This window comes from Muntiacus reevesi, chromosome 2, assembly GCF_963930625.1.
Source record: "Muntiacus reevesi chromosome 2, mMunRee1.1, whole genome shotgun sequence".
NCBI classification, from domain to species: Eukaryota; Metazoa; Chordata; class Mammalia; order Artiodactyla; family Cervidae; genus Muntiacus; species Muntiacus reevesi.
Genome location: NC_089250.1, coordinates 57,986,434 through 58,130,612, shown reverse-complemented (window position 1 = coordinate 58,130,612; position 144,179 = coordinate 57,986,434). Strand labels below are relative to the sequence as shown.

Genomic DNA, 144,179 nt, shown 5'->3' with positions numbered 1-144,179 from the left:
ATGAACTTCTGATGATGGGCGAGGGGGCAGCTCCCTGACAACCTCACCTCCACACCATTCACTCCATGGTGAAGATGCAAATCTACTGCCCACTCCCTCCCACCCCCACCAAAGACCACTGGGGCAGGATGTTCCTGCTGCAGTTCTGCTAAGACACAGCCTCCGAAACTACACCCCTACCGTCATACCCCAACCCCATTCTCTTGCACAAAAGGGCAGGGGAAGGTGCCTGAAAGTAACCACCATCACACAGAGCTGAGAAAAGCCAGCATAAAGCACTTTTATTGCAATAATAAAACTTGAAATTCATGTGTAGTGCAGGGGGTGGGGGTAGGCTGGGGGAGTAGGCAGCAATTTCTCTCACCAAATCACTACACAGGACAGCAAAGGGGTGAGAGGGGGCAAGGAGAAGCCAGGAAAATCTGAGATCAGCAAGGGGAGCTGAGCATCAAAAAACAGGAGATGCTGAAGCTGTGATGACCAGCATCATTTTCTTAAGACAACACTGAAGGAATTGTCATGATGGCTGGGCTTTCATGGGTGTTAAGTGTCTACAAACAGCACCTTCAATTTAACTTTCAATTAAAGTTCTTAAAATTTAGGAAGTAGAGCTTGGATAGCTATGCGATTACAAAAATCCTGGATATTCATTAGAAAAACCACAGGATGGGGGAAAAAAAAAAAGGCCAGGCCATGAAGATGTCACAGGTCCCTGCTGGCCTGGGGAACAGACATCTGCAATGTCCAACATCTCAGTGAAAACGATCTGCTTTCAAAAGGCAGAGGAGGGTGAGGGTGGGGCAGTGGAGGTAAAGGCTCTCCCCCTTCCCACTGCAGTTTTGGGTAGGGCTTTCAATTCAACCCGAGGACATCTCTCAACTTGGAGAATAAGTCGGCCCTCAAAAGCGCCTCAAATCTGCTATGGCTTTGCAGCGCAGCAGCAAGAACGTTTAATATATAATAGATAAAACTTTCATCCAAAAAAATAAAATAAAATAAAGATTCTTGCACCCCCCCCAACACCAATTCCTAGTCTAAAGTTAACCCATTATTTGTGCTGTTAATAACATACTTGACTAATACTTAATTGGAAACCTAGATCCAAAGGACTGAAACTCAATCTTCACCCCAAAACAAAAACAAACTGAGTAATTTGAGGTTTATGGCAAGTAGTTCAGGTCAACACACATACGAGGAGAAAGGGGAAGAGCAAAGCCAGTGACAGAACACATTCAGTCTGGGAAGATGTTTATACAAAGAGTGTAGTGGAACATCAAGAAAAGCTCCATACGGACTTGCTGTGTGCGTCTGGAGGCGCCAGATCCTTCTGTGGCACATCTGTTGGGGACAGAAAATCCATTAAGTCCCAGCAGCTCAATGCTTTCTGTGGGGGGGGAGGGAGCGTCACAAGGCCATTGCCACACCATGTCCCTTCCCCAACAGCTGTGGTCTGATCTGTCCTAGCCCCTCTGCTCTAGTTGGGAAGGACCCGCTGGGCTCGGGCTAGGTTCCCAGATGAGCAGCCTCCTTCCTGCACACCTTAGTGGTGTTTTTTAAGCCTAAGGTTACATCTATGTTGCTGAGGAAAGCAGGAGAAGCAGAGCCCACCAATATGGCTGACAATTCAATTATCAATTCATTATCAATGGGCCTCCAACCTGGCTGCATACAGGAATACCTGGGGGCTTTAAAAATAACCTGAAGACTTGGACTCCACATCCAGTGACAGCGGTTAACTGTCTGGGGGTGGCCTGGGCATCAAGAGTCTTAAAGATTCCCAGAGATTTTAACATGCACAGCCCTAAGCCAGTTTTCCTCCTGTCAAACGGACTGAGAAAATATCTGCAGTCTTCATTCACTCACTCAAACCTGACATTTTGGGTCTGCCCTTGAACTTTCCCTCAAGACCTTTGCAAGAAGCTCTGAACTGATCTTTGGCAGCGTGGAGGAGAGGCTGAGGCCAGGGTGATCACAGCCATTCAGCCCTCTCTTCCTCTCCTTCCCTTTCCTGTCCTTCCAGATTTATAGAAAGCCTGTTCCCAAATCAGGATAACTCCAGGGCTGCCTCTGGTACATTTACGTTCAAAGGACTCAGCCACCTCAGGCAGGGACTAATGGTGCAGCCCTCTGGGCAGAAAGAGGCTCTATAAAGTGTCAGGGTTTCCTCCTGGAAGGAATGACAAGTGAATAAGCCAGAGTCCTCAAACCTGACCAGGCATGGATGACACAGGTGTTTAGGGATCAAACCACTGAGAGGAAACAGCTTAAAAAAAAAAGGCTCCTCCACTTCAAGATAAAGTACTCCATAACACACTGGCAGCCACTTACTACTGTTTTCAAACAGATTCACTGTCACCCAACCCCTGGCTATGGCCTTCCAGTTCCAGGAGCAGGAGGGGAGCAAATGCAGAGATCTGGGGTCACGTGGAGGAGGAAGGCACGACAACCCACTCCAATATTGTTTACAGAATCCCCTGGACAGAAGAGCCTAGCGGGCTATGGGCCACAGGGTCGCAGAGTTGGACACGAATGAAGCGACTTAGCATGCAGGTATGGGGTCATGTGGAAAGACAGCAGCATTCACGTGTTTTATGATTCTAATACTCATGAAAAGTAACATGCTATTAGGATATTGAGTTGGATTACCTAGAAATAAGGGAAGAAGAAGGAAAACAAGTCCAGGAAGGGGAAGCAGGAAAAGGCTCTGTCCTAATCTGTCTCTGTCTGGCTGTGACCTTGAGTAAGGCCTCTCTCTTTCTCTGGGCCTCGGTCTCCCTACTTGCTGGACAGAAAGGCTCACTCGGGTCCCTAAGATCCTCTCCGGGACTGTCTGAGAACATCCTTCATACTTCGTAAGCATCCTGGGCCTCATCCTCCAACCCACCGATGACAAGCCGGCCTCCTGTCCCTGCGCGTCCTGGGCTTGCTCCCGGAGGCAGGCAGCCCAGGTGGTAATGTCCCATTCACACCTTTCTTTCTTTTTTTTTAGCTCTACCAGTTTACTGCTACCAACCCATCTCCCTCCACCCTCGTGCACACATGCTCAGTCATGTAAACCCATGGACTGCAGCCCGCCAGGGTCCTCTGTCCATGGACTTTTCCAGGCAAGAATAGTGGAGTGGGTTGCCATTTCCTTCTCCCCATTCATACCTTTCTAACAGGCGGTGAGAGGATGTGTGAATAAGGGAGCTGCACAAACTCAGCAGGGCAAGCAAAGTCATCACCAATCTTACTTCTACAGAACTGAAATGCTGGCACTAAAAATGTGGTGTATATTTCCAGTTCCCAGCTCAGTTTTAGTTTATAAGCTACATATAAAAATACTTCACTTAAACAGCTACCATCAGCTGCCCCATCCCCCCGAATTCTTTCAAGAGCATATGCTCCCCGTCCCTTTCCAAGGTATAAACTTGTAACAAAACTCAAAGTATGGCTGACGGAGGAAGAATATAAAGGAAAACATCCCAAGGTACCAAGGTTCTCTCTGATGCCTGTCAAGCACCGGGCATGACTTGGGAGGAGCAAAGGCAGTTAAAGGAAGGTTCTTCAGCATTAAGTTCCTTACCCAAGAATGGGGAGCTCAGGGAAGAGGCCACTCCTGTCATTCCAGTTTTAGAAGTTCCACGTCAAAGATGAGAGTGGCATTTGGTGGGATGATGCCTGGGTGCCCAGTGGCACCATAGGCATAGTCTGGGGAGATCGTCAGCTTGGCTCTCTGACCCACGCTCATCTGTGAAAAGAACAAGGAAGAATAGCAGCGCTGGATGCGCTCCTCAACTGTTTCCATAAGAGGCAGAGCTGTTTACTGGGTGCTCCTCGGCCAGGATTGGGTGACTGAGACATTCTGGTGACTTCGTGGCTGCCTGGGCACCGGGCACCCTCTGTGAGGACATGGAGGCAGGCAGACAGGCTGGATGAGCCCTCCATCTGGCTCCAAGGGCCCGACGAGTGATAAAAATCCCTCTTGACTCCCAGAATCGTCAGGCTGTCAATCCTTCTGTCCTGGTCCCACTAATCTGACTCTGGGCAGCCAACACTACAGACAAGTCACCACCTAAGCCCTTCAGTGGCCTGTCACTAGAAGCATCTATACTACTACAAAAGGAGTGCTTTGGACAAAACTTTACTTTAGAAAAAAACACACAGAAAGTGATATTTGAGGCAGGCTACTTTTCTGCAATCTATTTATACTCAGAAATGTAGAAAAACTAAAACAAGCAGTAAGATTTTCTAGGGGTACCAAGTAGCATGTACCAATTGAATGAAAACAGCATGCTACCAATTTACAAAAAAGAGAAGGATTTATACACAGTTGCACTAGCCTGTATGAAAACATTTCTGGAAGAACACAAATAATACTAGCACTTTTCTATGGGGAGAGCAGAGGGTGGAGGGAAAATTTTCACTTTTTAAAACATATTTGTAGCTTTTTCATTTTCTCATCAAATACAAAATGTCTATTTTCTGAACAGTGAGCAGGTTCTCTGCTTTATCCCCACTCTTTACCTATCTCTATTAAGTCTCCATGTCTATTTCCTCTCACCATAGAGAACTGGAGATTTAACCAGTGTGGATAGAGGGATTTCTGTCCCTTTTTCAGTATATGCTTTACTCTACATCCTTGGTAAAAGATCATTGATTTACCTCCAAACAAACGGCTTAACTAGAGAAGGCAATGGCAACCCACTCCTGTACTCTTGCCTGATAAATCCCATGGACGGAGGAGCCTCGTGGGCTGCAGTTCATGGAGTAGCTGAGAGTCGGACACAACTAAGCGACTTCACTTTCACTTTTCACCTTCATGCATTGGAGAAGGAAATGGCAACCCACTGCAGTGTTCTTGCCTGGAGAATCCCAGGGACGAGGGAGCCTAGTGGGCTGCCGTCTACGGGGTCGCACAGAGTCGGACATGACTGAAGCGACTTAGCAGCAAACGGCTTAACTTTCAGAAACTGCCTTTCCCAGGTGTCTAGATTTTTGTTCCTGCCTGGCTAGAAGTTGGCAGTACAAAACAGAGAGGATCTTCTGTGGCTTACTTTCCTTCAGACACCGCTCCAACTATACCCATACCTCTCCATGTGTGCACTCCTGACTCTCTGACCCAGCCCAAGTGATGGTGACTAAAGAGAAAGCTACAGGCTTCCTTCCTACAGTGCCCTTCAGAAACTGGGACGTGTTGGACCAAGGCGGCAAGGAGAGTTGAAGGCATATGGCTTAATCTAGTAAAACTCAAAGCAATGATATCCTTTTACCCAGCAATTCCACTTCCAGAATCTGCTAGCAACTCAAATGCCCACTAGAAGGGGAGTGGTTTCACAGTGCAGCTGTACCATTCTTCTTAGCCTCTAGAAAGAAAAGAGTGGCCTTAACTATACTAACATGGAAAGATGTCCAAGATACATGGTTAGATGAAAAAAGCAAGTTGCCAAAACAGCATACGTGCCAGGACTGAAGATCTATAAGCACAGCAAACGAACAATAATATCAAAAGAACAGGAAAGGGGCACAGGACAACCCTTCTTGTGCTTTTAATATATGTCCTAAAGAAATATTATATGGAGGAGCTTATGCTCTAAGCAGGTCTCATACCACCCAGACTTTCCACAAGCGACAGCACTGTGACTGACCCAAAGCAGCCGGGCTGCAGCGAGAGACTGGGCATCTCCCTAACACTTCATCAAGCCTCACCAGCCTGGGATGGGAAGGAGGCTGATAACACTAGCTCAGAGGCCGCAATGGCTCCTGGGACACACAACACAATGATTGTTCCAGTGCTGGAACAGTCACAGAAAATGAGCCACAGGGTGAACAGTGGTGAGAATGGGAGATGGGGGGTGAGCTACAGACCCAAGAGACTACCAGACGTCTGGGGCTGGGGTAGCAGGACAGAAAGGTAGAGCTGGAGAGGTTTCCAAAATGAAGTGAGCCGCAAAGATCCTCTCGGTTTTCTACTGCCGACTCCCAGCCAGGGAGGAACAAAAATCTAGACACCTAAGAAAGGCAATTTCTGAAAGTTTAAGCAGTTTATTTGGAGATCAATCAGTGATATTTTATAGAGGATGTAAAGTGTATTCTGAAAAACAGAAATCCCTCTATCCACAATGGTTAAATCTCCACTTCTCTTTGATGAGAGGAAATAGACTAATTATCCACCATGGCAGAGCCTGATTATAAAGCTCCCTGGGTTGTAGGCCACAATAAACATCCTTTTACCTGGTTAGTGCCAAAAAAAAAAAAAAAATTCCTGGGCTCGGCACAAGGATAAAATCCAACTGAAATTTGGCAACCCTGGGTCCCTTTTGTCTACTGGGAATTTCATAGAGTTGGCAGAACAAAAGCTGTTTACACAAATGGGGAGGGGAGAAGTGAAGAAACAGACTTAAGACAAACAAAATGACTTTCTCTGTGAGGGTGACCTCTCGGAAGTGGTCTGACACAACATGGTCAATAAGAAGACAAATACAAATTAAAACTATACCAAGATAATGTTTTTCACTCATTGTGTCCTGAAGCCGAAAGTTTTTAACAACACACTGTGCTGAAGGCCTGGGAGGAGCAGGCACCGTCACAGCCCACTGGTGGCAGCTCAGTGTGATCCCTACAGACGGCAACATGGCAGTATGTCAAAATCCAGTGCACACAGCTACTGAACCACTCGGTCCACTTCCAAGAATCTGCCTGCGGGAACACTTGCACAAATGCAAAATAAAGTCCATTCAAGATTAATCAGTGCAGTGTTGTTTATAATACTGAAATACTGGGAATGACCCAAATGGCCATCAAGAGAGTCCTGGTCAAATAAATTATAGCATACCCACCTAAGGGGATACAGACATGGCTCCTTTTACTGTGCTTCACAGACACTGTGTTTTTCACAAACTGAAGGTCTGTGGCAATCCTGTGGAATAAGGTTATCTGTGCCTTTTCCCTCAGCATTTGTTCACCTCATGTCTGTGTGTCCCAGTTTGGTAATTCACGCAGTATTTTGAACCTTTTCATCACTACATTTGTATAGCAATATGTGGTCTTTGATTTGCTACCACAAAAAGATTATGACTCAGTCAAGGCTCAGATGTTGGTTAGCATTTTTTAGCAATAAAGTATTTTTTAAATTAAGGCACATACAGTTGATCCTTGAACACAGGTTTGAACTGCTTGGGTCCACTTACATGTCAGCGTTTTTCAACATCCATGGTTGGCTGAGTCCTTGGATCAGGAAATTCAGGCACAGAGGACTGGCTATGAAAGTTATGTGCAGATTTTTAACTTTTCACGGGGCAGAGAGGTGGGGTTTGGTGTCCCTACCCTGCACTGTTCAAGGATCATCTGTCCATTGTTTTTTAGGCATAACGCTACTGCACACTTAATAAACTATAGTGCAGACATAATTTTAATATGCACTGGGAAACAAAAAAATTCATGTGACTCACTTTACTGCAAGATTTGCTTTATTGTGGTGGCCTGAAACCAAGCCTGCAATCCTTCCAAGATCTGCTTACACTATGAAGCTCTATGAGGAGAGCTTCTTTCTGTTTTATGTCCTGGTATATAAAGTATCAGATATTGATTAAGTGCAAAAGAAAAGAGCAGAACAGAGAGAGAGAGAGAGAGAGAGAGAGAGAGAGAGAGAGAGTGTGTGTGTGTGTGTGTGTGTCTATCTAAAAGAAAGGGTGGGGGGGCACTTACAGAAATTCTACAAAAAAACATTAATAAAAGGAGCTATTTGGGTGAGGGAGCTAGCAATGAAATTTTTCCTACCCATAAACATAATTTAAGAAGTAGACACTAAAAAAACAAAACAAAAAAAGAGCATACCTGGGCAACCCCTTCTTCCCAGCCTCGGATCACCTCCTGCTTGCCCAGCACAAACTTAAAGGGCTTGTTTCTGTCCCGGGAGGAATCGAATTTCTTTCCATCTTCAAGCATCCCTGCAGAAAAGGGCAGTTGTAACATGAGTAACAAGGAGGAATGACATGAGGGAAGTGAGAGCCAGCAGTAGAGTGCCTGTCCCAGAGGCCAGCACTGGGAAGACCTGGCGGGGTGTCCTAGGATTTCCTGTGTCCTCAGTGGGCCTCTGAGGAGCTGGGGTAGTCCCTCTAGTCCAGGCTAGTGAAGACTCTTCCCCAACTCAAAGCAGTAAGTTGATACCAGAGGCAGGCTGTCTACCTTGTTCTGGAGAATGGGGAAGCAGACACACTCCTGGCAGGAATTCCCAGCACTTTGGATTTCCTCCCAGACTGAGAGCAACTGTGGGCCCTTTAAGCACATACAACAGCTCGCAGTCACTCTATGTGCAAGCCATATTCCTCCCTCAATTCACCCATCATCTTTTACAGAAAGTGGGTAGTGTCAGAACTTAATTGAACTGTAGGATACTAGCTGGTATTAGAGAAGGACCATTGGAAAAGACACCAAAAACCTTTCACTGGTAAACTGTCAACAGCTCTGGCTGAACTGTGGGTGGCACTTCTAATCTGAGTCAGAGATTGGGCAAGGCACTTTCCACACTTGAACTTATTCAATCCTCCCCACAGCAAAGGAGTCCTGTCTCCACTTCACAGAAGAAATAACTGAGGCAGAGAGAAGTGAAGTAAAGTGCTAAGGTTTTAAAGTTAGGCTATAAATCCAAAAACCATTTTCATTCTACCATTCCAGTTTCTCATAAGCCAGACAACCCATACTGGCAACTTCCACTAAAAGGGGGCATTTCAGAGATGGAAATGCCAGGGGATGAGTGTCATGACAAAAAGACCAATAGATACCTGCAACTCCTTGCTCACAAAAGACCATCACATTGGTTTCTCCAGAAGCAGTGTCAAGCCAATTGTGACAGCTGTCACTGAGGTCTTGAAAACACTCACACCTTCATCCCAGACTGGAAGGGTCCAGCCTGTTGTTGACATATAACTAACACAATATTGATTTCACTGGGGTGGGGTGCGGGCAACCTCTATGGTTCTAAGCAACACTCTAAAGATCCAGCAAAACACAGAATTCTGTTGTCTTTGTAGGGAAATTCCAACCTAAAAAACAGTGTCAACACTGGTAGGTGGAATGGGGAAGCAGAGATCAATTTGCCAGCTTTATCACAGTCACCAGATTTTCTGTATTTTGACAAAATAGGAAAATGGGGAGTCGTGGGGGCAGGAACTACTGAGGAGAAGGGACAGATGTCCTAGGGCAGAGTGGGTGATGATACTGACTGAAACTGGGAGCTGAGGACTGAAAGGGAGACACAAAGATGGAGATCCATCCCTGTTAAGTCACTGTAAAGCTAGGAACTGGCACCCTAGAACTAATAAGTTGGGGAGTACCTGCAATTCATCTCTTTACCAGAACACAATCACTATCTGATCAAAGAAATGACAAATAGTTTTCTATAAATGACAAACTGGGAGAACACTAGATCTCCACGCTCCATAATACTCACCATAGATGTTCCCTCTAGCCCATTTCAAACTCTTCACACAATGACCCCACCCCAAATGAACTCAGCATCAAGGGTGAGAGCAGGCAGTGAGAAGCTAGGCATCTCAGAATCCTCTCTTTTTCAGCCTTTCCATCAATCTGCCAGAGACTGTTTACAACAAATGAGGAAACCAACTAGAAGGCTATAATTTGCAGGATGCTGAAGGAGGTTCTGCAAAAGAGGAAGCAATGCCCATTAAGAAGCAAGAATGAATGTGCATATGATGCTTTCTGGAGAGGGGAATAGGTTTGTCAGTATTGAATGCAGAATATAAGAGAAACTATGATATCAAAACAGGTATTAATAGTTTTGCCCAAGACAGAGGAAAAGGGATCAGATTTACCCTTCTACCTAATCAACCAAAAACTGAAACCAAGACATCAGACAAACCAACCACAGGAAAAAAGAAAAGAAACTGAATGAAACCAGAAAGAGGCCGGACTACAGTCATAACAATGAAGACACTGGACTTTGCAGTTAAAGCCTGTGATCCCTGAGACAGAAAACTAACAAGGCAAGAGCTATGATGTCCCCCCGGCTTATATCCTTAGGAGCTCCCGAGGGAAAAAAACAATGGAGTCTACAGGCCACAGACCAGGGAGGGGAAGAGCTGTAAAGGAAGAGCCCCAGATTTATAGAGTCCCCCATAAGTACTCACCACAGTACTAATCAATGCATGTGGCCTGAGGAAACCACTCACGGCCTGGACAAGAACCCATCCAAAAGGTTTACAAGGAACAGTGCTCAAAGCCTACACATGACTGGGATCAGTACTGGTTCCCACCAGCCGGACTGAAAAATGTCATGGTTCATGAGGCATGGCATAGGATCCCTGGGAAGATCTTGCCTCAGCAGTGAGGAGTAATCAGCCCCCACCTGAGCACTGCTCTGGTGGACCCACCTAACAAATCATAAAAGCAAGACCGCAGAAGATCAAACTGCTTCCAAGCAACTCAAGTGTTTACCGGTAAAAAGCTCAAGAAGATTTTTAGGAATAAAATATCCAGCACCCCAAAAGGTAAAATTCACAATGTCTAGCATCCAAAGATGGTTGTTGTTCGGTCGCCAAGTCATGCCCAACTCTTGGCAACCCTGTGGACTGCAGCACACCAGGCCTCCCTGTACATCACAATCTCCTGGAGTTTGCCCAAGTTCATATTCATTAAATCGATGATGCCATCCAACCACCTCATCCTCTGTTGCTCTCTTCTCCTTCTGCCTTCAATCTTTCCCAGCATCAGGCAAGGTCTTTTCCAGTGAGTCAGCTCATTGCATCAGGTAGGCCAAAGGATTGGAGCTTCAGCATCAGTCCTTCCAAAGAATATTCAGGGTTGAGTTCCTTTAGGATTGACTGGTTTGATCTCCTTGCTGTCCCAGGGACTCTCAAGAGTCTTCTCCAACAGCACAATTCAAAAGCACAAATTCTTCGGCACTCAGCCTTCTTTATGGTCCAACTCTCACATCTGTACACAACTACTGAAAAGATCATCAAGGCTGCTGTATAGCCTTGACTATACAAGACTTTTGTCGGCAAAGTGATGTCTTTGCTTTTTAACACACTATTTAGGTTGGTCATGGTTCTCCTAAGAAGCAATCGTCTTCTAATTTCATAGCTGCAGCCACCATCTGAACCCAAGAAGAGGAAATCTGTCACTGCTTCCACTTTTTTCCCTTCTATTTGCCATGAAGTGATGGGACTGAAGTGGTTGTCTAAGGTGGCTTTATAAATAGCTGAGGAAAGAAGAAAAGCAAAAAGCAAGGGAGAAAGGGAAAGGTATACCCAACTGAATGCAGAGTTCCAGAGAATAGCAAGGAGAGACAAGATGGCCTTCTTCAATGAACAATCCAAAGATTACCAAGCATGCAAAGATGCAGGAAAATATGACCCACATGCAACTAATCAATCAACTGAAGTGACACAAATTTTAGACTGAGCAGAGGAGGACTATAAGATTGAAGTCAGACTTCCAGAGATGAAAACCGTAATGCCTGAGATGAAAAATATGCTGGGCTTAGAAGAACTGGATGGACATTCACAGGCAAAAAGTAAAAGCTTGGACCTATATTTCACATCATAATCAAATGTCAACTAAAAATCGGCTCTAAAAGAACACTAAACCTATAAAATTTCTAGACGAACTCATAGGAAAATAACCTTTGTGACTGTTGAGTTAGGCAAAAATTTCTTAGATATGAGATGAAAAAGCACACTCCATAAAAGGACAAAATGAACTTCATCAAAAATGAAAACTTCTGCATTTTAAAGGATACTTTTAAGAGAATGAAAAGTCAAGCCACAGACTGGGAGAAAATCTTTACAGGACATATCTCTCATAAAGGACTTGTGTCCAGAATATGAAAAGAACTCTCAAAAAACTCAGCAAAAAAACAATTAAAAAGGGGCAAAAGATATGAATCCATTCTTCACTGAAAAGGATAAAAAAAATGGCAAGTACATGAAAATATATTCAACACTGTCATCATTAAAAAATGCAAATTAAAACCACTAGGAGGCATGACTATCGATAGTAGTCCTGTATACATGTAGAATGTATACAACTAAAAAGACTCATCATGTTATATACTGGCAGGGATACGGAGGAACTGGAATCCCCACACGCTGCTGGTGGGAATATAAAACAGAACAGCCACTTTGGAAAACAGCTGGCAGTTTAAACATGCACCTCCCATTTGACCCGGTCATTCTACTCCTGGATGTCTATCCAAGAGAAATGGGGCTTTTGACTATGTAAAAATACTCGTATACACAAATGTTCATAGCAGACCTACTTGTAATAACCAATAACTGGAACAATCCAAACATCTGCCAGCTGGTAAACAGATAAATATATCCATATGATAGAAAATTATTCAGCAATAAAATGGAATGAACTACTGACTCATGGAACAATATAACCTCAAAATAATTATGCTGAGTGAAAGCCAGACAAAACAGTACACATGGTATGATTCCATTTATATAAAAACTTTAGCAAAGGCAAACTAACCTATGCTATCAGTGGTTGTCAGAGATGGGAAGAGGGAGGTTTCAAAGAGTAACAAACATATCAAGACGTATGAAACTGTACTCATTAAATATGAATAGTTTATTTACTGGATGTCAACTATGCCTCTATAAAACTGTTATTTTAAAAAACAGGAGAAAGGGAAAAAAGTGAGATTTACTAAAATGCTACATGCTTGCTTCCTACACCCAACCAGGCCGTGGATGGCAGGTGCTTCCTCTGTTTGGGAAGGAGCAGGTAAAGCAGGCAAGTCAGCCTCAGCAGCTGCTCCCATTTTAACTCTGGACATCTCCGTGCCAGAACCGGGAGCTCCTGAACAGTGAAACCACCTGCCAAGTTAGTGCTGTAATTTCCTAGAGAAAACACTTCTCTGCATGAGAGAAGGCAACTGAGGTTACAGTGTAGACACAACAGCTGATACTCTTTAAGCTCCAAAGGCCATTCTTAGTAAAAACCTGGATCACCAGCAAGACCTTCTATTTGAAGAACTGACTGATTCCATTTCTGATTACACACAAATCTAAACCTCATGACCCAGAAATTGTCTAGGATAGCTACGTACTCTTGATGTCAAGAATTAGTTCTCGTCTTTCCCAACTGAACATGACTCGAGATCAGACCTGGACTCAAGAGAATTCTACGTCCCTGGGGCACTCAGCTCAACCCCTGGCACTCATGAGCACTTTAGGATCTGCTTCATTTGCACAATTTTTAAGAACTAGGAGGACAACCGCAAGGCTTTGGGCCTCTTCCCGATGTGATAAAAAGAACTGAGGGGTAATCCCAGAATGGCAGTTTTTTACACTCAGCACCTTTAAATTCCTCGGCAAACTCCGGGCACAAGGCCACAAAAGGAGCAAAAGCTATGGCTGCCTGCTGTTGCTGCTAAGTCGCTTCAGTCGTGACTGACTCTGCGCGACCCCATAGACGGCAGCCCACCAGGCTCCCCTGTCCCTGGGATTCTCCAGGCAAGAACACTGGAGTGGGTTGCCATTTCCTTCTCCAACGCGTGAAAAGTGAAGACGCTCAGTCGTGTCCGACTCAGCAACCCCATGGACCGCAGCCTACCAGGCTCCTCTGTCCATGGGATTTTCCAGGCAAGAGTTAGGGAGTGGGGTGCCATTGCCCTCTCCCATAGCTGCCTGAGGGACTGTTTAATCAGCCTCTGGCTGCAATGCAGTTGATGTCACCTTCACCTGGGTCTACTCCTAAACTGTTTTAGCTGTTCTTTGGGGAAAGAATCAAACTCAGATCCCTGGAGAGGAAGGAGGGCTTTAAAAAAAAGAGAGAGCACGCCTGCACAATAGTGGGGAAGTCTCCAGGTCCTCTCCTGGCAGGATCCCGCCCACAGCTTGGCTTTCTGCTGCCTGTCTGTTATGGAGGGCTCTTTCTTGCTCTAAAGGAACCAGCAGAGGCAGACCTGGCCAGCAGCTGCTATGCAAAGGCCCCTCGGACTGTTTCCAGACGCTCAGTCCATGTCACAGAAGCAGTGGTTAAGACCCAAGGCCAGGGAATTCCCTGGTGGTCCAGTGGTTAAGGATCTGACTCTCGCTGCCAAGGGCCTGGGTTCAATCCCTGGTCAGCAAAGATCCTGCATGGCACGCAGTCAAAAAATAAAAATACATAAATAATACATTAAAAATAAAATTTTAAAAATCTTAAAAAAAAAAAAAAAAAAAAAAGAAGGACCCAAGGCTAGCATTTGAAGATTCTGGAGAACTCCTGGGTTATCATTTCACTTAACAGAAAAGAAGTCACTTCTAGCGCACTCTGCTTCATGGAAGGCAGAATTCCCAGATACTCTCTACCGGGTAAGGAAAGATGATTGAGGAAGGCACTGAATCTATGGCCTCACCACATGTTGTAGTTAAAGCTCATGATTCACAATGTGATTTTCATTAGCTGACGCATCTTTGCAGGTGGTTTTCACAGGAAGCATTTTGCAGGGCCCCAAATATGGAAAGTTTTAGAACCACCACCAACAACCAAAAAAACCTAAACCAAAGAACAACAAAACAGAATATCCCAAACCCCAAACTTTCAAAATTATATAAAATTCTTGCTACTTACAGTTGGGAGAGGGAGAATTTCTACTTTTAACTTAATACCAGTTAGTTTTTTAAGGACTCTCCACACTGTTCTCCATAATAGCTAACATCAATTTACATTCCCACCAACAGTGGGAGAGGGTTCCCTTTTCTCCACATCCTCTCCAGCATTTATCGTTCGCAGACTTTTTGATGATGGCTGTTCTAACAGGTATGAGATGATACCTCACTGTAGTTTTGATTTGCATTCCTCTAACAATGAGCAATGTTGAGCATCTTTTCATGTGTTTATTAGCCATCTGTATGTCTTCTTTGAAGAACTGTCTGTTTAGGCCTTCTGCCCCCTTTCTGATAGTGTTGTTTTGTCTTCCTGGTACTGAGTTGCCTGAGCTGCCTGTACATTTTGGAGATTAATCCTTTGACAGTTGCTTTATTTGCTACTATTTTCTCCCATTCTGACAGCTTTCTTTTCACCTTGCTTAGTTTCCTTCATTGTGCAAAAGCTTTTAAGTTTAATTAGGTCCTTTTTATTTAAATTTCCATTACTCTAGGAGGTGCGTCATAGAGGATCTTGCTGTGATTTATGTCAGTGTTTTGCCTATGTTTTCCTCTAAGAGTTTTATAGTTCTGGTCTTACATTTAGGTCTTTAACCCATTTTGAGTTTATTTTTGTGGATGGTGTTAGGAGGTGTTCTAATTTCATTCTCTTACATGTAGCTGTCCAGTTTTCCCAGCACCACTTATTGAAGAGACTGTCTTTATTGTATATTTTTGCCTCCTTTGTCAAAAATAAGGTGCCCATAGGTGTGGGGATTTATCCCCAGGCTTTCTATCTTGTTCCACTGGTCTACATTTCTGTTTTTCTGCAAGTACAATACGGTCTTGGTAACGGTAGTTTTGTAGTATAGTCTGAAATCAGGAAGATTGATCTCTAGTTCCATTTTTCTTTCTCAAGATTGCTTTTGGTCATTCAGGATATTCTGTATTTCCATACAAATTGTGAATTTTTTTTTCTATTTCTGTGAAAAATACAATTGGTAATTTGATAAGGCCTGCACTGAATTTGTAGATTGCTTTGTGTAGTCATTTTGACAATATTGATTCTTTCAATCCAAGAACATGGTATCTCTCTCCATCTGTTTGTATTCTTTGATTTCTTTCATCAGTGTCTTAGTCTTCTACATACAGGTCTGTTGTCTCTTTAGGTAGGTTTATTGCAAGGTATTTTATTCATTTAGTTGCAATGGTGAATGGGATTGCTTCCTTCATTTCTCTTTCTAGTTTTTCACTGTTACTATATACAAAAGTAAGGGATTTCTGAGCATTAATTTTATATCGTGCAACTTAACTAAATTCAGTGATTAGCTCTAGTGGTTTTTTGGTGGCATTTTCAGGGTTTTCTATGTATAGGATCCTGTCACCTGCAAATAGTGAGAGTTTTACTTTTCCTTTTCCAATCTGGTTCCTTTTCTTTTTCTTCTCTGAATGCCATGGCAAGGACTTTCAAAACTATATTGAATAATAACAGTGAGAGTGGGCACCCTTGTCTTATTCCCGATCTTAGAGGAAATTCTTTCAGTTTTTTACCATTGAGAATAATGTTTGCTATGGGTTTGTCATATATGGCCTTTATTATGTTGAGGTATGTTCCTTCTATGCCAATTTTCTAGAGCGTTTTTATCATAAATGAATGTTGGAATTCTGTTGAAAGCTTTCTCTGCATCTACTGAAATGATTATAGTTTTTATTTTTCAATTTTGTTAATCTGGTGTATCACACTGATTGCTTTGTACATAATGAAGAATCTTTGCATCTGTGGGATAAACTTCAGGATTAATCTCTAAAATATATAAGAGCTCATACAGCTCAATATCAGAAAAACAAACAACCCAATCAAAAAGTGGGCAGAAGACCTAATAGAAGTATGATACCAATCAGAACAGGAATGCAGACTTTCCACACTCCAGCTGAAGTCTAATGCCAGGTCCTAAGTGACCACTTGAAACAGTCACTGAGTACCTACTCCATGCCAAGCACCAAAGGAGAGACCCTGGAGACCACCAGCCCTCTGGGGCTGACCTCCTGGAGCCTGCAGTCTCCTGGGGAAAGAGTAGATGTAACCATACACTGCCTGATGGGCACCTTGTTAGAGGTGGGTCATGGGAGACCACCGAGGGGGTGTCATTTAAGCTGCAGTGGAGCCTGCCCTGGTGAGAAGTGGAGGCAGTGTGGCAGGCCAGAGGCCTTCCTGGGGGGAAAGGGTGGTGTGTTTGGGGAACTGAATGCAGGCCAGGGTGGCCTGAGCTCCTGGGAAGGGAAAAGGAAAGGCAAAGAGAACAGAGACAGTGGCAGCCAGGAGCAGATAGTCCCCCTTTCTTTCCCTTTCCTCCTCCAGCTCTTTGTACTGCTACAATTTATCAGGCCAAAGTTAAAGGCACCCAAGGGAATACATGCCTAAGTTGTTCAAAACATCTCCGGCCTTTTCCATGGGAAACAGTAGGTGACAATACTATTTTCAGAGAAAATTCCAAGGTAGACAAATGAACCTTAGTTTACAGACACGATGAACTGTTATCTATAACATTTCAACTCCTAGTTTATAGAAAATCAAGGCAGTGGAAGGAGTTACACACAATCAGGAGAAGACAATGAGACAGACGTGGGGGTATTCTAATCGGAACTTTACAAAAATCAGTTTTTAACCACCAAACATGTTCAAGTTAAAAAATTTATTGTATAAATTATATCCAATAAAGCTGTCAATAAAAAAGTCTGAGACCCATTGCAAGGAACCAGAATTCTTTGGAGGGAGGTGACTAATGAGAGGAACAGAACAGTGAAACCAAGGAAATGATTAAAAATAGTGGAAGCATGTCAAAAAGGTAGGGTCTGGGTGCAGGCACACTCAGTCACTGCAGTCATGTCCAACCGTTTGTGACCCAAGGGGCTACAGCCTGCCATTCATGGGATTTTTGTGACCAGAATACTGAAGTGGGTTGCCATGCCCTCCTACAAGGGATCTTCCTGACCCAGGGATCAAACCCACGTCTCCTGTGTCTTCTGCACTGCAGGCAGGTTCTTTACTGCTGACCCAGCCAGGAAGCCCTCCTAAAGGGGCTCCTACTGGCCAAATTTGGGAGAGAGTATCAAAAAGAATAATGAATATCAATGATTTTAAGGCCCTGAGTAAAATATGAGTCCCTAGTATACTAAAGATAAATAAATAAATAGATGGGGAGAGTCACTTGTCACCACGGAGGATGACTATAAAAACCAATTCTTGACCTTAAAATTGATAATTAAAGGGAAAAAATTCAGCTTTACCCTGTGTAACAGAAGAGTAGCTAATAAACGTAGAAGATATGCAAAAAGTTTTTAATTACCATTTTGTAAATTTAAATGTCAATGAAACAGTTTTTTCAGGTAAGAACCACCAACTGATATAAAAAAACAGTAGGTGAAAGGCTGGTGAGGAGCAGGGCACATGCAGGATGTCCAAGTACCTTGACAATGGCCCTGTTAATTCAAAGGGTAAAATGCATAATCACAAAAAAGATCAATTTAGCATCACAAATAGTGATGTTCCCCATGGTATGCCGAGTATGAAGTACACAGCATCATGTTAGAAGTCTTCACACTAAATGTTTTAACCAGAAACTGTTTATAGACATTTCAATTCCTAGTTTACAGGAAGTCAAGATAGTGGAAAGAGTTACACAACAATCAGAAAAAAACAATGAGATAGATGTGAGGGTATTCTATAACAATAAGTGCTCTCTTTGGGAAAGCAGTGAGATATGAAGACTCTTCTGGATGTTTACTATAGACATAATCTCCAACTGAACTCTTTTTTTTTTTTCCTTTAAAGCTATTGAAAAACACTTTGAAGACAACTAGAGTAGTTTCAATATGCATTTGGCTTTAGATACTACTGAATCATTTAAAATTTTCTCAGATGTGACCAGAATTAGAATAGGGAGAATACTCTCATTCTTATAGCATGCTCAAGTACTTAGAGAAAAAGTATCATGTCAGCAGCTTCTAATGGCTCAGTTAAAAACCCAACAATAGATTATATCTACACATACCTGTAAGTAGACAGAATTGGCAAACATGACAAAATGTCAACCATCATGGAATCTAGGTGGTGGGCACGTGGGTAATTACTGTTCTATTTTGATTTTTCTCTAATTCTGACAACTTTACAAATAAGAGTTGCACATAGACGCAAGAATTCTATGAGGTCTTTAGTTCATTTAAGACAAGTGAGTCGCCTTCTGCTCTCACCTGTGGAAGAAGAAAGCTGGCATCCATGTGATTCCACATTTTGGTAATCACAGACCCAGAGGAAGGAAAATAACATTTCCATAGCAGGGCCCATTTGCAAAATATTAAAATCCAATTATGTTAAGGAAACTTGAAGGTAAAAGGACTGACGCTTTAACTTGCACACACTAGTGAGCTGGTGTAGCCCAACCCTGACTGTCTTACACCCACCAAGAATCAACAACAAATACTAAAACTCCTTTGGTCTCCAAATTAAAGAGAACAGCTGCAGTTTTCTTAGCCAAAATATTCTGCAGGCAATGTGGAGGCCTGTTTTAAGATGAACCTTCACTCAGCTTCATCTTTTTTTTTCTAATTACCTACTTCCTCACATGTGAAATGGAAGGGTTTCAGCCTATGCAACCCTGGCAACCCTAAACTGAGGAATGATAAAACACCTAGCACCGGGGCCGCAGGGACCTTTCAGGACACAATGTGCAATAACAGCATTACTGTTGCTGTTGCCCCTTCCAGAATGCACTTGCCCCCGGCAACTCATCACAGCAGGCATTGTTTCCCCCATTTTTAATAGATGGCAAACGGAAGCTGAGAAAAGTGGATCATGTGCCCAAGCTAAAATCTCAACCCCAAAGGACCCACATCTTCTTTGGGGACCACTGTCCACGTGGTACCACTTCTGCACACTTGCCCTTGGCACACTCTAAACACCCAGGATGCAACAAGGGCCCTGTTTCCGCACTGCCACCAACACTCTAGTGTCCACACAGTAGCTAGAAGGCAGGAGATTTTGATAAAATCCAGATCAGCTCATGACTCCCATCTCAGAAAGCAAGCCCCACCATTACCTCATCTACTACCTTCTTCCTCACACAATCCACTCCAGCTAATATACCAAGTCATGCTCCAGCCTCAGGGCCTCTGCACTAGCTCCTCTCTCTGCCTGGAAGACTCTTCTCCTTGACAGCCAGATCAGTCACTCCCAACTTCCTTTGGGCAAATATTAAATGTCATTTTGTAAGAAGGTTTTTCCAACCACCCTCACTAAAAGCTGTAAACCCCCTTCCCAGGACTTCACTCTGCCTTAACCTCTGCCCACAGAGCTTCTCACCACCTGATGTGTCACACCTTCATGCTGCTAGTCTCTTCCCCACCAGACCAGGCCTTTGTTTAGTTCATTGGCTGTGTCCCCAGTGCCTGGCTGGTTTCTGTTGCTCAATAATTATCTGCTGTAGGAAGGAAAAGGGTCCTGCTGTGGCCCTGCCCGAACAGTTACAGTCTGTCTGCCTGAAGCCGGCACACATTGGGGAAAGCCATCTGAGCAGTCTCTGCTGGGGGCGAGCCTTCCTCCAGACATCAGATCACCAGCCAAGAAACACCCAGCAGGGGACGGGGTGGAATAAAGCAGGGAGGAGAGGGGAGACAGAGGCTAAAGAAAAGCAATGGGTGGGGAGGGGAGCTCAGCGTCTCTTCAAGTGGACCTCCTGAGGTGATGAAGCCGAGGCATCCTTGCTTTTTCTCAGTCAGAAGTCCGGCTACAGACAAGTTAAACCTGATCCCAAGGACAAGATGTCAACTATAAAAAAAGAATTCCTCAATCCACTTGAGGTTGCTCTGACAATGGCAGGCGCGTGGCCTGCTGATGTGAGTAAAAGGGACGTAAGCCTAGCAGTGTGTCAGGACAAGCTCAGTAATAAAGTTGATGAAGCTACTGGAGGCAAGGAGGGAGCCATGAGGATCCACTTGGTCCTCAAGGCATGTATTTGGCAGGTTATCTTTCCACTTCCTCCCTCTCACCTCAATGCCTGCCTGTCATGCTACTCGGAGAGGCTTGGCTAAACACAGTACAGTTTTCACCTTCCCTTCTGACATGACGTAGATGTGGCACAGGCCTTTCTTTGAGGCCGTGCTCATGTTGTGCTCTGCTAGAGGCTGTGGAAATTACGAGAGGGAGCCTGGAGAGTGGCATCCAGGATACAACTGGCAGCCACCAGGCGCATTTAGAACATCCATGTGGTCAAAGTCAGCCTGTGCTGATCATATCCCTGGTGACCGAGAGAAGATTTTGGCTTCCTTATTTCCAATGCTGATCCTTTGAAGCTGCTCCTAAATCAGCAGCAGCAGTTACCTGGCCAGAGCAGACTGGATCTAGAGAATTCACCTGACCTGAACCTGGGTCAATCAGATTCTCCGTCCTAGGAACTGTAACCACTGGAGCCACACAGCCAAGTAGTCTGAGATAGCTATGCAAAAGAAGACAGAGAAACGGGGGGGGGGGGGGGGGGGCACACAAGGATGTCCACCATCCATAACTTGGGAGAAGCAGAGAAACAGCCCTAACAGGAGACTACTGAGATAAGTGGGTAGAGAAAAACAAAGTGAAAACTAGGAGGATCATGAGAATTTCTTCTGCTCAAGGAGAGGTGCTCTTGCATTTGAGGACCCTCAGATTTTTATGATACTCTTCACCATGTTCCCTCATGATGGATTCTGTTCCAACTTGCTTTTAAGTCACTCAACTGCTACAGATGAAATCTCAAAGCGCTTACCCATTCCTCTCACGCCCCCACAGGTCTCAAACAGGTTCTTCCTGGGAGGCTGATGGCAAAAACCCACAGGAACAAAGAAGCCTGCCCAAGAACAGCCTATTCTGTGAGCAAGAGGCAGAGCTGACTTCTCACCAGGGTGTCTTTGTAGGGCTTATCAAAACTGAAATAAAAAAGAAAGCTTTTGTCCCAGCGCACGCCAGGGTCACACTGCTGTTCTGGGAACGTGTGGGTGGGCGCCACCCTAGAGGAAAACACAGATTTGGAGAAGAGGCACTGGGAGCCCTGAGAGTGTTCTGGGTCCCGCAGCCATCTGTTCTCTTAGGAAATGGCTCCAGACATGCAGTGTGGGGACACTTCACTAAGAGGCAGTGAAACTTCGTTCTGCCGACATGCTGGTGTCCGGTCCTGCCATCAGCACCAGAAGATGGGTGAGCCAAGGACAAGGGGCACAAACGTGGGAATGGGACTGGTGTAGCCAATTAACCTAACATGACTACTTAGAAACTGGAAGGAGAGAGGGGAGAAGTCAACTCATCACCTCTCTGAGTCCCTGCCCCAGTTGGCTGTGGGAACTGAATGAACTGCCCACTCACCTAGCACTGTAAAAGGCAATGGTTACTCTTCTCATTTCACAGATCAAAATCAACCAAACTGACACGTTCTCTTCCACTAGACCTCCCGGGCTCAGGTGCTGACCATGGTCTACAAAGACAACCATTTAAAACATCAAAACCACTTTACAGTTTTGTAGGTATGAGATAGTTCCCTACCAAGATAGGTTTCAATACTTCCTCCTATGGTAGCCTTTTTAAAAGTTCTATCCCTAACTCCCCACACCCCCACCCCCTTTTCTACACAGGGAGAAGGGCCAGAGGAATAAAAAACCCAGAGAAATAAAGGGCACTGGAGGGGGGAATGTTAGCTGCCTTTTTTCCTTCCCAAAGAAAAGTCATTTCCCTCAACAGAGGGCTCCACCCATGATCTGAGAGAGAAGGGGAGAACTTATCCCTGAGCAGCAGGTTCAGAACTGCCTACAGCCTACTTGAGGGGGTGGGGGAGCGGAGAGAAGCAGAGCGAGGAGGAGGAGGAACAGAGGAAAGGGTGGGAAGGAGGAAAAAGGGAAGGAGGAAGGGGAGGGAAGGTTGGTCATATTAACAACTGTGGCTACACCAATCACCAGCACCCACTACAGCTAAGTCTCCGCCTGCTCAGCCTCCCACCTCCCCTCCCTACCAAGTACAACCCAGGAGAACCTTGTAAGGGCATGGAGTAAAAAATGGTCTCAAGGAATATGTCATGTTAGAATTCTGGCCGAGAGTCTAATACTTCTTTTGGCTTATAATACTGTTTGTTTTCCTAACTGGGCCTCAGTTTCCCTATCTTTCGAACGGGGATAAGCTTCTACTCTCAGAAGGACTGGGGGACTAAATTACATGTTATGTCAACCTGGGCCGTCACCGCCACTGAGGCTCGGGTTTATAAAGTGGCTCAAAACTAAGAAAAGGAAAAGGAGGTTGCAGATCTAATTCCTTCAAGGCCAGGCTGGGTCAGAGCACAGACTTAGAAAGTGGGATGTCTCCCCACCCGCAACGCGGGGCCGAGTTCCCACGGACTAGGAATTACCTCGCCCTTCTTATCTCCATCGAAGGGTGGGGCGGAAGCGGGGATAGGGTGTAAACGGGCACAGAAATGCTATAAATCCTCTCTGATGGGCCTTGGCCAGAGCTCTGCCCATCCTGAGCGTGTGACCTTGGACAAGTGACTTCGCCGCCACAAGCCTCAGTTTCCCCATCCGCGCTGTGGGCAGAACTGCAGCATCTCTAACACAGAACCGCTTTCAAAGTGCGGAATAAAGTCCGGCCCGCGCGCCGGCTCGGACCGCCCGGGGTTCGGCAGGCCCGACGCTGCCCCCTCGGGGGCGCTGCCACCATCCAGGCCTCGGCCTCGGGCCACGCGGGCCCGCCGCCGCCACGCCCCAGGCCTTTGCCCCCAGGCCGCGCCGGCTGCCCCCGACTCCCGAGCCGCCCCCTACCCCGGCCCAGCCGATCCTCCGACTCACCCGTGTAGTGCACCACGCAGGTCTGGCCACGCTTCGGGAAGGTGCGCCCTGAGGAGACAGACAGACGCGCGGGGTGAGGGGATGCGCGCGGTGGCCGGGGCACTCCGGGGCCACCGGGCGCGCGCCTACTCACCGTCTCCAGGAGAGATGGTCTCCACCTGCACTCCCATGGCTGCGGTAGCGGCGGACGCTGGGTTGGCCGACGGGCAGCGCGACTGGCGGCGTGGACCGAGACCGGATCTCGCGGCGATTCCGCGGCTCTGCCTCGACCCTCCGCGCAACGGCTGCGCACGCGCGCGCCCCCGCACGCCCCGCCCTGCGTGCGCGCCCCACACGGCGCGCACGTCCCCGGAGCCCCGGCCGCGGGGCAGTGGGGGGAGGGGGGCGGGGAAAACCCGAAACCCGGAAGCCCCGAGGCCTCCGGATGCTGCCTTTCAGGGAGGCCGGGCTGCTTCCCCCACCCTTCCTTTCTCCGTGCTACCTGCGGGGCAGGCATCACTAATCCAGTTTCCGCGTGTGAGAAGCGAGAGTCAGAATTGGGGATCAGCCAGCTACTAACCCGGGGGACTACTAGGTCCACAACTTCTCATCCTGTGAAAAGGAAGGTTGTGAGAGGTTCGCGCAGATGTGCGTTCTTGTTAGCATTCCAGTCAGTGGGTCACGATCCTGAGCTGTTTTTCTCCTGAGGAGTCTTCAGCATTTACACCGCGCTGCAGGAAACCTGTCCCTCTCTTGTCCGGATTCATTCATTCATTCATCCATTCATAACTTACCTACATATACTTATTGGGCACCTACTCTATGTCCTGCGCTGTGTTAGATGCTGGGGTAACGGTAGTAAAGGGGACAGACTCAATGCCTGACCTCATAGAACTTAAGGTCTCGTGAGGGAGATCCAATCAAATAACCACAAAGATAAATGTAAAGTTTCAAATCCTTAAGTACTGTGAGGGTCGTTCATGGCACTGTGCTCTGAAGGACATATGACAGAGATGTATAACTTAACATGGACTGTGGTGACATGCTTCCCTGAGGTGGCCAGGTTTAGCCAAGGTCTGAAGGGGTTGACCAGCTCATGTTAAAAACATGACCCCCCAATTTTTTAACACTCTTATCATCTATATCCCCTTTCCTTTGAGTCTTGGGGAGCCTGTGACTGCTTTGGCAATTTTTGCATTATTTAGGATATGGTCTGTGACAGAAACCTAAAGGAAGTCAGTCCTGAACATTCACTGGAAGGACTGATGCTAAAGTTGAAGCTCCAATGCTTTGGCCACCTGATCTGAAGAACTGATTCATTAGAAAGACCCTGATGCTGGGAAAGATTGAAAGCAGGAGAAGTAGACAACAGAGGATGAGTCAGTTGGATGGCATCACTGACTCAATGGACATGAGTTTGAGCAAACTCCTGGAGATGGTGATGGACAGGGAAACCTGGCGTGCTGCAGTCCAAGGGGTCACAAAGAGTTGGACATGACTGAGCGACTGAACTCAACTGTGACAGAAACCAAATTAACAGTGGCGGAAATGAAGCAGAAGTTGGTGTCATGGGACATTCCTGGTGGTCTAGTGGTTAAGACTCCACACTCCCAATGGAGAGGGCCTGGATTTGATCCCTAGAGAGGGAACTAGATCCCACATGCCGCAACAAAATGAAGATCCTGTGTGCCACAACTAAGACCCGGTACAGCCAAATAAATAAATATATATTAAAAAAAGAGGGGGATGGAAGTCCCACCTCCTTGAAGCCAAGGTGGCAGATGAGAAATACCCTATGACAGCAGTACCCCTGAAGACAGAACCGACCATGTGGCAGCTCCTCACAAGACTGCCTGACTCTCCATGCTCCTGAAGACCCAGGAGTTTCACCAAGGCTTAGGTCAGCTGTAGTCAAACCTTGCCTGCATGGTCTAGGTGGATATGTGCAAGGTTGTCAGGGCACCAATACAGAGCATTTCCCCTAAAAGAGCCCTCCCCAGAGAACAAGAAATACAAGAACCCTATAAGATTTTCGAGGGGAGGTGAGAAGAGCTGTGGGCAGGGAGGAGGGAGTCCTGGGTTCTAGATTTGGCATTGCCAGTGACTTGCTGTGTCACTTGGGTAGGTTCTTCCCCCTCTCTGAGCTTCTGTAAAGACAAGGGGTTTGTCTAGGTGATCAAGGGCTGGGAAGGCTTTCAATTCAGTTCAGTCGCTCAGTCGTGTCCGACTCTTTGGACCCCATGAGCCGCTGCACACCAGGCCTCCCTGTCCATCACCAGCTCCCGGAGTCCACCCAAACCCATGTCCATTGAGTCGGTGATGCCATCCAACCATCTCATCCTCTGTCGTCCCCTTCTCCTCCTGCCCTCAATCTTTCCCAGCATCAGGGACTTTTCAAATGAGTCAGCTCTTTGTATCAAGTGGCCAAAGTATTGGAGTTTCAGCTTCAACATCAGTCCCTCCAATGAACACCCAGGACTGATCTCCTTTAGGATGGACTGGTTGGATCTCCTTGCAGTTCAAGGGACTCTCAAAAGTCTTCTCCAGCTACACAGTTCAAAAGAATCTATTTTTCGGTACTCAGCTTTCTTTATAGTCCAACTCTCACATCCATACATGACCACTGGAAAAACCATAGCCTTGACTAGACAGACCTTTGTTGGCAAAGTAATGTCTCTGCTTTTTAATATGCTGTCTAGGTTGGTCATAACTTTCCTTCCAAGGAGTAAGCGTCTTTTAATTTCATGGCTGCAGTCACCATCTGCAGTGACTTTGGAGCCCAGAAAAATAAAGTCAGCCACTGTTTCCACTGTTTCCCCATCTATTTGCCTTGAAGTGATCAGACTGGATGCCATGATCTTAGTTTTCTGAATGTTGAGCTATAAGCCAACTTTTTCACTCTCCTCTTTCACTTTTATCAAGAGGCTTTTTAGTTCTTCTTCACTTTCTGCCATAAGGGTGATGTCGTCTGCATATGTGAGGTTATTGATATTTCTCCCGACAACCTGATTCCAGCTTGTGCTTCTTCCAGCCCAGTGTTTCTCATGATGTACTCTGCATAGAAGTTAGATAAGCAGGATGACAATATACAGCCTTGACATACTCCTTTTCCTATTTGGAGCCAGTCTGTTGTTCCATGACCAGTTCTAACTGTTGCTTCCTGACCTACATACAGGTTTCTCAAGAGGCAGGCCAGGTGGTCTCGTATTCCCATCTCTTTCAGAATTTTCCACAGTTTATTGTGATCCACACAGTCAAAGGCTTTGGCATAGTCAATAGAGCAGAAATAGATGTTTTTTCTGGAACTCTCTTGCTTTTTCGATGATCCAGCAGATGTTGGCAATTTGATCTCTGGTTCCTCTGCCTTTTCTAAAACCAGCTTGAACATCTGGAAGTTCATGGTTCATGTTTTGCTGAAGCCTGGCTTGGAGAATTTTAAGCATTACTTTACTGGCGTGTGAGATGAGCGCAATTGTGCATTTGAACCTTGTTTGGCATCGCCTTTCTTTGGGATTGGAATGAAACCTGACCTTTTCCAGTCCTGTGGCCACTGCTGAGTTTTCCAAACTTGCTGGCATATTGAGTGCAGCACTTTCACAGCGTCATCTTTCAGGATTTTAAATAGCTCAACTGGTATTCCATCACCTTCACTAGCTTTGTTTGTAGTGATGCTTCCTAAAACCCACTTGACTTCACATTCCAGGATCTGTCTAAGCTGTCTAGGTTGGTCATAACTTTCCTTCCAAGGAGTAAGTGTCTTTTAATTTCATGGCTGCAATCACCATCTGCAGTGATTTTGGAGCCCAGAAACAAAAAGTCAGCCACTGTTTCCACTGTTTCCCCATCTATTTGCCATGAAGTGATCGGACCAGATGCCGTGATCTTAGTTTTCTGAATGTTGAGCTTTAAGCCAACTTTTTCACTCTCCTATTTCACTTTCATCAAGAGGCTCTTTTTAGTTCTTCTTCACTTTCTGCCATAAGGGTGATATCATCTGCATATGTGAGGTTATTGATATTTCTCCCGGCAATCTTGATTCCAGCTTGTGCTTCCTCCAGCCCAGTGTTTCTCATGATGTACTCTGCATATAAGTTAAATAAGCGGGGTGACAATATACAGCCTTGATGTACTCCTTTTCCTATTTGGAACCAGTCTGTTGTTCCATGTCCAGTTCTGATGGGAAGGCTTTAATGATCTCTGATTTCAGAACAGTGCCTGACACATAGTAGAGGCTTAAACATGAGTTGTTGAATGTATGGCAAAGGGAAATTCACAGTGCAGATTCATAATGTAATCACTCTGAGATCTATGCTGTTAAGACTCTATTGTTTTTCAGTCACTCAGTTGTGTCTGACTCGCCCACCCCCCCCCCAATGGGCTGCAGGACGCCAGGCTTCCCTGTTCTTCACTATCTCCCAGAGTTTGATCAAACTCATGTCCATTGAAATGGTGATGCCATCCAAACGTCTCATCCCCTGTCACTCTCTTGTCCTCCTAACTTCAATCTTTCCCATCATCAGGGTCTTTTCCAATGAGTCAGGTCTTTGCATTAGGAGGCCAAATTGTTGGAGCTTCAGCATCAGTTCCCCAATGTATATTGAGGGTTGATTTCCTTTAGGATTGACTGGTTTGATCTCCTTGCTGTCCAAGGGACTCTCTAGAGTCTGCTCCAGCACCACTGTTCAAAAGCATAAATTCTTTGGTGCTCAGCCTTCTTTATGGTTCAGCTCTCACATCTGTACATGACTACTGGAAAGACCATAACTTTGACAATACAGACCTTTGTTAGCAAAGTGATGTCTCTGATTTTTAATACACTATTTAGGTTTGTTGTAGCTTTTCTTCCTAGGAGCAAGCATCTTTTAATTTCGTGGTTGCTGTCACCATCTGCAGTGATTTGGGAACCTGAGAAAATAAAACCTGTCACTTCATTTGTCATGAAGTGATGGGACTGGATGCCATGATCTTTGTTTTTTTTTTTTTAATGTTGAGTTTTAGGCCAACTCTTTCATCCTCATCAAGAAGCTCTTTAGTTCCTAGTCCTCAGTCACGTCCGACTCTTTGCAACTCCACAGACTATAGCCCACTAGGCTCCTCTGTCCATGGAATTCTCCTGGAGTGGGTAGACATTCCCTTCTCCAAGGGTTCTTCCCAACTCAGGAATAGAAGCCAGATCTCCTGCATTGCAGGCAGATTCTTTACCATCTGACCCACCAGGGAATCCCATTTTAAGCCAACTTCTTCACTCCCCTCTTTCATCCTTACCAAGAGGCTCTTTAGTTCCTCTTTGCTTTCTGCCATTAAAGTCATATTATCTGCATATCTGAGATTGTTGATATTTCTCCCAGCAATCTTGATTCCAGCTTGTGATTCATCCAACCCTGCATTTCGCATGATGTATTCTGCATAGAAGTTAAATAAGCAGGGTGACAGTATACAGCTTTGACGTACTCCTTTCCCAATTTGGAACCAGTTTGTTGTCCCATGTCCAGTTTTAACTGTTGCTTCTTGTCCTGCATACAAGTTTCTCAGGAGACAGGTAAGATGGTGTCTGCTATTCCCATCTCTTTCAGAATTTTCCACAGTTTGTTGTGACCCACATAGTCAAAGGCTTCAGTGTAATCAAAGAAGCAAGGTTCTTTTTTTTTTTTTTAATCCCTTGCTTTTTCTATGAACCAGCGGATGTTGGCAATTTGATCTCTGGTTCCTCTGCTTTTTCTAAATCCAGCTTGTCCATCTGGAAGTGCGCAGCTCAAAATTTCAAGGTTAAAAAAAACAGATAGTATAACAGAAGTCTTCTTACCCATCTGACCACCACAATTAGCATTTGGGGTGCCTTTCCAGTATGTTTGTGGTGTCTATACAGATACAAGCAAATACATATTTATATAGATTTATTATATGTGGGAGGAAGTGAAGGAAACCACAGTATGTCATTCCAAAATGTGCCTCTTTGACATGAAAATTATTTTATACTGAAAACAAGAAGCAGAAAACCTCCGCCTTTTCTACCCCTAAAGGCAGGATATAAATTCTTTTATTAGAGACAGACATTTCAACCTAGAGATGACACCAGAGGAATCTACAAACAAACCATCTATTAGTTTCCTTCTGTATTTACCTTCCCACATCTGCCATCTTTGGAAGCCTAAGAAGCTTTTCTTTGTCATTTTTCTACAGATTTATTGTTCCTTGTTGAAGATGCTATATAAACTAGAATGCTTGTTGAAGATGCTATATAAACTAGAATTCTAACCTGCCACTTTTGAGTTAATTTTTACTTGATTTCTCCTTCATGATGTGCACTGTACATGTTAATAACCTGTTTTTTGTAATCTATACTCTGTGTTTTTCTTTCTTCTCTCCCTAATGGGGTTGGAGTGAGGATCATGGGTTAATACTTGTGCAGTGCTAAGAACAGTGCCTGGCACATGTAAGCCCTATTCTTGGAAATCACTTATCAGGTATCTTGGAGAGCATCCATTTTCATGCATGAGCACTCATTCCTTATAAATGACTGCATTGTATTCACTGTGTGAATGTGCCATAATTTACTTAACTATCTGGTTAAATTCATCTAGAATCTGATATTACAAAGACTGGTTCAAAGAGATTCATTCATTCAAGTGTACATGCCTCACTTGGCTGCTAGCATGAACCACATGCTTTGCGACTTCCTGGCCTTTGCACCTTCTGCTCCCTTTTCCTGGCACAGTCTTCATCAGCTCTCTGACCACTTGGATGAATACTGTACAACATCCAGCTCTCAGCTCCAAAGTCTTCTCGAGAAAGGCTCTCTGACTTCCTGACAGGCCACGTCTGCCTGGGACAAGCTCCTGGGGTCCGTCTTGCCCCTCACCTTCCTCTGTGTCCTTTAGTGACTGACTCTTTCCCCTGAAGACTGTGCATAGGGGTGTGACCCTCAAGGAACCCCACCATGCACCCTTGGGCCTGGCACTGAGCTTGTGTCTACCAATCCTTGTTAACTGATGGATACCTACCATGGGCTAGAAGTCTCTCACTTGTTTAATCTCCTAACTCTGCAAAGAGACTTGAATTTTAGAAAATGCGATTTCCTTGTGCTCAAAATCTCAGGTGCTTTTGTGAACCTGAGCGCTGTTAGCAAGTGGAGGCCTGAGGTCACAGCTTATCTAGTTTCTCCCCTGATTCAGGTAACAACAAACACTTGATGCATGTCTGCCTTATACAGGTTATTTGATTTCTCACAGTAACCTTCTGACGCAGGTATGATTATTGTCTTCTGTTAGCAATGAGGATATTAAGGCTCAGATAGAGGATCGAGCCAGTAAGCAGTATGGTAATATTCAAATTCAAGACCAGCTCAGGACACTGGCACTTTGTCTCTTGGTCAGTTCTACTTGTGCTCTTGGGGCTTCAGTGATTGGTTTTGATAATTGTTTGGCCTTTGTGATAGCTCTCACCCCTCTTCGCCTCAAATTTCCCCACCACTTGCAACTTTAGATCTCTGTCATCTGGCTGGTGAGCAGAGAGTGTTCATATGGGGCCAGAGTCTCTCTTGAATTATGACCGCCACTGGGGATTTGGGGACCTATTTGACCTGCCTGGTAGGAAAGCTGTCCCATCTCCATGGGGTCAAGTGATCCTACCTGCTAAGAGCCTTTGGTGTCTCTGCTGACTGGGGCCTTGCCCTCCAAGTTCCTGGTTGAAAATCTTCCAGAAAAGCACAAATCCCTGGCCTGGGGAGGGAGGTTGCAAGCTGACTTGCCATCTCATCAGTCTGAAATCTTTGGATAAACTCCATCATCTTCGGGGAGTTGAGGTGTCCCAAACTTGCCCTGGAAGCAGAGTTGTCAACACCAACAGTACTGGCTAATCTGGGGGCCCATGAGTTCACAGGTTTGGGAAACAGTGTTCCTAACAATACAGTAATTGCTACAATACAGAAATTCTGCTGAGAGCCAATTTTGTAGATGGGAAAACTGCAGAGCAGAGGGAGTTGAATCAGGAGGAAGGGGTTAGCCCCAGGGCTCTGGAGTCCATTCTTGGTTTCCTCGGCCTTCTCTCATCCCATGGGTCTGAAGGGGAACTTAGTGTTGTCCCTCAGTAGGGACAAGCTACAGTCTCTGGCACTGGCTCCTTCCCAGAGCCCAGGGGTTAGTTGGGCTAATGTCATTCCAGATCTACCTGCCCCATACCTTCACACATCCTTTGGGTTTGTCTCTAGAGGAAGGAAAACTCTTTACCTCCTTGTCAGTGAACCAACCCCTGGTCATCCTTCACAGCCCAGCTCAAGGGTGCCCTCCCCTGAGAAGCCCTCCTTGATTCCCTGGCCCCTCTCCCCACCTGTCCCGACTGGGGACCTGTTCCTTCCACTGCTGTCCCTGGGCCTGCATTTTTCACAACAATAGACCTTAATGGTCCAGAGCTGTAGCTTTGGAGTCACGTGGCTGGGAATTCAAATCTTGGTTCTTTTACCTGGAATATGACTTCAGCCAAATTCCTTCATTGAGCTAGGTAGGCCTCAGAATTTTCCTCCACAAAATGGGCTAACTATGGTACCTTCAGGTTGTTACCAAACTACGTGAAGTAAGGTACATGTAAGACCTGGCACAAAGTTAGTGTTTAAATTATGGCGGCTGCTATTATCATCAGTAGAAGCTAAAGAACTAAGATGGGCATTGAGGATCTCAGGTGCTCACTGTGAAGGTAATTGGCCTTTAATAAACTTCCTAATCCAATCCAGGTGGCAGGGAAATGCTGGGGGCATTCCGTTACACCATGCTCCCCCCACCCCACTGTGCTTTTTGTTCTGCCTTCTTGGCTGCTGAAGCTATGATTGCCCTTTAGAATGATGCCCCCCTGTGGCTGAATAGGAACCTGCTTTCGGAGGCAGTTGATGGGGAGGTCGTATTTCCATTTCACATGTTCATCCAACCAATTATTTGTTGAGAACCTACTATGTGCCAGGCACTGTGCCGCCAGGTTGTCAGGGTACATGAGTAAAGAAAACAATCCCCCTGCTTCAGGGAGCTTATAATCTAGTGGAGGGACAAGGGAAATAGAATATATGATACATCGGAAGAAGTCAGAGAATAAAGCAGGACAGAAGGATACAGTGATAGGTAGGGGCCAGGTCCTATAGGGCTCTTCGGGCTTTTAGTAATGAGTTTCTAGGGGTAATGGGGAGCTCCTGAGGGCTTTAAAGATGTGGTGGGATTTAATGGATGTGGTGACCCTGTGTGAACAGATCGTCAGGGGCAAGAACAGGGTGACCAAAAGGAAGTCACTGCAGTTGTTGATGTGAGAGATGGACGATGGGCCCCGGAGATCGCCGGGGAGGGATGACAAGTGGCTGGATTTGGGATGCATTTGGAGGACTTACTGAGGGACTGGACATGGGGTGAGGCATGAGGCCACTGAGAGAGAGACAGATGCAGGCACAGGACAGAGGAGTCTGCTCAGACTGGGACCCAGGCTGGACACTAGAAGCCTACAATGTTTGCTGCTCTGCTTCCTTGGCCTGGCCTGAGACGAGAGTGGATGTAGAAGGGGGTGGTGGGAGAACATGGTCACAGCCCCTGACAAGGGAGCAAAGTCCATTTTAAAGAAAGAAGATAACCTTTTACTTGACCCTGGGAGAAGTTCTGGCAGCCATTTCTCCGTAAAATGTAATTAGGATAGAGGGAGTAACAGGGAACTCACATTTCTGCACCAACTTCTTCCCCCAGTGAACTCAACTTTACAGGGTTCCTGGCTGGGATTTGTTGTTGTTCAGTCATTAAATCATGTCTGACTCTGCGACCCCATGAACTCCAGCACACCAGACTTCCCTGTCCTTCACAATCTCCCAGAGTTTGCTCAAACTCATATCCATTGAGTCAGTGATGCCATCCATCCATCTCATCCTCTGTCATCCCCTTCTCCTCTTGCCCTCAATCTTTTCCAGCATCAGGGTCTTTTCCAATGAGTCGGCTCTTTGCATCAGGTGGCCGAAGTATTGGAGCTTCAGCTTCAGCCCCAGTCCTTCCAACGATGGGCACATTTTATACAGTGGGCAGGCATGGGAAGGGGCCCTGCAGCTCAGAAGGGCACTTTCTCAATGCCACCCAAAGGCATCTCCTGAGGAAGCAACCAGATGTGTCCCACGCTGTACTTACAGCGTTGTTTAGCATAGTGTGGTTCACAAAATCAAACAGGAACAACACACATGTCCCACAGTAGAGATGAATTTAATATGCACTCATTAGGGCATCATCGTAACTTGCATTTTTCACTCAGTAATGAACTTTGGATATCCTTCAATTAGGACATATCCTATATGTTGCATTATGTCCTTGGCCAGACCTACTTAGGGCTTCACAGGTGGTGCTAGTGGTAAAGAACCCACCTGCCAATGCAGGAGATGTAAGAGATGCAGGTTCAATCCCTGGGTCGGGAAGATCCCCTGGAGGAGGGCATGGTAACTCACTCCACTGTTCTTGTCTGGAGAATCCCAGAGCCTGGAGGACTATGGTCCATAGGGTTGCAGAGTCGGACACAACTGAAGTGACTTAGCAAGCACACAGACCTGTTTAACGCCCACTCAACAGCCAATTTTGGGGATGATCCAAAATGCCTCAATTGAGAACAACTGCCCCGACTTCAGAAACCCCAGAACCAATGGCTGTTGAGTATCTCCCTACGAAACGTCTATCAAGTGGATGAACCTTGAACCTTTTCATCTGTGCCACCAGAACAAACTAGGGCTGAAAACATCCTTACTTGGCCTTGAACAGGATTAGTGTGATCCCGGGCTGTGTGGTTGGCAGTCCCTTTGACCTAGGGCCAGGTACCTGGCTGGTCTGCACTGTGGTGGCTGCCAACAGTTAAGTCAGCTGCCTCACTCAATTCCAGAGCTGGGTGGGAACCCAGGGCCTTTGTAGACTCTTCTAGAGGATGCAGGTTGTTTTCATGCTCTGTTCTGGCATGTGCTATTAACGTAAGCTGAAACCCTGAAGAGGGGAGAGTTGAGTGTACGTACACAGGGCTGGAGTGTATGTGTATGGGGCATGGTGTTTGAGCAGAGGCCTTAGGGACGGACAGGCCTTAACACTTACCAGCCGTGTGGCCTGGGCTTTAGGTTTTGGCACTATACAATGGGATTCTTGTGCAGCACTGAAGTACTTACTATGGTTGCTGTCATTATACTTCTTCAGAGCAACCCAAACTCCACTGTCATTTTGGTTTTTAATGGTCAAGCTGACAATAATTTCCAGTTTCTCCAGACCGGCATATGGTTTCCTTTCTCTCCGCCTGCAGCCCTGCCCCAAATGCCTCTCTGGGATCAGAAGTATCAACTCCCTTTCTCAGGATAGGTCTGGATTGGGAACCCAGGGCCTCCCCCAACTCTGAGGACCAGCACTGTTAGCTCTTGGCTCACTGCAGGGGGTGAAACAGAAAAGAGAAAGTGACTGGTGATGACTGCTTCAAAACAGACTGAGCCATATTATGTATGATTTGAAACCAGGAGATTCTGAGTCAGTGCTGATTCTGGGGTTCACTTAACAGGGGGTTGAAAGGCTTCCATCCAAGACCACAGTGGCCCTCCTCTCCCAGACTCACACTTCATGTGGGGAGGGTCTTGGCCTGGCTGGGACTACTGCCTACGTTGGTACAAGTCTGAACTCGGCCTGCACACCAAAGCCATCTTTGTTATACTCTAACTTTAGTCAGCAAAAGCCTCCTACAAATGCAGTACAAGGAGCTTGAAGCACAGGGAACCCACCTCTTCTTCAACATGTGGTTTGCCACACATTAACAGGAGCTCGGTGATACGCTTTGTTTGTTTCTCTTTCAGGCCAAGACACCCTGACTCTGAACTCCTCTGAGTTGGCACAAGCTATTTCCCAGTAAAAAGATTCCCCTACCTCTGAGGGACACATTTCTCCATGAAATAAAGCAACGACACAGCAGCCCAGATGATGAGGGAGGAAAGGGCCAAAGCAGGAGTTGTAGTCAGAATCTCAACTGGCCAAGGCCTGGGGAGTATACACCTCCCAGGGTTTGAGTGAAAGGAACGGAGGGGCTGTGTGCCTCTAAATCTGATCTCACGCTTCAGGGCCCTCTTGTTGCTGCAGTTTTATCCAGGCAAGAAATGTGTTCTTACGTAAGTGAGTGCTACAAAAGCCTTTTTTCTCTTAAGTATCCCCGCTTCCTTCCCTACACAGCGGTGGCGGGGGGGTCACACTTAGTGGGTGGATTTGTGTGCCACATGCAATTTTTACACAGAGAGGATGGAAGGAAGGCTCCTCCACACACCCTAGGCAAATACGATTTTATGGTAATCAAAGCCTGCCTCAGTGGGAGAAGTTCTGTACAACATGCTGGTGATATTCCTTCAATTTTTGTTTTTTTTGGTTGTTTTTATTTTTTTCTTTAAAGTCCACTGATCATCACAAAAACCCAGGAAATGCAACTAAGGAGAAAACAAATGTCCAACTGAGATCTAAGAACCCAGAGCTACGGAAGAGACGTGGCACTGGATGCAGGGTGTGCAGGAGCGGGTGGAAGGGTGGTCCCCACAGGGCAGCTGGCCATGGGAGACGCAGGAGGGAGATGAGGCTGCTGGCCGGGCCGGGCAGTTATGTTAACCGCTGCACGATGACGGCATTGAGCAGGTTGGCTTCCTTCAGGGTCTGGTTCTCATCAGCCAGCTCTTTGTTCGGGAAGGTAGTCATGAGGACAAAGCTGGTGGCAGCCATGGCCGGCCGGGCGTCTACAATGAAGAGTCGGATGTCGCTGATCCTGGTGGAGTGGGGAGGTGGGTGAGTGGTGTTCTCTGCTGCCTGCTGCCCATTCCCACGCCCCCGCCCCTGGCTAGAGGGAGGCCACCTCATGTCCCCAGGTCCCTTTCTCCATCCCATCCTCCACAGTGGCCAAAATGCTCATTTGGAAACACATGAGCTCATGTCACTCTTTCAAAATCTTTCACAATTGCTCCCCTCTTCCTTGTTATAAACACCAACCTCCTGACAGTAGTCCCAAGTCCTACCTAATCAGACACCACCCTCCTTCTCCCGTTCTCCTACCTCCCCCCTTCAGTTCTTCATCACGCTGTGCTCTCTGCCCACATCTGGTCCCTCTTCTCAGGGGCTTCTCTGCCTGATCCCTCTTCTATAATCCTCATCACACTTGCTCCACACTAACCTCATGTGAAGCCTGTCAACACTCAAGGACTGGCAAGCCACTCCCTGGACCCCACGCGGGTTCTGATTTATATGGCCTACGACTGATGAAATTTAGACACTGCTATTCTAGGAAAAAAAAAAAAAGAGTTGTTTTGCCAAATATCTTTACTGGCAACAGTCCTCCCCGGCTAATCCCTTCATCACTCTGTCCCTTGGCTTCCCCATCTTTAAGTTGGGGAGGCAGTTTGTTTCAATCTGGCCTGGATGAGCTGAGATAGAACAGGTATTCTAGAATTCTCCAAGTCCAGATCTCAGAGACCTTCATAGCCTAGAGGTTGTCAGAGGCCCCCTGGGGGTAGGGAGGTAGAAGAGCGGGATGAGTGGGATGCCGCATTTTGTCCCCTCCCCACTCCAACAACCACAGCAGTTCAAATTATCTGTTCTCTTGGGCTTTAGCATGAATTTCCTATTAACAAATAGTTTGGAACAAATCCATCTGAGGAATCTGTGACTCACACGAGAGAGAGGGAGCAGTCACTGGCTACACTTAATGGAAGAGTGGGGACCAAACCAAAGGCTTCAGATGTGCACAGCTTCCTACCCCACTGCCTCCTCTGGAGAGAGCCTGGAGAGTCTGCTGGTGTTTAGGGGGAAGAACTGCTCCCTCTACTCATTTATCTGTGGGAGTTTCTGGGACCCTCTTAAAATAAGCCAGGCTCCATAATGCAAGGTACCTGTGGCTGTGGTTAAACTTCTGCACCAGCCTCCCGCCGTCAGCAAGCCGTATTTGGATGTTTGTGGTAGGCTGTGACTCATCAATTGAGATGGAAGAGCTGGCTTTGGCTTCATTTTCTGCCTGCTGTGCTGGAGAGCTAGTATTCAATACCTGGGGGGCAGTGCTGAAGAGAGAGGATCGCATCAGGACAAGAACAGAAACAAAGCCCCAGCAGGAGTGGAATCCTGTCAAGGATTTTTACAGAGCATTTGCTACGTCTGGTGCTGTTTGCTGCTACTGACCTAAGGAGTGACAAGACAGAATGCCTGCTCTGATGGAACTTGGAGGTCCAGCAGAATTCACCTCAATCCTCAAGTTACTGCCAGCTCCCTCACTCCTGGAGTTGGGCAAATTACCAACCCCCTTCTTCCCTGGTGTCCACAATTGAACAAGAGCTTGAAGGGAAGCAAGCAGTATGCAAGACAGCCTGGGCTGGAAGACTGGGACCTGATGCTGGAGGACCCAACAGATCAGGATGAGTTTTAGCCCCAGTGAGAGGCTAAGGGCAGAATGGGGAGGGGATACTCCAAGTCTGCAACTGAGGCGGGTGTGACACAGCCTGGCAAGTGACTGTTGGGATGTAAAGGACAAGTTCAGACTCTTATCCTCTGATGGAATTTTCAGGTCTGCCTGCCCTAGTGCAGTCTCACTCATGAGGGTATCTCATACTCACTGGTCAACTATCAGGAGGCAGTTCAGATTTCTGGAAAGCCAACCAAGTGCCTGGCACCACAGGGATTAATTATATAATATGAACAGGACATGGTGCCTGCTGCAGTGTGGACAGCTTAGATCTTGGAATGAGATGGACCAGGGTTTGAATTCACCCACTAGCTATGGAGGTGATGGGCTAGTTATTTAAGCTCTTTGAGTTTCAACAAGAATAGTAACAAGGTTCTTTAACAAGGACTATTGTGAGGATTAAAGAGGTGTTCCACTCAGGGAGGCGGACAAACACAAAATGCACACAAATTCCCAATTCTCCACAACTGTGTGGAGGCATTATCTCTCTTTTTTTCTCTTAGCAGATATCCTGGCCTATACCTTTGCAGAGAATACAGGCCATTAGATGAGAATCCCCTTGCCTTCCCCCAAAGCCTCTAATTAGATCAGTTCTTCCACCTCACTTCTTCCTCTGATCTTTACCTAAAAAGGGTATTCTTAGCAAATCCAACGAAAGTGCTTTCCTAAGTGTGTTCCCTGGGACCTGAGTCCCTTGCGTTATCTACAAGAAGGTTCTGGAAATGTCACCAACATTATACCAACAGTGTCAGAGGCCACTAACATATTAAAGAAGGTCTTGAGAGGTCATAAAGAAACCGTTTGCAATGCAGGAGACCTGGGTTCAATCCCTGGTTCAGGAAGATCCCCCGGAGAAGGGAATGGCAACTCACTCCAGTATTCTTGCCTGGAGAATTCCATGGGCAGAGGAGCCTGGTGGGCTACAGTTCATGGGGTCACAAAGAGTCAAACATGACTGAAAGACTAACACTTTGAGAAGTTGTGAAGTTAAGGCAAACTTATTTGACCACCATGCTCTTTTTTCATGTTAACCTCCTGAAGATCATTTCCTGGAACAGTCCACGAAATGTTGCCCCAGAGCACATGGTCAGCAAGGAAGAACTAAAAACTGAAGTTACTTTCTGTGAACATCAAAAATATGGACTTAGAGAATTATAGAGTGGAGATCAGAAGAGAAAGCTGGCCACACTTATTGGCTATGAGAAAAGCTTCTATTTATTGGCCTCACAATGTGTGGGACTCATAAGATGACACACAGAGATAAATTACACCATCACAGGCCCGAAGAGAGGTAGCAGAAAGTTAAATGCTGCACCTGTAAATGCTTAAGATCTACTCTGTTCTGTTCATTAATTTTAAAGGCATTAGGTCAACTCTTTAGTTAAGATTCTAGGTAAAAAAAAAAAAAAAAGAAAAGATTCTAGGTAGCCTGGCCCTCAACTGTTTATAACAATTCCAAGTATGACAGGTACTCACTGAAGCTGCTGCCTGCCAGAAAGGCCTGAACGAGAGAGAAGCTGAATCACATGACTGCTCATTTCCTTTGTAGTGGGAATAAATTGGGCACTGAGGTGCTCTGCTGCAACAATGCTGAGTCCCGAGGCCCTGTCACCGGCTTTACAAAGATGAGCACTGCAGCAAGCATGGTGACCAGCGGTGCTCATCCCAGCAGCAGTGACACCCTCACCCCATCCCAAATGCACTCGTGGTGTTTGCTACTCGAAATCAAATGCAGGCGTCTCAAATCTTCAGATTAGTTCCCATCCAAACAAACAAATGCAAAACCTAAAACAAAAAGTTTCATGCAACTGAAAAAATTTTTAAAAATTTCCGAACTGAGAAAATCTATTCATTCACTTTATTTTTCTAGGTAATTGGAAAAAAACAAGGATTGACCAATCTTTGAGGGAAACTTGAGAAAAATTTCCTAAAATATGTGGCTTCCTGATCATTTTAGTTAACAAGACAATGATGGAAAGCACAGTAAAATTTATTGGAAAAACTAAAAAAGCTACCCATCTGGTTTAGACTGAAAAGCTAAAGTCCCATCACCCTTAGCTGTAATAAAACTATTTTTAAGCTCATTTTTCATTAAAAGCTAGAACTGAAAATCAAAGTGGAACTGGCAATGAACATTTATTTAGCTGACAAGCATCATGTCTGATTATCAAGCTCTGTTGCTTCATTATCTGCACTAATAAAGTAGCCCCATCCTAAAACAGAGGGTTTCCCTGGTGACTTAGATGGAAAAGAGTCTACCTGCAACGCAGGAGACATGGGTTCCACACCTGGATCAGGAAGATCCTTTGAAGAAGGGGGTGGCTACCCACTCCAGTATTCTTGCCTGGGAAATCCTATGGACAGAGGAGCCTAGCAGGCTACAGTCTATAGGGTCACAAAGAGTCAGACATGACTGAGTGACTAACACTTCACTTCATCCTAAGTCTCCTTAAGATATCTTAATTTTTTGAAATGTATTGTCTTGTACACACAATAGAGTTAAGACATTCCAAAAGTTTCGGTTACTATCATGAAGCCAGACAAACCCAAACTGCAAGGTGTTCTGAGCCCTTCCATAAAACTACTGGTGGGTGAAAGAAGGGTACCATGTTTTGGAGGGCAATGTGAGGATCTTTTGAGCTACTTGTTGTACTACTTCCAGCACAACATCAGGGGTATATAAAGATTTAATTAGATAACCACTGTAATGTTCATAATACTGATAATCATGTAAATACTTAATAGCAGGGACTGGTTAACTTATGGTACATACGGAGGATAGAAAATTATGTTAGCATTAAAAACAATATTGCAGAAATGCATTTACTGATCTGGAATGATAGCCAGACTACACTGACTAGGCAAAACAGTAGAGCACAGAACATTTGTTTTTACACACACTCTCAGATACTAACTGGATATATCTAGCTGTTAGGTTTAAGAATAGCTTTTACTTTTTATCTGTATTTTCTATTTTAAAAGATAAACACACTTTATTTTCAATAATATATGGGAAAAAAATTAAGTGGTGCTCCACAAAGCATACCACAATTGACAGGGAAGTCACAGATGGATCACTCTGAGAACAGCTGTCCCAGACTAACCCACAGACCCCAATGTGGGAGATGAAATGATGAGAGGAGGGTGACTTCAGTATTTTGGTCCTGGTAAATCGCAGTCTATTATCTCTAATAGAGCTATGACCCTTGCTCCTGACGGGGCATGAATGGCCAGCAGGGCGGTAGGGGATTCAAGGAGAGGGCCAGTCAGAATTGCAAAGAGCACAGCTGTCGGCGGACCACACTGATCTGGTGAGGTGAGCAAGGGCAGCAACGAGCTCAAAAGCTGCCAGAGCTAGGTCAGAAATAGGGTCATGCTGTGCAGAAGTGTGGGAAGGAGTGCCAATCAAAAGACCAAGTTCCAGTCCTGGTGGCACCGCAGGGAGCACCTATGGGTAACCCCTGAAGTCCAAGAGCCTCAGCTTTCCCTCTGTAAAATAAGGACTGTACTGTATGTCACCACGCTGAATGCCTCTTGTGTGCACAGATTGTTCAGAATACTGACCAAGTGACCCCATGCACAGAGAAAGCTGAGTGGGTCCCTGAGAAAAGGCTGCCTGTCCGTGGGTTTGTCAAGGATCTGGTGTGAGAACTCTGCTGATCAGAGGTAACAGGAACTATCAACCAATCAGATCCTGTTAATATAAGGGGTTTGACTGCAAGACAGAGATGGTGGCAGAGGACACAAGGCAAAAAAGTCACAGGGAATGACAAAGTAAGTGTCAGGCAGGACCAGAGAAGTAAAAATAAGAGCTCCCCTAACACTGGAGCAGCAGCCTGCACGGGGCAACAACATCCCTGAGCTTCCCTGGATCCTGAACGTGCTGCTGCAAGCTGGCTGGATTCCTTACCCTCTCTGAATCCCCACCTCAAGTGACCTGAATACATGTGTCTGCTTCAGCCTTAGAGCCATTGAGGAGGTGATCTCTGCCCTGAGCACCCTAAATAACCAAGTCAAAGCAGCGATGTGTTACGTTCACTGCTCATTGTGGGACAGTGCTCTATGTGCTCCTCCCAACAGTAGTCAAGGAGATAAGGACTCTTACTAGTCCCTCTTTAAGCTGAGAAAACTGAGGCTGTACAGTCCAAGGTTATATGACTAGAAAGCAAAGAAGAGATTTAGACTTAGGTTTGTTAATGCCAAAGCCTATGTTCTCATACTTTTCCTCCCATAAAGATAAAATCTGAAGTACTTTGTAATAAACAGTAAAGAGCTGCATCAAGTGAGCTGTGCATAGGGTCTGCTGGGCCCCAAAGGAATGACCCACACAGTTCCACGCTCCCCCGGCTGCTCCTTACCTGCCCAGTTTCTGACCCTCGCCAGTGAAGGCTTTGAAGGCTCCCTTGGGCTTCACGAAGTCCTCATCCCGATGGTCCTCCATGTCCAAGTTCACCTGCCCGCCATGAGCTAACCTCCGCAGCTCTGCTGGCACCTCTCTGTGGGAGAAAAGGCAGTGCTCGGGCCCACACGGAGCAGGATGGGAATGACAGTGATGGGTACAAAAGGAGGAGAAACTTCTCATCTCCAACTGAAGGATCTCCTTTGGGAGCTGACTGCTCTAGTGGCTACCTGCCTGCCTCCCCCTTCTCTCATGCCTGCCTAGAGTCATATCTGGTGACTTGGCTCTGACCTAGGCCCAAAGAGGAAAAGCAGATACACAGGGTTTTGGAAGCAGATCTGTGAATCTATTTCTCAACTGTGCTAAATCTGCTTAAAATTTTAAATTTCTTAAATAATAAACATTTGAATTGATTTCTTCTTTCCCGTCTGCCATCTCACTCACTGAGATGGAACCTGAAGGAGGGTTTTTCTGCTCACCCTCTGCGAATAGACTCCAGAAACTGGGCGTTGGATGGGTCTTGGTAGCTTCTGAGTTCACCGTTGTCCAGGCTGAATCCAGTCTTCCAGAGCTTCAACACTACATGAACCTATGACAACAGGAAGTAAGCAGTCCATACATTGTCAGGAACCTGGCAAGCACACCAGTGTGAACCTGCAAATTAGCGAGTTTTTTTTACTATTTTACTGTGTCATTACTAAAACAGACAGACAGACAAACATATATTCATGCACAAGGAAGGCAATCAACAACCAATGAATTAAGTGTTAACCTAAAATAAGAAGGTGATATAGCACAAATTAAGAGAATAGGCTTTGATTTAAGCAGACCAGGATCTGCGTCTTGATCTTGCCACTCACTAGCTAAGTGGCACTGAGCACGTGACTCAACTGATTGTAGCTTCCTTATCTGTAGCGTTGCCAGCGTGCTTGGCACAGAGCTTGTGTTCAACTACATTAGCATGGCAAATTTTACACGGACTATTTTGCAGTCATTAAAAATGATATCTACAAACTTTGTTAACTCCCTGTACACATCCACAGGAAAGCATCTAGAGGACTAAAGAACAACATATTAGCAGCTGCTGCCTCAAGTAGATAGAATTTTTATTTCCTTCTTGCTTGACTTTGTTTTGGAAAAAACCCCAAATGAAAACATTTATGGCACTGAAAAAGAATATATACAGCTGAGTCACTTTGCTGTTTAGAAGAAATTAACACAACACTGTGTTAATTAATAAAATAAAATGTTTATGGCATAAATTTCAAAATTGTCTCATAGCATTATTATACTTAGTAGAGGGGGCACCCCCTATGCACAGGGAAAAAAGGACTGAACAACAATAAGGAAAAAGTTTTAAAAGTATGTTTCAAGCCTCCCTGAGGGGGTCTAAAGATCAAGTTCTTTAGCCTTGTCCACATCACCAGAGAACCCTGGAATCACTATCCCTCTGCCTGAGACTCATGGAATGCTCAGAAAACTCCTTTGTGTCCATCCACTATACCCAGCCCAACTTATCCAGCTTCCCGTGCCACCATCCAGCCAGATGAAAGCTGTCTGTGATTCTCAGGTAAGCCTTTTCATTCATGGATGACACAACAAATGTGCTGCCTCTTCCCTTTCAGAGGCTGCTGAATCATGGGATTAACTTCTCCCCCAAAGTGATTAAACAATCCACAAGCTTCCCTATAGAAGATGGATGCACACTCACATCTTGGCCGGAATGCCGCCTCCTTTCTCCTGCCACGTAGGCAGACTCTTCCTCTGGTGCTGCTCCAAGGCGGTAGCCACCACCTGCAAATGGCTATAAAAGACAAGTTCACAAACACCTAAGGAGTGGGTCAATGGTGATCAGGTTATCCAGACAAAATGTTATTCCAAGATATTTAACTACAAGGTATACCTTCTCTGAGTAGCAAGCTCAGAGCTACAGAGTTTGGGATTGGGGTAAAAACTGGAAAGCTGTGGCTGGAGAGAGTGCTGCTTGGCTAAAGGGAATGGCTGCTACTAAGATCTAGTTAATCACGACCATGCTGGAATCTCAGTGCAGGATAATAGCAGATAACAAAGACACCAGAAATTTAGATTTTATGTAAAACAGATGGCTACTGATTTAATTAAAATAAAAAAAATAAAGCGAGACATTAAATCAAGTTGATCAGGCCAAACAAAACAACTGGCAGAACCTGATCTAGACCACAGGTTTGAAAACTTTGCCCCAAATCTTGATTCATATAAAAAGGTAAGAGAAACTGCACTGCTCTTCTGCACGAGAGGAAGTGAGCAAATGAAAAACAAAAACAAATTCAGTCACTATTGGGTGATGAAGGCCTCCTTCCCCCTGCTCTGGATCCTCAGTTCTATGGACACAGACATCAAGCCCCTATGCTCACTCTTGGTTTACTGGTCTCTCCAGGGCTCTTGGTCACTCGTTCCACAGCTACAGCTCCGTGCTCCTTGGCACCTTTAAAGAGATCGTCCACGAGCTCGTTGGGACTTCTCTTCCTGGGAGGGCCAACAATCTGCTGTCCACTTCTCTCTGAGCCCCCAGCATAAAACCTGCACAGAAAATACACATCTAACACCAAATATGCTTAGAAAATATAAACAGAGCATGTGCCAAGCTTTGGGCTAGGAGTTGGGCACAATGAGGCAAAGGGTACCAACGCTCATGTTTATGGAACTTACTGTCTAGTGGGAGGCACATGTAAAGAGGCAGGCAGGCATACTGCAGTGTGAGCCACAATAAAAGGTAAAGAAGGGGTCTCTGGGAATACAGAATTGGGGAGGACAGTCAAGGGTTCCCAGAAGACTGTCTTCTGGGCTATACCTTGAGGATGATGAGTTTATCAGGTAAAGAAACTAGAAAAGGGCATTCCAGGCATGCACAACAGCACATTAGCTCTGCGATTAAATACCAACACTTTTCCAGGTTGATCACTATGTTCACAGTGAGAAGCAGCTACCACTAGCAGCCCCGGATTAATGGTGGCAGTGGCATGGTTAGTACAAGCAATAAGGTTCCACTGTTGGCTCCGTCACTGAGTGACCTGGGCAAGCCAGTGCACTGAGCTATACCTCATTTCCTTCTTTGAAATGGAAGGGAAGAACCACATGCCCTACCTACCTGTTCCTTAAGTCAGGACCGTGAGGTTCAAATCAGCGGATGTATGCAAAAGAACAAGCACAGAGTAATGCACACATGTAAGGTGGTTTGATACCGCACCAAGAGCTCACCCAAGCCTCACTTCGCCTTGCAATTGTTGTGACACACACCAGGAGGATGCTGAGAATGGGTACTGGAGGTGGTCAGCAAAGCTCAGATATAAGCCCCAAGATACCCACATCTGCTTTGTAACGGGCTAAGCAAAGCTTGAGATTAAGTTGGCACTTTTTTTAACCTGGGTTTGAAAATCTGCAGTCATGTAGCCTTGGTTGGCTGCTTCCTTATCACCCCTATTCACAGCTAAGTCAAAAGCACATCTCAGTGGGGAGAACTGAGAACCTACAAAAATTAGCCTCAGCCTTCCATGTCTTGACATTACCCAGGGAATGAAGGCAAAACCCTAGGCCTTGGCATGAACAAGAGGACCAGTGTCATTAGGTCTGAAATGCTGAGGGACCGAAGGGGTAACTCTGGATGTGAAGTAAAAGGTCACTGCCTGGAGGATGTGACCAGACAAGAGAACTACAAAGAGGTTATTTATGAGTTGGGCATTCACTTACTTGATGACACTGTCTTTCAAGGGGCATTAAAACACTGAAATTAACATTTATTCCTGAACTTTGAGTATATCTAAATAGAATGTTCTGAGGTAGGGCAAAAGTCACTACATGGATGAAAACAAAGAACAGAACACATGCAATTTCTGAGTCCACTTCCCAAAGAGTGACCACAATGAGCTAACTGCATTTCCATAATAGTTATTACACAATGTTCCTCAGGAATGTTTGACAGACCCAGGCAGATTCCATGGAGAACCAAAACCTTAACTGTTTACCAAGGGTGGGTGAGTGTTATATTTTTTTCATTATGCTTTATTTTCCACAATGGACACCAGTTTTATTATAATATTCCTAAAGGTTAAAAGCAAACCAACAAAAAAACAGTACTATGTCTGTATAAAAGGGGAATATACATTTCTAAGCCTATTTTCCTGTTTATTATGTAATATATTGCTTTTTCAATTAAGGAAAAACTGGAAGGAAATACACCAGAAATATTAATACCTGGCTACCTCTGGGTTGTGATACTATGAATGGCTTTTTTCCTTTATACTATGAAAGGCTTTATTTCCTTTCCCCTAATATTCTTCAATAAACACATATTATTTTAAAAATTAAAAACAATAACAAAAAAACAAACCCCAAATGAAAAAAACAATGGTAAAAAGACAGGGATCAATTTTAAGCTACACGGAGTGGAAAACTGTTTCTAGTATGTGTGTGACTAGCCCACAGTACTAACGGTTAATGATAACAGAGCATGTTTATCCTTCTAGGCCCTTCCAGGTAATTATCATAGAATTTCCTGTGGACTATGCCCCCAACAAAGACTCACCTCTGACCCTCCTCTTCCTCCTCGTCCTCATCTTGGTCATGAATGAGGTCTCTGAAGGATGTCACCCTATTATCGCTGGAGACACAGAAAGGAGCAAATTGATCTCATGGGGAGTTAAAAACAGGTAACCCCCATAATCAACTGCTACAAGTTGGGGACACTGAGCTTAGGTTTTTTGGTGGGGCACGAAAAGGATCTAGGTGGAAGAGGGTTATCTCTCTTATGTTTATATGCTAAACAATGTGGTATTTATTCAAGGTCACCCAGGACTAAGAATAAATAGGAAGTGTATCAAGAAGCAAAGTGGAATCCAATTTAAGCTCTCCTAGGGGAAGGAGGGAACCAGATAGGGATTTTAAAAACATACTACCGGATAGTGATTTTCATCATGTAATTTTTAAATATTGGGGGGATGCCTTGTGTGTCAGGCACTGAACTGGATGCGGGTCTAAAAAATTATCAGGCACAGTTCTTACCCTTTAGTTGCTTACAGGTTAGTGGCACTCTGGCCTGGAAACCATCCATTAAATACTGTGCAATAGGGGCTGTGACAAAGCAAAGCACATGGGACGTGAGAGCAGAGTCTTTTGTTCTAGGTGGGGGTGGGGGAAGTACCAAGAAAAGCTTCCCAGAGAAATGCAGCATTTGGACCTAGTGCTGATGAACAAGGGGACCATCAGTCAACTGGATAATGGATGGTGGTGATGGTGGGGAAAGGGGACCAGCAGGGCATTATAGGAAAGCAGCACAGGCACACACAGAAACCAGTGACAGCAGCTCATTAAAGGACAAATCAAGGAGCAGAAATGAAACAAATATGTGCGTGCAGAGGCCCCTGTCTGCTTCTGCTGTAGGTTAGTCAAGTACAGGGTGCAGTAGAGAAGGCCAACTAAACATGTTATGAGAAAGGTTAACTTCCTCCTTTGATGTTCTCTTACACTGCCACTTTTTTCCTAGTTTAGATTTGCCCTCAAGGAACAATCTTAGTTCTTCAAGGATCATGAGACACACAATTTATAAAATCATTTTCTGTATTTCTTATGGGGAAAAAAGTTGTTTCTCTTTAATATGAGGGGAAGGGGATAACAGCAATTTAGTGAGGCTAAAAAGGAGTTGTTCACTCCCATTCAGTCTTGAAGAAAGATTTATTTCAGGGAGACAATAAGAGGACAGAATATACTCTGAGGCTCCACCAACTAGACCTAAGAGGACAAACAGCAAATGGTGTAGCAAATACATTCCTGCCTGAGTGAGCTGAGAGCAACCTCCTGGGCATTCCTTCATGCTCTACACAACATGGTCTAAAAGGATGCAAGTCATTAAGTGGCTTAAAGGCCTGTTGTTTAGTCACCAAGTTGTGTCCGACTCTTTTGTGACCCCATGGACTGTAGCCCGCCAGGTTCCTCTGTCCATGGGATTTCCCAGAAAAGGATACTGGAGTGGGTTGCCATTTCCTTCTCCAGAGTATCTTCCCGATCGAGGGATGGAACTCACGTCTCCTGCATTGGCAGGCAGATTCTTTACCACTGAGCCACCTGGGAAAGCTAATTCCACTCATTACTCTTCCCAAAGGATTTTTCTACAGATGCTCAGCTTATCATCTATGGAAAAAAAAAATTCTCTATCTCTCCATTGTTAAACACCTTCAAATACACATGTGTACATGTGTACAGGGAAAAGACCCTGATGCTGGGTAAGACTGAAGGTAAAAGGAGAAGAGGGCGACAGAGGATAAGATGGTTGGATGGCATCATTGATTCAACGGGCATGAACTTGGGCAAACTCTGGGAGGTGGTGAGGGACAGGGGCGTGCTGCAGTCCATGGGGTCACAAAGAGTTGGGACACGACTTGGCGACTGAACACCACTACCACCAGCTTGAGCAAACCACTTGCTCTGGCTATAGGTCTCTTACACATAACTTTGATGGCATCTAACAGACTTTGGTATCCATATACCTGGTTTCAACAAACTGAGCTTCCAAACCTGGGATCTTGGGCATGCTCTAAGTCTTCATTTTCTCATGTGAAAATGGAAACAATCAGCACCAACCTCATGGGCTTGCTGTGAACAGCTGGGGTGCTGACGGACAGTGTAGCACACTTCAAGTTCTACTCTTGAGCAGCAGTTATCAAACTGTTGGGCCTTGAACTAGGAGTATCAGCATTTACCCTCGAAATTCAGACAGATGCAAATCCTTCACCCTTACCCTAGACCTCCTTAGTCAGAAACCCTAACAGGAGTATCTAGTAATCTGGTTTTAGGAGTCCTCCAAGTAATTCTGATACATGCTCAAGTCTGAGGACTGTTCTGGAGTAATGCTCTGACAGTTACCTTAACAGTACAGATGTCCTGGGGACATCACCAATTTAAGAATACTGGGTCTTGTATCTTCCACAAATTGGCAAACTGTCTCAGAAATTTCATCTTTTCAGGATCAGAACTCTATCTCCCAGGCACTCTGAAGTGGCACAAAGGTGCTCTGTCAAATAACATTTTCTGCAGTGACAGAAATGCTGTATCTGCACTGTCCAATATAGAAGCCACTAGTCACATGGGGCTATTGAGCATTTAAAATTCGGTAATTGAGCATGAATAGCTGAATGTTTGTTTTATTTAATTTTAATTAATTTAAACAGCGACCTGAGGCTAGAGGCTACCATATTAGACAATATGGTTTTAAAGAATCAGACAATGGTGGTCCCTAGCATTTTATGAAACTACAGTTTTGTATAATGAAAAAAGAAGAAAAAGGAAGAAATAACAGCTTCCCTCTTACTCAACCCTGTGCTAGGTACAGGGGTGGGAGATATTGGACAGGAACGTAGTTAGCAGGAGCAGCAGTTTTGGATTTAGACTAGTTTGGGTTTGAATTCGCCGTAAGGGCAAATGTGTTTTACTCATACTAAGACTCAGCATCCAGACATGTGAAATGGTAAGCACCCTACCTACTTCCATGGTGGTTACTGAGGTGTAAGAAGATAATGTATGAAACAGTATCTGGCAGAGCCAGACAGATGGTGGGTGCTTCTGAAATACTAGCCCTTCCACCTCTAGGAACTTACAATTTACTCAGGGAGAAAAATATTCCAGTAATCATCAGAAGAATTCAAGACAACACAGGAGAGATGTCTTTGAGTAGTATGCAGATATGGGTTGTGAATGGAGTCTGTGCTGCCTCTGGGTTTGGGGATTACATACTTAGTAGAGAAGGAGGGGAGGGAGCTAAACATGGAAGGACACAAAGGATTTGCACAGGTGGAAAGGAAGCAAGAGACTAGGCATGTCGAGTCAGATGAGAGGCTCAAACAAAAGCAGAAGAGTCAAAAATTTAGGCAGAACTGAGACACCAAACAAATCAGTTTGGTTGAAATAAAGATTTAAGAAAGGAGGAAAAGGGGGATAAGATGAGGATGGCAGGTTCATTGTAAACTCCTGAGGATGCTGAATGTCCATAGGGAGAGGCAGTACATCATTCTGGCTGAGAGCTGAATGCCGGAAGCAGAAACAGATCTGCTTTTAAATCCTTGTTTGACTAGCTGTGTGATCTTGGGAAGAAGCCCAGCTTCAGTGTTTTCATCTGTGAATGGGAAAAATAACAGTAGCCACCTCATAGGGTTGTAGTAAAGCATTAAAATGATGAAGATGTAAAAGCTTAACCCAGTGCCTGGCAGCTGATAAGTGCTCAATAAATGATAGCTGTTATTATTGAGGAGTTCAGACTTTCTCCTGTAGCTATGGTTAACCTTTTTATGTCCCACAGCTCTTTGAGTATCTAATAAAAAACTACGAATATTTTTGCCTGAAAAGATACAACATATATACAAGTTATTACGTACAATTTCAGGTAATTTATGGACCTTCTGACATCCATTCCATAGATCCCTCCTAGGAGGTTAGCCTCCATGTTAGGAGCTTTCTAATTGAGTGCTGTGCACAGAGGCAGTGACAATGTGAAAGTATGAGAAGATGACAGAGGGGGGTGGGGAGGGCTCAGCAGCAGACTAAGTGTCCTGCAACTGTCAGGTCAAACGGGGGAAAGGCAGGCCCCATACAGAGTTCCTCTTGGGTGCTAATACGTGCCTGCCTTCTCCTGAGAATGCAGTTAGCGTTTTCCATCTGGACAAGGACAACGATGTAACACATGGTGCCTTCCCTCTCCCTTTTCCTTGGTTTCACTTAAGCCCAGTACCAAGTCTGAGGCTTAACCAAAGCAAATAAAAAGTAATACCTTTAGAACGGCATGTGTATGCAAGTCTTTTACTTCTCTTGGTCTTAATGATAAACTCTATTTCCTTGGTTCTTTAACTCTTCTTAACATATGAACTTGTGGAATGAGACACGGAACAAATAAAAGAATGGGGAAGACGAGAATGGATGCTAAAAATGGTAATACTAATATGACAGTAATAGCAGTTAACATGTTCCATGTTGTATTAACTCATTTAATTAACGGTACTGGGTAATGACCATGTGGTAGGCACTATCCTTCCAATTTGACAAGTGATGAAAACTGAGGGACTGGCAATGTTAAGTAACCTGCTCAAGGTCACAAAGCTCTCAAGTGACAGAGCTGGGATTTGAAGGTGGGTGGTCAGGCTCCAAGCCCAGGCTCTAATAAACCACTGTCTGGATTGGACTTTGGGTCTACCAGAGAAGACAGGTATGAACATGTGACTAACATCACAAGCTAGGTTTCAATTTCTCCTCCTCTCTATTTCTGTGCCAATACCCAACTAATCTGGTGTGCCTGTGAAAGACACACTGCAGGAAATTAGCTGTCTCTATGAGCAGCTGCAGAAGAGCCCTTACCCTACCAACCAGGTCCCAGGCAGTAACATCCTGATGTGTCATCAACGACACCTTGCAGGTTAGCATCTATGAACAACTGAAAGATGTCCTGCCTATTACCTCTTTCCTCTGGAAATGAAGGAGGCGAAGAAGTTAAGGAAACAATGACAGCTGGGGTTAGTGTTCCTTCTTGAAAGAGGGGAAATGTAATTTAAATCTCAAATGTTCTCAGAGAGAAACACAATTTATCACCTCACACCAGCAAAGAAACCCTATATATGTGTTCTGGGGTTGAACGCAAACTCAAACTAATTAAGGACATACACCAGAGTAGAAAAGGCTTCAGCAGAGAAGGGAGATGTGGTTCACACACTTTTAAAGGAAGAGGCCCTGCCTGTCTCACGAAATCCGGCAATAAATATTGCAGTCTGCAGATCACAGTAGCAATCTGCTCTAAGAACATTGGAGTCAGGGTGGTGAGGACAGGGGATGCAAATGAGATTGCAAAGGTTAACACTGTTTCACAAAGTAAGACACGGTCTCCCTAATCAATTTGCCAAAGAGTGCCAGTTAACAGGTTTAGTTTTTCTAAGTCTTTTTAAGAGGGTAATGGGCATCCTAAAATATTTAAATAGCCTTTTTAAAATCATCTGGCCTAATCTTTTACATCTACAGCATCCCTGAAAGGAAGCACTTCAGTTTCACCTTACTTTCAGAGATGGAGAAGCTGCTCCTCACATTTCATAAATAAGAGACCCCCCCCCCAAACATTTAAAAAGTTGGTTTTGTGGTTTCCTCCAGGATTGGATCATAAAGCACACTCAGTTAAGAATCCCACATCTCCACACAAAAGGAATAAGTCCTGCAAGAAACTACTACCCACCAGTCAGTCTTTCTCCCTCAAACCCACTGGTCCACGTCCCCAAGCCTGACCCCTCTGTCAAGTCAGGAAATAGTTCACCACTGCTGGAAGCACACCAATGAGGCAATAACTGAAGCTGGCCCTTACCTGGGGGCTGTGCCTCTGGATACTGAACTGGGGGTTGCCTGCGAAATGGTCACAATGTCTTCGTCCCCTCCATCCTCATAAAAGCTTGCTAGGGCGATCTGAAACAGAGAGGCAGTAACTTGGGATACTTAAACAGGCCTTCATCTAACACATCTCCTTTGAACACAAAGGAGCAAAGACACAAAAATATGCCCAACGATTATAAAGCAGTCTGTATCTGATAGGCCACAGAAAATAAGACCAAAAGATTAGTGGCTCAACTATTTGTTTTCATATCGAAACAAATTCCACCTACTAAAGGAAAAAGAAGGCAAAAAGGAAAGTTGGGATGGAGACATTCCTCAATGTCATTTTATGAGGAAATGGGATCTAGTAAAAGCAGTGTACATTTAATGAACACTCATTTATGTGCCATGTTGTTCTGAGTGGAACTTTATGTGTGCTAACTTATTTAATCCTTAAAGAACCCTATGGAGTTAGTGCTATCATCATCTCATTTTATAGTGACAGAGAAGTGCTGAGAAGAAAACTGTCTGAGGTTACACAGTTGGTAAAGAGTGGAGCCAGGACTGATCCCAGGCAGTCTGCTCAGGCCCTTGGCTCTCGGCTCTCAGGTGACAGCCAGGAATTGGAAACTGTGAGGTCACTACAGATGACTACTCTTACTTTTTCTCTGAGGCTATTTCCTGGTTTGTGCAATGGGGACACCCATTTCACCAACCTTGCAAAATGGATGAGAGGATCCATTAATATTTATGTACAGTCATGTCTTAGCTCTATACATAAAGAAGGAATATGGGCCTATTTTAGCCGTTTGTGATTGGATGTTTCTTGCATGGACTCAGTGCATAGGTATTTACTAATCACTGCTTCCCTGGTGGATCAGACAATAAAGAATCTGCCTGCATTGCAGGAGACCCGGGTTCAATTCCTGGGTAGGGAAGATCCCTTGGAGAAGGGAATGGCTATCCACTCCAGTATTCTTGCCTGGAGAATCCCATGAACTGAGGAGCCTGGCGGGCTATCGGCTACAGTCCATGGGGTCGCAGAGTCGGACAGGCCTGCTCGACCGACACTTACTCCACACAATGAAGTAAGAGTGCAATGAGGTCTACAGAGATGACAAGACAAGGCTCCTGTCCTCAAGGTCACCACACTGCAGGAGACAGGGAGCTGCTGTGGGACACAACCAGCCTGTTGGAAGCAGCGTGCCTTTACAGGACACACTTCAGCAAGCCAGCCAGGATGCTCTGTGCTGCGACGGGACATGCACTGAACTGGCATCGAGGGGGTCTACGTCCAAGTCATGGGCAAGTCACATCACATACTGAGCGTGTTTCCGCACTAACAGCATGAGGAGCCTGAGACTGATGACCTGCCAACTGTAACACTGGGAGCTTCTAGGTCTTTCAGGTTGAAGCTGCACTTTGCATTTTCACCCAGCACAGGGGCTTTACACCATATGTCTATACAGTTGTGATGCTTTATCTAACTTTATACTTTCTCGAAGCACGTAAACTGTGAAGTCAGCAGACTCAGTTCACATCCTAACCCCTGGGTGTGTGACCTTGGGCCTATCACTTGCCTTCTGCGCTTCCAATTCATCAATTTCCTCAAATGAGGAAGTTTTCTTCCCAGTGTGGGAGGATAAACCCAATCATGTATGTAAAGTGCTAGGGCACGTGGTGGCAGAGCTTAATAGAGCTTGGGCTTTGGTATCAGACAGAACTGAGTTCTAATGCCATTTCTTCCACGGTAGCTAGTGAGGCCTTCAGCAAATTACTTAACTTCCCGAAACCTCAGCTTCAGAGTGCAATGCTTAAATAACTTAAGATACATAAAGCTCATGGTAGGCACTCAATAAATATTAATCATCATCATCGATCGAGGACGTAGGTTAGCCAAAACCATGTATGCAATTTTTTCTACAATTAATCACTGAGTGAGTGCCTATTACCTGTCAGGCGTTGTTCAAGACACAGAGGATTCAACAGTTTACCAAAATCCCTGTTCGGTGTAGTTTATCTTAATCTCTTCTCAGTCAGTCAGTATTTTATGTATATGTCTAATACCTGCCAGTGAACTACACGACAAGCTCCATAAACACTCCCATTTTACAGAGAAGTTACTCAATAAAGATGACTAGGACCCAACTTTGCGCCACAACCCAGTTTCTCCCAGCATTTAGGTACAAGGGGGCGTGTGACTGTGGCTGAGGACACGGAAATGAACGAGCACCCCGTCCCCTCCGCCGCGCGGCTCCACCCGGGAGCTGGTCAGTCCGGCCGGGGCTGCAGCCGAGACTGCGCAGCAGCCACGCCCCCAGGGTCCCCGTCTCCACGCGGGCTGCGGCAGTGCCCAAAGTCTCGCCTCCCCGAGAACTAGGCAGAAGGGGAAACCGAGGCCCGATAGACCAGGTCAGTCCGGGCCCGGGCTGGCCTGCGTCTCCCCTCGCCCAGGACGAGCTGGCACGCGTGGCAAGCGGCCCCAGGACCCTGAGGCCTGGGTCGGGCCGCAGCCCGGCGGGATGACTGTGCGCTTCGGCCGCCGCGGGCTTGAGGCTCCAGGTGTCTGCTCCCCATAGTACCCTGCCTGCCCGACGCGGCCCACCTCCCAGCGCTACCTGCAGGTCCCAGCCGGCCGACTCCAGGAAGAAGCGGGCCCTATCCTCCTCGGCGCCCGTCACCGCCACGAACTCCCTCAGAGCGTCCTGCCGCTCCGCCGCCATCTTCGCCCGGTGCGCCGCCCAAACTGCCCCGGGTCTCACTGCACAGCCTCAGCCCGGCCGCGGCGTTCCGCCCTCGGGTTGACCAGGTCCAGCCGAGTGGCTCCCGCCCGCAGGCCCCGCCCCATACAGTGCCTCACGCAAAACCTTCCGTGCGGGAAACGCCGCCGCTCTGCGCCCTCTGGAGGCCGCAGCCCGGACCCTCAGTCTAACGGCGGGGGAGGGAGCGCGGGGAGGATGAGAGGGGGGAAGAGTCCGCCACTGAGTACCTGTGGAATGAAAGATCCCCAAAGGATTCTGTTTCACATTATTCATTGAGTCGTTTCCTCATTTCATTAATTTATTCTTTCGTTCATTCACTTGTTCAACTGAGTGGAACCAAGGACCTGGTGCTATTTCAGTTCAGTTCTGTTCAGTTGCGTCCGACTCTTCGCGACCCAATGGACTGCAGCAGGCCAGGCTTCCCTGTCCATCACCAACTCCCGGAGCCAACTCAAGCTCATGTCCATCCCATCGGTGATGCCATCCAACCATCTCATCCTCTGTCCTGCTCTTCTCCTCCTGCCTTCAATCTTTCCCAGCATCAGGGTCTTTTCCATGAGTGGGTTCTTCACCTCAGGTGGCTAAAGGATTGGAGTTTCAGCTTCAGCATCAGTCCTTCCAGTGAGTATTCAGGACTGATTTCCTTTAGGATGGACTGGTTTGTTCTCCTTGCAGCCCAAGTACTCTCGAAAATCTTCTCCAACACCACAATTCAAAAGCCACAGTTCTTCAGCGCTCAGCTTTCTTTATAGTTCAATGCTCACATCCATACATGACCACAGGAAAAAACCATAGCTTTGACTAGAAGGACCTTTGTTGGTAGAGTAATGTGTCTGCTTTTTAATAAGCTGTCTAGGTTGATCATAGCTTTTTTTCCAAGGAGCAAGCATTGTTTAATTTCATGGATGCAATCACCATCTGCAGTGATTTTGGAGCCCAAAAGAATAAAGTCTGTCACTGTTTCCATTGTTTCCCCATCTATTTGCCATGGAGTGATGGGACTGGATGCCATGATCTTAGTTTTCTGAATGTTGAGTCTTTTTTTTTCTTCTATTTTTTATTAGTTGGAGGCTAATTACTTTACAATATTGTAGTAGTTTTTGCCGTACATTGACATGAATCAGCCATGGATTTACATGTGTTCCCCATCCCGATCCCCATTCCCACCTCCCTCTCCACCCAATCCCTCTGGGTCTTCCCAGTGCACCAGGCCCGAGCACTTGTCTCATGCATCCAACCTAGGCTGGTGATCTGTTTCACCCTTGATAATATACATGTTTTGATGCTGTTCTCTCAAAACATCCCACTCTCGCCTTCTCTCACAGAGGCCAAAAGTCTGTTCTGTACATCTGTGTCTCTTTTTCTGTTTTGCATATAGGGTTATCATTACCATCTTTCTAAATTCCATATATATGCATTAGTATACTGTATTGGTCTTTATCTTTCTGGCTTACTTCACTCTGTATAATGGGCTCCAGTTTCATCCATCTCATTAGAACTGATTCAAATGAATTCTTTTTAATGGCTGAGTAATATTCCATGGTGTATATGTACCACAGCTTCCTTATCCATTTGTCTGCTGATGGGCATCTAGGTTGCTTCCATGTCCTGGCTTTTATAAACAGTGCTGTGATGAACATTTGGGTGCACATGTCTCTTTCTGATCTGGTTTCCTCGGTGTGTATGCCCAGAAGTGGAATTGCTGGGTTGAATGTTGAGTATTAAACCAACTTTTTCACTTTCAACTTTTTCACTTTCACTTTCAACTTTTTCACTTTCAAAAGGCTCTTTAGTTCTTCACTCTCTGCCATAAGGGTGGTGTCATCCGTGTATCTGAGGTTATTGATATTTCTCCTGGCCATCTTGATTCCAGCTTGTGCTTCATCCAGCCCAGCGTTTCTCATGATGTACTCTGCATAGAAGTTAAATAAGCAGGGTGACAATATACAGCCACGACGTACTCCTTTCCAGATTTGGAGCCAGTCTGTTGTTCCATGTCCAGTTCTAACTGTTGCTTCTTGACCTGCATACACATTTCTCAGGAGGCAGGTCAGGTGGTCTGGTATTCCCATCTCTTTAAGAAATTTCCACAGCTTGTTGTGATCCACATAGTCAGAGACTTTGGTATAGTCAATAAAGCAGAAATAGATGTTTTTCTGGAACTCTCTTGCTTTTTTCGATGATCCAGTGGATGTTGGCAACTTGATCTCTGGTTCCTCTGCCTTTTCTAAATCCAGCTTGAACATCTGGAAGTTCATGGTTCATGTACTGTTGAAGCCTGGCTTGGAGAATTTTGCGCATTACTTTTCTAGTGTGTGAGATGAGTGTAATTGTGCAATAGTTTGAACATTCTTTGGCATTGCCTTTCTTTGGGATTGGAATGAAAACTGACTTTTTCCAGTCCTGTGGCCACTGCTGAGTTTTCCAAAATGTTGGTATTTTGAGTGCAGCACTTTCACAGCATCATCTTTTAGGATTTGGAATAGCTCACTGAAATTCCATCACCTCCACTAGCTTTGTTCATAGTAATGCTTCCTAAGGCCCACTTGACTTCGCATTCCAGGATGTCTGGCTCTAGGTGAGTGATCACACCACTGTGGTTATCTGGGTCATGAAGATCTTTTTTGTATAGTTCTTCTGTGTATTCTTGCCACCTCTTGGTGTTCTTTCAGGGCTGGGCATTAGCAGGGAGCAAAACAAAGTCCCCGCCTTCTTGTTCTGGAGAAGGAAATGGCTACCCACTCCAGTATTCTTGCCTGGAGAATTCCATGGACAGAGGAGTCTGGCAGCCTACAGTCTATGGGGTCACAAAGAGTCGGACATGACTGAACGAATATTACTCTTGTTGTTCACGTTGTGAGAGCCTTGAACAAGGCACTGTCTCTCCTAACCCTTCCGTGGCTCCCCATCTCAATCTGTGTTTAAAAATTTTTTTTAAAAGCCTGAGGGCCTGGAAGACCCCTGTGAGGTGCACCAGCTAGCTCTCCATCTCATCTCCTAGGCTTCTCAACAGCTTTCTCTGCTTTGGGCACACTGCCTTTCTTGCCATTCCTTGAAGGTGCCAGACAGGTATTTGCATCAGAGCCTTTATGCTCTCTTTGCCTAGAACCCCTTCCCTCGTGGCTCCCTTGCTTTCTTCGGCCTCTGCTCCAAGGGCACCTTCTCAGATACAGTCCTGTCACAGAGGTCCTCAGCTTCTTTGCCCTCTTTCCTCTTGCCACCCTCCCTGGGATTCTCTTCTCTTCCTCCTCCCCTGGTCACTCTTTTACTTATTTATTTAGGCTGTGCTGGGTCTTCGTCACTGCGCGGGCTTTTCTCTAGTTTTGGGAGCAGGGGCTACTCTCTGGTTGTGGAGCGCAGGCTTCTCATCGTGGTGGCTTTTGTTGCAGAGTGCAGGCTCTGGGGTGCACGGGCTTCAGTTCTTGGGGCACATGGGCTCATTAGTTGCGGCTCCCCGACTCTAGAGCACAGGCTTAGTAGTTGTGGTTCACGGGCTTAGTTGCTCCAAATCATGTGGGATCTTCCTGGACCAGGGACTGAACCTGTGTCTCCTGCATTGGCAGGCGGATTCTTTACCACTGAGCCATCCACTGGGCTTTCCCAGGTGGCGCTAGTGGTAAAGAACCTATCTGCCAATGCAGGAGACATGAGAAACATAGGTTCGATCCCTGGGAAGATCCCCTGGAGGAGGAAATGGCAACCCACTCCAGTATTCTTGCCTGGAGAATCCTATGGACAGAGGAGCCTGGCGGGCTACAGTCCATATGGTTGCAAAGAGTCGGACATGACTGAAGCAACTCAGCACGCAGGAGCCATCCATTGGTCTGCTCTTGTTCATCCTTCTAGTTTCAGCTTAGGTAGCCCCTCCTCAAGGATACCTTTCTACGTTCCTAGGCTCCATCAGACAGTTGCCAGTGAATGTCCTCTGGTGCCATGTTAAGTGTCTGTCTTCCCCAAGGGCCACAACCCTTGTGAACAGCAGGGGCTGTGACTGTTTCCAACACAGTATGGCTTTAGAACACACGCGTGGGGTTGAAACCCAGCTGTTACTGCTTGTGTGATCTTGGGCAGATTATCTCTCTAAGTTTCAGTTTCCTGATGTGTAAAGTCGAACTCCTCATGGTTTCTACTTCAGAGAGGTATGAGGATTCAATGTGAACTGCTGAGAGCAATGTTTGATGCTTAGTGAAAGTGAAAGTTACTCAGTCGTGTCTGACCCTTGCGACCCCATGGACTATACAGTCCATGGAATTCTCCAGGCCAGAATACTGGAGTGGGTAGCCTTTCCCTTCTCCAGGGGATCTTCCCAACCCAGGGATCAATTCCAGGTCTCCCATATTGCAGGCGGGTTCTTTACCAGCTGAGCCATAAGGGAAGCCTGATGCTTAGTGAGTCCTCAGCAAATGTTAGCTCTCATTTTATCTCCTGTGACATGCAGTCACTGGCATTAAACAGCTGCTTACTGACGCTTTGCTGAATTAATGAAGGAGTGAATAAATGAAACCTCAAGCATCTGCACATCCAGGTGAGAAATGCAGGGATGAAAATCTGAGAACAAGGATGCAGGGCACATACCAGCCTCCCGAGGAGGGTTGAGCAGAATGTGGGATATAACCTAATTTCAATAAAGAAAACTTTTCATTTTCCATAAAACAGATGCCTTATGGCTATGAGAAGTGGCAACCTTGAGACCCACAAACCTACATTCTGGAGGTGTGGGGCTGGAGAGCGACTGTTCATCGTGGTTGTGGGCTTGGTCTTGAAGAGACACCAGTGAGCAGTAGCTTAAAGTGAGATCTTAGTTCTCTGCTCAAGAATTGGACCTGAGTAGCCTGGATGAAAATCAGAAATCCTAGCAGCTAGACCACTAAGGGCTAGAGACTGGAAGCAAAGTTGCCCTGGTTCTTGCCTTGTTTGAAAAATGAATTTCTAAAGGAGGCAAAAACTGTCAAAGCAGGTACAAGGTTTATTATTGGAGATGTGACACAGTGGGAGAGCCCATAAAGAAATGGTTTTGAAGCTGTTTACCTCAGCCTGGGGCTTGAACCCATGTCCTGGGACTCAAATGCAGCCAAAACCCTGCCTGGGACTTGAACCCAGCTGAAACCCTGCTTGGGACTCGAACTAGCCACAACGCTGCTTGGGACTTGAACCCACGTGGCTGGCCCTTGAACCCAGCCCAAACCCTGCTTGGGACTCGAACCCACATGGCTGGGACTCAAACCCAGCTATAACCCATGGTACCTGGTTTCAGGACCTAAAGAAGCTCAGGTTTTTGGTGTCTCATCGCAGAAAGAATTCCACGCAAGACAAGTGATAGGTAAGAAGTGGATTTATTCAGATTCAGAGAGAAGCACAGAGTGTGGGCCATCACAGAGGGCAAGTGCGGCCATGAAACATGGTGTGGTTAGTTTTTATAGGCTGGGTGATTTCCTATGCTAATGAGTGGGAGGATTTGGGAAGAAGTGGAGATTTCCAGGATTTGGGCCATCGCCCACTCCTTCGTCTTTTAGCAGTGCCTTGGAACTGTCCTGGCACTTCTGGGTGTGTCATTGCACTTGCTGATTGAGGATCAAGGTCTGATCTTGTCTGCCATCTTGGTCCCTTTTGATTCTAATTGGTTTTATGTTGTGTTCTTGGACTATGCCATTCTTTCAAAAATTGTGCCCTGCCCCTTTCCCTCCTATTACAGTTTGTTTATTTGAGACAGAAGCAAGGCAGAGATACCCACCTGGAGAAAAAGGAGCTGGTTCCCGCCTGATGAGGAGGAGGGCAGTAAAGAGGTGGTCGCATCGTTTATACAGGGCAGTTCTTCCGGTCTTTGTTTACCTGGCCGGTTACCGCCCTGCTTTTTCTACACCTGATCTGTCCTAGGTCCCTGTCTCACATGTATGCACATCTTTTTGTCAAGACGGATTCCAGCACAGAGGCCTATGGAAAAGTTGACACCAGCTATTCTGGGGTGGTGCCCTCTCCCTTTTGGACCCCTAGGAAGTCTTTCTGCATACTTGTAGTCGGGGAGGCATCCTTGATCTCAAGAATGAGAAGTATGTGCTCTGTTTATCCTTTATCTGGGTAAGACTCAGCTCATTTCTGCCCCTCCCATTACTGTCATTTTAAGTGTCCCCCAGAGACCAAAGTATAGCTCTTTACCCTGTTCCTGTTGTTTATTTCTATATGGAAGTATAAACAGGAGGCTGGTTATAAATGTCTAACCTGGAGTCCATCTATTTCTTGCCCCAAGAAATATAAACAGGAGGCTAGTTGTAAATGTCTATCCTGGAGCCCATATATCTCCTGCCTCAGGCTGGGCTCTGAACAAGCTGGGTGATAAGAGCAGATCTCTTGCCCTCTCTGGGTCTCAGGGCCTACATTCAAACAAAGTGGGTGGTGGAAAAGTGGGCCAGCAAGTGTTCACAGCCTTCTCAGATTCACTTTCATAACAAACATTTTGTGTCACCCCTTTATGCCTTAAATGAAATTGAGAGATAATAAAATTGACTTTTATGCGTTGACAAAACCAACATCATGCCCTAATTGAAGGGGGGAAAAAGATAGTGATTGGAATAAAATGATCTGTATTTCAATACTCAGGTACAATAACAGTACAAGGCGAAATGAAACAGTTAGCTGTTTGCCTCTATTGTTGACTGAAAAGAAAAGCACACCCTAAGAGCTGAGAGTTGTCTTAGGACTTCAAGACCAGGAATGCAGATTCCTAACTAAGTTTGAACCCAGGCATCTCAGATGCTGTGCTTCTAACCACTGTACCACCGTGTATCTATCTGGCCAGTAGGACTGTGCTTCATGGCTAGTTTCTGGAGGCAGTTCCAGCAATCTGACTGAAGGTGTTTAGAATCAGAATTTGATTAGAAGGGCTCATTAGGGTGCGAAGTTGAAACTATTGATACATTTTTATAACATTTATCTAAATATCCTTAACAAAGCCTAGTAGGGGTGGTGCTGAAGGCCTTGCCCCCTTCCAACTTCCAGCCCCTTCCCCCACCCTCCTTCCCCTGCCCTGCCCCCATCCCCAAGTCCCACCATGACTACCACCTCCAGATTCATCCCTACCTTGAAGATCCACCACCACCAGCTCCTGACCCACTCAGCCCCACCCTTTTCTCCCCTACCCCTACTCCCAGTACCACATGTACCCCTACCCTCCAAAGCCCACTTCCTCCTCACCCCCAGCCCCCCCTCCAGTTTCGTTTCCACTTTGGTTCCCATCCTGACTTCATTCCAGTCCCACTCTGATTCTGCCTTCGACCACCTGCCTGGCACATTATCAGCCTTCAACTACTTTTTATGAATGAATGAAAGAGGCTACAATAGTGAAAAGTTAGGTTCCCGACCTTGGTGAACTCAAATACACTGTATGAGTGCTCAGTGGCTCAGTCATGTCCGACTCTGTGACCCCATGGACTGTAGCCTTGCCAGGCTCCTCCGTTCATGGGATTTTCTAGGCAAGAATACTGGAGTGGGTTGTCATGCCCTCCTCCAGGAGATCTTCCTCACCCTGGGATAGAAACTGCGTCTCTTATGTCTCCTGCATTGGCAGGCGGAGTCTTCATTACTGAGCCACTTGGGAAGCCCACTCAAATTCACTAGTGAACAACTAATAATCATCAAGGAAATAAATACACACACACACACACTCACGTTTATATGTGGCAGTAAGTGTTGTGAAGGAAACTTACGCTGCAAATGGGAAATGAGAAGGAAGACTGCATCGTGGATGAGCTGATCTACGGAGGCCTCTTGAAGAAATAACTAAGCGGACTTGCCGGAATTAGGGAACGTGTGTATCCACGGCCCAGGTGGGTGACAGGGAGTCAATTTAAAGGGTGTTGGAAGTGGGGGATAAGACGGGGGTGGGGTGGTGCTTTTAGGGACCAGACCGTGCAGGACCCTGTCTGGTGTCAACTGCAAATTGGCCCTTGCCATTGGCACTTGCCCTCTGTCCCTACAAGGATTAAGTCATGTGCTGCTGCGGCTGCTTTCAACCCCCACTGAGAGGAGCTGTTCAGAGTGGAGAGCAGAAATGAGGCGCTCTGCGCTCCGGGAAAAACTGGCAGAACAGGTTTTCAGACATTATTTTCAGGAGCTGATTTTGTGAGGCCAGTTCTCAAATCTCCTCATATCTAGAAAAACACTAAAATCCTCATGGTGATGTCTGCTTCTTGTGACTAGCAGTAACCTTACGAGACTAACAGAAACCTTCTGCCAAAAACATGTGCTTGATTGCATTACTCCCCCTTGACCAAAATCACATATATGCTGACCTTCCCCGACCTCTTTAGAGTGGTTTCTCAGAACTATCTGAAATCCTCTCTCTCAGGTGATAGCCCTCATTTTGCCCCAAAGAAAACTTAGCTCAAGACTCTCATATTGTGCTTTTTTTTTTAAGTCAGCACAGGTGAAGAGGTTTTCAGGGGCAGAGAAGGGAACTCCACCCAGTTATTTCAGAGGCCCAGTTCCACCCTATTAATAGCTTCCTGTGGCCGCTTTAACACATTACCACAAATTTCATGGCATTAAAACAACAGAAATTTATTCTCTCCTACTTCTGGAGCTCAGAAGTCTGAAGTATCACTGGCTGAAGTCAAGGTGTCAGCGGGCTGTGCTCCCTCCAGAGACGCTGTGGAGAATCTGCTCTTTGTGTCTACCAGCTGCTTGTGGCTGCCAGCATTTTTTACACTTCCATTCTGCCTTTGTGGTTTCATTGCTTTCTCCTCCTGTTCTGAATATTCCTGTTCTGTGTGGATTCTCCCTCTGTCTCTCCCTCATCAAGACACTTGTGATTGCATTTAGAGTCCACCTGGATAATAAAGGGCTTCCCTGTGGCCCAGATGATAAAGAAGCTACCTACAATGCAGGAGACCTGGGTTCAATTCCTGGGTCAGGAAGATCCCCTGGAGAAGGGAATGGCTATCCACTTCAGTACATCTTGCCTGGAGAATTCCATAGACAGAGGAGCCTGGCAGGCTACTAGCTGCAGTTCACTGGGTTGCAAAGAGTAGGACATGACTGGGAGACTAACACTTTCACTTTGGATAATTCAGGACAACCGCTCCATTTAGAAATGGGACACACACACACAATCACATCTGCAAAGTCCTTTTTGTCATGTAAGGTAACATTCACAGGTTCCAGGGATTCAGACTTGGATATCTTTTGTAGGAAGATATTATTTATTATATCTACCCTTTCTTCTGATGTCTGGTAATTCAATAATTATTCAGTTCTCAGTGCAGTGTAAACCTTAACAGTTTTTCTTTTTCTCTTTTTTTTTTTTTTGTAATGCTATTATCTGATTTAAGTTTTGATTGCTGAGGCATCCATTTCAAAGAGGCATCCCCTTCAATGTGCTTATTTCTGAACACACTGCCAGTCACAATGCTAAGTAGTCAGGCCATCTTCCCCCACTGAGTTTCCTTTGTTTTAGAGATCTTGGTTGATTTCAATAACTGATCTTTGAGCTACTATTTCTTTTCTTCTTCCTGAGCTTTAAATTCCTGCTCTTAATTTTTATATTTACCAATAAAGAGTGAGCCCACAAAATCATCAACCCCAATAAAACAGAACCCCAGGTATTCCCTCTCTGTTTTTCCCTTGTGACCTCACAGTGTGGCCCTAGGAATTCTGTGTAACTTCCAGGTCTTGTAAAGTAATAAACCTCTAGTTCTTCAAAGTTCCCTGGTGGGTATTGCTGAAGGGCATCTTGCACTCATAATAAGAACTACAAGAGCTGATCCAGCTATATCACAGGTTATCGGTATGCTGACACTGGCGCAAAACACTCAGGCTAAATTAGTGTTGGCTTAGTGTTGTTCCACCCACTTTTCTGTTTGTTATAATGAAAAACATGCAGACTAATCCATCTCCTGATATAATGAAAGTGAAGTCGCTCAGTCGTGTCCGACTCTTTGCGACCCCATGGACTGTAGCCTACCAGGCTTCTCTGTCCATGGGATTTTCCAGGCAAGAATACTGGAGTGGGTTGCCATTTCCTTCTCCAGGGGATCTTCCCGACCCAGGGATCGAACCCAGGTCTCCCGCATTATAGGCAGACGCTTTACCCTGTGAGCCACCGGGGAAGCCCCTAGGTGCTAATAAATGTTTGTGTTGAAAGAGAAAACGGAGTTCACATGTACTGAGTGTATACGGAACACACAGCTCATAGTAAGCCCTGAGTTGAATTGTTTCTTATACAATGCAGAAGTCCTCGTTATTTTCCTCCATGTTCCAAGAGTGGCAATGACTGATTAGTTACCAATGGTGCACAAGGAGGGAGTGGGGGCTTCAGGATTAGAAATCGGGCATGTCTGACTCCAGGGAATGCATGCTTTCCACTATATCAGGGCTTCTCAACTTCTACTGATACTTTGGGCCAGATAACTCTTGGCTGTGGGGTCTGCCCTGTGCTTAAAGCAGCATCCTTGACCTATACTCATTAGAGGGCAACAGTCTCCCCCAAGTTATGACAATCAAAAATGTCTCTAGACATCGCCACATATCCCCTGGGTGGTGAAGTGTCCTTTTCTTTAGAACTACTGCCCTCCACTATGCTGCCTAATGGAGGCAAAGGTACAAAGGGGTGCATTTTACCTGGGAATGGAACTCAGGTGTGCCACACAGCAAGTAAGAAGCTCTCTCTACGCCACAGGGGTAGAGATTGCTGGTCATCTACTGAGCTTTACTCTCTGGCTCTCTAGTGACAGATTTTAGTTAGATGCACTCTTGCTAGAATAAAGACTACATTTCCAGCCTTCCTTGCAGCTAGGTGTGACCAAGTGACCACATTCCAACCAGTCAGAGGTGATATGGGCAAATTCCTAGCTGTGACCTTGAGGGGAAGTGTCATTCTTCTATTCCCTGCTTCCTGGTCTTCCTGCTTGAGATATGGACCTGGTATCAACAAGATCAAGGAATCCTGGGCCTCAGGGAGTCCCCAAATTGCCTGGCCTGTTTATGCTCAAATATTAGTAGAGGAACCAACTTTCATCTGATTTGAGCTACTTTCTTCTGATTTGAGCTACTTTCTTCTGATCTAAGGGTTTTGTCAAAGTTGCCAAGCCTGAATTCTAACTATTATAGCCACCTAAGCCAGCCAGGGTGAAGAAGGAAAGTAGGCAGAAAAGGAGGAAGAAAGGATATAGATGGAGGGGCACAGGGGGTCTGGCTGGGCCAGCTCAGAGTCACTCGGGGAAACCTTCTGGGAAGGACTCTCAAGTTGGATCTTGAAGGAAGAGAAAATGTGGGGTGAGGAGCAAGGGGGTGGGCCCTCCAAAAGGGGCTGCAACAGGAGCAGAGGCCTCGAGGAGAGACCTGGGCAAGACCTTAAAAGACAAGGAGGGTTTGAACAGGCTGAGAAGAGAAAGGAAGGCTGTAGGGAAAGAGCACATTGGTGAAGATGGAGTGATCAGGCTCCCTCACCCCACATCCTCTCACTCTTGTAAATAATAATTACCTAACAGCTGAGGTCACTCATAGAACTGTGCATGCATGTCAGGAGGTACTCTCTTGGCCACGGGCTACATTTGTTCTCTAAGCATATATACAGTCTACCTGAGAAAGCCCTTGGGGTTATGTTACAGCTGCTAACATTATGGCAGTGAGGCTGCGTCAGGGCTTTGTCTGCTAGGTCAGTCGCAAGAGGAGAGAATAAACATGTCTACAGTTCCTACGGCTCCTTGCATCTTCTTCCAGCCTCTTAGCTCACACATTGTCAACCCTGGGCTCAGCAAACAGTGAAATACAGTGAGACGAAGGCAAACGGAGGGGAGCCCAGTGCCAAATAAGGAATTCCACCAGGTGACCAGGAATCAGGATCCTGGAGTTCATCGTGAGGCTTGAAGGCAGCTGGGAGGCAGAGGAATGATCGGGGATTCCTGGGCCCTCTCTTAGAGGACCCACTCTAGGGCGGACCAGTCATCCATGACCCATGCTAAGACAAGCACACCTCTTCTGGGCCTGGAGTTCTGATGTCTTCTTGTCAAGAGCTTCTCCAGCTGATAACCAGGGCCAGCAAGAGTGCAGCCAAGGTCGCTGTTTTCAGTCCCAGGACCGCAAGTGTGAGGACAGATAGGAATCCTGAGGGACACAGAGGATAGCTCAAGAAGGGCCCCGGGTGAGTCCCCAGCAGCCCACAACTTAGTGCCCCTATGGTGAAGCTGAGCCTAGCTTCTGTATAGCCTGTGGGGCCATATCCCTTCTACAGCTGAAGAGATCAAAGACCTCCCTTCCTCCTGTTTCAGGCTCAAAGAGCCTTTGCCCAATATCCCACTTGTACCCTTAATCATCTTGACAGCATCCCTGACCTCTGATAACAATAGAAAATGTCTTTCATCACTTGCTGCTCAACTCCTCTGTCCCAGGGCCAGAGCTAAGCACTTCCTAAATGCTTTATATAATCCTCAAACTGATCTTGCAAAGGATAACAATCCAATTTATATAGATGAGAGAACAGACCCAGAGTGGGGGAGTGATTTGCTCAGGGCCACATGTGTCAAAGTAGTGGTGGGACCAAGTGGTCTGGCTCCCAAGGATAGCAGGAACAGGGCCAAGCATCTGGGAAGCTAACCTGATCACCTCTATTCCAAGTTTATCCACCAGTTATCAAGTGCCCTGGAGGTGATGTGACAGGCACAGTTCTGGGCACTTGCCCCATGGGATCTGTATATAGTCCCGTGAGGTAGGCTCACCAGAGACTCAAAGAGCTAGAAAGGGGCTCAATCCAGGGAGCCTGGCTACAAAGCCATACTCTCCACCTCTGTTATGCACAGCCCCACCGTGTGTCCTTGCTGTGAGTCAGGGGGAGCTCAAGAGCTTGCAGCAAGACTGCCCACTTGAGTAGTTCTCACTGACTTTTGGAAAGTACTTCCTTTGATTGAACTTTACTCTGGTTCTCTGGGTTCTGCTTGTGCAGTTGAGATGGAGTCATGGGAACCATCTTTGTGGCAGGAGGGCCCTAGAAGTCTGGGGCTGCTCATCTCCCATGGCCAAGCCCTCTCTGGCCCCACTTACCTGTGGGGGGACTGGTTAATGCCACTGAAGGTAGGTATACTCACCTGATGGAAATACCTTGGCTGTACGTTCCTTGGTGAATTCTGACTCTTTGAGAGAAGTGTGATTTGCTGCAAGGAAGAGAAGTGGTCTCACACTCTCCTTTCTTTCTATCCCTCCACTTCCTGAGCCCCTGTGTTAGTAGCTGGGGAGATGAGCCTGTGAGTTTCTGCCTGGGATAGGGACTAGAAGTCAAGCCCAGTAACTATGAAGGACTAGTCAGACCTGGTTGAGCATCTCTGGAATAGGGACAATGCCTACTCCGTTTCTGTATCTGCAGCACCCAGTGTGTGGCTGTCAGAGGCACGCATGCATGTTTGTTGAAACATTAAGAGTCTATACAAAGCTCTGTGGAGCCTGGAATGGGGAGAAATCGACTCTGCCAGGGAGAAGGAGATGACTTCACAGAAGAGGGACTATTTATGCTGGGCCTTGAAGGATGAGTAGAAATTCTCCATAGAAAAGGAGAAAGCATTCCACGCAGAGGGAATAGCCTATATAAATCACTTTGAGGCTAAGAAGAGCTAGCTTGTTTGTGACACGGTAAAAATTTCCTGGTGGTCCACCTCCCTCTGTCCCCCAACACCTCCTAGACTCACCTTTGACTCTCAACCTGGTGCCCTGTCCGGATAGGTACTGCCTGTTGGGTTTACTCTGAAACTTTACACAATAGTAAGTTCCTGCATGCTCAGTGGAGATGCCATGCAGAAGAATGCTGAAATCATTCTTGGAGGCCTGGACCGCAGTCACATTGGAGTAGGAGATGCCTCTAAAGTTGTAGATGGCCTCCCGGCTCAGACCAGTCCCCCGAAACCACCTGATGGGTCCTGGGGGACCAACTCCAAGCACTGTGCAATTCAGAAAGACGGTGTCTCCAGTGGTTGCCAACACCAGTTCCTGGGGTTGGATGATCCAGAGGTCTGGCCCTGTGTTCCCAGGTCCTAAAGTCAAAGAGAGGACTTTATTGTTCCCTCTCTCCCTCCACAGTTCACTCATTTCCTCCCTTTCCTTCCCCTGTTTTTTTCACTCAGCTACTCCCTCTCACATTCCCTCATTGTTCAATAGATGATTCACTCAGTAAAGAAGTTTTCAGTACCTACTATGTGCTGATGCTAGGAGTGGGGAAAAGAAAGCTCAACAAAACATAAATGCTGTGCCCTGGAGTTCTCAGTCTGGTGGTGAAGGTGGCTCAGAAAATTCTTCTGAAGTTGGAAACCCAGAGGACTGCAGGACCAAAAGAAGCTTGGAAGGAGTCAGAGAAGGCTTTCTGAAATGTTTGCATTAAGATAAAATGAACCCTCCACATTCATCCCCTACCTGACACACACAGACACAGATACCCTCCAAGTCAACATTTTACAGGGGTTTCACAAACATCAATTCTTCTATTTCATCACTTGATTATCCCTTGAAATAAGAATTATGTTGCCTATTTCACAAATTAAGCACTTGATGGATGTAGACCTGAAATGACTAAGTTAAGAACACATTCCTATTGAATGACAGGCCCAGGTCACCACTGGTGGACTTAGAGATGACATGACTGGCTACTTGGGGATTAAATGATCAACCCCAGTTCTTGACTCTCCTCTGATAGTGCACCATATCCAAACTCTTACCGTGGCCTCACGGTGGTTGGGTATACTTCCTTGCCTCTTATCTTTGACCTTAGCCATGTGACTTCCTTTAGCCAATGGGCTGTTTTTCATTAACAGCAGACATACAAGTAGAAGCTTGAAATGTGCTTAAGGTGTTGGGACTTTCCCTCTTATGCTTCTGCTGTCTCCATGAGAAATATGTACTCTGGTCAGTCTGGGCCCTGGAATGAGACATGCAGCCCAGCTGCCTGTAAATGTGTGAGTGAGACGTATGACTTGTTGTATGTCACTGAGGTTTTGCAGTCACAGCTTGCAAAACTGTGGGTAAAGGTGAATGATGCGGGTAAAGGGAGATAGATCAGAGCAGAAGGTTGTGACCTGCAGGGCCTGATACTCACCCTTCACAAGCACGGAGGTGCCTTCATCCAGCGTCAGTACTCTGCCTGAGTACTCACTTGAGCCATCAGATCTCACACAGTGGTAGGTTCCAACATGTTTCCTGGTGACATTGTGGATATAGATGGAATAGTCGCAATTAAGCGGCTCCAGCATCTTCTGGATCATAGGCATCACCCCGGGGAAGAAGCCATGCTTGAAGTTGTAAATTTCCTGCTGGTTCTGGTTGCTCACCTTGACCCACTTTATCATGTCATCAGTGCAGGAGCCGACTACTGTACATCTCAGCAGGAGTGTCTCCCCTTCTGCCACCAGCATGGGGCCCTCGGGCTGCAGCACCTGCCACTCACTCCCCTTGCTCTGCTCAGAAAGTCCTGCAACAGAGGAAGAAAGGCCTCATGCAGGGCTAGAGGAACTTGGAGTTCTAAGAGGCAAACTTGACATAAATCAGCCATTAACTGCTCAAGAACAATTGCTTAGAACCCTCGAGGGGTGTTGTTGGAGAGGGAAGTGAAAGAGGTGAGGCAGCTGGCTGGAGAGAGAGAGAGAGAGCAGGGTTATAAAATGGAGAACTTGTAAGTAATAAGCTCACCATGGGGTCGTCAGCTTTGTGCTCTGAGTTTCCCTTCCTCTGTGCTTCCATCAGGCCTTGGGAATAACTCAGTCTCATTCCAGGTCTTAGGTTTGTATCATGGTGTTTCTTAGTTTTCAATGAAGGAGGGGAGTAGAAAGGTGGAGCAAACATTCCCTTCTAAGAGGATCTGGAGAAGGGTTGTGAAATTCAAAATTCATTTCCCTCCCATCGTCAGCAAGGTATGTGCCATTAACCACTAAGAACTGCCTCACAGTTGTGACCAAGGGACACCCCATGTTCAGTCCCAGGGATTCTGTTTGTCCTTGGCGTCCTTAGTTCCAGGAAGTTCAGCAATACTCACCCCAAACACCACTATATGAGTGGTGAGATCTTGTCCTCCCTAATTCTTGCTGGTGCTCATTTCCCTGCCCTCAGTTAGTTTCCTCACACATATGCACAAAATTGTGCCCATCACTCAGCAGAGCCCTGAGAATAATGCCTGTTCCCATCTGTAAAACTGGAAAAACTCCTGATCAACAGGGTAATGGGTAGACTACACAGAAGAGAGTACTCTGCCCAGAGAGAAGTGCTCTCTCCCACGAAGCAAATCTGAAAAACAAGGTCCCCAAATAAGAAAATATAATAACATTCTAGAGTGAGGCTTATAACGCATGTATAAGTAAAGTTAAGATAACAATAGAATAATGATTGGGGTGGGGAGAATGTCAGTATACCATCATAAGTTTCTTACACTATATGTGAAATGGTATGATATCACTTAAGGTAGATGTTGATACAGAGGTATTAATATATGGTAAACCCTAAAGCAATCACCAAATTACAAAATAAATCATAGCTAATAAGCCAATAAAAGAGAGAAAATAGCATTATAAAAGTATTATATTATCAAATGAAGACAGAAAAAGAAGCAAAAGGGAACAAAGAACAAATAGGACAGATAAGAAGTTAATAGATTTAAACCCAATCATATAAAAAAAATATTTTAAAGGTAAATGGTCTAAGTATTCCCAGAAAAAGTTAGAAAATGTCACATTGGACAAAAAATGTAAGATGCAACTTGCCTACAATAAATCCATTTTAAACGTAAAGGAGCAAGAATGCTAAAAGGAGAACAATGGAAAAAGATATATGATACTAACACTAATCAAAAGAAAGTTGGACTGGCTATATTAATATCCGATAAAGTAGATTTTGGAGCAAAGGATACCTTCAGGAATAAGGAAAACTATTTGACAATGATAAAGGGGTAAAATAATCAAGACGACATAAAATTGCCAAACATTCATGCACCTTATAACAGAACTTGAAAGTATACGAAGAAAACCCAAGAGAACTGCAGAGAGAAACAGTCAAAGCCACAGTTGCCATCTGAGATGTCAGTATCCTTATTTCAATAGTTGATATAGATAGAACTATATCAGGCAGATATCGTTAGAACAATGTAACTATAGAACAAACAGGCTGAAAATCAGAAAGAATACAGAAGATTTAAACACTATTAAGGACTTCCCTGGTAGTCCAGTGGTTAACAATACACCTTGCAAGGTAGGAGATGCAGGTTAGATCCCTGATCAGGGAACTGAGATCCCACATGCCGTGGAGCAACCAAGCCCTCATACTGCAACTACTGAGCCCGCAGACTCCAGAGCCTGGGCGCCACAACTAGACAGCCCGTGGGCCGCAGGTAGAGAGCCCATGCGCAGGAAGAAAAGATCCTGCATGACGCACGCAGATCCCAGGTGCAGCAACTAAGACCCAGCACAGCCAAATAAATACATATTTAAAAAAACCACTGTTAACTTAGTCTGATACTTACAGAAAATTGTATTCCCCAATAGAAAGATATATAGTTATTTTCAAATGCACAAGGAACATTTAAAAAGATGGAGCATGCTGTGAGTCATAAAAAAGTCTCAATAAATTTAAAAGAATTCAAGTCATTGAAAGTATAAACTTTGACCACAATAGAATTAAATTAGTAGCATCAACAACTGACAGATGCCTGGAAAACTACAGATGTTTGAAAACTAAATAACACATGAGTCAAAGACAAAATAAAAGGGAAATTAGAAAGTATCTTGATCTAAATGAAAACACAACATTAAAATTTGTAACATGCTGCTTAAGCTGGTAGATATTTATAGCATTAAATGCTTATTTAGGAAAGAAGAAATGATTTAGATGAAGGACCTTAGTTCCACCGAAAAAAGTAGAAAAAAGGAGCAAATTAAATCAAAACAAAATAAAAGAAAGGAAACCACAAATTTATGAGTGAAAATCAATAGAGTAGAAAACCAAAATCAATAGAGAAAATCAATGAGAATAAAATCTTCTCAAAGAGCGTTAAAATCGACACACCTCTAGTCCTACAGAAAAGGGAAAGAAGGAGGATGAGAGAAAGAGAGAGAGAGCCACAAAGAGAAATTAGGAATGAGAGAAGCGACAGCAGTACAGATTTTACAGAGATTAAAAAGATACTCATATATTAAAAGGTCAAACAAGTCAATCCTAAAGGAAATTAACTCTGAGTATTCATTGGAAGGACTGATGCTGAAGCTAAAGTTCCAATACTTTGGCCACCTGATGTGAAGAGCTGACTCACTGGAAATGACCCTAAGCTGGGAAAGATTGAAGGCAGGAGGAAAAGGGACGACAGAGGTTGGATGGCGTCACCAACTCAATGGATATGAGTTTGAGCAAAGTCCAGGAGATGATGAAGGACAGGGAAGCCTGGTGTGCTGCAGTCCATGGGATCACAAAGAGTTGGACACGACAGTGATTGAACAGCCAAAGGATAATAAGGCATTATTATGAACAATTTTCATGGCTATGTATATTTGACAACACAAACACATTTTTTGAAAATACAAACTACGAAAGCTACCTCAATAAGAGATAACCTTGACAGTCCTATTCTATTTAAAACATTTCATTTGTATTAAAAACCTTCCCACAAAGAAAACTCCTAGCCCAGATAGCTTCACTAGTGAGTTCTATCATATTTAGTTCGGTTTAGTTCAGTCACTCAGTCGTGTCCGACTCTTTGCGACCCCGTGGACTGCAGCATGCCAGGCCTCCCTGTCCATCACCAACTGCCGGAGTTTACCCAAACTCATGTCCATTGAGTCGGTGATGTCAGCCAACCATTTCATCTTCTGTCGTCCCCCTCTCCTCCTACCCTCAATCTTTCCCAGCATCAGGGTCTTTTCAAATGAGTCAGCTCTTCGCATCAGGTGGCCAAAGTATTGGAGTTTCAGCTTCAACATTAGTCCTTCCAGTGAACACCCAGAACTGATCTCTTTTAGGATGGACTGGTTGGATCTCCTTGCAGTCCAAGGGACTCTCAAGTCTTCTCCAACACCACAGTTCAAAAGCATCAATTCTATCATATATTTAGATGTAATACCAAAATCATGATCCATAAAAGGACAAATTGATAAACTGGAGTTCATAAAAACTAAGAACTCTTAAAAGGAGTTCAAAGATACTTGTGAAAGAAGAAAAGACAAGCCACAGAGTAGGAGAAAATCTTTGCGAAGCATACATGTGATAAAAGGTTGTAGCCAGAATATATAAACTCAGTCATAAGAAATACAGTTTAAAAATGGGAGTTGAACAGACCTTCATCAAAAGAGATGCAAAAGAAAGATGTTTAACATCATTACACATTAGGGAAATGCAAATTATAACCACAATGAGATATTACTTTTTAGAATGACTAAAATTGAAGAGGCTGACCATACCAAATATTGGCAAGGATGTGGGGGAAATGTCGTTCTCCTATATTGATGAGAAAATATAAAATGGTAAATCACTTTGGAAAACTTTAAGGCTGTGTCTTTAAAAGTTAAACAATCACTTGCCATATGGTCCAGTCATTTTATTCTTGGTATTTTCCCGAGAGAAATGAAAGCATATGTCCACACCAAACTATGAACAACCCAAATGTCTGTCAATAAGTGAGTGAAGAAACACACTATGGTTTATCCATACAGTAGATAGAAAAGAAATGACTACTGATATGTGCAACAACATGAATGACTCTCAAATAATCGCAGTGAATAAAAGCCAGGCAAACAAGGGTATGTACTGTATGTTTGTTGTATAAATTTCTAGAAAGTGCAAACTAAACTGTAGTGATGGGAGGCAGAGATGGGAGACAGATAAGCAGTTGCCTGAGGAGGGGGAGGAATGGAAAGGATGCAAGGAAACTTTTATGAGTGTTAGGTTCATTCTTCATTTTGATTATCTTGGTGATAAGTTCACAAGTATAAAACTTGTCCAATGTCCACAAAACATGTCAAATTGCACACCTTAAACACATACAGTTTGCTTTATGTCAGTTGTACCTCAATAAAGCTATTAAAATTCTATGAAGATGAAGCTTCTGTGTGTTATGAGAAGGGGAGAACTAACGGAGAAGAGGCAGTGGAGAAGGCGAGGACTCAGTTCTGTCTCGTGGTTCTTATCCCAGCTGGGGCAAGTCTGGGAAAGTGAAACAGCAGAGAGAAAACTGGAGCCTGGAATAAGGCCCTGTGCCTCTCGCCCCTTCTCACTCCCCTTTTCTTGATTCTCCTTCTGTGTTGTCACACAGACTTTGGGAAATGTCCGGGGTGCTTTGACTCTGCCTTGTCTGCAGAGCTGGGCTAGTCCCTCCCCGACAGCTCTGGGATTCCGTCCCATGCATTTTCTATCTGCACGCTCTGGTTTTCATGATCCCTGTCAAGGGGTTCTCTTTTGGAAGTATGCTAGAAATCACTATTTTCCACAAATATTTTGAATATATTTTACTCTGGTTAGTTTAGATATATGATTTCCTAACCTAGTGCCTAATACCTAAAGGATGCTCGAAGTATTTTTGAAATGAGTTACTAAGAATTATGACTCACACTTTACTCAAGGAAACCTCTCTTGGGGCTGACCATTGTGGGGGACCCAAGGTGTAATGAACAGAATCTAGATCTCAGTAGGGCCTGGGGCCGAGACCCAGATGGGCAGGGGACAGAACGAGCCCACTGAAAGCCACGCATCTTGTCTGGTTGATCAAAGGGTTCTGGGCTCCGAGTCTGAGTTGTACCTGGAAGCCCCCAAACTCAGGAGCTAAATCAGCCTGATCCTGACTTAGAGGAGACATGGGTATGATAGTAGTAGCCAATGGTTATTAAATCTTTACATTGTGCCAGGTATTTATAGGTATTATCTCACACAAAGTCATGAGATGGGCCCTAGGATTAGTCTCATTTTCGGAGCCCCACTGACTTACAGATGTTTGATTTGTCTAGTTGCACAGGGCCCAAAGCTTAGAAGGGCCTCATGCTTGCCTTAATGCTCTACTATTGCTGTTTTAAAATTCTTAATATCTTGGGAACAAAGGATCTGCCATTTCATTTGCATGGGGCTGGGCAAATTATGTAGCCGATCCTGGGCTGAGCTTCACTATTTTCATACTAATATTTAATAACTCACAGCACCCCTAGAGAAAGATCGCAAAGAGCGGTTCTTTGTAGATGGGCATGCAAGTGTCTGAGCCAGAGCATAGCATTGTGAGCCCAGAGCCTACGAGTTCAGCTTCCCTGTGCTGCCCTACAAATTCTGCTTCTCCAGACACATGGTCTGAGTCCTGCGGGGATCAGAGATATTCTCAGCTTCTCCCTCCCACTCCATCTGGTAGGGGTCAGCCCCCTCCTGGCACCTGTCTCTGGGATCAGCCAGGGGTGGATCCTCTTCTGTCTCAGATCCTACTCACCAGAGAGGACAAGGAGCAGTGCCAGCAGCCAGGAGCAGGGAGGTGAGTGAGCCAGGCAGGTCAGGGTGGGCATCAGAGGGGGTGCAGGGCACCTCCTGTGGTCCCCTAGACTGGCCACCATTCTACTCTCTGATGGGTGTTGGAGTCTGAAGTGGGGTCCGTATAAAAGGCCTTTTCTGCTTCTCATGGCCAGGACTACTTGGGGAAGTATTTTCGCTACAGCAAAACAAAGCCGCTGGTGCAAGAGGAAGAAGGGGAATGGAGGAGTTTCCGGCTTTCATATCTGAGCAGTAGTTCCTGTATTCACTCTGTCAAAACCTTAATGACCTCTCCCAGACCCTGTCCTTGCCATTTTGGGAGGGAGATGAAGACGGCTGTCATGGTGTGACCTCAAGTCATTCTGACTTTGGATCAAGAATTGAGTCTGCCTCTAGAGAAGAAGAAATATCGTATGACATGCCTTATATGTGGAATCTTGAAAGAAATTGTTGCAGGAAGGGGGACCCCTTCCAGGGCCCGAAACTGGGCTCTTGTCTAACACTCGGAAATGAATTGTCCGAGGAGACACATGTTGACAAAGCAAGAGATTTTATTGGGAAAGGGCACCCGGGTGGAGAGCAGGAGGGTAAGGGAACCCAGGAGAACTGCTCTGCCGCGTGGCTCGTAGTCTTGGGTTTTATGGTAATGGGATTCATTTCCGGGTGGTCTTTGGCCAATCATTTTAGTTCAGAGTCTTTCCTGGTGGCGCACGCATCGCTCAGCCAAGGTGGATGCTAGCAAGAGGGATTCTGGGAAGTGGACGGACAGGTAGTGTCTCCTTTCAATCTTTCCTGAACTCTTCCGGCTGGTGGTGGCTTATTAGTTCCGTATTCCTTATCAGGATCTCCTGTCATAAAACAACTCATGCAAATGGTTACTATGGTGCCTGGCCAGGGTGGGCGGTTTCAGTCAGTGTGCTTCCCCTAACAAAATGACACAGATGAACTTGTAAAACAGAGACACAGATTTAGAAAAGAAACTTATGGCAGCTGGGGAGAAGGGATAGTTAGGGAGTTTGGAATGGACATGTACACATCGCTATATTTAAAACTGATAACCAGGCTGTCATGGCGGGCTTGCTGAAGAAGACCACTGGCCTGGTGGGATTGGCTGTTTGTGAAACTCCACATGAGAGGCTAAAAATATTGTATACAAAAATTCTTGATGTTCTTGGACACATCTCTAAAAATGCAGCGTATAGAAAGTATACAGAACAGATTACAAATGAGAAGCTGAGTATGGTTTTAAAGCGGAACCAGATGTTAAAAAACTAGAAGAGTGACTGCAGGGTGGCCAAATAGAAGAGGTGATTCTTCAGACTGAAAACGAACTTAGTCTGGCAAGAAAAATGATCCAGTGGAAACCGTGGGAGCCTTTAGTGGAAGAGCCTCCAGCCAGCCAATGGAAATGGCCAATATAAACAGCATTAACTAACTTATTTGTTGATAGGAGACTGATGTAATTAAATATTCTGTTATATGTTAAAAAATGTTTCCATATTATTGACATCATCAAGAAAACTGATACAGAACACATTTAAGTGATTTGTTAAAGTTGATGATTATGGTAATTTGTAAATTCAGTTTTTGATTTGTAGAGCATTCATTCAAATTATTTCAAAGGTAATTTTTTTAAAGGTTGTGTTTTAAAACCTGTGTTTTTTTAGAAAAACAGTTTCCAATTAAATTTTTCCAAAACTTAATTGGAAAAATTCCTATAGATCTTCACTGTAGGGGCCATATTCGAAAGGTGAAGTATTTTTAGTAGTATCTTCAACAGATGAGTTAATTTTTTTATTCTGGAAAAACAGAAAAGATAATTATTATTGTTGTTGAAACAAATTAATAGGTCACTGTTTAAAGTGAAGTAGTAAGGAAAAAACCATCAAATTAGAATTCATTGTACACTTGGGAAAATTGATTTGGTATTTGAAAGAACGATTATTTATAGCAGTAGTTGGAAAAACTTTTCCTTTTGTCTCATTTAAGGAAATTAGTTTTGGGGCCCTTAGTCTTTAGTTTTCTTGATAACCAAAGTATATCAGGATAGAGAGAGAATTTCTGTAAAAGAAGAGACACTAAGAGTTCTTAGGAACTGTTTATCTGACATACAGATAGGCTTATATTAAAAACATCTTAGTTGTATGCTTATAACTTCAAAGTGGAATCATTAAGTAGTTTTCACTAATTTTCAGTATAAGTGCAGCTGGGTATCAAGCAGAAGATAACTGCTGTTCAAAGACAGAAGCAGTTTGGTAAGTTTAAGGTTAAACAAAAATAAAATTACTTTTCATTTGTAAAAACAAACAAACAAAACAAAACAACTGATAACCAGCAAGGTCTTACTATACAGCACAGGGAATTCTGTTCAATGTCATGTAGCAGTCTGGATGGGAGGGTAGTTTGGGGGAGAATGGATACATGTATATGTGTGGCTGAGTCCCTTCTCTGTTCACCTGAAACTGCCACAACACTGTTAATTGACTCTACCCCAATATAAAATAAAAAGTCTAAAATAAAAATTGAGAATTGGGTCTGCCTGTTCCTGGTTGTGTGACCTTTCAAAGTCACTTGTCATCGTCAAGGCTTTGTTGCCTCATCTGTAAAATAGGGACAGGATCAATTCCTTCCTAAGTGCAGGAATGATATGACATATATGCATGAGGGCCTAGCATAATATAAAGGGCAAACATATTATCCATCATTCTTCATGATATGTAGGAAATGGAGGAAGTAACATTTGCTTAAGAAGGACTGATTATAAATCAAGACCCCTAGTGGCCTCCTTTTGGCATTGGAGGGTGGGCAAAGACTCACTTCCTAATTGTATAATTGTGGGCAACACTCTAAAGCTCCATTTTCTGGGGTCCAAATGTAACACACTAAGATGGTGCAAAAATTTGTGTTTGTGGCATCTTAATTTTCTGTAACTGACCTAAACTTTCTCAAGAACCACCCCCTTCTCCATCATGCCAGTTATTAGGAAGGAAAAATTAAGTTTGCTAACTAATCCCAGGCTTTTCCGTGTTCTGATAGCCTCTTTAGCTGTACTGTCTGGATTTAGATCGTGGCTTTACCCAGATCTGGCTGTGACCCTAGGACAATCATTGAACACTCCTGACCTGTAAAATTAAAATAAAAATATGGTTGCATTTATGGGGTAGAGTAAGCACTGATATGCTGCCATCATTCTCTCTTAGGTTAACTCAGTCTTTTTTAGGGAAAAAAACTCAAGTTTTCAGTGCTTCCCTTCTTCTTTCCTTCTGCAGATGGTCCTGGGTGCAGAGGAAGCTGAAGTGTCTTTCTGGATGGAATGGTGGGGCTTGGGTCTGAGCACTGTCTTGGGGTCTGAGTCTGTTTCAGAGGTGGTATGACATGCTCCTTGAGCCCTTTTCACTTGGGGTCTGTTGAGGTGTGCCTGGTCCTACGTGGCCTTTAGTACCTTTCATGGCACCATCAATAAATCCCATTACTGCCTCTACTTGTTCTCCTGTTGAGGACCCTGATATATTGAAACCTCTTTGAATAGACCACAGGCCTGGAAAATTCCACAAGACTCTCAGGACCTCCATGTCGTCCTCATGAATTAGCCACTTATCTATGTGATTTCCTTTCTCAGCTATTTCTTAAGTTTTATTTTAAATTAATTTTTTTTTAATTTTAGTAGGGAAGGCATTGTATTGTTTAGCTACTGCTGGGTAACAAACCACACCAAAACTGCTGTGGTTTAAAACGATAGCCATTTATTTAATTTGTGATTCTGTGGGTTGATAATTTCGTCTGGGCTCAGCTCCATACTTCTTCACATCTCAGCTGATTTTTTTTTCTTCTTTTTTAAATTATGAAAGTATGATAACACATTTACAGGAGACTTGGAAAATACAGAACAAGGTTACATGTAGTTCAGTCATTACAATTGTAATATATTATAATTATTTTTATATAATGCAATTATTTTGTAAGTAGATAAATTAAGATTTTTAGTTTGAGTTTCAATATCAAACTCTCAAAATTAATAGAATGAATATACAGAGAGGTAGAAGGATATAGTAGACCTGAAGAGCACTATAAACCAATTTAACATAATTAAGATTTATGTAATTTTCACAAAACAGTAGGATACAAATTCTACTCAAGTTCTCATAGACTATAAACTAGAAGACACTGGAACATAACCAGGGATGTAAAACAAGGTGCAAAAATTTCATGGTCCAAAGGTATTGAAATCATAAAGAGTCTGTACTCTTATCACTGTGGAATTATGTTAGATATCAACATCAAAAGATATTTGAAAGTAACCCACATATTTTCAAGGACAATGTGAAATTTAAAAAGAGAGATTTGACTTGGCCATTAAAAGCCTCAATAAAGTTAGAAGACTGAAAAAACACAGAGAGTGATTGCAAGGAAAAAAGCATTTAAATGAGAAATTAATATCAAAGATACTTTAAAAAAATTCCATGTGTTTGATAATTAAATGTCTCCTTTTAAAAGATGGCTATATCTAAGAAGCCATAACAAGGAAAATTAGAAAATACTTTTATGTGTGAGTCGAGACACAATCTGAGTTTCTTTTTGGTTATTTATTTATTTTTTTCATTTATTTTCTTTAGAGTCAGCTTCTGGAGCTTTCATTTTTTTCATTTGAATAGGCCATGTTTTCCTAGTATGCTTTCTGCTCTTTGGTTGAAATTTAGACGTTTGAACACACCATTTTTTATGTCTTCCCAAATTCATATTTAAAATTCTATGCCCTGAATGTCATAGAATTAGTAGGAGGAGCCTTCAGGAGATACTTAGCTCATGAGAGTGGAATCATGATAAATGGTAGTAAGGCCTTATAAAACAGGCTACACAGAGCTCCCTAGCTGTTTCTGCCATGTGAGGATACAATGAGAGTTTTTTGATCTAGAAGAGAGCTCTCACCTGACCATGCTGGGGCGATGATCTTGGATTTCCAGCCTCCAGAGCTATGAGAAATAAATTTCTATCATTTATGAACTTCTCAGTATATGCTGTTTTGGTACAGTAGCCTGAATGAACTAAAACAACCATCTCTTTATGGACTGGTTTTGTGCAGGGGAATGCCTTCTTCAATCATCCTGGCTAGATTCTGGGGCCTTTCAAGTCTTTTCTGGGGATGTATCTTCTCTAGGCTGAGAGCCTCTTGATGAAGGTGAAAGAGGAAAGTGGAAAAGCTGGTTTAAAACTCAACATTCAAAAAACAAAAATCATGGCATCTGGTCCCATCACTTCATGGCAAATAGATGGGGAAACAATGGAAATAGTGACAGACTTTATTTTCTTGGTTTCCAAAATCACTGCAGATGGTGACTGCAGCCACAAAATTAAAAGACACTTGCTCCTTGGAAGAAAAGCTATGGTCAACCTAGATGGCATATTAAAATGCAGAGACATTACTTTGCTGACAAAGGTCCATTTAGTCAAAGCTATTGTTTTTCCAGTAGTTATGCATGGATGTGAGAGTTGGACCATAAAGAAAGTTGAGCACCAAAGAACTGATGCTTTTGAACTGTGGTGTTGGAGAAGACTCTTGAGAGTCCCTTGGACTGCAAGGAGATCCAACCAGTCCATCCTAAAGGAGACCAGTCCTGAATATTCATTGGAAGGACTGATGCTGAAGCTGAAGCTCCAGCACTTTGGCCATCTGATGCAAAAAGCCGACTCATTAGGAAAGACTCTGACGCTGGGAAAAATTGAAGGCAGGAGGTGAAGGGGACGACAGAGGACGAGATGGTTGGATGGCATTACTCAATGGACATGAGTTTGAGCAAGCTCCAGGAGATGGTGAACGACAGCGAAGCCTGGCGCGCTGCAGTCCATAGGGTTTCAAAGAGTCAGCCATGACTGAGTGACTGGGCAACAGGCTGTGTTTATGCTTGGCTATCTCAAATTCCCCATATAGCTTGCCTGTGTCTTAGGAGTTCTCAATCTCTTATATCCCTTTGTGTCTTCATGTGGAACTGCCTAATAGCTGAAGCTCTGATGAAACCTCTTCAGTGGCCTCTGTTTTCTACACTTCTAAACTGTGCTGCTGTTCCTGTTAGACTTCTGAGTCAGATGATACAGAAACTAATCCCACAGTCGGCCCCAGGACAAGTCACAGTGTTGGGTGAAGGGCCCACTGTGTTTCCAAGGGCGGAGCAGGCGTGTAAGGTTTCCTCCCAGTTGCGCTGCTACACCAGGTTGAAGGAGGAGGATGAGTGTGAAAAACACTGGAATCCCTTCCCGTGACTGGAGAACAAAGGCTGGGGACCTTCCTAGTCTGCTAATGTCACTCCTTTAAACAATTAATTTTTTTTTTTTTTTTGGCCAATTGCACTGGCAAGTAGGTTTGTGGAGCTCCTCACACTGTCACACCATTTGGATAAGTCTATTCCTGTTGTTTTAAATCCTAAAATTGCGACAATCAGTTACAGCAAGTGTATACTTAGCTCAGTATTTTAAAATTGTCTGTATGTGTACTTTTCATTTATCATGTCTAAATAGTACCTATTTGTACATTAATAGGGAAATTGAACTCATTCACGATAATTCCCTTCTCAATCGCCCTCATGCACACCTCCACCTCCATCTAACTGGGGTCTTCTTATTGGGAAGAAGACAAAGCCATAAACCCAGGGGATTATGGGAGAGAGAGAACTGCCTGTGTGCCTTCCGGCAAGCCCAGCCTCTGGGTCTGGATGTTCTCCTACATTAAAGGAAGAATTCAGACCTTGAGGCAGACACATGTTGCTTTTCAGTATGTTAAGCACTTGTTTCAATGGGTTGATGATTTTTCTACCTGACACCCCCTCACCTTTCCAAATATGAGCAAGTAAAAGGCACAGGAAAGGCAAATTTGTGTGACTCACTGGGATTCATTTGTGGAGTCTGGGGAAAAAGGAGCTCTCTTCCCATGCTGGTTGCTAAGATAAGGGAATGAATGTCAACATTTTCTTTATTGGATTGGTAAGGCCTACATACAAGCAAGAAAGACAAATATAGGAGGAGATAGACCTGAAAGAATTTCAGAGGGTAAGAGCGTTGGAGGCTGTGAGCCCAAATCCAGACTTTTTGTTCTTGATTCGTGCCTTGAACACGTGAGGAAGCTAGAACTCTGCTCAGGTATAGGATCACGCAACGCCTTTCTTTTCTTTGAAGGTGGGGAGGGTCATTAAACTAATGTATTAAGTTCCTCCTCCTTGTAAGAAAAGTTCTCCACTAATATAAAGCATACTGAAGAGAGCCCAGACCAGCCTCACCTCTTTCCCTATTGTCTGTACTCCTGAATCTTCTTGAGTTTCAGTTTACTCATCTGTGCAGTGAGGACAAGCATTGTCATGCTCAAGTTGCTATGTAGGTAACTATAATAATAAAGGGAAAGTGTTTGGGATATAGCAGATGCCCAGTAAACAGTAATGTTTTCATATCACCAATTTAATCATTCCTCGGGCTGGGTATTGCTCAGAGGTCATAATAAAATAGAAAAACAAAATAGAGTAAGACTCTAGAAACAGAAAAAACTGATTTGAAATTGTACTTCAGTGCTCTATGGATACTCTTAATCAGCTGGAATCCATTAGGACAGTGCTGACTTTAGCAAACAGGCTTAAAGGAGAGGTTTTCTCTCCTATATTTGGAGGTCCAGAGGTAGGGTTGGAATCCGGAACAATACGGATATTCAATGTTGTCAACCCACATTCTTTACATTTTTGCACTTCTCTGGAGTAGATTTTTATTCCAGTTGGTTCCCCTCGTGGCCAAAAAATGTCTGCCTGGAGTATCCGGGACAAAATTATTTCTTGTTCCTAGCCAACAGGAGAGAAAATTGTATTAGTTTCCCATATATCTCTTATGGACACAAATTGACTTAAGTCAGTCTCATCTGAGTCACCTGCCAGTAAGGGACATGAAATTACCTTAATTGGTTTAGCCTAGCTAGTGGGGGTGGGTTGAATGTTAGAATGTTAAACAAAATATCTCTCATCACTCATCAACATTTCTGACTCTCAGATTCTCCTCCCATAAAAATCTTAAATCACAGGTTTCTGAGAGAATGACAAGATCAAGTGTACACTGTACCTTTGACTGTATCTAGCAGAATGTAGTTGTTCGATGACTAGAGGACATTATTACTGTCACAATATCACATGACAGAAGGTGAAAGAGTCAAACTCACCAGTAACGGTCACCTTGGTGCCCCGACCTGATTGGTACTCTATGTCAGGTTTTCCCTCTTTGAACTTCACACAGAAGTACGTGCCAGCATCTTTAAGAGAGATTTCATTGATGCGAATGGAAAAGTCTTTTTTGCCAGCTTTGGCCATGTTTCCAACTTGGTTTACTCTGGGAAAGAGACCCCTTTGGAAATTATAAATTAATTCACGATTTGGTCCAGTCCCCTTGAACCATAAGACGGGTCCATTTGGAAATGAATCTGGTACGCTGCAACTCAAAGTGAGTGTTTCCCCAGGTGACACAGTCTGTGATATCTCAGCTTGCTGCACCTTGAACATCTCATTTGTGACTCCTGGAAAGAAACTCAAAATCATCTCCCATTTCCTCTGCTCTGACCTAGGCAGGATTAAGAAAACTGGATCCAGATCAAGGTTGGGCCTCAATCATTCATCATTTTAGTGACATGTTTGAGTACCCACACTGAGTTTAGAGTGGCCACTGCAAGTGCAGGCTGCTCTTTCCCCAAGTGCTAACAGAGGGGAGTCAGTTCAGAGGACTAGATGAATCACCTCCCCAATTTCATTCCTCAGCCCCTAAGTAAAAGAAGAGGAAGATGGATAGGGAGGGCTGGGTTTGTGAATGGGTAATGTTCATAGAAATAAGTCTTCCTTCTTATCTAAATGCCCAAAATTGCTCAATACACTTGGAGATGGATCCAAGCCTCCTCTGCCCACCCCCTACATCCAGAGAACTTGGCACTGGCCTTCATCTTTCCTCTGAAGGATAATCAGTCACTGATTTTGCAGAGACATTAAAGCTGAGAGGTGCAGAGAAAGAGGAAGTAAAGAAATCAGAAATCTAAAAATCAGGTGAGCATATATTCTTGAAGGCAGAGTATGGGTCTTTTACTTACCTCCTCAAGAGGGAAAAGGGGGACAGTTGATTCTACTCAACAAAAAGAGAGAAGAGTCTCAAGGGATTGCATCAATTTTGAGAGTCCACCACTGACCCCTAACTCCCACTACCACCAACCTTACTACCCCACATGATATCGGGTCCTGATAATAATCTCTCCTTTCAAGTTATCAAAGCATCAAATCACAGATGGCCTAAGATGTCGGTTGGGGAGACAAGGGAACTCTTGAAGCCAGGAGAGAATGGCAGGTAAGCTATCTATACCCATATTTTTCAAGTTGAAATCACTGTGTGAATTTTCCCTGGCCAGTTAGATGCCATGGAATGTGACTGAACTTGAGGAAAACATTACTGGAGAAGACAAGTTTTCCCAGCAGAACAGAGGATACCCTAATCTCATTGTATTTCATGAAATTAATTCACAGTGGCAAGTGGTAAGAAGCACTGGCTGTCCTCTGAGAATAAAAGGACAACAGAGCTTGGAGGCAGATGCTCCAATGCTCAGGGCAGATTCTCAGGTTAAGGTCAAGTGCTAGGAGAGTGACTCAACCTCTCTGGGAGGTCTTTTCTAAACAAGTCTCCCAACTCTCAGTTTTCTAACTTTTTGGACATGTTCATAGAGTGTTCATAGAGTACACACATGTCATGCATTTTACCTACCCAACATCTTTTCAACTGGGAATGTCCATTGTCCTATATTCAGTTTCTGGTGGCCATTAAAGAAAGTCAAAGCCTGTCGACTCAGCCTGATTCAATATTGGGCATAGGATGTCAGAAGAATCACAAGGGCCATCTGCAGAATCCCAGCCTACAGGGCAGATTGTGAATGAAGGGGTACAGCATCCAGTGTAGAGTAATGATTTGGTACAAGTCGAAGATTTTTAAAAACTTATCTTAAAAATCAGGAAGATGGAATTTGTCAAACTGTACTTACCACTCACAGACACATAGGTGCCTGGGCCAGCTATATATGCCATGTCAGGATGCCCTATTGTTAACTTCACACAGTAATACATGCCAGCATCCTTAGGCAACACATCACTGATGCGGATGGAATAGTCTGTTTGGTTGGCCATTGGATTTACCACTTGGGATACTCGGGGGAATTGGCGTCCATTGAAACTGTAGATTAATTTTCGTTCTAGCTTAGCATCCTTGAACCACAAGACAGGCCCTACTGGAGATGGTGCGGGAATGTTGCAGCCCAAGGTTATGACATCTCCAGCCTTGGCTGACACTGAACTCTCAGGCTGGTTCACCTGGAAATCTTCACTTGAAGTTCCTAGAAAGAAACTGTGTGTCATTTCTCATATTCCTTGTTTTGGTGCAAAATGTTCTGAGGGTCTGCTTCTAGATCAAGATGGGGGTTTGACTGCACTGCACACTCTTAAGCAACATGTACTGGCCCCAAAGTATAAAAATCACAAATTTGGTTGCCATGTGGGATGAGGAGAAGAGGACCAGTATAGAGAAAGGAAAATGGAACTTTCTTTCACCATCAAGATATAAGGATAGCCTGGAGCATGTGTGTGCATATTAGTCACTCAGTTGTGTCCAAGACTTTGTGACTCCATGGACTGTAACCCACCAGGCTCCTCTGTCCGTGGGATTCTCCAGGCAAGAACACTGGAGTGGGTTGCCATGCCCTCCTCCAGGGGATCTTCCCTACCCAAGAACCTGCATCTCTTGCAATTCCTGATTGTAAACAGATTTTTTACCAGCAGAGCCTTTAGGGAAGCCCCACACTGGAGCATAGTGGGCACTAAATAAACATATCGTCTATGAACCCGTGAATGGATTTATATTAAATGAAAAATGTGAAATAAAAGTTGAGTCAGGTCTTTCTCTATGTACCTGTCTGCTTAGAAATTTGTATGCAGATGAATAAGAAAGTTAGAACCAGACATGGAACAATGGACTGATTCAAAATTGGGAAGGGAGTATGACAAGGCTGGATACTGTCACCCTGCTTATTTAACGTCTATGCAGAGTGCTGTGCAGTCACTCAGTTGTGTCTGACACTTTGCAATCCCATGGACTGCACGCCACCAGGCTCCTCTGTCCATGGGGATTCTCCAGGCAAGAATATTGGAGTGGGTTGCCATACCTTCCTTCAGGAGATCTTCCCAAACTAGGGATTGAACCCAGGTCTCCCGCACTGCAGGCGGATGGGTTCTTCACTGACTGAGCCACCAAGGAAGCCCTCTATGCAGAGTACATCATGCAAAATGCCAGGCTGGATGAATCACAAGCTGAATCAAGATCGCAGGGAGAAATATCAACAACTTCAGATATGCAGATGATACCACTCTAATGGCAGAAATTGAAAAGGAACTAAAGAGCCTCTTAACGAGAGTGAAAGTGACAACAACAACCAGAATTAGAGATAAGGCCAAAAGCTAAGGACACTGTGCTGATAGCCAACATACTATATACCGAGTGCAACTTTCAAACGCAGGCATCTCCCTTTCTTCATGGGGAGGCCCAGGTGCCCAGATACACACCAAGAATTGCATTCTCCATGAAATTTATATTTCCCTTAAGGGGTATAAAATTGGTTATTGCAATGTGAAAACATCTCAGTTATTATAATGTGTCATGTTTATGGATGCTCAACCCAATGCAACAAATTCTTAGTACTCAGTACTGCTCTTGTTACGTGTTCTTCAGTGTTGCACAAGGAGCACTGACAATGAGTTCATGGAAGACACACAGAATATATGTAAGATAAGTTCTACAAACCAAGGGAGAGTTTTCCTCTTGAATGATTTCTCAAGCCTAGCATATTTCTTTTCTATCTTTGAATAACAAATTACCACAAACTTAGTGGCTTAAGAAACACCTATTCATTGTTTTTTGGTTTATGTGAATCAGGAATTCAGGCACAGCTTAGTTTAGTTGTCATGCACAGAAAGATGATGCCAAGACACAGGGAAAACACCGTCTACAATTTAAAGAATGTTTGAGGCTGCCAGAAGCTGAGCCCTCATAACTTATAGCAGCTTTATTCACAATTGTCAAAACATGAAAACAAGATCTTCAGTTGGTGAATGGATAAAGAAATTGTGGTAAATTCAGACAGTGGGATATTATTCAGCACTGAAAAGAAATGAGCAGATAAGCCCTGAAAGGATATGGAGGAACCTTAAATGTTTATTACTAATTTAAAGGATGAGCCCATATGCTGTAGGAGCTTCTCAGGTGGCGCTAAAGGTAAAGAACCCGCCTGCCAGTGCAGGAGACATGAGAGATGTGGGTTCCATCCTTGAGTTGGGAAGATCCCCTGGAGGAGGGCATGGCAACCTACTCCAGTATTCTTGCCTGGAGAATCCCATGGACAGAGGAGCCTGGTGGGCTACAGTCCATGGGGTCGCAGAGAGTTGGACACGACTGAAGGGACTTAGCACGCACATGCTGCAGGATTCTAATTACATGACAGGAAGTTATATTACATGCCAAACTTAAGAGACAATAAGAATATCAGGTTTGACAGGGGTTAGGATGAAAACAGAGAAAAATAGGCAGAGCACAGATAATTTTAGGGTGCGGAAACTACTCTGTATAATACCATAAGGTTGGGGAGTGCCTATCATAATATATTTACCCAAATCCATGGAATGTACACCATCAAGAGTGAACCATCATGGAAACTCTAGACTTGGGCTGTTAATAATTTGTCATTGCAGGTTCATCAGTTATAACAAAATGATCACTCTAGTGGAGGATGCTGAAAACAGAGAGGCAAGGGGCGGAAAGTAGTATTGGAAATCCTTATACCTTGTGATTAGTTTTGCTGTGAACCTAAAACTGTCTTGAAATATAAAGTCTATTATTTTAAAAGTCATTGCCATACTGTGGGTCATCTAGACTTTCTTCTACATCGTTCCATGTTTTACATTTAGTTCTATGATTCATTTTTTAATACTGCAATGTTTTATTTTTTATTACTAGTGCACACTCATATGATTCATTTTCAATTAATTTTTGTGGAAAGTCACTTTGTTCTTCTCCAATAGTGTGTAGGCTATTCTGGATCTTTTTGTTCCATCAAATAAACTTCAGAATCAATCTGTCACTATCCATAAATTAACCGGATGGCTTTTAATTGGGATTGCATTTAATATATAGATCAAGTTGGGGAGAACTGATACCTTGACAATATTTATCTTACTAGTTATAAACATGTTATACATATTTATACATAAATAAATATACATATTCAGTTCTTCTTTGATGTTTTTGATCAGTTTTGTAGCTTTCTTCACACAACCCTTGATACAAATTAGGTTTATACCTAAGTGACAGATTTTATTTTCTTGGGCTCCAAAATCACAGCAGATGGTGACTGCAGCCATGAAATTAAAAGACGCTTGTGACTTGGAAGAAAAGCCATGACAAACCTCAACAGTATATTAAAAAGCAGAGATGTTACTTTGCTAACAAAGTCCATCTAGTCAAAGTTATGGTTTTTCCAGTAGTCATGTAGGATGTAAGAGGTGGACTATAAAGAAAGCTGAGTGCTGAAGAATTGATGCTTTAGAACTGTGGTGTTGAAAAAGACTCTTGAGAGTCCCTTGGACTGCAAGGAGATCCAACCAGTCAATCCTAAAGGAAATCAGTCCTGAATATTCATTGGAAGGACTGATGCTGAAGCTGAAATTCCAATACTTTGGCCACCTGATGTGAAGAACTGACTCTTTGGAAAAGACCCTGATGCTGGGAAAGATTGAAGGCAGGAGAAGAAGGGGACAGAGGATGAGATGGTTGGATGACATCACTGACTCAATGGACATGAGTTTGAGCAAGCTCTCAGAGATGGTGATGGACAGGGAAGCCTGGCATGCTGCAGTCCATGGGGTTGCAAAGAGTCAGACACAACTGAGAGACTGAACTGAACTGATTACCTTTCTTGGAGGTAATTTAAATGGTCACATGTTTGTTTCAGTATGTGCTGTGTTTAGTCGCTCAGTTGTGTCCAACTCTTTGAGACCCCATGGTCTGTAGCCCACCAGGCTTCTCTGTCCATGGAGTTCTCCAGGCAAGAATACCGCAGTGGGTTGCCATGCCCTCCTCCAGGGGATCTTCCCAACTCAGGGATCAAACCCAGATCTCCCGTATTGCAGGCTGTGCCACCAGGGAAGCCCTTGTTTCAGTATGCAGAAATGCAACTGATTTTGTGTGTTGATCTTGTTTCCTGCCATCTTGCTGAACTCAGTTCTGAGAGTTGATCATTTGTGGATTTTCAGTAGATTCTTTGGGATTTTTTATGTAGAAACTCACAGTATCTACAGTTTTATTTTTTCATTTCCAATCTATATCCTTTCCTTCTTCCTCTGTCTCTCTTTCCACTTGTTGAATGAGAGTTGTGAGAATAAATATTTCTGCATTTTTCCTTATCTTGGAAAGAAAACATTGTCTTCCACCATTGAGTATAGTAATAGCTGTAGGGTTTTTGTGGATATTATCAGGTTGAGGAAATTCCTCCCTATTTCTAGTTTGAGAGTTTTCATCAATAATAGGTGTTAGATCTGTCAAGGGCTTTTTCTGCATCAATTGACATGATCATGCAATTTATTTCTTCTTTAATTTGATGTGATGGATTATAATGATTGATTTTCTCAGTATTGAAACTAAGATCTGACTTAGTCATAATATGTAACATTATACAATGTTAAATCCTATTTGCCAATACTTTGTTGAGGAATTTTGTAGAAGTTCATGACATATATTGGGCTATAGTTTTCTTTTTTATGTAGAATCTTTATTTACTGTTGCTATCAAAGTAGTAATTTCCTCATAAAATGAGCCACATAAAATGTGGCTTCTTTTTCTAATTTTTTGAAGAGATTGTATAAAATTGGTGTGAATTCTCATTTAGATGTCTGTTAAAATTCTCCGGTGGGTGTGAGTGCCTCACATACTTTACTCCCTTAAGATTCAAGCCTTCCCACCTCTTCCTCACTCTCAGATAATGGTCTGCTTCCTCTTTTGTCTCATCTAAACCCCTCAAGCTATCTTCTGGGGCAACTGGGACTCAAAGCTTCTACCAACATGGACCAATGTCCTTGGGGGAAAGACTCTACAAAATTGGTTTTTTTCAGCAAATAGAGGCAGAACCACACAGTTAAGCTAGGGAGACTGCAGGGCTCAGCTTCCATCACTGACCCAAAGAGACCTCTAGTGTGCGCTTCTGACCAATATTCTCTGAACACTCAGACCTCTGCAAAACTTTAACACTGATTATCTCCTGATGGGGGCATTGTGGATTCTTTTCTTGCTTTTATAATTTCATCTTTTCTAAGATGTTTTTCTTCACTTAGTAGGTAGCATATGTGTGCTGGTGACCAATGAAAAGACAGACCCTGTGTCCCCAGTGGCTGGGGGATGAGAGCTGTCACGTTTGCTCTGTTCAGCCTGCTGATCACGGGACGAGTCCACCACCTGATCCAAAAGTGTGAAACAGACACGGTCACCGGGAGATTTTGTGTGCTGGAGGCCATTCAAGTCTAGATCTCTAAATTCTGCCTGTTTTACGATGGACCAAGGAAATCCCTCCTCAAAGAAATTCTAAGGAAGCAGGTGGGGAGGAAACGGTAACCAAGCGAGGGAGGTCCCACTCACCTGTGAGTTTCAGCAGCAGAGCCAGCAGAAGGGAGGGCAGATGTGAGTAGGATGGGAAATCAGGGACAGGCATCATGGTGGCCCTTGGAGCCTGCTCGGTGTCAATGTGGTCCTGGAGAGGCCTGGACCTCTGTGCTCTACGGAGAGAGGACAGTTCCTACTTTCATGACGTCAGAGGAACAGAATTGTGATGAGAGGAAAAACTGTGGGACTGGGACCCTTTTTCTTTGAAATTATAAACGGGACAGACAAGGTTGCTACAAACGGACAAGTTGCTGCTGGAAGCGTTCAGGGTTTCCGGTGCCAAGGGGTGTGACACCCAAAGCTTGTGCTCCTTCCTGTGTCTCATCCCATCTGAGAGATTTTCCCTAATCCTAAGCCCTTGCCTATCTAGCATCCTCAGAGATGTCGTCTGGGCCAGAGACGTCTGGAAGCTCATGATGGGCAGGTGGGTTAAAGCTCCGGCATGAGTGGAATAGCTGGGCCTCCCTGAGCCGCAGAGCTATAGGAAGGAAGGTAGATCTCTGGCCTCATCCTCTTGGCTATATAGTTGAGCTTTATGGGAGACTCCTCCTCTTCACTCCAGAGGGGTCAAAGGTATAAAACGAGTCCTAGCGCAATGTCTGGTGTGGGCTCCTGGCTTTGCTGTGGATCCCTGCGTATAATACAGGAAGTTGCCTCTTTTCTCCTCTTGCAGAGAAATTGTTTTTGACAATTTGACGGAAAGAAGTTAAGAGTTTTCGAGATGGTGATTGTTTGCACATTACAGAATGGGGAAGGTAGAGCTCTGGGGAACATTCTCAAAGAGGTAAAATCAACACACATAGAAACATACCTGGGAAAGTGAGGTCTGCCTCTCCTGTCTGTACTGGGTCTGGGACTAGCTCTGTAGTAAGGAAGTGGAGGGGCAGAAGAAAACACGCTCAGAAATAGAGAGGAACTATCATGTTCACCTCCTTCTCTCTCACCTCTGGAATGGGCTCAACCCCAGCACAAGGGTTGTTTCCTGGGACTCTTGGCCCACTCTTAACTGGCGCCCCTTTCTCCAAGCATCCATAGTCAGGCACTGACTGTTTCCTTGTGATCCCTGCGTTTGCCTCAGTGACTGACTGGATGTCAAGGCCAGGAGAGGTGTTAGAAAACCAGAATGCAGAGCAGGGCCCAAGCATCCTCTATGAGATGACAAGACTCCCCCTCCCCTTGTGACGCCACCATTCTATCCCATTGTTCTGGAATGATGAATTCCACACCAAGAAACCCAACAATGGTCCCTGCTAAAGACTGGACAGCCTCTTATCTCTAGCCTCCATCATCCTACGCTTCCTTCCACCTCCAGCCATCTTCACACCTTCTATCAAGCTCTGAAGACTTCAGAGGGAGGGGTTTATGGTGGCATAACGGTCAAGAGCACTGGCTTTGGAACCAGATACATTTTAGGTTCAAATCTTGATCCCATTTCTTAGTAGCTGAATCATCTTGAGCCCATTATACAGATTTGTATATCCTTTGACCTGGAAATCTTCACTTTGTACCTCAAACATTCAAGGCTGAATTCATGATCTATGCTCAGACATTCCTTTCTCCTGCCCAACCCTGTTCAGTATGTGGCATATAATTTATCCATTTGGTTAAACCAAGAAGAGACCCATGCTCTTCATCCTCACTCATCCACTCATATCTATTCCCTATCAGACCCTGTTAGTTTTACCTCCTAAACATGTCTTAAATCTAGTTCTCTGTATTCACCGTCATCTTCTACATAAAGGAAAATGATTACCTCCTCATCAGGCTATTCCCGTTTCTCCTGCCCTGCCCTACAATCTTTTCCTCTTTCTTTATCCATATCTTTCAGAACACAGATCTGATTATACACATCTTTGGCATAAATGCTTTTGTGGACTCTCATTGCTCTTGGTACATAGTAGTATATATAAATAATTCGCTTCATCCATAAGTGGTGTGGCCCCTAGAAGACAAGGGGTTTTCCTGCCTTTTCTGGTACCCAGCACAACCTCTTTGTCTCAGGTTGGTTTCCTTGGGAAACAGACTCTGAGGTGAAGATGAGCATATCATTTTCTCAAGAGGTACTTTTAGAATCAACTTCTGTGGAAGGGAGGGAGAGGAAGCAGGACCGGATAGCCCTATAGAAGAAGTTGAGCTGCAACAAAATCCTAATGAAGATATCAGCGGGGCTCCCATGGAGCTCTGGTGTTAGGATGTTCCTTCAGGATTGTCCTGAGCTTAGGGTAGAGCGCTGGGCTTTCATATCACCATGTTGATGAGTCAGTGAATGTGGCATGTGACCAGGCAAGACTTTGGGCAAGCTGGGTCTCCTCAGTTGATGCAGTCACAAAGAGGATGACAGTCAGGGGTTATCTCTGCAACCTGTTACATAAGAGCATCCTCCATGCCCTTGGGAACATCTTCCACCTGGGAGTCTTTGGACTCAGGACATGTATTAACTTCCCCACAATTAGATCCTCAAAGCCACTTCACATCACCTGGGAAACTCAAAGTTCTCTGACCCTACTTGGCCTGACCTTGTTGTTGTTCATTCGTTAAGTTGTGTCCGACTCTTTGCAGCTCCAGGGACTGCAGCACGCAAGGCTTCCCTGTCCTTCACTATCTCCCTGAGTTTGCTCAAACTCATGTCCAACGAGCCGTTGATGCCATCCAACCATCTCATCCTTTGTTGCCCCCTTCTCTTGCCCTCAATCTTTCCCAGGGTTAGGGTCTTTTCCAATGAGTCGGCTCTCCGCATCAGGTGGCCTGATCTGGACTTTACTATTTGGGAAAGTTTGGCATGAATATCATAGGGGCCTGAGATGCAGCTTTCTCTGGGATCTCTGAGTGCCTGTGTTTGCAGTGAACTCTGGCAGAGGACAGAGGAAACAAGAGAAGGGAACCTCAGACCTGTAAGATGAGATAAAATGTGGGTATACTAACGCAGAAACCTCCTCACCACATATTTCCTTACACTGTTTCCCATGGGGTACAAGAAGACAAAATATTATATTTTATTTAATAGGCTTTTCAAAAACAGTTTTAGATTTATAGAAACACTTAGATGATAAAACAAAGAGTTCCCATATACCCCTACACACAATTTCCTATTATTAGCATCTTATGTTAGTGTGGTACATTTGTTGCGATTAATATTAGTACATTATTAGTAACTGAAGTCCACATTTGGTTTTTGTCTTAGCTCTGGCAGTTACAACAAAACTGTTGAAAGGAGAATACATTTTTTTCCCCTTAAAAGCAGGAAGGGGGATCCTGTGTACTCAGGAGGTAAAAGAGAACTTCAAATTGTGGGGAGTTGGTGAACACAGGAACACACAAGACAGAATAACTCCTCAGTATAGGGATGCTGGTGTGTGGTTCATGGTCAAGTCCAAGGTGATAGACAAGAGAGAACCTGACCTTTCTGTGCTGACTTTGTTCTCATATTTGTGAGTCAGTCCCCAGAGCTACTTCCCATGATCCCTGCCTAGGACCATGTATAGAGACCCAGCTCTGGGGATCTCAGGGGCATATGGGCAGGGAGTTCTCCATGGATGGGAGGCATCTGGAAAGTCATGGAAGGTTCCAACTGAGACGTCCTAGGCTGGGACCCTCAGAGAGGGAAGGAGACAGCAGAGGCTGAGGGTGGCACCTAGCAGGGAGGAAGGAAGGAGCTGTGGGAAACATGTTTATATTTAATTATCTGCTCATCATTCAGGAATTGTTCTCTGCATGCCTCCTATGTGCCCAGGTGGGTTCTTCCTGGGATGCCTGTCTTGGCAGCCTTTGAGATAGAACTCTGCCCCCTTAGCCTTCTTCCCAAGCCCTGAGTCCTCTTCCCTAGCCTTTCCACTCTGATTTCTCAACTTTATTCTAAATGGGAATTCCTTTATGACCTAGAAATTGTCTCTAGGAATACCACCCACTCAGCTGCCCCTCATTCAGCACCCTCAGCCCACAGATCAGCTAGGAGATACACTTTGAAAACCCTTGATCGAGCCCCCCTTTTCAAAACAGAAGACCACATACTTCATGGGAATTGGAAACCTCTTAGAAGGACCCTCCTAAGGGTACCGAGGGATGTGTGTCCCCTTCTCCTAACTACACGTGGGCCCTGACCCGGTCTGAACTGTGGATTGACCCTCCTTGTTGAACTTGCCTCCTTTGGGACAAATCTTGTCCTGCTCACCCACCCCCACACTTACGGTCATGCCCAAAGCTTCCTGTGGACAAAGATGACGGAGACACTGCCCACCAGCCCCACCATGGGGCCTGGGAGGAGAACTGCCAAGACCGTGTGCTCCCAAATCCAAAATATTTACCATCTGACCCCTTCAGAAAATATTTGCCAAATCCCGGCATAGGATATCACAAATCAAGTTAAAAGATCAAGCTTTAGCATAAAGATGATGAGCTACTGGATGATTTAAACAGAACTGACACAGATTTCTTCTCTGGTGGCTCATCGGTAAAGAACCTGTCGGCAGTGCAGGAGATGCTGGAGACTCGGAGTCAATCCCTGGGTTGAGAAGATCCCCTGCAGGAGGGCATGGCAACCCACTCCAGTATTCTTGCCTGGAGAATCCCATGGACAGAAGAGCCTGGTGGGCTATTGTCCATAGGGTCGCAAAGAGTCAGACATGACTGAAGCAGCTAGGCACACACGCATGACTCAGATTTACAAATTTAAAACAATCCCTCTGACTACAAATTAAGGGATGGAATAAGGAGGGGAAGAACAGAGACAGAGGCCAGTTGGGAGGCTGCATCAGTGATTTACAAATTTAAATTTAAAAGGTGAAAAATGGAAGGTAACCTGGACTGGAAATGGCAAAGTTAAATGAGTGCCATTTTTAATCCCCAAAGCAGTTTTTGTTCTTGTATTGTCTGCAAGTACCACTAGATGGTGCTACCTCAAAGAGGAAAAAAAAAATCCCACTTTAATCTTCATCAATATCCAAGTTTTTACTAAACTGGTCTAACCTTAGAGGGGCTCCTCTGGTGGTTCAAACGGTAAATAATCTGCCTGCAATACAGAAGACCCCAGTTCGACCCCTGGAAGAGGAAATGGCAACCCATTCCAGTATTCTTGCCTGGAGAATCCCATGGACAGAAGAGCCTGGTGGGCTAGGGGCTACAGTCCACGGAGTTGCAAAGAGTCTGACATGACTGAACGACTAACACTTAACTTTATAGTAACTTAAGAGCTGTAATTCAAGTATTTCAGTGGTTTAACCCTTGGAGTAAGTTTTAAGAAGAATCTGCATCACACTAAGTTAAGTTCATGTCTATATTATGTGGGTTTTGCAGAGCAATAAGCAAGGGTTTTATGAGAAACTAAAAGATGAACTAAATTCACCTTCAATTCTGCATATTCACTGACCAGTGAATTCACTGACTTCTTCAGATAACCAAGGAAACAGTCAAGCGTGTGGGCAAAGGTTTCCACCAAGAATGTCTACCACAGTATGATTTATAAACCTGAAAGCAATCTTAGTGGCCAATAGCAGAGAACTCATCCATCAGGGCATGTCTACACTTGAGGGAATGAACAAATGATTCATGAGCCTCCGCCCCTCTCCAGGCACTGTGTTGAGTATTGAAGACAGTGCTGAACACAATGAATCAGGTCCTCACTGTCCTAGAATGGACTTGTTAAAGGTGTGGTATTTTCAGAGACTATTTCACGAGCTGGGAAAATAGTTTGTTATATCATAACTGGAAGCAAAACAAGATTTTAAAAATATATATGCAGCATGCTGCAAGCTTCTTTAATGTACATCATGGTAGAGTATGAAATGTTTCAGTCTGCAAATTCATGTATGTAAAAAAAAAAGTGCACACTTCTTTATTTTTCATAATTCAACTTAACTTTACCTCTGAATCCCAGTCCTGCAAAGGTGTTAAGAAATTCAGCCCCGGTTGGACTCAGCCCTTCCTCCACCTACCCTCCAGGGTTTAGCCAAGGTTCTCACTCAGAACCCCAGGGTTTTGTTCATGTGTGCACAGCAGGATCCCGAAGAAGGGCCCACTGCCAGGGCCCTGTGGTTCTGCCAGGTCAGCTGCTCCAGTCTTTGTGACCAGAAAAGATTACAGATCTGGGTGACACTTGAGCCAAAACTCCCTGAAGCAGCCTCGGACACTGTAGGGCCTGCCACTCCAGGTGTGGTCTGAACCAGCAGCCTGTGCATCACTTGGATACCGCTGAATCAGAATCTGCATTTCAACCAGATCCCTAGGTGATTTGGGTGCATATTACATTTTTGGAAACACCACCCTAAGAGGCCTTACCATACCTGCCTGGTACAGTCCAGGTGGAGTTCAGGTTGGGGTTGCTCTGGGAACCCTGGGCCAATCATCACTAGTCTGAAGAAGCCCCTCTTTCCTTCCATCCATGAGCACTGATGTGAAAATAAAGACAACCAAGAAAGGGTCTCCTAGGCAATTTCAGCCAGCCAGCCTACCCCTGCCACAGGGCCCTTCCCCAGTTACAGAAGAGCAGGGCCCTCTGCCTGCTTTAATGAATGAAAAGCAAGAGAAAAAACTCATGGAGGAGAGTGTAAATTCTAGTCACAAATATGTCTTGTTTTTCACAAGATCAAGACTATAAAGAAAATATCATAAAGAAGGTAGCAGTACTGTCATTAGGGCTTCCCTAGTGGCTCAGTTGGTAAAGAATTCACCTGCAATGCAGGAGACTCAGGTTCCATCCCTGGGTCAAGAAGATCCCCCTGGAGAAGGAAATGGCAATCCACTCCAGTATTCCTGCCCAGAAAATCCCATGGACAGAGGAGCCTGGTGGGCTACAGTCCATGGAGTCTCAAGGGTCAGACACAACTGAGCGACTAAACTACCATCACCAGGACTGTCATTTCTTTTATCTCCTTTAAACTTTTCTGTATTGTTTTTCTACAGTGAATATAACTCAATTTACAAACAGGAAAAAATTAAACTTCCCTTAATGGAGTATGCTCATGTGGACAAGACACAGAGATGCAAACAGAACCCAGAAAGAAGATGAAAAATTGGATGACTCAGATAGAACTGAAAAACAATGTTTTATTAATAGACTGAGGGCACACACTTGTTATAACCGCTGAAAGTCGGGCCAGATTACTCAAAAGTGGTGTCAGTGTCTTCTCAGTGCCTTGGAATTTATCCATTTAATCCTATTTCCTCTTACAATTTTTGATCTTTTAAAGATAAAGAAGAGGTTCCAAGGTAACTGTGAGAGGGAGAAATTGGCCAGCTCGTGGGTGTCTCTTTTAAAAATAATGAACAAATTATAAGCCATTCCAATAAAACTGAAGCTCTTGTTTCAAAGGACTCTCAGCGAGAATTACTGAGATAAGTGGCTGCTTAGAACAAAAGCCCTGATACCGATCACAAGCCCCTTGTTTCTGGGTTCTTGAGCTTTTATAAAATGCGCTAATTGCCAGAGCCTCACTGAGATCAATGTAAGGGATGAGAAGCCTGTTGAATGGATGTTTCCTGTCATTTGTTCCAGAGGCAAAGTGCCCAGGAGGTTCAATCTCAGTCTTCTGAGACCCACCTCCTCATCCCCATCCCCGTGTCAGAAGTCCATCCTGGGAAGAGCTGCAGAGAGGAGATGGGGTTAAAAGAATAAGCAGGCAGGCAAATGTGCACAGATGTTCATTTCAAGGAAAAGCTGGCAGACAACAAAGCAAGTCACAGTGCATCTGGCCAATTTATCCTTCCTTTGTTCAAGTCATGGTTGAGTAAATGGAGAAAAACAAGGGTATTTTGGATTCCAGCCCTGCCTGAGCCTAGCAGATTTCCAGCTCATAAATGTTGAGCTTCATCACCCTATATCATTCACTGAATTAACACATTTTTTGAGTTATCTATTGTAGAGTGTAAAACATCCCCATTTTCTGCCATCTCACAGGAACTTTCCATGGATGACATTCTTAAGCCTCTGAAACCCACTTCATAAAGTCAGGAGACTTTCCATGAAAGAAAGCACTTTCTCAGGTACAGAAGTCAAGATGAGAGCCGTAGCTGTAGTCTCCTGGTCTCAGTATCAGTCAGGGTGACATTGAGGCTGATTAATGATGGCTTTGAACAAATAGAACTGTTCCGGCTCCCAAGTAAAAGTCCAGAGGTGACCAGGTAAAGTGGCTCTGTGTCAATAAGTCCTTAGGGATCCAAATTCTTTCCAGATTCTTATCCCTGGACTGTAGTACTAGTACTCATGGTCCAAGATGTTGGTTGGAGCTCCAGCCATCACAGTTACCTTCAGAGAGCAGGATGGAAGAGAAAACAAAGGGCATTTACCAGCTTACCTTAGGGAGTGTTGTTGGAAGCTGCCACACAAAACTTCCATTCCCATCTTACTGGCCAGAACTTAGCCACACGACACATCCAGCTGCAAGGAGGACTGAGAACAGAGTATTTGCTCTGGGTCGCTGTGTGTGATCTTATTATTATGACATGGTGGAGAGTCGATATTGAGGAAGGCAAACCAGCAGTCTCTGCTATCATGTGTCTGTTTGATCCTAGATGACTGTCAAGAAAGTATCTGATAAATTAAAACATGCTCATTGCTTTAGTCCCTGAATTCTGAGTACTATTTGAAATTAAATGGTGACTTCTCACATTTCGTTCCCTCCCCAATCCCTGGGTTAATAAGGAACTTTGTCATGGTGTCACTCGTTACTTCAACAGCCAAGTTCTCTTGAAGTTGCCCAGCTGGAAAGATTCTCAGCACTTCAAGGAGCCTTGCCTGCTGCTCTTGAACAATTTAGCTGTCAGTGGAGACTAGGAAACACAAGAAGCAATGAATAAGAGGGAATAGCAAAGTTAGTGGAAGCAACAAGAAAAATCACAGGGAGGCCACGGTTCATTGGAAAGAGTGAATCATTCATCTCCTGAGCTTTTTCTCCAAGGGAAAAGCTTCAATCTCCTCGGGGTTTAATTACAGCAAATCCTAGGACTGAGGAATATTTGATCCATGGAGAAGTTGAACCAGTACTTTACCACCAGGGCATCTAGAAAATTAGCAGTTGGAAGAGGAAACAGCATCTTTGGGGACCTATAGGCATCTGCTACCTGCAGGTTTCCCAGGTGGCGCTTTGGCCACGTGATGCAAAGAGCCGACTCATTGGAAAAGACCCTGATGTTGGGAAAGGCTGAGGCCAGGAGAGGTGACAGAGGATGAGATAGTTGGATGGCAGCACCGACTCAATGGACATGAGTTTCAGCAAGCTGCGGGAGAGGGTGAAGGACAGGTAAGTCTGGCGTGCTGCAGTCCATGGGGTCACAAGGAGTCGGACACTACTGAGCTACTGAGCAACCACCACAGGTGGTTCAGTGGTAAAGAATCTGCCTGCCAATCTACCTGCCTGCAGGAGGCACAGGTTTGATCTCTGGGTCGGGAAGATTCCCTGGAGGAGCAAATGGCTACCCACTCCAGTATTCTTGCCTGGGAAATCCCATGGACAGAGGAGACTGGCAGGCTACAGTCTATGAGGTCACAAAGAGTCAGACACGACTGAACTACTGAGCAAATACCTGCCTTATAACTTGAGAAGTTGCTAGTTATCACCAGAAATTTCTGAATCAGATGACCTCACCCAAAACCAGACAATCTGACTATCTGATAAACACTGCTGCTGCTAAGTCACTTTAGTCATGTCCAACTCTTTGTGACCCCATGGGCTGTAGCCTGCCAGGCTCCTCTGTCCATGGGGATTCTCTAGGCAAGAATACTGGGGTGGATTGCTATTCCCTTCTCCAGAAGATCTTCCTGATTCAGGGATTGAACCTGTGTCTTCTTTACCACTAGTCCCATCTTAACCCTAAGGGACCAGAAATAAATCCGAGCCTAGAGCTGAGTTTGTCAACCTGTGAGCATGCCTGGCATCTGGAGTTGGAATGATTCTCTGTGGTGGGGGCTATCCTGTGTGCTGTGGAGTGTTCAGCAGCATCCCTAGACTCTGCCCCCTCAATGCCAGTAATACACTCACCTGGTTGTGGCAACTGAAATGTCTCCAGTCACTGACAGATGTCCCCTGGGTGCAAGAGACTCCAGTTAAGAACTACTGGTCTTAATCTTCTTTTAGAATTTTGTTAACAGAGACTCAAAGCTGGTAACTATGGATTCAGGTTTTATTCAGAGGCCACTGAATTCTTTCAGTTTAATATTTTCACTCCCTTGCTCTTTCATTCATTCAACGTCACTCATTCAGCACCCTTGGGACTCAGGAGTGGCCAAGGCAGGGAAGCCTATTCACCTGGCATTCAGTACACACTGGGGCCTCGGTAAGCCCTGTGTAAGGATTGTCACGCCACTCCCACGGCTGCCCCCCAAGGCCCTTACTATGGTCATCTTCATTTCACAGATAAAATAACTGAGGTTCAGTAAGGTCGAGTCACTTGCCTAAGGACACACAGCTAGGAAACGTCTGGTTTCAGGAATTTGGACCCGCATGATCTGAACCCAGAACCTGCACTTTTTACCATTAATTTAATATCAATGGCATGCCAAGCATTGTGCTTGCGGCTTACCATTATCTCCAACCACCTGAGCGTGAGGGCTTCTGGGTCCCATGCCATGGTAAAGAACCGTGGCTCCCTGGGTGCCGCTCTGAGTGACGCAGGCTGCCGTGTGAGTTGGAGCCACTTTATGGAAAGAAGTCCTTGAAAACTGGATGCAGCAAAGCAGCTCTGCTCAAACCAGCTTGGAGCCTGGCATTTAGGTCATTTCAGGATTCTGATTTTCAACAATTTGGCTGCATTGTCAGAGTTCACAGACCACCTGAGGTAGGATTAACCTCATACAGAAAATAAATGGAGGAAAATACCCCCATCTACCCCAGTAGCATCAGCAGCAAACATATAATACATAGTGAAAATTTTAAGACATATGTGGAAAATGTCAATTTTATTAAGAAATATTAAGAGAGATGATGAAACATATTCATTTAGATGGGAAATCTCAACATAATGAAGATGTCAGATGTCTTTAAACTCTACTATAAATTTATCTATGATAAAAAGTCCTTCTGGAGGCAAACATTATGTAGTATTGCAATGTTTTGACTTCTGGAAAACCTACTGGAAATGTATTTTCTCTCTTTAGGAATGTGACTGAATGTATAGCACTTGGCATTTCATCACATCCACTTGTGATGTGTTACCGAGCAAAACACACCACTGAATATGAAAAGGAAAAAAGCTAAAGAAAGTGGATGAGCATGGAAGTACCAGGGAAGCAGAGGTTGGGAGCTAACATTCTGCAGATGCTCACCCGTGACAACATCTCAAGTTCAGGACAGCAAAGCCAGACCTGCACTCAGCCTTCACATTTGCTCTCAGGCATCATGTGCTCACGTGGAACGCACCCACTTGGACATGAAGTCAAGCCTGTCACGTTATAGCTGTCACCTGAATGCTCCCCATCAGGCAAATCTCAATTCTCAGAAAAGTGTGGCCACATCTGACAAAACCTAGCCTATTCATCACCGACTAGGAACCCAGTCATTTTTTTTTTTAAGGAATGTTTTCCATAAAAGCCTTGACTTTTTAAAAAAAAAACCCATTTGCAGCAAAGGAAACATTCATGTTACCATGGTTTAGATCACTTTGGAGAGCTATTTTTCTCCCTCTGCTTCAGGGAGAAAGGTTCCAGTAGCAAAACAGACAACTCAGCTGTCCTTGGAACATGCAAGGACCTCTTCCTCATTCCATCTCTGAGGTTGGCATCTATTTTTGTCAACCAATGTTCCTTTAAATTATGAGTTCAGCAAAACAAGAAAACCTTCATGGTCAACCTTGTGGGACTCTGAAGGATGCTACAAGTTGTGACTTTTTTATCTTACTCAATAAAACTTCCATGGCTGTGCCTTTCAATTACAAAAATTTGTTCTCAGAGTCTAGTTCGTTTCAGTTGCTCAGTCGCGTCCAACTCTTTGCGACCCCATGTACTGCAGCTTACCAGGCTTCCCTGTCCATCACCAACTCCTGGAGTTTGCTCAAACTCATATCCATTAAGTCAGTGATGCCATCCAACCATCTCATCCTCTGTTGCCCCCTTCTCTTCCTGCTTTCAATCTTTCCCAGCACCAGGGTCTGGGTTTTCTCAGAGTAAAACCAACCAAAGTCACAGAGGAACCAGGTCAAATGGTCAAAATTAATTCCTCTAACTTGGTCTCAGGGGTTTCCCAGGTGGTGCAGCAGTAAAGAATCTGGCTGCCAATGCGGGAGACACAAGTTCGATCTCCGGGTTGAAAAGATCCCCTGGAGTAGGAAACGGCAACTCATTCCACTATTCTTGTCTGAAAAATTCCACGGACAGAGGAGCCTGGTGTGACTCTGTCCACGGGGTCAAAGAGTCGGACACAGCTGTGCACAGTGCAGCAACCTCTAAACTACTACATTTTTACGGCACTCGCCACACTGTGTTTTATTTATTATCTGTTCCCCCACATACACCACTTATGGGCTTCTCAAGAGCAGAGCATGCAAGGATTATTGACGAGAAAAGTGTCCCAACCAGGGTGATACTTAAAAAAAGGCTACTGTTGGGGGCTTCCCTGGTGATCCACTGGTTAAGACTATGCTCCCACCATAGGGGGCCTGGGTTCCATCCCTGGTCAGGGGACTAAGATCCCACATGCCATGCAGAGTGGCCAAATAATTTTTTTAAGGTATTGTTATTGTGTTGGAGTCACAGGACAAGCACATTTGACACATGCAAACACAACTCCACGTGTGCTGGAATGTTCTACAGAGAGAAAGAGACATCATCTAACTAGTGAGGGAGATTCTAGCCTCTGCAGCTGTCAGTCAGTATAAGCCAGGAGCCTGTGAGCTGAAGAACATGAATCTTCTCTTCCTTCTGTTGGTTTCTGTGGTCTCCTGGCGGGATCATCTCTCTGGGGTTTGGGAGGAGGGATCTGCCGCCCCATAATTTTCACTTCATATCCGGTTTTAGAACTTGAATGCTGCTTAAGCAGACCTGACTGAGCAGATGGATCATAGCGGGCTCTCAGGCATGTGCACCGTGTAGATGCTGCAGACGGGGTTGTGATGGATGGGCTGGCACACTGCCGAGTCTCCCTCCAGGACCAAGAGTGCCTTCCTCAGCTGTGGGGAGAGCTGGTGGCCAAAAGCAAGCAGCTGAGTCCTCCTCTGAGGCTGGCTGGCATTCAGCTGAAGATGGACACCTGCCTGAGGCTTCACGGGGGTAACAGACACACATACGGATGACCTCTGGAGGCTGGGTTACAAACCAGCCCCACGCCCCAGGTCAGCCCAGCTCTGCCGGCCCTTCCAGCTCTGGGGCTGCTGCAGGACTGACCGAGGACCACACTGCGATGGCAGGTTCAACTCCCACCTCTGCCCCACCCTGCTGCCCCTCCCCCACACATGCGAGCACTCCTCAGAAAGTTCCAGCCCACCCACCCTCCATCCTGCAGAACCCAGCCTGCCACTGTGTTCTGTAGGAAAGCTTGATTCTAGAGAATAGGAGAGAATGGGCTACTCTTCCTTCCCCACAATCCTGCAGAATGGGGTAGAAGCTGAAGAAGGAAGTCAGAACACATCCTGGAGTGGGATTCACTCAGGACTGGACACCATTCTCAGCCAAAATCTTCATTCAAGGGGGAGAGAAGCCCTGCCCAGTCTGGCAGTGTCCGTGTGGGAGCTGGACCCGGTGAGCTAGTGGACCGACGACCTGACACCTCCAGAGCCTTTCCCCTCCTTCTCACCCCTGCTCAGGTGCCTCTCTACTCCATCCATGGTACCTGAAGCTCTGACTCTCAGCGTAAGTCTGACCTCCAGGGGGGGACTGTACAGTTTCTAGAGGATTCTGACCTGGTACAGCGGAGGAAGTTGACCCCCCACCCCCAGAGGGTTATCTTTCAGAGTTTCTGGGCACAAGGGTCTGGCACCTGTCTGTCCCCATGGGAACAGGAACAGCAAGGAGCTACCGCAGCGGGTGATCTGTCACTCCATCCCGACTTCTGACTGAGAGAAATGCAGGGAGGAGGTCAGAGATGCCAGGCATCTGCCTGAAGTACCAGCCTCCTGCAGAATGAAGGGAAAGGGAGTGTGTGGCTGACAGATACTGTTCTCTGAGACAGCACACTCGTGTCAGGAGAGAGGTGAGATTCTGCTTTACTTTGTGTGTCACCGAGGACTCCAGCTGTCTTCTCCTAGCTTCTGCTGACAGGGACTGGATGATTGCTTGCAAAGAACAGTCCTAATTCTGTGGGAGCCTCACAAACAAAAGCGGCTGTTCTGATGGATCGTGGGGAGGTGCCCGGGACCAGGATGCAGAGCAGAAAGCGTGTCCTAACCCAAGAGGTGTGCTGGGCACCACACCTGAGGAGCTGCTGAGAAAAGAACCCTGGGATCCAGTCCAGCCCTTCCCCAGGAATAGGAGAGCCCCTCTCGGTCTCTTCTTCTGTCAAATGCAATTGCTACAACAATACGGCCTCATAGGGGCATCAGGAAGTGGGGCCCCAACTAAGATGAGACAAGAACCTGGGAATGAGCCTCTCCTAAAATTCCACACCTTCAGCACCTTTCTGGATGCACCCTAGTCCCTGCCAGGGTATAAAGACTAAAGGAGGAAATGCAGGAAGAAGAAGTTCTCTGGTCTAGGGCCAGGTGCATCCCAACCCCAGGCATCCCCTGCCATCCTCTGTAGCCTCGGGGGAGGTTCTGAGCCTCTCCTTGTCCCACTCTCCTTACCTATAAAGTGGAGGCAAAAATGAATTAATTTCTGCAACATGTTCACTGCGGAGCCTGACACATGGTAGACAATGTTAGTTCTTTTTTTTTTTTTTTAGAAATATTAATTTACAAAGCGGCAGGCTGCTTTCCTGACGAGAGGCTCTGGGGCATATACCCCTCCCAGGGATGTACAGATTGTTGGCAGAATTCAGTTCCGAGCAGCTGTAGGACGGAGGTCCCCATTTCCTGGGGGCTGTCAGCAGGGAGCTGTTCTCAGCTTCTGGAGGACACCCATGTTCCTTGAACTTGAACTTCAATTGAACAAATGAACTTATTTGTCTCCGAACCAGAACTTGCAAATGGAGCTTTCCTCCCATCTCCTCACTCCTGCTTTCTCTTCTAATGCATCTTTATCACAGCAGCAGGGAAAGCTTGTCTAATCTTAAGAACTCATGTAATTAGATTAGGCTCACCCTGATGATCTAGGATAATCTCCCATCTCAGGGCCTATAATATTAAACACACCGGCATGGTCCCCTTTGGCCAAGTAAAGTAACATTCACAGGTTCCTGGGATGGGAACATGGACATCTTTGGGAGTGGGGATGTTATTTTGCTGACCACACACATAGAAAAATTGTATTTAGTATATTAGCAGTTGTTGTTTAGTCGCTAAGTTGTGTCTGACTCTTTGCGACCCCATGGACCGTAGCCCACCATGCTTCTATGACCATGGGATTTCCCAGGTAAGAATATTGGAGTGGGTTACCATTTCCTTATCCAGGAGATCTTCTGGGCCCAGGGATCAAACCTTAGTCTCCTGCTTGGCAAGCAAATTCTTTACCACTGAATTTGGTAATTGGAAAGCCCCATATCAGCAGTTATCTAGGTCTAAAAGATGGTAGGTAAAGCTACTTATGTAGCTATTATTATGTGCATTAAACACCTATGATATTGTAACTCAACTGCTCGATGCTGCATGTAGCAGTGAACCAATCAGACAGGGTCCCTGCTTTCACAGAGTTTGCAGTCTGGTAATAGTGATTCCCAAAATGTGATCCTCAGACAGATAGTCAGCATCACCTTGGGACCTGATGGGGACAAACTCTCAGATCCCATTCCACCTACTGAGGCAGAAACAGAGCGGGGCAGGGCTTGGGGGGATCTGTGTCTTAATAAGCCTTCCAGGTGAGTCTGACACATGCTAAAGTCTGAGAATCACTGGTCCAGTATGTCTCTGTCTCAGCACTGGCAAACATTTCTAGTCTGCAAGGCTTACTGTCTGGCAATGTTTGCCAATCGATACTCTATGTGAAGAAAATGAGTTCCTCCTGCTCAGCTGGTAAAGAATCCCCCTGCAATGCAGGAGACGCATTTGATTCCTCGATTGGGAAGATCCCCTGGAGAAGGGATAGGCTATCCACTCCAGTATTCATGGGCTCCCCCGGTAGCTCAGATGGTGAAGAATTCGCCTGAAATGCGGAAGACCTGGGTTCAATCCCTGGGTTGAGAAGATCCCTTGGAGGAGGGCATGGCAACCCACTCCAGTATTCTTGCCTGGAGAATTCCCATGGACAGAGGAGCCTGGTGGGCTACAGTCCATGGGGTCACAAAGAGTCGGACACAACTGAGTGACTAAGCATACACACAGGCTCTAGAGGGGAGGTCTGTTTTCAAGACAAAGATATCTTACTAAACTTTCAGAGGACTCGGTGCCTCCCTCCCAACCATCCTACTTTCTTTTTTTCTGATTTCTAATTCATCACAGAACCTCTGGATAGTAATTTGCTTTCTCAGGAATTCCATAAAGACAGAGTTTTCTACACACAAATGCTCAAGTATTCTCTCTAAAGAAGAGAAATCATTATAAATGAATACATTAATCTTGAGTTAGAATGAGTCAGTCTCCAAAGAACTGAGCATCTATGGGTACGCTAAAAATATTCACCAGAGGACTTGAAATACTGATTAATAAACATGAGTTAGATGGAAAAATGCCCCCAAACACATCCACATTCTAATCCCTGGCCTTGTGAACATGTTACCTTACATGGCCAAAGGGACTTTGCAGGTGAGATTAAGATAAAGGTCTATATATGGGTTACGGGGCTTCCCTGGAGGCTCAGATGATAAAGAATCTGCCTGCAATGTGGGAGATCCAGTTTCAATCCCTGCGTAGGGAAGATCCCCTGGAGAAGGAAATGGCAACCCACTCCAGTATTCTTGCCTGGAGAATCCCATGGACTGAGGAGTCAGTCGGGCTGCAATCCACCGGATTGCAAAGAGTCGGACATGACTGAGGGACCAACACTTTTACTTATGAGTTACGGGTCACAGATGTAAAAAAACAAATTTATGATTACATGGAAATCAATCTTGAATATTCATTAGAAGAACTGATGCTGGAGCAGAAGTTCCAACACTTTGGCCACCTGATACAAAGAGCTGACTCATTGGAAAAAACCCTGATGCTGGGAAAGATGGAGAGCAAAAGTAGAAGGGGTCAACAGAGGATGAGATGGTTGGATTAGCATCACCAACTCAGTGGACATGAATTTGAGCAAATTCTGGGAGATAGTGAAGGACAGGGGAGCCTGGCGTGCTGAAGTCCATGGGGTCACGAAGAGTTGGATACAATTTAGCAACTGAACAACAAGTGGTTACCAAAGAGGAAAGGCAGGGAGGGATAAATTGGAAAATTGGGACCGACATATACACACTACTATATATAAAATAAATAACTAACAAGGATGAACTGTATAGCACAGGAAACTCTACTCAGTACTCTGTAATGATCTATCTAGGGAAAGAATCTTAAAAAAAAAAAAAAGAATAGATATATGTATTTGGATAACTGATTCATTCTGCTCTACAGCAGAAACTAATAGTTGATTGTAAATCAGCTATACTCCAATAATTTTTTAAAAATAAAATAAAATAAAAATTTTTAAATAAAATAAAAAAATTTTTTTCATTTATTTTTATTAGTTGGAGGCTAATTACTTTACAATATTGTAGTGGGTTTTGTCATACATTGACATGGATCAGCCATGGATTTACATGTATTCCCCATCTCGATCCCCCCTCCCACCTCCCTCTCTACCCGATCCCACTGGGTCTTCCCAGTGCACCAGGCCCGAGCACTTGTCTCATGCATCCAGCCTGGGCTGGTGATCTGTTTCACCATAGATAATATACATGATTCGATGCTGTTCTCTCAAAACATCCCACCCTCGCCTTCTCCCACAGAGTCCAAAAGTCTGTTCTGTACATCTGTGTCTCTTTTTCTGTTTTGCATATAGGGTTATCGTTACCATCTTTCTAAATTCCATATATATGTGTTAGTATACTGTAATGGTTTAAAAAGGTGATGGGTCTAGAGACGGGAGTTGATCCTCGATTATCCTAGTGGGCCCAATGTAATCACAAGGGTCCTTGTGGGGGGAAGTAGCAAAGTCAGAGTTACAAAAGGAGATGTGATGGCAGAGGTCAGCGTCAGAGGGAGATGTAAAGACACGGCACGACCGACTGGCTTTGACACGGAAGGATGAGGCCATGAGCCAGGGCATACAGCTGGCCTCTAGAGGCTGAGACATGCAAGGAAACTGATTCTCTTCTGTCACCTCCAGAAAGAATGGAGCTCTGCCAACCAACCCTTTTTGGATTTCTGCCCTCCAGAACTGTGAGAGAACACATTTTCTGATAGTTTAGGCTGCTAAGTTTGTGGTGATTTGTGAGCGCAGCAAAAGGAAGCTAATATAGGTGTAACACAAAGATGCCAGAGGCACAATGGGCAGGCTTCCATTCCCTCATCATCACAGGCATCACAATATTGCTGTTAAGTCAATAAGTTGTGTCTGACTCTTTTGCTAACCCCATGGATTGTAGCCCACCAGGCTCCTCTGACCATGGGATTTCCCAGGCAAGATTACCGGTGTGGGTTGCCATTTCCTTCTCCAGGGGATCTTCCTGACCCAGGGATTGAACCTGGGTTTCCTGCATTGGCAGGTGGATTCTTTACCACTGAGCTACTTAGAATTCTTTTTTCCAAATTGATGAAGCCTTGGGATTCTTCCAGATGGTGGTGGTTTAGTTGCTAAGTCATGTTCGACTATTGCAACCCCATGGACTGTGGTCTGCCAGGCTCCTCTGTCCATGGGATTCTCCAAGGCAAGAATACTGGAGTGGGTTGCCATTTCCTTCTCCAGGGCATTTTCCTGACCCAGGAATCGAACCTGGGTCTCCTGCATTGCAGGCAGATTCGTTACTGACTGAGCTGAGAGGATAGCCAATATCTATTGACCTGAACTAGAATGCAAGAGTGAGTCAAATTCTTGGTTATAAATAACAGAACCCTCTCTGGCTAATTTAAATAGAAAAAGAATTTACTAAATGATGTTGGGTGGCTCATAACCTCTCTAGGGAAGTCAGAACATTGAGCTCAGAGGCCACACAACAGGAATGATGCCCGAGTTAGGCTTCTGGGCAGCCCCCTGTGTGACCGTCACTGGTCACACACCGAGTCCAGCAGCTGGGGCATCTCTGCTGCCTTTGAAAGTGGGGTGCTCTTCTCCCACATCAACATAGTGAACTCCATGGCTGGCTCTCCTTGCACTGCTTCTCTGTCAACACCTGCAAATGGCTAGATCTCTTTCCTCGAAACTCCCAGTACAGTCCATGGACCAGCAGCATCAGCATTCCCAGATCTGTAGACCCAGAATCTGGATTTTGATGGGATCTTTGGGCTTCCCTGGTGGCTCAGAGGTTAAAGCGTCTGCCTGCAATGCGGGAGACCTGGGTTCGATCCCTGGGTTGGGAAGATCCCCTGGAGAAGGAAATGGCAACCCACTCCAGTATTCTTGCCTGGAGAATCCCATGGATGGAGGAGCCTGATGGGCTACAGTCCATGGGGTCGCAAAGAGTCGGACACGACTGAGCGACTTCAGTTTGGGTGATTCAGACGCACAGCAAAAGGCTGAGAATCTCTGGTCTGAGATCATCCCATCCTGGTGTGAGATAATTCAGTGGTACAGTCCCCAGCTCTGTAGCATCATCAGGGTAATGTCCCCCTGCCAGGAAACACAACACTCAGAACATAGGGCTCTGGTGCCAAACAGGCAAAGGAAACAAGGGAAGGTGAGGAGAATTAAGGGCACCCAATTCTATGATTAAAGAAAAGAATACAACTATAAAGTGCTAAGACTGATTTTTTTTTCAAGCAAGAAATACAGAGAGAATATTTTGTATACCATGGAGGGCTTTGTATTCATCATATCTGGCTGTTTAACCAGAAGAACTGGGAACAACATGGATCATCTGTCTTCTAGACTCAGAAAACTGCTTTTTATCATTAATTTGACTCAGGTGCTACAACTGTCAATTAACCACAGGAAAATGGACTGGAGAGGCAAAATTTAACCCTAAGTTTCCAAAAGAGTTTCCAGCAGAGAGCAAAGAAAGAAAGTTCTTTTTAAAAAACATACACAAGAAAGTACTTTAACCTGTTCCTTGCACTGAAGTGTTCAGAGAACAAAATAACTCACTCTCTATTTATAAGATCTTGAAATTCAAGAGAGTAAGAGCAAGAGATTTGAGGTTTTGTTGTTTTAAATGTTCTGATAACTTTTATACTGAATTTTAATACAGAAGACTTTACACATGTTGGGTTTTTGTTGTTGTTTTTGTTTGTTTATTGAAGTATAGTTGATACATAATATTGTATTAGTTTCAGGCGTACAGCAGAGTGATTAGTTATATATTTTTTTCAGATTATTTTCCATTAAAGGTTATTACAAGATATTGAATATCATTTCGTGTGCTACATAGCAAATCCTTGTTGCTCATACATTTTAGGTGTAGTAAACATAATAGTTTGCGTCTACAAACATAGTAGTTTGTATCTGTTAATCCCATACTCCTGATTTATCCCTCCCTGCTCCGTTTCCTTTTTGGTAACCATAAGTTTGTTTTCTATGTCCGTGAGTCCATTTCTGTTTTGTAGAGTCATTTGTAACATCTTTTAGATTCCACATTTAAGTGGTATCATATAATATTTGTCTCTCTCTGACTGACTTCACTTAGCGTGATCATCTCTAGGTTCCTCCATCTTCCGACAAATGAAAATACTCTATTCTTTCTGATGGCTGAATAATATTCTGTTGCATCACATCTTCTTAAGCCAGTCATCTGTTTGGGGGCACTTGGTTTATTTCCTTGTCTTGGCTATTATAAACGGTGCTGCTATGAATACTGGGGTGCATGTATATTAAAATTAGAGTTTCATCTTTTCCAGATATATGCCCAGGTAGGAGTGGGATTGCTGGATCATACAGTAACTCTGTTTTTAGTTTTTTAAGGACCTCCATTTTCCATAGTGGCGGGCCCAATTTACATTTCCACTTACAGCTGTTGGTTTTGCTTGTTTTGAATTTGAAAAATGAGAAAATGGAAACGTTTATGACCCAGAAGATAAACACAGCCTCAATGAGCATATTTTGTACCATCATATAGGGACAGAAAGTAGATTAGTAACTGTCAGAGGCTGAGGGAAGTAGTAAACAAGGAGTGACTGCTAATGGAGACCAAGTTATGAAAATGTCCTGGAATTAGACAGTGGTGATGGCTGCACAACCTCATGAAGATGAAAAAAAACTCCTACTGAAACACATGCTTCAAAATCATGAATTTTCTGGAACATATGTCTCAATTTAAAAAAAAAAATTAAAGTGAAATTTACAGGCATAAAAATATTAGGAACATAGGGTCTGAGTAAAAATAAATCTTGGGGAATTTCCCCTGACATTCCAATATTTGGGACAGAGCACTTCCACTGCAGTGGGTGTGAGTTCAATCCTTGATCAGGACACTAAGATCCCATATGCTGTGCAGTGTAGCCAAAAACAAAATAAACTTAAAATAAATAAGTGAATCTTATTAAATAAAACTTTTTTCAAGGCATGGGATTAAAATATTTGGACACTCAGACAGAAAAAGGCAACTATCATATGATATCACTTACATGTGGAATCTAAAAAAGGTTACCAAATGAACTTCTTTACAAAACAGAGGCAGAGTCATGGGCGTAGAAAACAAAGTACAGTGTCAGTTTAAAAGCAGCTGTATCTGGGCTGCTCCCCCAGGAAAGCAGAGAGCAGAGCTTAGAGGAGACCAAATCAACACTCCTCGGGGATGAGGTGATGAGGGTACCTCTGAGGATACGGGTCTGAAGTGCCAGGCCCCACCTGCTCGCTCTCAAGGATGCTTATAAACAGAGGACAGGTGCAGATAAAGAGAATGAAGGTCGGTGCTCAGCCCAAAGCAGGGGAAAGACCTCGCAGTCTGAGCTTTACAAGTGCCCCCGAAACCACCGACCAGAACAGTATAAACACCCCTCTGGATGTGACCCAGAGAGTGAAGAAGAGAAACCCCCACGAGAATTAGGATTTTCTTTTCCCCAACCTGGAACATGAGAGGTTTAGCATTGGAAATGAAGTCACTTTGTTGAAAATAAATACAAGTGTTTTTCATGTCCCTCAGTTCGCAGACTGAGATCCACACTCAGATGCAATTTTTTTTATTTTAGTAGAAATTGAAAATGATGAGACTATCCACAAACACTAGAAGTGTCATTCTCCGGCACTCTCAGCTGAATTCGATATATTTTACATCCTTGTCAATCTGAAGTTTGATTTGCATTTCCCAGACTCCCCAGAAGGGTAAACATCTTTCCATAAATTTATCGGTCACTTGCATTTCCTCTTCAGTGAACTTTTATTCCTGTCTTTAGCCCCTTGTTCTAAGAGATAAATCATATCTTTCTTATTAATGTGAAAACATTCTTTGTATTGAAGAGATAGTAACCTTTGACTATGGCAAAGTTTGTCTTCCTGTTTGTCTTCTGACTTTGTTTATGATGTGTTTTTTCACACTTAATCCATTGCCTATCTTTTTTTTTTTTTTTTTTAAAAACCTTTTTATTTTGTATTGGGGTATAGCTGATTAACAACGTTGTGGTAGTTTCAGGTGGACAGTAAGGAGACCCAGCCATATGGATACGTGTATCCATTCTCCCCCAAACTCCTCTCCCATCCAGGCTGCCACACAACACCGAGCAAATTTCCCTGGCTATACAGTAGGTCCTTGTGGGTTATCCAGTTTAAATATAGCAGTGTGTAACTTATGTAAAACACCTATTTTTACTTGCAAATTTGCGGTATGACTCAGGGAACTCAAACCCAGGCTCTGTAACAACCCGGAGGAGCGGGAAAGGGTGGGAAGTGGGGGGGGGGGGGAGCTTCAAGAGGGAGGAGACATATGTACACCTGTAGCTAATTCACACTGATGTATAACAGAAATCAAACCAATGTTGTAAAGCAATCATCAACCCATTAAAAATAAATAAATAAATAAAATAAGTATAGCCATGTGCGCATGTCCATCGCAAACTCTTTATCCCTTCCCCCCCCGGTTGCCTATATTTTCAAGAAGACCTCTCCACCCCACAGTTTCATAAATATTTTAAGTTTCGTCTGCTTTGTATGCACATTTCTTCTGCCTAATGCACACCCAGTCACACTCACATCCATAGTTAGTGGATAGTTGGATAATCAGAGCATCAGTGGACCAGTAATTGATGTGCAGGTATGTGACAGGGGGACGGGGGTGGCAAGGGGACTCAGTGTGTCCAGGGTTTCCATCATTCTCCTGTCCAACCTCACAGCTGACATAAACGAAGTATTAAAAATTGGGTGCTAAATTTTGCCTTTTATTGGGTTGGTCACAAAATTCATTTGGGCTTTTTCCATTAGATGATACAGAAAAGCCGAACAAACTTTTTGGCCAACCAATACATTTTTTCCAGCTCAAATGGCATCTCTGTTCTCCCAGTTACTTAAGAAGGAAGCACAGGTGTTCCCTGCACTGTCCCACATCCCATCACACTCAAATCTCCAGGACCCTATACCCTAAGCATCTCTATCCACTCCTCCTGTGGTCACGTGGCCACCTCCTTTCTTTAGGATGCCATCATCTCCCTGTGAATCTAGGCAGCCCTGGCCACCAGGCTCCTAACTCATCCCCTCCCACAGCAGTCTCCACCATGCAAAGAGGAATCTTTCTGAACTGCAAACCCCACCTCCTCTTTCCCACAGTCCCCCCACTGCCCCACAGTCCAAAACTCCCACATTCAGCTGAGACTGTCCTTCAGGAGCCTGGCTCCTCTTGCCTTAAAAAAAAAAAAAAAAAAAAAAAAAAGCAGACTCATTTCTCAAATTGTGTCTCCCAGCTCCACACTCTGGCCAGAGAAAACTAAAGTCCTTTGAAAAACACCAAGCTCTCTTTTCTGTCGATCTCAACCTTGGCTCTGTTCCCCCCTCACCCCTTAAAAACTGAAAAGGCACCTGCCCAGGTACTACCCCTGGGTGATTCTGTTTCAGAAGGTCAAATGTGATCCCCAGGAACACATTCTACAGATGATTCCCACAACCACGTGTAGAATCACTGCTTTTAGCCTCCAGGCTGTAAGCATGTTATTCCCTCTGCCTGGAATCCTCTTCTCTCTCTGTCAACCCCAGCCCTCACCTCACCACTGGGCATTGCCTCTGTTCTTTGAAGTCAAAGCTTAGAAGCCCCTTCCTCCAGGAACTTCCCTTGACCAGCAGGTTAGGGGGCCCCCTCAGATCTCCCCCAGCCCCTGGCATTCCTCGATTCAAGCATGCATCACACTGTAATAAAACGGCTGGATTTCTCATCTCCCACTCAAGCTCTGAGTTTGGGAGAAACAAGGATGGTGTGTCTGTCTTGCTCACCACTGAATTTCCTGCACGGGGCAGAAACCTAACACATGGCAGGTGCTTAATAAATGTTTGCCACCAAAAAAGAAAAAGAATGAACAAATACATGTACGAAAGGATGGCTGTGGCCATTTCCACGACAAAAAACTGCTCAGCCCAGCCAGAGAACAGATGAGTGGTGTGACCTGCAGAGGGCAGTAGGCTGCTTTTGAATCTCTGGGTCTGATTCCTGGGAGCCGGTTCTGCTGTCAGTCAGAGAGACGTTGGATGCTCAGTGGTCATTTCGCCGCTCTGAAGATTAAGTAGGAGTTGTTTGCCTCCAGCCAATGTATAAAAACTGAGTGTTTCCCCCGCACTCCTCACAACAGGTACCACATCCCCTGTCTTGCTATGAAAACTGCTGTAACTGTAGCAGCCAGTGGCTGGTTTTCTGTTCCCAGGTGGGGATGTGAAAGGAGGAAAGAGAGAGAGAGAGAGAGAAGGAAGGTAAGAAGGGAGAGAGAGAGAGATAAGAGTTTCTCTAAAACTGATCATCCTGGAGAAGCACAGGGAAGTTTTTTGTAAGAATCCAAGCTGACTTTTTCCTCTGTCTCTCGTTCTCTCTCTCTCCCTACCCGTCTCTCTCTCTCACTCTCTCCATCATTTTATTCTGGGAAAGAACAAAATCTAAGTGTACACTGGACAAGAATCTAAAACCAGGATCTGGGGGGGAGATTTTTTTTTTTCTTTCCTGAAAGCAGCAGCAGCAGCCACAGCCTCGGGACCCTGCTGGAGCCCCCGCTCCAATCAGCCAGCTGTCTGTGACCGATGAATGCCTCGTGCTGTCTGCACTCAGCTCAACCAATGCTGCCTAACAGCTCAGAGCACGTCGCTGCCCCTTCCTTCAGCAACCAGAGCAGCAGCCGCTTCTGTGAGCAGGTCTTCATCAAGCCCGAGGTCTTCCTGGCCCTGGGCATCATCAGCCTGCTGGAAAACATCCTGGTCATCCTGGCCGTGGCTAGGAATGGCAACCTGCACTCCCCCATGTACTTCTTCCTCTGCAGCCTGGCCGCGGCCGACATGCTGGTGAGCGTGTCCAATGCCCTGGAGACCATCATGATCGCCGTGGTCAACAGCGACTACCTGAGGTTGGAGGACCAGTTCATCCAGCACATGGATAACGTCTTCGACTCCATGATCTGCATCTCCCTGGTGGCCTCCATCTGCAACCTCCTGGCCATTGCTGTCGACAGGTACGTCACCATTTTCTACGCACTCCGCTACCACAGCATCATGACCGTGAGGAAGGCACTGGCCCTGATCGTGGCCATCTGGCTGGGCTGCGGCATCTGCGGGGTGGTGTTCATCGTCTACTCCGAGAGCAAGATGGTCATCGTGTGCCTGGTCACCATGTTTCTTGCTATGCTGCTGCTCATGGGCACCCTCTACGTGCACATGCTCCTCTTCGCCCGGCTGCACGTCAAGCGCATCGCCGCGCTGCCGCCGGCTGATGGCGCGGCCCCGCAGCAGCACTCCTGCATGAAGGGGGCGGTCACCATCACCATCCTGCTCGGGGTCTTCGTCTTCTGCTGGGCCCCCTTCTTCCTCCACCTCGTCCTCATAATAACCTGCCCCACCAACCCCTACTGCGTCTGCTACACTGCCCACTTCAACACCTACCTGGTCCTCATCATGTGTAACTCCGTCATCGACCCGCTGATCTACGCCTTCCGGAGCCTGGAGCTGCGCAACACCTTCAAGGAGATCCTCTGCAGCTGCAGTGGCATGAACTTGGGATAAGACGTGGGGCCCTGGCAAGGGTTCTCAGTCTGGTCACTTTCCACCCTCCAGCTGGCCCACGTGTTTAGCAACAAGGCAGATAACTACTTATAAAAGAAAGTGTTACCAGTCATGATCCTATATATCTTTTTGTTTTTAAGCTTGCAGAGAGCCTTTTGTTGAAAGGGGAAAACGGTATACAACAGGCTCTCTGAAAGGATGCCTACGTGGGTAAGTCACAAGCTCTGATTTCTCAAATAGTCCCCGGGGGGAATCCATGGAGGCTGCTCTAAGTGCTGTCTGCTTTCACTTCTGGGCACCCAGGGTCTTGGACCCCTGCCTGCGCCCTGCTTCCCACCCACTCCTTCATGCTTCAGGTCAGACAGACTCAAGGATTTGTACCAGTAAGGGTAGCTGGAATCTCCCCCAAGCAAACCTGTTACAGCTACCAACCCCCAGCTCAAATGGCTTTACTCTCATTTCATAAGAGACTAGACTTCTAGTCTATTACTCTATTGATGGTAAAACAACTTCCTAAAAGCAATGATCTCTTTGCAGAAGAAGTAATGCTACGCTGTTTGCCCCTCTTCTTGACTCCTTTGACCACCTCCCAACCCCCCCCCCCCGAAATAGCATGGGAATGGAACCCACTTCTATTTTTGTTAGTATGTTGTGTTATTCTATTTTGTGCTATTATGATTGTTTCTGTTGTTGTTGGGTTTGTTTGCATTCAACACAGGGCATCTTTCAAAACTCTAATTAAAGAGAGGTAAAGTCCTTTGGAAAATCAGAACATACCCATATATGAAGTATTTTGATACCTTGCTATTTTAAGGTATATATTTCCCTATTTTAAAAAGGCAAATTTTTCCTATGATTTCTTTTCTGTCTTTAAAACACAAGAGGGAATTATGGGTGGGAAGGCATGTGTCTCAAGAAATTGCTGGACTGTGGTTTCAGGGAGTTAAACTCTGAGGTGCCTTTGACTTCTTTGAAAGCTGTTTTGCTTATAAGAACTGTGTCTCTGTCACACGTTTTCTATGTGATGTGATGATGTCTGAAGGAGGGCAGTTTCTGGTTCACGGTTCCTTTTGGTCGACATGGTGTTAAAGTTGGGTGACCCTGTTGTCAAGGTCTATACTGAATCAAGTAAAGAGATTCACTCCTGTGAACACAGGGTGAGCCTTGCTGATGAGCTCTGGCCACAGCTGTGTGCTGCGGGCATCTGTCAGACCCCCTTCCACCCCAGAGGACTTCAGACTGTACTTTCTGGTTGTCCCCATGTCCCTCTCTCCCACGAATTCTTACATTATGCTGTGTCTTCGGTGTACAACTGTGTATTTTTCTTGTGCTGTAATATACTGAGGCTTTCTGTACTTGATCTGTGCTAATGTGAACAATAGGATTTGTTTCTTGCTTTGGTTGTGATGTTTGGAAATAATAATAATAATAAAAAGGCTTTTGTGGCTGATAAACATGTGTCACATTGAACCACACCACCCGGAAGCACCCCGCTGGCCTCTGCTCGTGGCGTCTACTGCAATTCCAAGATTACTTTGTCAATGGCATAAACATCCCCATTGACAGCACTGCTGGCCTTTTCTAGGGCAATGCTTTTTAGCCAAACTACAAAACTCTCCCATTTAGTTTCCAAAAATATCAGGCTGAAATTCCTGGGCCACTGTCACTCTGCATTATTTTAATCAAGACACCAAATAATAGGTCTTGTCCACTGCCTCCCGGAAAATTGATGTGGAAAATGGGGAATCGAATTCTTTGAAAATGGTATTGACAGCTCTAGGGATTATGATGTCCTTTTTCTATGTAAACAAGATAAAAATAACGTACTTTGCACTCTATTATATTAGCTTTCACATTATTTCATTTATATTGTCAACAAGTCTCTGACACAGCTGAGTCACTTTATAGATGAAGAACATTTGTCCCAAACATGAGTGCCCAAGAATGCCCAGCTACTCCAGGGTCTCTGTATATTTTGTGCCATGAGGCTAATGTCTTTTTGCACCAACACAATGCTGCCAACAGTTTTCCATAATCAAAACAGATCCAGCTGCCCTTTCTATGTACATTTTAGCCCAGAGCTTCTGAAGAGAAACATCTGCTGGAATCACCCAGGATCTTGCTCAAGCGCTAAAGCTAATTCAACAGGTTGGGAGTGAAGCCGAAGGTTCCGAATTTCTTTTTTTTAATCCTTTATTTTTTAAGTTACTTTTAATTGGAGTATAATTACTATACAATGGTGTGTTAGTTTCTGCTGTATAATGACGTGAATCACCTATAAGTATACATACATCCTGTCTCTTGAGCTTCCCTCCCACCCATCCACCATCCCACCACAGAGCATCAAGACGAGCTCCTTGTGCCATATAGCAGCTTCCCAAAAGCTGTTTGACACATGGTAGTGTGTATGTATGTCAATGTTACTCTCTCAGATGCTGAATTTCTGAGTCTGCCAAGCTCCCACAGGGTATGGCTGCTGCTCTGGGGACCACCTTTTAAATAGCAGGGACAAAAAAAAAAAAAAATAGCAGGGACACAGAGCACTTTTATATGAAGACAATGCACAGTCAAAAATACACGTCCACACGCAGTGCTGACCCCATCCAGGAACTGTGCTAAGTTCCTTACAGGCACTTGATTCTTTGATCTCTGCATAACCCCTTGAGGCAAACATGAGACTCACCCCTATTTTACAGATGTGGCATCTGAAACTCAGGGAAGTAAAGGAGTCTACAGAAACTCAGCTACAAGTGGAGACGTGGAGATTCAAACTCGGGGTGTCCACCCATACCCCCAGGTCCAACCCAGACACCCTAGTGCCTCTCCCGGAAACAGCAGCATTGAACGATGGCCCAATGACCCCAGAGGCATGTGCTACCATAGAGAGAGGCTTTAAGGACTATTTCTACAAACACAAGTCCAGACGTTCATAACAGAGCCTCCATTGAGCTATCATAAAAACCAAGAAGACAGGTCATCATTTTACTTGCTATACTCTTCCAAAGTCTGTGGGTACCCGTGGGAGTGCACCTGTTTCTGGGGTGAGTGACCCTGGATGTCAGGCTGTCACTCTCTCCTCCACAACCACTTCCCCAGATTTCATACAGGAACCTACTCTGCATTTTAAGCAGTGGGACAGTCAGGTTCAAAATACAATTAATGTTTGGAAATAAAAGCACATTCTATCTTCATTCGTTGTATTCACTTTCACCCCCTATCGCCAAGGCAGAATCACCACAGAGGTTGACTCCCGGTACCCCTAGAAATCATCTCCTGTGGTCCTTATTTAAGTTGAAGTTTTGAGCTTAATTGTGATGCCTTTTTATAGGACTGGGGGCTACAACACACCCCAGCCTTCGTGGATGAAAACATTGACCTACCCTCACCTTCACTAAAATCCGTTCTCCACACAGCAGCCAGTGCAGTCATGTAAAGATCTAATCAGATAATATCACACTTCTGCTCAAAACTCTTCAGTGGCCTTGAATAAAATTCCACTTCCCTATCCTGCCCTACAAGATCAGACTAGTCAATCCTAAAGGAAATCAACCCTGAATATTCATTAGAAGGACTAGTACTGAAGCTGAAGCTCCAGGACTTTGACCACTTGATGTGAAGAGCTGACTCACTGGAAAAGATTCTGATGGGAAAGGTTGAGGGCAGGAGGAAAAGGGGGTGACAGAGGATGAGATGGCTGGAAGACCTCACTGACTCAATGAATATGAGTTTATGCAAACTCCCAAGAGATAGTGAAGGCCAGGGAAGCCTGGTGTGCTGCAGTCCTTGGGGTTCCAAAGAGTCAGACGCCACCGAGTGACTGAATAACAGCCATGCCCTAAAAAGTCCTAATAATTGATTTCCTCCAGTAAGCCCCCAACCCTCCCCCGAGCCCTGGCCCATACTCACCCCTCAATTGGACTCAAAATCACTGTATTCATTCCAGCCCCAGGAAATTTGTACTTGTTGTTTTCTGACAAAATGCAGAATACAAGCACACCCTTTAAATGAAGAATTCAAACTTTCTCTCGTAAAAACACTTATTTGAGAGCCAAATTCAGTAAATGACAATAATAGTAAAACTCATTACCTGGTATAATTATGTGCCAGACATTGGACTAAGCACTTAGATATAGTAACTCATTGAATTCTCATGAAAACCCTATGAAATAATAAGCACTATTAAAGTCTTGACTTGTAGAAAATGGAATCTCATTAATAGGATCATGGAAGAGGTTAATCATCCAGACCCGGGCTGCTCAAAATTTGGGGAGCAGAACTAGGACTCAGCCAATCAGGCCCCACGGTTCATGTGTTGCCAACGGATCCACTGTGCGAGGCAGCACGTGGCCTGCGGCTATGCTCTCTAGGCTTGGATGGGTTTCAGCAGCTCTCACCCCCAATAGAGAACTCTGTGTACTTTCTACCAGAAGTATTAACAATGAATACACAGAAAAATCCTTACATATTCTCCTTTTTGCCATGTTTTCATCAGGCAACACAGAAAGCCTGTCTACCGCCTGAGGCGTCAGTTGAGTGGAAGTGGGAAGCAGCTAAGGAGGTGAGTTGCTCAAGCCAAAGAAATGCATTTTCCATGAAATACCTGAATAACTGGCTCATTTCCCTAAATGTTATAGAGCACTTGTCTCACCTTAATGATAGATACTGAGAAATAAAGAAGAAAGAAACATTCTTTCTGCATTTCTGATTACAGGAGGAAAAGAGTCCTGCCTTGTGTTTATTCCGTTCATGCCAGTACACTGCTGGATTCTAAGAGGCTGGCACCTTCCAATTTGTCATCAGCGGGCACGTGAGAGCAAGGTCACTGATGGTCCTTTAGGGTGAATATCACAAGAGGTGCTTTGAAGGACTCTGTTTATCAGGAAAGAAAATGGTTTGCCCCTCTCTGAAAACAGTGGGGGCGTCAATAAAGGAAACTCTGAGCTGAAATTCAGGAGAGCCTGGGACTTGGCATGACTCTAGGCTGGTGTGGGCATGAACAACTCTCTCACTGAAGTCTCTAGACTTCGGTCACACATCCTGCAGTTGGCAGAGCTGGATGTGATGGGAGGTTTTTAGCCTTTGCCCTTGTCCATGGCGGTCCCATGTGATGGCTGCCCCGGGACTGTGGATCAAGTGACAGGGACCCCATCACCACCAGCCACCAGGGAGGAGTCTGCTAATCAGTGCTCCATGTCTTGGACACAGCAGCCATTTCTTTGACCCAAGGCAGCCCAGGGAGACTCTCAATCCTTGAACTACTGAGAAAGAGCGGTCCTCCTTCCCGTGGACCACTGGGTACCAAGTTACCCCGGGCTGCAGGAGTGGCATCTGAGGATGAAGCCAACATCAGAGAAAGCAGGAGGCGGACGAAAGAGACAGAATGCCTGCTGTTCTCATTTGAGCGCCTGCCTCCAGCTATGCCTGAAGCTAGTCCTACGCCTGGACTTTCTGTTACCAAGCTACTGTCATTTGTAAGCAATATCATCCTGACAAATACAGAGGCCCGTGGGGGTGGGGGCAAAGAAAGATGGGGAGGCAGGTGGTGGAGGGGGAGAAAAGAGGGGAAGAGACTGAGAAGGGGGAAGGGCTCCAAGTTCAGGGAGCCACGCTTTCCCGGGATCTGGTTCACATATTGGGTTTACATGTAAGATGTGATGTGCAACAGAATTAGCTAGAAGTGAAAACAAAAACCACCAGAGGAGGTGATTCAAGAAAACCTGTGATCTGCCCTTCTGTTCCACTGAGGATAAGGCAAGTAGAATACCACAGAAATGCTTCTAATTAAGGTATGACAAGGAAGCAGAAAACTAGGCAACAAAATTGACATTTCCAGTCTGATGTGTCACTCATCCCTTTCTTTGTGACCCTTTGATCTTTAGAGGAAGCCAGATTGAGCACTGCTGATCTGATGCTGTGTGGAGACTACAAGCATGCTAACACCATCTGGGTTTTCTGGGCAGACCCATTCCACAGGAAAGATGTGCCTTTGTCAAGGGATGGTGGGCAGTTAGATCTCCAGCACCTGGACCTCTGACCAGCAGGCAGAGAGCTGAGTGTCTGCAGAAGGAACAAGGAAAGTCTAGATGCCTCGTGGGGACAAAATTGAACGTGCATGTGGTCATGGTGCTTGGAGCAATGGGTTTCCCTTGGAGGGGGACAGCAAAATGCTGAGTTCCCCCCTCAAGGTTGGCCCAAGACATGAACTCGTGATGCCCGTAGGGATTTGGCTATTTATTCATGCCCCTGCTCCTCCCCTTCCTCCCCCCATTACCTTTCTGAACTGGGCGTGCGTGGGGAGGCAGGCTCCATCCTATCTCCCTCCAAGTCCACTCCATGCCTGCTCTGAAGCCGAAACTCAGAATAATATCTGAGGAGCAAACGAACACATGGAAGCAAACTTGTGACCGTATCTTTCATTCATTCACACAGACTAACATCATAGCATAGAGCTCATGGTCATGAACTTTAGAGGTAGATGAGATGTGAGCTGGATCCAGGTCCCTGTCTCTTACTGCCTCGCATCCATATGTGCATTTCTGTTTCCTTGCCAGAAAAAAAAAACCAAAAGGAATAATGGTAGTACCTCCATCCAGTGTTGTTGAGAAGTTTCAATGAAATAATACATCAAAGACTTATTAGCACAATCCCTGGGGTCCCTTGACGTTATTCCTACTGATATTATTATTATTAAAGGACATTAACAGGTCAGTTTATTTTATTCTGGTCTCACCCTATGGAGGCTTCTCGAATAGAAATGCCCACCCACCCAAGATTCCCTGGAAGATCCCAAAATCTTGTGGAGATGCAGATTCGGAATCACAGCCCTGGGAAGGGGCCTGGGACTCTGCATTTCTATCAGGCGCTGAGTTGTTGCTGCTGCTGCGGGTCTGAGAGGCCACCCACAACTGAGACTAGAACAATTTCCACAGCTAAAAGTCACAGTTAAGGTGGCTTCTTGACAAAGCAAGCACATTTATCCTATCACATAAAGCCAAAGGAAAAGCCTTGGGAAATCAAAAGGGGTCATAATTAAATGAAATCATCTTCTGTTTTCCTTCTTCAGAAATCATCTTCCACTTCCCTTCTCCTGGCCCAGGTGGCCAATCCACACAGCAGCCACTGCTCGAGATGAAATGAAACAGGCAGGTGAGTTATCAGTTCTGAAGACTTGAGCATGAATCACCCGGCAGACAGTCTACCCTCTGAGTCACCCACCACTGAGATGATTCCATCAACTCCAAGTCCCCCCCAGACAATTCTCAAATGGGTAAAAACGGGCTGAGGAGCAAGCAAGGCATACTTTTGAAAGAGAAAGGTTAGTAAAGGGTTTCTCCCTCCAAGGAAACCCTTCCCATTTCTCCAAGCACCATGACCACATGCACGTTCAATTTTGTCCCCACTAGGAATCTAGACCTTCCTGGTTCCTCTGCAGACACTCAGCTCTCTGCCTGCTGGTCAGAGATCTAGATACTGGAGATCTAGCTGCCTGCCATCCCTTGACAAAGGCACATCTTTCCTGTGGAACGAGGCTGCCCAGAAAACCCAGATGATGTTAGCATGCTTGTAGTCTCCACACAGTATCAGATCAGAAGTGCTCGATCTGGCTTCCTCTAAAGATCAAAGGGTCACAAAGAAGGGGGTGAGTGACACACCGCACTAGAAATGCTTCAAGAATCAGAATCACTGGTTCCAGGTAAACCAGAAACACTTAAGAACAGTGGTCCTCAAATGTGGAGGTAGCTGCAAACTTAAAAATTTCTGATATAGATTATATTCTTCAAAGAATGTGATTTAATTGGCAGTAATTGCAGCTCAGTTACAGGGATTTTTTTAAAGCTCCAACATGATGTTTTGGGGTTGGGATCAGAATGCCATCAATGTTGGTTGATCACCCCTCCGAGCCCATATTTCCCAATCTATGGAATGGGAATGATCACTAGCTTCAGGAGAATGCTGAGCATCACAGATAAAAAGTGCAAAGCCCCTGCTCAGTATATGGCCATCATTCCTATGCATTTCCCTGTCAGAATCAGACTCATCTTCTTTAACTTACCTAAAATCCCAAGGTGATTTAGTAACCACCAATTTCACAGTTGCTTAATTCTTTTCAGAAGATGTTAGGCTTCAGGGCTTCCCTGGTGGCTCAGTGGTTAAAAAAAAAAAAATCAGCCTGTCAATGCAGAAGACATGGGTTCCATCCCTGGTCTGGGAAGATCCCACATGCCTCTGAGCCACAAAGCCCGTGTGCTACGACTATTAATCCTGTGTTCTAGAGCCCAGGAACTGCAACTACTGAGCCCCGTCCTCTAGAGCTCGTGCTCCGAAACAAGAGAATCCACCGCAATGAGAAGCCCACCCACTGCAACTAGAGAAAAACCTGCACAGCAATGAAGACCCAGCACAGCCAAAAATAAATTTTAAAAATTAATTAAAAAAAAAGAAGATGTTAGGCTTCAAATGTCTTACTCCGCACATAAAATGTGCACTCGCTTCAAAGTCTACCTTTTCTTCTTCACATGTGAGTCTTCTCTTTTATCATCACAAGTACCTGATCAGGGTTTAATGTGGACCAGGTACTGCATGCCAGGTGCAGGGGAGGTCATGTCCTCAGGAAGGCAGCAGGCGGGTGAAGAGAGTGGATCCCCTCTCAAAGTGAAAGGCATTGCAGGGAAAAGAACAGACAGCCCTGGGCAGGCTGATCTTTTCACTGTGTCTCCCTGACCCAAGCATCTAGCCATCCCAAGTCTCGGTTTTCTCATCCGTGTCACAGGAGTGGCTCTTGTTCTAACCAGCTTTGCTGAGTGGGTAAGGAAGGCTTCATCAAGTAGACTTGAAATTGTTCTGTTTTCCCTCCCAAACTGAGATCACCTCCCAGCAAAGGAAGAGAGAAGGAAGCGATGATTCAGAGAAAAGACAAACAACCCGCTCCCTGCCTAAGGCTCAGCCAGAATCACTTGAACAGGTAAGAATCTGCTCCAGCTCACTTAGGAACAAGAGGCAGCTTGTCACTCTTGTGTTTTTAAATTAAAATCTGATGAGCTCGATGTAGTCCAAGCAAGAGAAGAGTCAAGACTCTTTGAATCGCAGACAACAAAACCCCATCTCCAGCTGGCTTATTAAAAAAAAGAGAGAGAGAGAGAGAGAGAGTGGAATTTATTAACATTTGGACCCTGGCAGGGACTGAAGAGGTACCATCAAAAAACTCTGTCTCAGGAGGTTAACTTCTTCTTTGGCTTTCTTTGACAATCAATTTTTTCCCCCACAATGTGGACCCAGTAGCACTGGACTTCTATCAGATTACTGACTCCAGTAGAAAACCAACTTCTCTGTCGCAATCCTCTCCCTACCCATGCCCCACCACCCAGAAGTGAAAAACTTCAGACCAACTAAATTAAATTATATGCCCATCTCTAAGCCCATCACTATGGTGAGTGCATGTACTCAGGCTTGGATAAAACTCCCACCTGGGAGCTGGGATGAGGCCATTAGCTGTGTGGATGGTGGGAGGTGAGGAGGAGGTCCTGAATCAGACACTTGAGACCTGTTTCCAAAAGCAGGCACTGTCCACTCCCCATTCACCCTCCAGCCCTGTCCCCAGTACTTCTGTAGGCTTCATCTGCAGAATCCACTCATTCTTGCTGGCTTCCTGGATTCTTGTCCTTCTGTTAAGATATACTTGATAGGGACTTCCCTGGTGGTCCAGTGGCTGGGACTCCAAGCTCCCCATGCAGGGAGCCTGGGTTCCATCCCTGGTCAGGGAACTGGATCTCACATGCCAAGAGTTCTCAGGCTGCAACTAAAGATCCTGCATGCCACAACAAAGACCTGGGGAGCCAAATATATATATTTATAATTGCATATATAATATTATTATTACCTGATAATTTCCAGGTAACTCAACACATTTTTGGACTTATCCACTTATAATGCAAGAGATGCAGGTTTGATCCCTAGGTTAAGAAGATCCCCTGGAGAATGACATGGCAACCCACTCCAGGATTCTTGCCTGGGAAATCCCATGGACAGAGGAGCCTGGTGGGCTACAGTCCATGGGGTCACAAAAGAATCAGACATGACTTAGTGACTGAACAACAATAACACATTTTCAGGTAACTCAGTACATTCATTCTAAGCTTCTGAAATATCCTTAAAAGACCTTATGCAAAAACACAAGTATACATGCTAGAAAAGAGACTTCATTTTAGGCCATGCTACAGTTTGCTTTTCTAGTCTTTTGTTTCTAACATTCAGGGCTTACATAAGCTAGTTTGCTAAACTGCTTGTCTCTCATCCCTAGTCTTGTCCTTGGTTTCACAATACAGTGCGGGGGCAGCTTCTAATTTTCTGGGCCACGGTCCTCAGAACTAACCAAGTAGATGTGTTATGAATCACACAGAAATATATGCAACCAGCACCTTAACTTTTAAAACAGTAGCATGAAGTAAAAATCAGAAAATCATGATCTACATATCACTTCCATTTTGAAACTTTCCTCCTCCATACACAGATTATTATTATTAAAAGTAAATAAGTTATTCATGCAAATATTCCAGAAGCATTATTCAGTATAGCCCCCAAGAGGAAAATGCGAATGTCCATCAACTGATAAAGGAATAAGCAAAAATATGACCCATCCATACAATGAAATATTAGCCATAAAAAGGGATGAACTACATTTCTAACATGGACAACCTCAAAAATAATATGCCAAGTGAAAGAAGCCAGACAAAACAGAGATTTTGCATTATTCCATTAATACAAAATATCTAGAAAAGGTAAGTCCATAGAGACAGAAAGATCCATGGTTGCCTGTAATTGGGACTAGGAATGAGAATTAACTGTAAAAGACAGAAGAGATCTCACAGGGGGTGACAGATATACCCTAACACTGGACTGTGGGGTTACTGGATGTGACATAAGAAATCAACATTTGATCTTTGTCTCTGGTTCCTGGGACATGACCCCTAAAACCCTTGGAGGTCCTGGGGTGAAAAGTGGCCTTTGCATGTTAACAAATGGCTCATTTTTACTTAAAGAAGAGGACTGGTGGCCAAAGAGATCTTGGAATGATTAGAGGGTTGGTCTGACCTCCAGGGAGGAGAGAGGAGCTGAAGAGTGAGTTAATCACCAATGGCCAATGATTTGCTCAATCACAACCATGTAATGGATCCTCCATAAAACCCTGAACATCAAGGCTCAGGGAGCTTCCAGATTGGTGAACACAAGGTGCTGGGAGACTGATGTGCCCAGAAAGGGGGTGGAGCTCAGCACCCCTCTCCCATACCTTGACCCCCATGCCCATGTGGTTGCTCCTGAGGGCTCCCTTTTCCATAAACCAGTCACAGTATTTTCCTGAGTTCTCTGAATCCTTCTGGTGAATCCTCAGACCTGGGGTGGGGGAGGTTTGCAGGAAGCCCCAGTGTATAGCTCCTCAGTCAGAAGTACAAAGGTGACAACCTGAGATTTGAGACTGGGGTCCTACTTGAGGACCGAGTGGGACTCTGTGGGATGGAGCCCTGGCATCTGTGGGTCTGCACAAATTCCTACGAACTGAAATGATTTGTTGGACTCCCTACTGGTGTCCAGCGAGTTGGAGAACTGGCTGGTGCGGAGAAAAAACTCACATATCTGGTGTCACAAGTGTTAGGAGTAAAAACAGCTCATTGCACATCTCAGCAATGACCCGCTTAAATGGGTGAATTTTATGGTATGTGAATTATTTCTAGGTAAAGTTGTTGAATCTGGCTTCCCTGATGGCCCAGAGATAAAGAATCTGCTTGTCAATGCAGGAGACGAGGGTTTAATCCCTGGGTGGGGAAGATCCCCTGGGTCAGGAAATGGCAACCCACTCCAGTATTCTTGCTTGGGAAATCACATGAACAGAGAAGCCTGGCGGACTACAGTCCATGGGGTCACAAAAAGTTGGATACGACTTGCTGACTAAACAATAACAATGAAGCTGTTGAAAAAGAGAAAGTTGCAAAAAGAATAGACGAGTAAACGAGATGTGATGCACACTGTCTCAGGTGCACTGCTTGCTGGCCCAGCTACCTGGATGAGCTGGAGTCCAGACCACCTCCTGAAGATACTCGAGCACCCACACTTCTATTGGTGTCGGGGAGGGAGGACCAGTCCCACTTACACCCATCTCCAAGGACTCTTTCAGTTGACACGTTTTGCTTCAGGCAGCTTTTCAGGCACCTGACAAGAGGCAGAAACTGCAGATCCGAAGTGATAAAAGGACCATGCATTTCAGATTTCGCATCTTTGCTCATAAAGGACTTACCCGCTGTGTTGGTTTGTACCCTCCTGGGGTCTGTTCCCTGCACGGCGTGTGCAGGACGTGACAGGAAGGTGCCGGGCGCCCAGAACAGCCATTGAATGGATCAAAACACAGAAGACAGAACTTCCCTGGCTTAATGGCTAATGGCCCATGTGACAGCTTCACAGGGTAGGACAGTCTGACCTTTTGTTTGGGTGGAGAAAGTATATAATTACCTTTCCTTCCCCTGACAGCAACAATCATGTCTTGTCCCATTTAATTTCATTAATTAATTTTTTTGGTGTACTGAACATTTGATCATTACCCAGTCATAGAAATGTATAGTCAGACAGACTTTGGTCTTTTTCTTTTCAGAAGTTTCAACTTATCCATTAAAGAGATATGTCCATCTTATCAAAATCCACTTTTGGACATTTTTGATTTTGAGGAGTGGTCATTTTTGTTTAAACAAATGCTAGTTTTCCCTTTTAAAATGGCTTAAACTTCCAAATCCTTAACAGCTTAATTTTTTTAATTAAATGATTGAGATACCATAAGCAAGTGATTGAATAAATTGTGACATAAAAATACTATGAAACACCTCATTACAATTAATAAGAAATGGGAGCTAACACAGAAAGAACTGCAAAATAAATGAAAATAAATAAGTTGCAGAATAATCCACCTTCTCTGCTTTTTCCCAGAAGAAGATTTGGAAAGGACCAGTAGGAGGGAAGAGGATCATTCACAAAAGGGGCTATGAATTTTACCTGGGGCAACAGGAACCACACAGACAACTGACCACAGGGACGTGATGCTGGGGAGTTACAGATCCTACTCTCCAGAGGGCACTGAGGCAGCAAACCAAGGACTTCCCTGGGGGTCCACTGGTTAGGACTCTGCACTTTCACTGCAGAGGGCGTAGGTTCGATCCCTAACTGGTTCTAAGATCCCACAAGCCAAGAGCCAAAACAAAGACAGCACACCAGCTGAGATCTGTAAGTTGAAACATGGAGGGAACCCATGGACCAAGAGGGAGAAACGCCAGGTAGGTGCTAACCGGTAGGTTGCCTCCCAGAACTTGAGAGGGAAAAGAGCTCTATTAGAGATTTCTGTAATATGGAGTAGGCTGCACCTAAGGAGCCAACCTCTTGGCAAAACATTTGTTAATATGTGTCTATTACTTCATAACATGAAAAGACTCACAAAGAATGGCTTATGACATTTTTTTTTGAAAGATAATGACCTGACAAACTGACAATAGGAAAACAGGTGAGCTTTCCCCATCGGAGATGATGTGTTACAGGAAAACCTAGACCAAGGTGAGAATCTTGGAAAACAAGTTGTTTTAACCTCCATACTTACTTCTTCAAAAAATAAAACCCCATCAATGTGATGAACTTAGAGTGAATTTGAACCATAAACTAGATGTGGCTGATCAGAGGGAAATTATACCTGGATGAAGTCATCTGATTGTAACAAAGATGAAAGATGGTTCTGCCCTGGTTCATCCATGTTGGATTAAAACCCTGAATATGATCACTGGGTGAGAGCTTCCAGACAAAATTCAAACTTCTTCCTACTCTTTGGAATTCCCAGTGGCGACATTTGCTCTGAAAGAAATGAATCTGGGGGTGGGGGGGAAATCAATGATAGCTCATCTCTTACCCAAAACAGGGATCCATTCTAGAGTGAGAAGCCCTGTGAACACCACGAAAGTAAGAAGCCTAGAGCAAGAAGTCACATTTCATGAATGTCATAGCATTCATGCAAGGCAGAAGCCTTGTGAATGTAATCACCACAGGAAACCTTTTTCAAACAAAAAATGACATATCTCATGGAGTATCAGAGATTTTATACTGGAAAAAATCCTTTTGGATGCAATCAACATGGAGAAACCTTTAGCTATAAATCGACCTTCAATAGACAGCACCATGGATTTCATACAGAACAGAAATCCAACAGATATTTTGACTGTGGGCAATTCTTCTTTTTTAATGCACATCAGAGCCAGTGTGGATGTTTATTATTTGTAAGTGAGTCAGACGCCAGCAGAAAACAGGGACCTTTTCAAATCACGATGACTCAAATATAAATAGTAGGTACTTGAAAAGATTTTATTCAAAGGCATAGATGTAAAGAAAGCACAAGGAATGGTGCAGTAACTCAAGGCCCTAAACCCCAAAAGGCAACGAGGCTCAAATGGTTAAAAGTGGAGAAGTTAGAGAAAGACAATTTAGAAAGAGCTGTGGCTTTCTGGGGGTGGGTGTAGTGAAGGCAGACCAGAAGAGTCCAAATCCCCAAACTCACACATCTCTCTGCCTCTGAGCTCTCCCCAGTGGGCCAGAGGCTGAGTCCAACCAGAAGCCAGATAGCAAAGGAGCCTGTAATGTATGTGGTCAGCCTCCCAGGACAGGCGGAGAGGGATGAAGATAGATCTGGAGGGGAAACAGAAGATACCCAGCCTAGCGACCTGGAGCCCTAGCTGACACACCTCTGAGAATCAACCTGGGTACCCTGTTCCCACTGTAACCCAGAGCCCAGCAAAGAGCCTAGCCCAGAACAGGCATTCAGCAGAAATTATTTAAATGAATAAAGGAGCAACAGAACAAAGGCAGACTCTTACTCAGCAGGAGAAAACTCAGAACTCCTCTGCCTGACCATCTTTTTCAGGGCCCTGGGAGAGCATAGGTACAAGATGCTTTTATAATACACATTTCCTGTCACCAGACAATAACAGAGAAAAAGGCTAGGAATGCAGCCATAGCTGATGACCTTAAAGAGAAGAGGAAAAGTAAAAGGGAGTCTGGGGGCACTGGACTATAAGCTTTAAGTGTAATATCTATGACAGGGAAGAACCTTTGTATTCTTTAACAAGTTAATTATTAAGTTAATCATTAAAGGGATGTGGTCTATAAGCTTAAATGATACATAATGACCCATCTCTGGAAACCCTGACTCTGAAGAAATGAGCATTAAGCTGAAACACCTTTGTTTAATTCACAGGAAACATCTTGACCAGGCCCATCTGTGAATAACTGCAGGAAGGAAGAAATGAACACGTGCCCTCTAGAGGCTGACTGGAACCAGAAAATGTTGAACTTTACTCCCTCCTCTTTGAGCATAAAAGAAACCTGAATTCTAACTCAGGCAAGATGGTTCTTTGGGACAGGAATCCATCCTCTTCGCAGTCTGCCAGCTTTCTGAATAATGCTACCACTCTTTGCCCAAACAACTCATCTCTCAATTTATTGGCCTGACATGCAACAAGGGGAGGATGAAAGAGGATGAGATGGTTGGATAGCATCACTGACTCAATAGACATGAACTTGAGCAAACTACAGAAGATAGTGGAGGACAGGGAAGCCTAGTGTGCTGTAGTCCATGGGGTTGCAAAGAGTCGGACATGGCTTAGCGACTGAACAACATGGAGCGAGCAGTATGAACTCGGACTCAGTAACATATTTGAGAAGATATGGAAGTTACTTCCCACCTTCAGTAGGTAAGAAAACTGAGGCTCAGAGAGCAAAGGTAAGTTTCCCAGGGCCACACAGTAACTTGGAGACAGGATTTGAATCCAGATCTACCTGCAACCTAAGCCTGTGGTTTTTCCACCCAGCAGGGCACAAAATAAACTCCATCTTGGGTGACATCACGGAGCAAATACAATTGAGAATAACTCTATGGTTTTAAGGCAAAAATGCCTCTACTCTGCTGATATATTGCAAACAGCTATTAATGTTTTCTTTTATAACCACTGATCAAAACATCTATTAGGTGCCGTATTCGTGGCTACAGACTCTGCAAGAAGCAAGTTCAATGACTCATTTAGCAAACCCTGGGGTGTTGCTTAACATTTAAAATGAAATGGACAAAGTGCTTTTATGTACTGTAAAACAAAATGGCAGCACAGTAGGTGCATAAAAAGGCCATACTTTAAAAAGCATTTCTATTTATAATTATTGGCATTTGTGCTTTAATGGAAGATGAAAATCCTACAGCTTACCACATCGAATTCCTCTCAAGAGACATGGTAAAAAATCAAATCTCCCTTGAAAACCAGTCTGAGTTTTCAAACAGTCTGAGTTTCCCAGTACAACTCAAGTGTCCTTGAGAGCTTGGGGTGATTTGTACTGTGAACAGCTTCCTTCTCCTTAGTTAAGACTGACTTTTCGGTTGAAAGGTCTCCTCCTACAGGAAGCCTGCAGACTCTGCCAGGCACCAGTGGCCAAGGTCTCCTGTATGCTATTAGCTTTTATTACATGTGACTCTTCATTCCTTCAACATACAAACAATTTTTTGAACATCTGCCCATCCCAGTTACTGTGCTAGGTGCAGGGAGAAGATAGAAAAGGGCCTTGTTACCATGGACCCCTTCCTGGCCTCCCCATACCCCTTTATCATTATTATTGTGTGTGTGAAAAGAACACTTAATATAAGAGCTACTGTCTAGCACACAGATATAGAGAACAAACATGGATACCAAGGAGGGAATGGTGACGGGTATGAATTGGGAAATTGGGATTGGCATATACACACTACTAGGACATATACACAATATTATGTATAAAATAGACAACTGATGAGAACCTACTATAGGGCATAGGGAACTCTACTCAATGCTCTATGGTGACTTAATTGGGAAGGAAATCCAAAAAAGAAGGGATATATGTAAATATATGGCTGATTCGCTTTGCTATGCAGCAGAAAATAACACAATATTGTAAAGCAACTCTACACCAATAAAGATAGTCTTTTAAAAAATCTATGCTTTGGCAAGCTTTATGTATCCAATACATATTGTTAGCTAGAGGCACCATGCTGTACATTAGATCTCCAGAACTCATTCTCTGTAACTGAAACTTTGTACCTTTTGGCCATCATCTCTCCTCTTCCTCCTCCCCTCAGCCCCTGGCCAACACCATTCACCCTCTTCTTGTATGAGCTTGATTATTTTAAATGTTGTTATTCTTTTGCCACTCAGTTGTGTCTGACTCTTTTGATATCCCCATGGACTGTAGCCCGCCAGGCTCTCTGTCCATGGGATTCTCCAGCCAAGAATACTAGAGTGGGTTGCCATTTCCTCCTCTAGGGGATCTTCCCAACTCAGGGATTGAACCTACATCTCTGTATCTCCTGGACTGCAGGCAAATTCATCACCATTGAGTCACTGAGGAAGACCACTATTTTAGATTCCATGTACAAATAAGATCATATAATATCTGTCTTTATATCTGGCTCATTCCACTCAACATCCTCCAGAGCCATCCATGTTGTTGCAAATGGTAGGACTTAATTCTTTTTAAAGCCTGAGTAATATTCCATTTCCAAATATTCTGTATAACATATATATTATGTGCAATATAATTAGTAATATTTTATATAATATGCAAATATGTTTTATTTCTATGGTATGGTTATATATTATTTTATATGTGTGTGCACATGTATGTGTATATATACATACACACGTGTATACACATATACATACATGTATACATACATAGACATATGTGCATGTATATATGCACATATGTATATACAAGTAAATACATGTATGTGTGTATACACATACATGCGCACACACACACATATATATATGTACTTCCCTCGTGGTTCAGATGGTAATCTGCCTGTAATGTGGGAGATCCCTGGGTTGGGAAGATCCCCTGGAGAAGGGAATGGCTACCCACTCCAGTATTCTTGCCTGGAGAATTCCAGGGACAGAGGAACCTGGTTGTTACATTCTATGGACAAAGAATCAGACAAAACTGAGCAACAAACATGCACACATTTGCCAACAAAGGTCTGTATAATTGAAGCTGTGGGTTTTTTTCGGTAGTTATGTACAGATGTGAGAGTTGGACCGTGAAGAAGTCTGAGAGTCGAAGAACTGATGCTTTTGAACTGTGGTTCTGGAAAAGATGCTTGAGAGTCCCTTGGACTGCAAGATCAAACCAGTAAATCCTAAAGGAAATCAACCCTGAATATTCACTGGGTGGACTGATGCTGAAGCTGAAGCTCCAATACTTTGACTGCTCACTGAAAAAGATGCAAAGAGTCGATTCATTGGAAAAGACCCTGATGATGGAAAAGATCGAACGCCTAAGAAGAAGGGGGTGGCAGAGGATGAGGTGGTTAGATAGCATCGCTGACTCAATGGACGTGAATCTGAGCAAACTTTAGAAGAGAGAGGAGGACAGACGGGCTATAGTTCATGAGGTCGCAAAGAGTTGGACACGACTTAGTGACTGAACAACAACAACAATAAATAATCATAAATGTAGCATATCACATTCTCTTCATTTCCTGACATTTAGGTTGTTTCCATATCTTGGTTATTGTGAATAAGGCTGTAATGAACATAGGAGTGCAAATCTCATTTTGAGATTTTGATTTCAATTCCTTCAGATAAATATCTAGAAGTGGGATTGCTGAATCATATGGTAGATCTATTTATAATTTTTTGAGGAAACTTTATAGTATTTTCCATAATGGCTATACCAATTTATATTCCCACCAGCAGCACATGAGGGTTCCCTTTTCTTCACATCCTTGCCAGCACTTGTTATTTGTTGTCTTTTTATTGATAATCATTCTGACAGGTGTGAAGTGGCATCTCACTGCGGTTGTGACTGGCATTTCTTATACCAGACAATTCTATGCAGTCTTTAAAAATGGGGTGAATATGATTGTCGACATGCAAAGGGCAAGTGTGGCTGGCTGTCAGGGACATGCACTTTAAAAGGAGACAAACCCGGGTTTAGATCCCAGCCAGGTCACTGGTAGGCTGTGTGACTTTGGTAAGTTAAACCCAAAGGTCTTTATCTGAAAAATGGCAATAAAAGTATTACACATCCACATACAGGGCCATTTTATGATATCACTTTTTTTAAGTGTAAATATTTAGGGTAAAATGTTGAGAATCTGTTTTTTAAAAATGCTTCTGTGTATTTTCCATATTGATTATGTATTACTTTAGGAAATATATAACTGTAAAGGTAAAAAAACTTGTACTTTCTGCTTTATACATTTAGGTAATATTTGAGTATTTTGAGAAGCATGTACATATCATTGCTTTTCTTTTCCTTTTTAAGGGAATATAGTTGACTTACAAAGTTGTGTTAGTTTCTGCTGTTCAGTAAAGTGATCAGTTACATGTGCGCTAAGTCGCTTCAGTCATGTCCAACTCTTTGAGACCCTATGGACTGTATCCCACCAGGCTCCTCTGTCCATGAGGTTCTCCAGACAATAATACTGGAGTGGGCTGCCATGCCCGCCTCCAGGGATCAAACTCTCATCTCCTCTGTCTCTTCCACTTGCAAGTGGATTCTTTAGCACTATCGCCACCTGGGTCAGTTATACACATATATATATGCACTTTTTAAGAATTTTTTCCCCCATATAGCCATTACAGAGCATTGAGTAGAATTCCCTGTGCTTTACAGTATTTATTGCTTTTTAATTCCAAAAAAATGAAAGGGAAATATTAAAAAACATAATTAGCCTATCTCTCCCTGGGGCTTCAGTGACTAAGAGCATTTGCAGCAAATAATGGCCTTGGCTGTCTTGCCTCCACTAACTGAATTCTCTGAAAGGCTTCAACATCGCTCAGGCACTTTTCTCCCTGAAATGTTCAGATTTAACAAAATTCTGAGTAGAAGCATGACCATGAGTCACAATTACAGGAAGGTTTTTATAAATATTATGTAAAAATTACCTAAGGCAACTTGGCTAAAACTTGGACAAGTGCAAATGATTCATCCAAAACAATTATTGGGCTAGGGGAAAAAGAGAAGAAACCCTCATGGGCTTTAATATCTCCCCACATTGCCTATATGCAGAATGTTTAGATCAGTCTTCACTTTCTGATTAATAAGCTTAAATGTATCACCACAGCCATGTTCAGTCAACAACTTGGTGCCAAGACCCTTCCTGATTCTAACACATTGAGGCCACCATTTTGAAGGATGGTTTTCCCCTGCATCTAAGTACATGTAACAGAAAAACCACATCAAGCACAATTTTGCAGTGGTAATAGAAAAGCCCAGTGGATGACCGTCTGGAAGCATTCGCCAAGCAAGTCATATTTTTATCTCTGCCCATCCATCTAAGCCTTCTTCTCTGTATTTCAATAAAATCACATTACATAAGACTTCGCCTGCAGCTTCTTTTTCTTCCTTAAACCATTAACCAGACTCAGCCACTTTTCTTCCATCATTATTTACACCAACTACCTCTGAAAAAGCTCATCCAGCTTCAGCACTATATCAGAAACAAAATGAAGATCATCCACATTCCCCTACAGCCAAGACTTCCTTGGTATTCTGTACATTCTGCTATCATACATGAAACCTGCCTTTCCCAAATTTCAGTCATTTTTGTATCATCTTCATGGTGATTTCCTGACTGGTGTACAACTCATCCAAAAATGGACCCGACATTTTCAAGAGAATATCTTTCTAAACTCAAACATTCTTAATAGAAAATAGTATCCATTCCTAAAAAATGCAAGAACAGTTAGCACTTGCTGTATTCATCAGGGTATGCTGGGTTTTGTGGCTCTGCCACAAACAAGCAATCCCAAATTTTCAGTGTTGTCACATATCAGAAATTCATTTCATGACTGATCAAAGTCCATCACAGTCCAGACAATCATCTCCAGGGCAGGAGTCCACAAGTCTGTCTGATGTAGTCCCAGAACTGTAGTCTGCTGAACTTTTAGGAAACAGAGAGTACAACCCTCCTGTGTGTCCAGAAACAGAGGAGAACCAGCCATTGGTGAGTATTGGAAATGCCCACCCATGTACATCATGAGGCTCCTTGCATTTGATTGGGTCACTTGTCACCCCTGGACCAATCACTAAGGTCAGGAGATTATGTGATTGACCTCCCTCTTGGTGGTGGACCACTGTTGAGTTATGAGCTACCCAAGCACACGACGGGAGAGCTGAAGGAAGACTGCCAAAAGAAAACTGAAAAATGGAGACACAGATGCTGAGAAGGCAGAGGATGGTCACCATCAGACACTTTCAAAAGCTCTCACCCAGGTGCTCCAGAGGAGCTTAACAATTCTGAAACTAGTACAGAAAGACAACTCTCAATTACTGACAGTTTTTAGCATGATAATTCAGATAGGGCCAGTTACATAATTTGCAGGGCCCAGTTGCAAAATGAAAATATGAGTTGCCCTTTTCAAAGAGTGCGGGGTGGGGGGGTGGGGTGGAATGCTGTTAAAGGTACTAAAATACAAGATTTTTCCCTTTTTTCTATGGTTCTCTCTACTTGTCATGGTATCTTTTATTTGCTATGTAAATTATGAGCATGAATTTTACTTTTTATATTATGCAGTGCTGGTTTAAATGCAAATCTAAGGGCACTTAACTCCTTTGCAGAATTACCGAAATTACACACTTCTTACTTTGTAGCTCCTATGTGCATATGCAGTTCATTCTTACCAAAACAGTAGAAACATTGTACAAGACTAGCTTGGCTGTTCCTATTTCACTGTTTGATACATGCACATTCTACCAACACTGTCCACTTTCCCTACTGATGGGTAAGGAAGACAGAAAAAAAATAATAAATCTCTGGGGCTCTTCACCCTTCTCTTCTTTCCTGTAGCATCATTTCTGTGATAAACAACTGGCTCATACAGGGAAGTGAAAAAGGATAAGACAGGGTCCCCTGGTCATTTGTGTTCCTTAGAACAATGCCTTCCTTCTGCCTCCAAAGCAAGTTCTGATTTGAGTAGAAAAATTGGCCTCTTGCAGCTGTCAGTGTCCCTGCTTATTTAATGTACGATGCTTATCTTGTCCTCTGAGTCGTTCTGAATCCCCATGCTTGGTGGGTCTACTGGGATTCACGGGGCATCGTGGAAGCTTGGAAACTGTGTGCAAATGAGGCAGATGGAAACTGTAGCTGCGGGACTTCCCTAGCGGTCCAGGGGTTAAGACTTCCCCTTCCAATGCAGGGCATACGGGTTTGACCCTTGTTCTGGGAGCTAAGATCCCACATGCTTCAGGGTGCCAAAACATAAAACAGAGGCAATATTATAACAAAATTCAATAAATACCTTAAAAAAAGAAACTGCAGCTGTTACACACGTTACATGTGTTTCCTCTACGCACAGACCTGTGGCTGCACTGTCAGACTTCACTTGCAAAACAAAAGCTCAGAGACAGAATTATTAAAGAGTTCAAGAGAGTGACAGTAGGGCATTAACCTGAGCTCAGAGGCCCTTTGCACATGGGACCTGGGCAGCTGCCCACAGAGCTGGCCCTGACCTTGGGAGCCATGGCATCCCTCACATTGACACAGACACTCTCCATATTATCCCCGATATTTCAACTCCATCCTCACCACCCAAAACAACAGACTCCCCAAGAGCAGTAGTTTAAAATAGGTTGGCAAACAGACAGGAAAATCAAAGTTTTGTAAAAGCTGATGCTAAATCCAATGGCGCTGTCTATCTGGCTAATTATATGTTGTTCTGCTCCCTAACACACCTTTTTTATCCATCATCATCTTGTTGGTACAGGCTGAGCTGTGCTGCCTGTTTGTTTTCTCATGGATAAATGTCCAGAAATAAATCAAGCCACCTCATGTACCTCTGCTAAAGAAGTTTGCTAAAGGAGCCTGGGTCCATGAATCAAGGCCTCACAGAGTCTATCACTGACTGACTGCCCACAAAGAAATGACTCATGCTGACAGCATTTGGAACAAATTGTCTCTTATTTATAAAGCACCTCTGCAGCCCTTTTTCAATGCCAATAGCTCTTTTAAACATTTTGTAAGTTCTCATATTAATTTTCAGGATAACTCTAAAAGGTAAAAAATCATTATTATGCCCATTGTATAGATGGGAAAATTGAGGCTCAGAGAGATTCATTAACAACTGGCAACACAGCTACTAACAGTAGTCAGTTGTCCAAAAGTCCATTGCAATGGTCAAAAAAGTCCACATTCTAAGAGAATCATTTAGTTCTGTCTTTCTCACCAGGCATAACACAATCCAGCCAAAGAAACTTAACCTTTACCTAGCTTGTCTGAAGTTAATGGAGGGTACCTCTAGCTCAGGGGTCCCAAACCTCTGGGCCTAATGCCTGATGATCTGAGGTGAAGCTGATGTAATAATAATATAAATTAAGGGCATAAGAAATGTAATGTGCTTGAATCAGCCCCAAACCATCCCCATTGCTCTGGTCTGTGGAAAAATTGTCTTTCACGATATCAATCCCTGATGCCAAAAGGCTGGAGACCGCTGCTCCAGCCCACTGTTTCCCAGCCCTGACTATATATTCTAAAAACCTAGGCAGCTCTTAAATATCTGAACGCCCTGGCTTCACCACAGACAACTTCTGTGGGTTGGACCCACCTGGACATCGGTATTCTATAATGCTGTCCCCGTGGTTCCAGGGTGCTGCCAAAGTTGAAACCCAGAGGGGCCTGGCCCACTCTCCCTGGTCAGTGGTGACTGATTGGATACCAGCAAGTGGGACATTTATTTAGGAATGACTTATATTTCAATAGGGCTTCCTGGGTGGTGCTAGTGATAAAGAACCCACCTGTCAAGCAGGAGACATAAGAGAGGTGCATTCGATCCCCAGGTTGGGAAGATACCCTGGAGGAGGAAGTGGCAACCCATTCTGGTATTCTTCCCTGGAGAATCCTATAACCTGCCTACTTCCTCCTCTTCTTTTCTTTTAAGGAATTATTTATTGCACCAGTGATAGTTCTGATCCTAACAATGGCAGGACCTGAGGCAAGAGTCCCAGTTGAAGTCTGCATGCCATAAGTCTCAATATTTAACTTATAAATTAGTTCCCTGAACAGGGATCGAACCTGGGCCCTCTGCATTGGGAGCTGAGAGTCTTAACCACTGGACCACCAGGGAAGTCCCTAGAGGAGAGTGTTAAAGGAATCCATTTCCAAGTTCTCAGATCTCAAGTGTGCTCTTTCTAAACCTGATCTGAGCACATACCAGGTTCTTACCTGTAAGTGCTCTGAGCAATCCACTCACCCCCATCTCCTCCCTCCCGTCTTAACCACTCCTCTCCTACTCCACAGAAGAAAACTCCACCTCTCCCCACCCTGAATTTCACCTGGGTACAGTGTCCCCAGGTCTGAACAGTCAAGGGCGTCACATAACAGGATCATTCCAAATACTGGAGCAAATGTTGAGAAAACAAATAACCCCAAAAGTCCAGGGATCAAAACTTCCCCAATTCCAGTTGCTTCCAATCCTCTGTTTTCAACAATATCACAGCAGGACTTAGTTGAGTCGTCAGCCTATACATCACTAAAAATAAATTTTCTGACAAACCACCATGTGACTTTTGGCACATAATTCAGAAAGAGTTTAAATAATTGAGTGACATTGCTGTAACGAAACTCTCATTTCCATCCATTCTGTGTGAACAAGGTTTCTGAGAATTTACATCTATAAAAAACAAAAACTAAGAACAGAATTAATAGTGAGCTCTGTATCATTACAATAAAAGTAATTTCCTCCCTCTGAACAGTCTTTCTAAAAAGCCCTATTCATCTTATTAAGAGATGCAGTCCAATAAAAAGTTACTTTTTATGTCCAATAATTATTTTAAAAGGAGTTTGTTATGTGGATCAACTATATTAATACTAATTAAACTGCCAATTCAATCTAGGATTTTATTTAAGCCCTACAAGCCTTAGAGTGCTAGCAGACTACGATTTTGCTTCCTTGTATATTTAAATCTGCTTGCAGAGAACCATGATAAAATAATCAATAAATATTCTTAAAGCATAAAAAATATTTCATTAGAATAAAACTCTGTAGAAATAAAGAATGATTATAAATTCAAGGAGAAGAAAGGGACAATGTAAAACTTTAAAAATTGGTTCATTCATTTTTAAATGAATCATGATGGATATCAAATTGTTATGATGTTTAGGGAAGGGATAGTTAGGGAGTTTGGGATGGATATGTACACACTGCTATATTTAAAACGGATAACTAACAAGGACCTACTTACTCTATAGCACAGGGGACTTTGCTCAACGTTAATATGGCAGCCTGGATGAGAGGGGAGTTTGTAACATGATATCATCTTAACAGATT

General features: G+C 44.6%; 5 protein-coding genes and 1 pseudogene across 5 annotated transcripts; 2 read left to right on the top strand and 4 right to left on the bottom strand.

The window, feature by feature from the left end:
* Positions 1-256: 256 nt before the first annotated feature.
* FKBP1A (FKBP prolyl isomerase 1A) lies at positions 257-23,746 on the bottom strand. The gene is made up of 5 exons (XM_065921761.1): positions 23,569-23,746; positions 23,436-23,483; positions 7,816-7,928; positions 3,566-3,730; positions 257-1,338 (listed from the first exon to the last, which is right to left on the bottom strand). Exons 1-4 carry the CDS (start codon positions 23,603-23,605, stop codon positions 3,602-3,604), a joined length of 327 nt encoding a protein of 108 aa, XP_065777833.1. The 5' UTR covers positions 23,606-23,746; the 3' UTR covers positions 257-1,338; positions 3,566-3,601.
* A 12,030-nt stretch (positions 23,747-35,776) lies between these two features.
* On the bottom strand, positions 35,777-55,399 carry NSFL1C (NSFL1 cofactor). The gene is made up of 9 exons (XM_065921759.1): positions 55,242-55,399; positions 52,619-52,716; positions 46,820-46,894; positions 44,652-44,817; positions 43,970-44,062; positions 42,738-42,847; positions 42,218-42,355; positions 37,297-37,461; positions 35,777-36,179 (listed from the first exon to the last, which is right to left on the bottom strand). The coding sequence occupies exons 1-9, from the start codon at positions 55,344-55,346 to the stop codon at positions 36,017-36,019; spliced, it is 1,113 nt and encodes a 370-aa protein (XP_065777831.1). The 5' UTR covers positions 55,347-55,399; the 3' UTR covers positions 35,777-36,016.
* Positions 55,400-67,216: 11,817 nt separating this feature from the next.
* On the bottom strand, positions 67,217-76,904 carry SIRPB2 (signal regulatory protein beta 2). Its single transcript, XM_065919709.1, is given in 5 exon segments — positions 67,217-67,481; positions 68,459-68,524; positions 69,053-69,394; positions 70,450-70,821; positions 76,789-76,904. Coding segments are annotated over 5 exon segments (999 nt in total). The 5' UTR covers positions 76,862-76,904; the 3' UTR covers positions 67,217-67,335.
* A 990-nt stretch (positions 76,905-77,894) lies between these two features.
* Positions 77,895-78,316, top strand: LOC136157932 (NADH dehydrogenase [ubiquinone] 1 alpha subcomplex subunit 5 pseudogene; annotated as a pseudogene).
* A 6,217-nt stretch (positions 78,317-84,533) lies between these two features.
* On the bottom strand, positions 84,534-92,619 carry SIRPD (signal regulatory protein delta). The gene is made up of 4 exons (XM_065919170.1): positions 92,544-92,619; positions 86,857-87,204; positions 85,009-85,359; positions 84,534-84,637 (listed from the first exon to the last, which is right to left on the bottom strand). The coding sequence occupies exons 1-4, from the start codon at positions 92,617-92,619 to the stop codon at positions 84,534-84,536; spliced, it is 879 nt and encodes a 292-aa protein (XP_065775242.1).
* A 25,227-nt stretch (positions 92,620-117,846) lies between these two features.
* Positions 117,847-118,818, top strand: MC3R (melanocortin 3 receptor). The gene has a single exon (XM_065919708.1). It carries the CDS (start codon positions 117,847-117,849, stop codon positions 118,816-118,818), a length of 972 nt encoding a protein of 323 aa, XP_065775780.1.
* The last annotated feature ends 25,361 nt before the right edge of the window (positions 118,819-144,179 follow it).

Coding starts and splice junctions, on each gene's coding strand:
- SIRPD (XM_065919170.1), bottom strand. CDS start 92,619: ATGATGCCTGTCCCTGATTTCCCATCCTACTCACATCTGCCCTCCCTT. Junction 87,205..92,543: donor TCTGCTGCTGAAACTCACAG/GTGAGTGGGACC, acceptor GTTTCTTTCTAG/GAACTTCAAGTGAAGATTTC. Junction 85,360..86,856: donor CACCTATGTGTCTGTGAGTG/GTAAGTACAGTT, acceptor GTTTCTTTCCAG/GAGTCACAAATGAGATGTTC.
- FKBP1A (XM_065921761.1), bottom strand. CDS start 23,605: ATGGGAGTGCAGGTGGAGACCATCTCTCCTGGAGACG. Junction 23,484..23,568: donor GACCATCTCTCCTGGAGACG/GTGAGTAGGCGC, acceptor CTGTCTCCTCAG/GGCGCACCTTCCCGAAGCGT. Junction 7,929..23,435: donor CTGCGTGGTGCACTACACGG/GTGAGTCGGAGG, acceptor CCTTTTCTGCAG/GGATGCTTGAAGATGGAAAG.
- MC3R (XM_065919708.1), top strand. CDS start 117,847: ATGAATGCCTCGTGCTGTCTGCACTCAGCTCAACCAATGCTGCCTAAC.
- NSFL1C (XM_065921759.1), bottom strand. CDS start 55,346: ATGGCGGCGGAGCGGCAGGACGCTCTGAGGGAGTTCGTGGCGGTGACG. Junction 44,818..46,819: donor GAGGAAGAGGAGGGTCAGAG/GTGAGTCTTTGT, acceptor TTTTCTGTGCAG/GTTTTATGCTGGGGGCTCAG. Junction 42,356..42,737: donor CTGGAGTCTATTCGCAGAGG/GTGAGCAGAAAA, acceptor TTTCTCCCACAG/AGAGGTGCCAGCAGAGCTGC.